The sequence below is a fragment of the Enhydra lutris genome, unplaced genomic scaffold (genome assembly GCF_002288905.1).
Source record: "Enhydra lutris kenyoni isolate GAN:26980312 unplaced genomic scaffold, ASM228890v2 scaffoldscaffold6, whole genome shotgun sequence".
Taxonomy (NCBI): domain Eukaryota; kingdom Metazoa; phylum Chordata; class Mammalia; order Carnivora; family Mustelidae; genus Enhydra; species Enhydra lutris.
Genome location: NW_019154090.1, coordinates 681347 through 806860, shown reverse-complemented (window position 1 = coordinate 806860; position 125514 = coordinate 681347). Strand labels below are relative to the sequence as shown.

Below are 125514 nucleotides of genomic sequence, written 5' to 3'. Positions count from 1 at the left end.
CCTTGCTGCGCTACGGCCCACCCTGCCTGCAATGGCTTTGCTACCGGCCCTAGGGCAGGGTTGCCTTCCTGCCCCCACCGCCCACTGTCAGCCCCCTGCCCCCATCAGCCCTCCTCCCCCCTCACTGTCAGCCCCCCTGTCCCCTCATTGTTAGCCCCTCCTGTCCCCCACTGTCAGCCCCCCTGCCCCCCTCCCAATGTCAGCAATGATCGTACCGAGCCTGGTTCCTCACTTTATTCGTCACAAACTTGTTTTAAAGGGCTGCTGCCTGTGAGCAGATGGGAGACGGGAGCTGCCAGGAAAAGCATGTTAGGGATGAGAAAGGGTTTAGGGCCTGAGGGGGCGGAAGAGTCAGGTTTGCCCCAGGAAGCAGGGAGTAGGTCTGGGCTCCTAGGCAGGGGCAGTGGGGGCGGCGGGAGTGGGGTTGACCAGGGCCGCCACTCCCACACCCCGTCCAGGCTTTCTCTGCATCCTTTCCACATCAGAGCCTGTTCTGCCCACCTGGGAGCTCCAGCTTCCCTGGGTACAGCCCTCCCCTGTGTCCCCTAACTGTTGGGCTTCGGGGCACTGGGACCCCTGGGCTCGAGCTGGTTGGTGGAGACTGTGTGGCCATGACCAGGTCTGAGGGAAGCTTGCCCCACGTGGCCGGTGGCTTTGATCTAGGCCTGGGGTAAGTGCAGGTTACCTGGGACCCCTGGCCAGTGGTGGGAGCAGCCCATGCATACTAGCCACGCAGAGGTGCCCCAGGCAGGCCCAGGGAGGTGGGCTGGTCCTGAGGCAGAGCGGGGGCACCAGGGAGGGCGGTGGGACGGCTGGTCGGGTCACCCAAGCAGCCTGGTGGGTCTGACACAACAGGTGCAGGTGTTCAGAACTGCGACCCTTCCCCCGAGGTCCCTGGTGTCTGGGTCACGTGGCCTCCAGGGCTGCAATTCCAATGGGAAAACTGAGCCTACACTGTGTGGCTTCACCCTCCAGCCTAGTCCCACCGGGACACTGAGGCTGAGGGAGGTGACATAGGTGAGCTCAGGCCAGCCCCTTCTGCAGTGCCTCGGGAAGGACACAAGCCCGGTTGTCCCCAATCCTCATGGCTTAAGGGCTAGAGCTGTCCACTGACCTGCTGAGACCTTCTGCTCTGGCCCGGCCGGTGGATGTCTCGTGCCCCCTCTGCTCCAGGGTTCAGAGCAGAATGTCCAGGGAAACTGCTCCAGGGGCCAGCCCGTCACTAGACACTAGTCAACCCTGTCCCTGGGAGCCTGGTGTCATCCCTGAGAGAGGGGGGTGCCCTCCCCTCTGGGGGAGCACTGACTGCATAGTTCAGAGCCCCTGGAACCTACCACCTTCAGAGGCTGGCACTGGCATCTGGCCCAGGAACTTGGAGCTGACCCACAGCATCGCCTCCCCCTTCTCCCTGCCTCCCTCCTCCCCCAGGTCCTGGAGCCAGCAGTAGCCCTCTATGGCCTTGGGAGAGGTGTCCGTGCTCCAGCCCCTCCCGCTCTGTCCTGAGAGTCACTGCCCACCCCTGTGGAGCGGAGCAAGGCCCCTACCCCTGGGGGCCCCATTACACAGTCCTGCTGCCACACTGGCCCCTTCCAGAAAGCAGCAGCCCCCTGGCCACTCCCCCACCTGGTGCATCCAGTGGGGCAGGACTGGGCCTGCCCATGTCACCCAGCTGTTGTAGGCAAAGGCCACTGCTCTCCCAAGGCGGGGCCTAGGGATCAGGAGCCCTGAGGCAGGCTGGCTGGGCACATTCCAGGACTGGCTTCCGTGAGCCCCACTGCCACCGCAGAACTGGTCAGGGCTGGGATTTGTGCTATGGGGCTGGAGGACAGGGCCAAGTGCTGGTGCTGGGGCCCAGAGCCAAGCTGCTGGGCAGCTGGCAGCGGTCCCACACAGGGGCGCGGTGGACCCCTCTCTCTGTGTGGCCACACTGTGGGCCAGGACACCAGCGGTGCCCTGTCCGGGGGTGGGGGGCAGGACCACATAGATGGGCAGATCCTGGGCCAGCCGCGCCCCCTCTCAGGGCAGGAGGAAGAGGAGGAGGGGGCCAGGGCTACCCCAGCGGCAAGACCGGCCTTCCCCGGGATGGGCTCTGAGGAGCTGCGGCTGGCCTCCTTCTGTGAATGGCCACTGACCGCCATGGTGAGGCCTGAGTGGCTGGCCGCTGCAGGCTTCTTCTACACTGGTGAGTTCTGGGGGCGCCACTGGGGACCCTGGGGCCTGGAGCCCCTCCCCCTATAGCAGGGCGGGGCTGGGCCTGACACAGAGGGGGCAGGGGTCCCGTGGCCTTTCCACACTCGTCCCCTGCCTCAAAGTCTCCCCTTGGGTGGCCGGTGCACAGGGGGAGTTTGGCTGGAAAGCGTGTGGGGCGTCCACGGGGCCCTGGGGTCCAGGGTCAGGCCTGTAGCACCCCCAACCCGTGGACCCTGTGCATCCCCAGGGTGAGGGCTGCGGGGGCAGAGACAGGAGGCACCTGGCACGCTCTCCTCTCCCTCACTGGGACATCCATCCAGGCCGTGCCCCCGCCCCTAACTGTCTGCCTGCAGACCTTCCATTCCCCTGAATGAAAGTCTGCACCACTGCCCAGGCACTACTATCCCCACTTCGCCTCTGAGAAAGTGGGGTGCTTGTGAAATCCAAGAATAAGGGCAAAGAGGGGGCAGAGAACCTGGGTGCCCCCAGGGCTCATAAGTGACCCCAGATAGCCCTTGGCACATAGGGGAAGGCCACCTGGGAGCCCCCACAGCCCTAGGGGGGCACACCTGGCTGAGTGGGTGGGTACCAAGAGATCGGGGGTGGGCAGGGCCAGCATCCGTGCTCCGCCTAGGCCAGCAAGACAAAGTGAGGTGCTTCTTCTGCTGCGGGGGTCTGCAGAGCTGGGAGCAAGGGGATGACCCCTGGACAGAGCACGCCGAGTGGTTCCCCAGGTGAGGACCCTGCAGGCCGCTCCTAGGGCTGGGCACGGGCCAGCTTCCCCTTCCAGGGGCGGGGGCGGGAGTGCCGCATTCTGGGGATGGGGGCATCTGAGGACAGCATGTTTGCTGTTCCTTCCCTGACGCTCCACAGAAGTTGTCTCCAAAACAGCCTTCCCAGCAAGGGCCTCACCCTCCGTGACCCCCAGCTGCCCGCTGCAGGGCCCTGTGGGGGCACAAGGCTGGCTAGAGGGGCTCTCCTGCAGCCCAAGCCATGCCACGGGGCCTCCCAACCCGCTTCCTTCAGGTGTGAGTTCCTGCTCCAGACGAGGGGACGGGACTTTGTCTGCAGCGTGGAGGAGGCCCGTTGCCACCCGCTCGGCTCCTGGGTGAGTCCTGCCTCTCCTTGGGACTTGGGGGAAGGGTCCCTCGCCCTCCCCCCACTCCTCTGTCTACTCTAGCCTCGGATGTTCTCTGACTCCTTTCAGGACCGACTGGAAGAGCCAGAAGACGGGCCCCTGCCATCCCCTCAGGTGAGCCTTGGTGCCTGCCCCGTGCTCTGCTCCCCAGGCGCCTTGGGCCCGCCCCGTGGTGAAGGCGAGCAGTGCAGGGAGAGTGAGGCTACTCGGCCAGCTGTCAGGGGCCTACCTGGGCTCCCTCTGGGTGCAGGGGGCTGCGTGCGGGGGCACTGTGTCTGGGGCTGCAGGGGAGAGGAAGCAGTCCCCTGCTACCACTGAGCAACCCACCGTGAGCATCGCCAACCCCAGGGCCGGCACTGGGAGCGTGGAGAGGAGATGCAGGTGTACCAGGTGCCCCCCTGCCCCCCCGCGGTGGCTGTAGCTGTGAGCCCACAGGGGGCAGCGGCTGCTGTCTACACTGAGCCAAGAACTGCAGGGTGAGGGCCCGAGGGGCTCCGGGGTTCAGACCCCGGCTCTTCTAAGTCTGTTGCAAGTGACTTCTGCCCTGAGCCTCATCGCCCCGAGCCCTGAGACGGGGACAGTGCCAACCGTCGGGAACTGAGCCGGGCTACATGATGCTCTAGGAGCAGCACCCAGCCCCTGGCAGGGTTCTGTCCCCAGTGGCCTCGGCAATGAGTTTTGACTGTCTTTTCCGTGTCATGGTGCGTCTGAATCATGGGGAACGTCCCTCCCTGGAACATAGATAACGCGGCTGCAATCGCCTCAAAGGCCCCTGGGGAGCAGCCACAGTAGCAAGCCACCGCCTCTGCCATGACCCTGAGCACCGCCCCCTGACCCCAGCCCTCCTCTCCTCGGTCCAGCGCCCCTCTCCCTGTCTTGCAGGTGCCGGGGACAGCCAGGAGCGGTCCGCACGGTGCGGGGGCCAGCAGTGCAGGCCGCGCTGGGCACGGGCTTTGGGCCGGGCTGCATGAGGAACCTGCTGCAGTGGAAGTATGGCTGGGCAGGGCCGGCTGACCTCTCCGCATCCTGGCTGGTGGCAGACCTGCTCCAGAAAGACGATGGGGCCAGGGGGCCGGGGACCAAAGGTACATCCCCGCCCCAGCCTCTCCCTGCTCATCCCTTCTGGGCGCAGCCCCCAGGGCCGGGTACATGCTCCCACAGCCACAGTGCAGGGTCTGCAGGGACACGTGGCGTGGGCTCTGGGGTTTACGGCATGGCGGGGGGTGGGCAGGAGGAGGGCTGTGGGGCTGGGCGGGCTCCTGCCAGAGCCTCTGGGTGGGGTTTCACATCCCCTGGGGAGCCTCTGTTCCGTTCCTCACCACCTACAGCTCCTGTCCACACTGGTCCCGAGCTGCCCACGCCCAGAAGAGAAGCCCAGTCAGAGGGTGCCAGGGAGCCAGGTAAGTGTGGGGCCCACCTGGGGGGAGGGCCAGCTGCCCTGCCTCCTGGGGGAGGGGGCCCTCCTCCATTGGCCCAGGACAGATGGCAGAGGTCTGGGGTGGACACGGGGTCCTCCGGGGCACGGGGGAGCGCAGGCCCAGAGGGCACCACTGGGTTCTCGAACCCCAGGAGCCGGGGATGTGGGAGAGGAGCTGCGGCGCCTACAGGAGGAGAGAACCTGCAAAGTCTGCCTGGACCGTGCCGTGGGCACTGTCTTCGTGCCCTGCGGCCAGGGGTCTGTGCCGAATGTGCACCCGCCCTGCAGCTGTGCCCCGTCTGCAGGGCCCCCATCCGCAGCTGCGTGCGCACCTTCCTGTCCTAGACCAGGTGAGTGGCCACGCCGCTGCCTACTGGCAGAGCCCAGCCTGGCCCGCCTTGGGCACGTCCTTCCCCGTGTGGGCCTCACAGATGTCTGGACGGGCCTGGATGGTGACCCCCCCCCCCGCCACCGGGGCACCTTATCTCACATGATCTTAACTCCAGGGAGGGCCAGCCTGGCTGGATGGCGGGAGGGAGCACGTCGGATTTCATCCAGCTCCCCGGCCCTGGCAGGTGTGGCCAATCAGCCCACTACCTTCCCCTGACGCTCAGATCCTTGCCCTGGGTCCTCAATACAGCACCCTGGCTGGCCACCACCGCTCTGCTGGGGCACCTTAACCGTACCAGCCAGGCCCAGCTCTGCCTCGATGTCCCCAGTGATTGGGGGGGATAAGGCCGCCTGTCCAGCTGGGTGTGTGGGCCGCAGCTGGGCCCAGGGGAAGGAGCTCCAGCGGTGCACTGCCGTGAGGAGGGGTGCCCAGGCGGGAGTGCGTGACGGGTGTGGGAGGGGAGCGTGAACCTTTGATTTTTACAGCTGGCAGAAAGCTTGGCCTCCTGGTTGTCAAGGGATTCTGTGCCCCTCCCCCATCTCTCCTAGCACCTGCGGGGAGGCTCCAGTGGCTGGGGAGGGAGGGCCTGCAGGCTGAGGTCCCTGGTCCATGGACAAGCCAACAGGGCATAGCCCATTCGTCCTTCCTCCTCTCCCAGGTGCTTCAGGTGCTGGCTGCCACGCCGGTGCCCTGCCCATCTCCGCCTATCCCTCGGGCCACAGGGCAGGCCTGCTGAGGACAGCTGAGCTGGCAACCAGAACGGGCCATCCCCAGTCCCCAGCCGCCCCAGTCCCCAGCCGCAGACCAGGGTAGAAGGGAGCTGCAGACGTCATGGCGAAGGGGTTGGGTCTAAAGCTGGGTTTTCTGATGCTCGGGTGCTTTTGGAGATTCACAGTAAAGTGGTGGGTTTTCCCTGGACCGCGCTCAGCAGCCTCTCTTCCAGATGTGCCAGCCCCACCCCACCCGCTCACCAGCAGGGCGGCGGCCAGACATCTCCCGGCATGTCCCCCCACATGCCTCCTCGTGCCTGGCGGGGCCCCTTCCGTCCCCTCTCCTCTCCCTCATTCTGTTCTTCTCAGCGTTGTGATGACTTCTAAAGCCACCTAGCCTCAGGTCACTTCTGAGACTGAGCTTGTAAATGTCCACCAAATCCTGCCTCTCGGGGAAGGAGGTCTACGGGGCAGTGTCCTACTTTCTACGTGGGGGCACTTTGGGGATGCCCGGGGCAGTCTGCTCTCATCCTCTGCCCAGGCTGGGTGGCCTGAGCGAGGGCTCTCCTGTTACAGAGATGGGACGCTTGCCACCCCTGACGGCCCTTGGCTGAGATGGGCTTTCACCTGTAGGACGGAAAGGGTGTGGCTGCCGAGAGGGCGGGGGACCCTAGGGGAGGGCCACAGGGGTTGCCTCGAGGGCAGGATCGTGTCTGAGGGCCTCGGTGGGATGGGAGAAGGGGAAGCGAAGCGCAGCTCCACGATGACAAGGACCCCAGTTCTTGGACCCCAAGTTTCAGGATTGTATGTGGGACCTGGCAAGGGCTGCTTGAGAGGAAGTGGGCAGCGCCCAGTTACCCCCATCCTGAGCCTGGGGGCATGCAGGGTCCTGGACACTGCTTTTTAAGAGGAAAGAAGTCTGATTCTCCAAAGAAACCAACACCCCAAACTTCCTGCCGCAGTAAGACCCTTCGAGAAGACGTCGCCCTCCTGCGAGGAGGTCTCTCCAGCAGCCCCAGCACAAAACCATCTTAGACCCAAGTCCGTGGACTCTGCCGGGCTTGCAGCTCCAGCGGGCGGGGGCCACGCCCCAGAGCCTCGGCTCTTCCACACCCAGCAGAGCCGGCACGGAGCTGATCTCGGGGAGCAAGGAATAGGTGGACGGACGGACGATAGACAGACGGACAGATAGGCAGACGGATGCCTGGTGAGGCTTCCACAAGGAGAGAAGCCTCGCAGCTATGCTAAACCAACTGGCCAGGCCCAGCCAGGGGCGGGCTCTGCTGGCCAAGCTTACTAGTGCGCCTGCTCGAACAAGAGGCTGGAAGGCTTCTCCTTGACGTGGTGGAGAGGAAGTGGGTCAGATCCACCAATGAAATCCACTGAAAGAAAATAAGACCCAAACAATGGAAAAGATGGCAGAACAGAGAGCACGCCCAACCACAAACCTCTGTGTGCTGATGGCAGAGGCAGGGCGAGCCTGGGGGGCCCCAAGGGGAGGGCAGGCACCGCCCCAGGCCCACCCCAGGCCCGGCCCAGGCCTGGCCACGTCCCTCTGGAGGATGGACAGTGTGACTCCCCAAGCAGAACGCTCCGGTGGACACTGACGAGCTCAGCAGGGGGAGGCAGCCTGCGGGGCCGGTCTGGGTCCGCAGGGCTGCGTGGCACCTCACTGTGGCCCAACCACTGCCCCCCGTCACGTCTATGAACATCAGCCACCTGCCCCTTGAAGCTGTGTCTGTGCAGCTGGCGCATGGCTGGGCTTGCTGGGCAGAGGTGATGCATTTCTGAACCGCAGGGCTGACTCCCATGCCAGAACGTTTTAATGTAACCAATATGTGAATTCCCCTTAGTTTTCTCCCAGCCGGCAGTGGTCTGAGTGACGGTTTGGGGGTCACGCGGCGTGAGAGCTGGGGGACCTGGTCCAGAGCCAGTCTGGTCTCCCAGTATAGGAAGCCATTCGGGCCCCAGAGAGGGCTCTGCCCACGGGAGCAGTGGCCCCCAGGTGCACCCAGGCCCAACCCACCCCAGCCTTGTCTTCTGCAGAGTCTTTCCAGGGAATCGTGTCCGAGCCAGGGGTAGTCAGGCCTGGTAAGCGTGCCTGAGATGTTGCAAATCAGAGGAAGGTCAAGGGGGTCCCCCTCTGTGAGCAGAAAGCAAAAGTGCTGCTCAGACGGGACCGGCTGGCACTGAGGCCTGACGGGGCCCCCACAGCCAGTAGGGCCCGGTCTCTCAGGCTGCGGGAGACAGAGTGGCCCACCCCTCTGCGGGTCTGAGGGCTGAACCTCTGCCTGCGGCTGCTGTGGAGGCTGTGGTGTGACCTGCCCTGCAGTCTGGGAGCCCTTGGACCTGGGGGCTTGGGTGTGAGCTGAGCCCTGGTGCCCAAAGCCCGGGGACCCTCTCATCTGTTCTTAGGTGGCTGGGCCATCCTCCCCTCTGCTCAGACACAGAGCCCCGAGGGCAGGGGGATCCACCTAAGAGGCAAGATCTCAGGCTTTGCCAGCAGAAGTCCAGGAGAACGCAGAGTCACCACCTCTGTGTCCAACCTTCTGCTCCCTGCCCACAGCCTGGACGGTCCAGGCCAGGTCACCAAGAGGCTGTTGTGGGCACCCGGGGGCCACACACTTACAGCTGTCCTCCTCGGTGAAAACGCCGACCATGTAGCAGGTGTAGACGAAGGCCAGGGGCTGAAAGACACCGAGAGGCCGGGATGAGGACAAGGCAAGCTCGAGGCACGGGGGACAGAAGCCCCAGGGTGTCCCGACCATGAGGCCACAGCCCCTGCCAAGCCTCGGTTTCCTCGTCTGTAAAATGCACAAGGAGAGCGTGTCTGTGGGACTTCCTCAGCTTCAATGTTCCAAGTGGCATCTGACTTCCTTGCGGGGGTATGAGCGGGGTAAGGACTGGCCAGTGGTTGAGTCCGGAAGGTGACCACCTGCTTTAACAGGAGGCTGAGGTGAGAGAGAAGCCTTCAGAGACACGACCACAGCTGATGGACCCCCCAGACCGAACCCCTCGCCCCAGTTCCAGCCCGGCCATCACTGTGGGGTCCTCTTGCCATAACCAACCACCAGCTTTCTCCTCGGGGAGGGGGTGCCCACGCACAGACGCGGCTGCAGAAGTTGGAGCCAGCCAGGCCGGATGGCTCGGCTGCCGGTGCCATGGACCCAGCCTGGCGGGCAGTTCTGGACAGAGTGGACAGGGCTGGCTGCTGTCCTGAAGGAGTCAGGGGCTTGACTGGGCAGAGGCTCCCCAGCCAGGCCCGCGGGAGGACACTCAGACTTCAGGGTAGAGGGCAGGTGGGCATTAGGTGCCCCACGGACAGTGAGACACCAGGACCACTGTGGGAGAAGGGGCTCCAGCCGAGACGGAGGGGCTGGCACTGCCTGTGGTCTGGTCTCTCTGCACTCATGCGGCCCAGGAGATGTAACCAAGGGCTAACACCTCCCGAGGGTGGCATTCACGCCGTCGGGGAGCTGCATCCTCCTTATGGGAATGAGGGGACCGGCCCTGACTCGCAGCCAGAGCCCGTGGTGGGCCCTGAGCAGGACGGCTTGTTTCTAACATGCAACCCAGCGCCACAGGGCCAGAGGTTCCCAGGAAATGCCCACGGCCCTGTGTGCTCACAGGGCCTTGGGAGAGGCTAGCAGCCCCAGCTCACCTGGGAGGCTCTGCCCAGGGAAGCAAAACCAGCCTCCTCCACAGATGCTGGGAAGCCGCGAGGCCGCTGAGGATGGTGAGGTCATGCTGTCGGGCATCCGAGCATCTCCCATACCAAGCCATGGTCTCCACCCCAAGGATGCAGCTTGGAGCAGGAGTCTGATGGCGGTGGCTTGGGGGTGCTGCACCTGACCCTGCTCCACATTCCCCACCCCTTGTGGTGTGGATGGTGTCCATGCTCCAGCGTCCTCCTGCTTGGGTCGGCCAATGGGGAGCCCAGCAGGAGAAGAAAGGAGAGAAACAAAGTGTGGACCCCTCTGTCCCTTCTCTGCAGCTCTGCATCCCAGGGGCAGGGGGATAGCTCCAATGAGCTCTGCCTGGATATAACTCCTCCCCACACCCCTGCGGGCCAGAGGGCAACGGCTCCGTGCCTACACACCCCAGGGGAGTGGGATACGCTGTGTTGTCCCTCACGTGGCACCCAGATTTAGAACAGCCCCTTCGCCAGCCCCTGGGCATTAACCCAACCAAAGGGCACCACCTCGGTCTTGCAAGGATCCTGACTGGTCGGGGGGACAAAGAGAAAAGGTGCTTCACGGGGGGCCTGCTATGGAGAGACGGCACAGCAGATCTTCTGAGAGAGGGTGGTGGGGGTCTGTCTGTGAGACTAGCACAACCCAGGGTAGGGTAAGAAATGGCATGGGGTGGACAGGAAGGTGGCCAGCAGCACGGTCTTGGAAGCAAGGGGAAGGACAGCATTTCCAGCTGCCTCCCCGGGGACGGCCGACCCTCCACCTGCGAGGGTGAGGCCTGAGAGGTTTACGTAAGCTCTGGGTCATGGTATCTTCACGCACAGATCAGGCCCAACAGTCCCCCCTCGATGCCACAAGCCGGTCTCCTCCCCCTCAAGAGGGAAGCTTGAGGAGTCCTCTGGAACTCTTTTTTTTTTTTTTTTAAAGATTTTATTTATTTATTTGTCAGAGAGAGAGAGGGAGAGAGAGCGAGCACAGGCAGACAGAATGTCAGGCAGAGGCAGAGAGAGAAGCAGGCTCCCTGATGAGCAAGGAGCCCGACGCGGGACTCGATCCCAGGACGCCGGGATCACGACCCGAGCCGAAGGCAGCCGCCCAACCAACTGAGCCACCCAGGCGTCCCAGTCCTCTGGAACTCTTATGGGAACCTGGTGGCCCTCCCAGGAAGGGCCGGCTGGAGCTGGCCGTGGTGCTGAAGCCTCCTCCCACCCACCCATCCCCCCTCTCTTCCTCCACAGGGTCCTGGAGAAGGACACCCCATGACCCCACCTCTGCTTTCCCACCTCCTGTCTGTCCCCTGCGCACCACTCCCAGCTGTTCCCCGAAGCTCCCAGAAGCCCATGGTACCTGCAGACCCCGCTCTACCAACACTAGGCTTTCTGCCTCCATGGCAGGTTCTCTCCTCACCAGGCAGACCACAGGCCAGCCAGCTGAGGGCTCGCCCTCCAAGCCCTCCAGAACAATCGTCAGAGGGCTGGCTCCTGGGGGGCAAAGCACGTACCAGCGAACCAGTCTTTAGAATCTCGCATTTCATGAAAGAAAGTCCATCCCTGCAACCCAATGGATCCGTCTCTCCCACCGCCACACGGAACCCTCCTCCCACCAGCAGCAGCATGTTGGAAACTCCCACCAGGAATCTTCATTTGTTCTTCCCCAGTTTCCTTGGCGTTGCCTTTTTAAAAATTCTGCAAATGTATGGAGGAGTGTCCTTGCCAAGCCGGTTCTTTCTCCTTTTGAGGAAGCCACCTGGGTTCCCACGCATTTTCAGGTAACCATGACCCTCACTTTGTGTCAGTGAGTGAGGTCTGCAGCACCAGAGGGAAGGGCAGCTCTGGCTTCTGGCCGTGGGGACAGCACCCCAAACGCCCCAGTCTCATCGTCCGTTGGGCCTATAAAAACCAGAGAGGAGGGAACGCCGGAAGTGTGCAGGCCACCTACGCTGCCAAAACACGGCACGTGGACCACCACGAGCAGCCAAGCATTGCCCAAGATTCAGAATTCAATTTCCAGAGTCAGCTGCCGGATGCCGAACCTCTGTCCTGTGAACCCCCCGGACACATGGATGTCGACGCCACTGCTTACACCAAGCAAAGTCAGGAGCCTCCAGATCTGACCAGTTCCCTCCAGGGACGTGGCGGACACACCCGGGCTGCTCTGTGTGTCCTTTGCGGTGCTCATGGAGCCACTGGCCAACACGGACTGAGCTCCTCCTGCAAGCACATTCACCAGAGCCTTGACCTGACCTCCCCCAACAGGTCCTCCCCCACTGCTTCCCAGGCCACAGAACAGGAAGCTGAGACACGGGGCTCAAGTGGCTCACAAAGGCGGCGCCCACCGGACCCAGGGCCTCAGTACTGCCCAGGGCTGGAGAAGCACTAGCCAGACTGGACTCCATTGTGAGGTTCAAGGCTCACCTGGACACAAACTCCAAGGTCCTGGGGCAAAGCCACCTGGCTCCTTGCTGGTAGGCCTTGGGTCCTATGGTGGAAGCGAGGCAGGACAAGAGCGAGTGGGTTCCGTTGGACAATCAGGTCAGGAGGTTCCTTGCCCGGCCTCCCCAGGGCCAGCAAAGCCTGCGGCTGGGCCTGTCCCAGGCCTAACCCGGCCCTGCACCACCCGCACAGCCTGCATGACACACAGCTTCGGAAAGGGGCCTGGGTTGGTCTCCAAGGGGGCAGCGCTTTGCCACACGTGTCCTCCAGGAGCCAGAAGCCATCTGTGTAACCCCGAGGAATTGTTTAGTTGCTGTCGTGGGTTGAATTGTAGCCTCAGAAATACATGATCAAGTCCTCACCCCAGGACCTATGAATACGGTCCTATTTGGAAGCACTCTTTGAAGAGACGACAAAATTAAGATGAGGCCACCCCAGATGCTGAGATTTAAGGAAAAGTGATGAGATCTGACACACAAAACACAAGAAAGAAGGCTGTGTGAAGACAGAGCCACGTCTGCCGGTGGGGACGTCCGACACCGGAAGCTGGGACAGACCCTCCACCCGAGCCCCTGGCAGGAACCGACCCTACGGAACCTTGATTTTGGAGTCCTGCCTCCAGAACGGAGAAAAACAAATGTTTCCAGCGGCCTGTCACAGTACTTTGTTATGGTGTCCCTGGGAGACTAAAGCGTTGAAAAGCCAGAAACCACCGGCCCAGCTGGCGTGGCCTGGCCACGCATGGAGCAGCTGGTGTCCCTTTCAGGGAGGAGCCCAGCACGGACTCCGGCTCCAGGGGCCTCGCAGACAATGGCCCAGCTCCTCCCAGTGCCTCTCCCTTCCCCACACAGGGAAACGCCTGCACACGGCTGCACGGCCAGCCTGACCTCCCCTTCCTCCAGGGCCCTCCAGGCTGTCTGACCACCTCAGAGTCCACAGTCTGTTTCTTCATGCTCCTTCCATGGTCCCTAACCTCTGCCTCTGCTACTCACAACCAGTCTCGTTGTGTCACACACGCATCCGTGGATAAGACACCCCCTCCCCCGAAAAGGACGAGTTCCCTGAGAGACCCCCTGCTGAGCAGCACCCTCGGCCAGACAGCATCCCTGTAACAGGCTCTGCCTCTGGGTGTGTGAGCTCAGGACAAGCTCCAGACCCACAGGGTACACAGCCCACCGAAGGTGACACCTAGAGGAAGGACACCCATTCCATCTGGGCCCGGGGGCAGCCTCTAGAGGACGCTCCTGGAGGCTTTGAGAGAGAACGGGCTGCAGCCCACAGGGTTTTCCCAGCCCCAGCTCTGAGGGGCCTGGTGATGGGGCCATGCTTTCCAGAATACAGAGGCCACATGCTCATGGTCAAAGCCAGTCTGGGCTCTGCTGACCAGACAGCTGTGTCCACAGCCACCTAAGCCCTGAAAGAGGGCATGGGGCAGGTGCCCTTCCTGGACCCCTCCTGGAATGGGGTCCCCCCACCCCCACCCCTCGATGGCCTCTTCTGGGTATGAGCATCTTGCTGCCAGTTTCCGGGCCTTAAGTAAAACTGTGGGCTTCCACCTTCCTCGTCTTCAGATGGGTCCTTATCTCTCTGGAGGAGATGATGGGGAGAAAGGGCCTCCCTAGGGCTCCAATCCAGAGAGGCTGGGCCTTGTTGGAAGAAAGGGAGGCATCTGGGCCCCGTCTGCCTTGTCACTGCAGGGAACCAACAGCAGGGAGAGCCTGGGCTCCTGCAGAAGCTGCGGGGCCATCCTGGTGGATCTCCCCGGAGCTCATGCCCTGCAGGGCCATCTCCCACCCTGACTAGAGCTGACCTGTGCAAACGCTGAGATCCTCCGGAAATGACCAAGTGTGACATCCAAGACAGGGTCTCAGAGGCAATGCAGCTGCCCGTCCCTCTCCGCCCACTTGCCCTGCAGGACCAGCCGCCCATGGTGAAGACGCCCAAGCAGCCCTGGGGGTGCCCTTGGAACCAGCGCTTGAAGCCCCGGTCCAGCCTTCAGGTGACCAAAGCCTCCACCAACGGAGGCTTCGTGAGTGATCTCAAGCCAGCACCGGCCGATTAAGCCATTCCTAGACTCCCGACCCGCAGGGTCACTGTCTCCAGCCGTGATGTTCCAGGATCCTAGGTCACAGCGCAGCCACCAGCTCCTGCAGACCCCTTCAGCAGCACGCTCCCCGCGCGGCACTCTCACTGGGCTTCCGTTCCCTGTCCACACGCTAGGGACACGAGGCAGGCACAGGAGGATGAGACATGGACCTCAGCCACGCCGTGTGCCCGCACCATGTGCCCCACCCGACGGCAGCCTGCCAGAGGCACGGGCGCCAAGCAGCCCTCTGCCGCTGAGTTCAGACTCTCCCCTCAGAGTGGGGTTCCCGAGCGTGGATAGAAGTAGCTCCCGGCGCCCCCTCACGGGCTTCAGGAGACTGGGCGCTTCGGGCCTGAATGCAGATGGCGGAGGACGCCCTGCAGAGGACCCCCGCTTCTCACGAAGCTGCGGCTTCGCTCCTCCTCCCTCCTGCCCATCTAGTCCCAGAGCCCCTCCATGGGGGTCAGAAGCCAAGTGCCCAGACCTCCATGGTGGGGAAGGTGCGGGGAGCTACCCGTCTGGGTCGCAGAAGAGAAACGGGCTTGGAGAAGCCACCGGTTTATGGCCGGAGTCTGTCCCAGCAGCTTCCCCAGTCCCCCGTTCCCAGTCTGGAGGGGCAGAGGGGGCCGGGCGCTGGCCCAGCTCCTGAGGCCTGAGATGCTCCTGCCCACGCCCGGCCCCTGCATTAAAACACTTCTCTTTTCAGGGCTTGCAGATAAAATACAGGACACCCACTTAAATGCGAATTTCAGATACACGATGAACCACAGATGTCGTGTACGTCACAAATCCCGCGTAGAGCGCGCAACGCCGAAACGTAGTCCTTGCTGATCTGAAACTCACACGGCACTGGGCATCCTGTAGTTGTACTCATGGGGTCACAACCCCTATCAACACAGCAGGTGCAGCCCAGCTGCGCCTCTGCCCCCTCATGTCAGGTGTCTGTGTGACTTGGAGGGGCTGTGATGGAGGCTTCAGGGCCGGCAGGGGACAGACAGACACACCTTCATTCTGGTCCCAACCCACCGACAGCATCAACAGAGCCTCGGGCTCTGTCTTTCTCCCACCCTCGTGCCCACCCTGGGGCTGGAGCCCGTTCTGAACCTATTTTGCAGAGCAGCACACTGAGGCTCCAGTGGCCTGAGGGACAGATGGGGGTGGGGGTGACTCCTTACCTGTAAGCCCCTCTCCCACCCCTTTCCCCGCTTCCTCTCCTGCCCTGACCCCCCCACTGCAGGGCCCCGTGCAGGGCCTCAGCGTAGCCATGCCCCCAGGGCACAGCCGATGCCTGGCACCAAGGCCGTCTAGGAGCCCAAGACCAGCCTGTGGCTCCTCACGCGGGCAGCCCGGGCCATGCTCATGCCACCAGGAGCAGCGCGGGAGAGGTTGAAGGTCAGGAGCTCGCTGCTCCGGGGGTGAGGGTGGGACCAGGTGAGCAGCAGGGACACGGCCCACCCACCCTCACAGCCCAGTGTGGGCCCCTGTGAAGGTGTAGGGGTGCCCTGCCCTCCAGCCAAGGGCGGCAGGGACCCCAAGGCCCGCTCGCCACTCCCCTGCAAGAAGGCCTCCCATCGCTTGCCCGGCCCCTACCCGGCTTACACCCCTCCTCCAGGAAGGCCTCCCTGCCAGGCCAGACCCTGAGGGTGTGTTCGCACAGCGCTCTCGGCCCCTCCTTCCTGTCCTTGGTCACCACTGTCATTTTAGGTTTGGAACTAACGTCTGTCTTCCCCGCTCTGCTGCCCCAGCTGCGGCCCCACAAAGCAACGGCCAGTCTGCCCCGCACCCCTGGCTCTCAGCTTCGGGTGAGATAAAACCGCCACTCTGGCAGACCGCGGCTTGGGGGGCGCCCGCCTGCCCGGGAGAGGGCAGTGGGTTCTACCAGCATCTGAAAGAACCTGCCCCTCCAGGTGCCCCGCCGCACCTCTTTGCTCCCCGGCCCTCCTCCACGTCCACGGCCCGAACTGCCCACAGCCCCCGTCTACCCATCAAATCACAGGTCTTCCCCCAACCTTTATGAGTCCCTTCTGTGGCCCGGGGCTGTCCTGGGAGCCAGGGCCAGGGCCAGGGCCACGAACCGGCCACGGGAGAGACAGTGACCCACAAGCAGCCGTGTATAACGCTCAGGGGCCCAGCCACAAGCCCTCGACGTACCCACCTTCGACAGTCCCCAACCTCCAGGAAGAAGCAGATAATGAAGACGTTCCAGGTAACCCAGACGGCGGCCCACACAGCTGGAAAGTTGAGACGGGGTGGGGTGGGGAAAGTGAACTCAGGTCTTTTGTAGGCGCCAACCTGCCTTTCCAGAGCACCCTGGGAGGGGACTAGCAGGGGCGACTCTGCTCCCCGAGTCTGCAGCCTGCACGCTCTGTTTGGAGGTGACTTCCCCGAGCCTGCCCCAGACAGGGCTCAGGCTGCGGCGGCCGAATCCCAGACTCTCCGGGATGTTCCTGTGGCTTCTAGGGCACGATGCCGCCAGAGCCCTCCCACTGGACATCCTGCCCCCCTGCCCATGGGGGTCTGCAGGAGCACGACAAACTCACCACCACGACATAGCGAGGCCAGTGCTGGATGGTCCCAAAGAGCCCCAGGATGACCACAACGATGTGGACAAAGGTGGCCAGGATGGGCGCCTACTGACAGCCCAGGAAGTCAAACACCTGCCGCTCCAGGGCAGCGACCTCGGGGCAGCGCGGGTGCCTGAGGCGACAGAACCCCCGCCTGCGTCTCCCGTCTGATCACCACCACCCGGCGCCGGCAATGGTCTTGGGTCTTCCAACAGAAATCTCCAAACGCATCCAACTGGCCCTCAAGTCTCACCTTGGGGGTGTCCCTTCTGCTTGGAAAGGCCGTCTTTGGACAAGCACCACCCCCCAACCTGGATTCCCTCATCCCCAGAGTGGGAACGCCGGGCTGCTCTAACTCACGGGGTTGCAGGCCCAGCCACAAACCTGGGGCAGGACGCGTGAGGCCAAGGCTTGCGGCTCTGGGACACTCTCGGCAGGAGTGGGCGCTGAGGCCCCGTGGAGCTCCGGTCAGCACCCTCCCCGTCTGCTGGGCTCTCCCCTCACTCCATGGACTGTGGCCATTCCCGCTCTCCAGCCCTGCGGGCACAGCCAACAGAGGACCAGCAGAGGCACTCACAGACCTCCTTGGAGCTCGATGGTTTTTAAGGCCTTGCTTTCTCTTTTGTTGGTAGTCCTCACGCCCAGCGCGGGGCTCACGACCCTGAGGTCAACAGTGGCATGCCCCCCTCGCTGAGCCTGCTGGACACCCCAGGAACATGATGTTTAATCCGCAGGGGCGACCTACCGGCTCTGAGTGCAGTCCTGGCCCCAGCAGGCGCACACGCGTCCGTACGTTCCTTCAGCCATTCTGCAGCCCTGGCCCATCACTGGGAGAAACCAGACTGTACCCGGGAGCACACACAGCGAGACCCACCGCACCCAGCACCTTCCCACCCATGCAAGACATGGCATGTCCAGCAAGGGTCGGAGGGGACGGGCCACACCCTGGCACGATGGCGGCAGCGAGGGGACAGCATCCTGGCAGGGCTCCTGGCCGCACTCCACCATTCCCCTATGGCCCCACTGTGCGCCAGCATGCCACCGGCCTGGGGACAGCCAGTCCCCGACCCAGAGCCAACTCAGCTGCATGGGTTGTGTGGGGGCCACCTGCCGAGTCCCAGAGGAGAGCCTCTCCGAGCAAGCCCCCCTCCAGGTCCCTCCCACAGGCTGGGTGAGCTGGAACCATGAGCAAGTAGGCCAGATGGGTCTCCAGGCGCCACACTGCTCCTCACTGCAGTGAGGGACAGACAAAGCCCAGTGGGGTGGGCCTTTGTGGACTTCACAAATGCCCTGACCCCCACAGGAGCGCCTGGGCCTGGCCCCACCCCAGCTGCCTGCGGGGCTCCGACCAGCCCCCTAAACAGTGGCCGGGGGTGCATCCGTGGCACGGCCAGCTCCCGTGTATGGCCCCGAAGGGGCAGCGGCAGCTGTTTCCAGGCCTCTGGCCACGGACATTCCAAGTGTGCCCTGCAGAGGCTGGGGTCCATCCTGGGAGACAGCGGGCCGTGGGGACTGGGAGCGGCTCAAGGGCAGGACACGTGTCTGCTCTGCGCTGCTCTCCTGCAGGCCACAGCCTTCCTGCCCCACAGGCGCGTGGGGGATGGGCAGCTCCAGACCAGCCCCCCCGCCACCGAGGCCAGGAGGTGACAGGCATCGTCTCCTGAGACGCAGGCAGTCTCTGAGGAGAACCAGGGCCAGCCAAGCCCCCGCCTTCTGTCCCCACTTTGTTCTTAATGCCCATCGGGTGTTGCCGGGGTCTGGCCAGTCACTAGACTCCCCACTGCTTGCCCTGCACAGGATGAGGGTCTGTAACCGACACGGTCTCGAGTGGTCAGTACACGTCTGGAAGGACGTGCGGCACCGTCACTGCGGCTAAGAAGGCTTCAGTCGGAGTCTGAGACCCCAGTGGGCAGGTGGGACCCATGGGCCGGGCCCATCCCCTCACAGGGACGCCCTCAGAGCAAAGAGGAGGGGGCCAGGCAGCTGCTGGGAAGACCATGGGCCCCCTGTCCCCTCCCGTCTGAGGTGTCTGCTGTCCAACTTCGGCCTCCCTGACCATGCCCTGCGTCCTCTGCGCCCACGGTTTTGGACCACAGGGGGCATCCCTGGGACTATGGGTGTTCCTGCTTGGTGGCCTTCCAGGAAGGGGACGGAGGTCGGAGGGCACTAGCAGGCCAGGAAGGGGGGAGGAGGGCTGACATAGGGCCGTGGACACACCGGGCAGGGTGCACAGAGACCCAGCTGCCCAATGGACAGACCCCAGTGTTGCCGCCATGTGCTCAGGCAAGTCTGTCTGTCCCCTCCCAGGGCATCCATCCCATCACAAGCCTGCGCCTGAGGGGGGGGATACTCAGCAGGGCCTCCAAGCCGTGTGTCCTCCCCACAGAGAGTGGCCCCGGAAGGCCCAGGCCGCTCACCAGCTGGTGCCTGGCCTCCTGCTTGCCCCCCCCACGCCTTATGGTTCTTGAAATTCAGGACAGAGAGGACGCTCACGCTTCAGTAGCAGAGCCTGCACTGATCTTCCAAAATGCAGGTCCCACCCCCACTCCCCCAACCCACCCTGAGGGCCCCGCCACTGTGCTGGGGGCTCTGGGACCCCGTCAGGAAGGAGCATCTGCATCCCCGTGCCCTCTGGCCACCAGAACCTGAAAATCAGCTCAGCCCGAAAGCACTTGAGTGTCACGGACACTGTGTCAGCCCAAGTCCTTACCGCAGCCTCACCAGAGGGGTCCCGGGACGCCCCTCACAGCACCCAAAAAATGGGAACCAAAGGAAGCATCGGGCTTGGGGCTTCCTCCTCCCAGCACCTGAAGCAGGACTGGGTCACGGCTAGCAAAGGCCAGGAAGAATTAAAGAACTACCCACGCAGGGGCGCCTGGCGGCTCAGTTCTCCAGCAGCTCGGGTCATAGTCTCAGGGTCCTGGGATCGAGCCCTCAGTGGGGAGTCCCCTGACAGTCTCTCTCCCTCTCCCTCTGCCCCTCCCACTGCTCAGGTTCTCTCTCTCTCTCAAATAAATACATAAATCTTAGAAATGCAAAAAGAATTCTCAGAGGCTCCACCTGCAGGAAGAGGCAGCAGAACTCCCTCAGAGAAGGAAGCGCGCGGTAGGGCTGCGAGTCACAGTACAGAACGGAGACTGTAGCAGCGAGTTTTCAGGGGACAAGGACGAGCAGAAACGAAGCCCCCTCCCCAGCACCCCCATCTCCTGCCTCACCACACAGCCCTTCAGGTGTTTGCGGAGCTAACCCCGGGCACGGGAGAGGCCGTCTCTGCCCAGAGGTCGCCCTGCGCCAGCCCATGGCCCAGCCCCTCATGCACCCCATCGCCGGGCGGCAGACAGTAGCTCCCATCCGGGCTTGGATCCCGGAGCCCAGAACTTCCTCACTTTTACAGATCTGGAGGAAGAGACAGGCGCCTGAGGGCAGAGATCCTGCCTCTCCCTGCCTCCTGAGACCCCAGCCCTGCCCAGCAGAAGTGGGGGATTGGGACCTGGAGCTCTTGGCCAGCCCCACGGAGGACAGCCCCACAAACCCGGGCCTGAGGGGTCAGGGCCTGGGTGGGCAGAGGAGCCTGGCCAGGCCCAGACGAGTGTGGTGGGGGAGGGGAGTGAAGCAACCGCAGGAGAGGCAAAGCTCTGGAGGGAGGGGGTGCCCAAGCGCGAAGGGCCTGCGCTGTGATGGGGGACCCTGCCACGCAAGGAGAATGAGCCGTGCACACATGCATGCACGCCACAGCCTTCCCGGGCACAGCCCGCCAGCCCCACCTGTTCTCGACACAGAATGACGTGACGTCCTGAGCCCCAGCCTCCTCTCCTGACCACATCGCCCTAATCAAAGGGCTGGGGTTCATGCCCCTCCCCAGCACCCCCTGCCAGTGCCACGCACTCAGGGGAGACTCTGGGCCGCCTGCCAGCTCCTCCCAGTCCCTGCACAGGCCACCGCTGGCCGTGCTCTCCAGGGTCCAGGCCCACACCCGGACTGGAGGTGTGCGGCTGCGCACGGCTGTGCTCCCGACACAGGCCCTACAGCTCAGGCGTGTGCCCAGGGTGGACGCTGGCTCCACAGGGGCCTCCTGGTTGTTTCAAAGGCCCTGCCGTTTCTGCCCCAACCCTCACCCCCACGCAAAGGACAGCCAAAGGACAGGATGCCATGCGTGCGAGGACTTTCTGCTTCAAACGTCATGCTCTCTGGGTCTCCGAGCTTCCGGAGGAGGAAGGCCCCTGCCCTGCCGAGCCAGAAGCCCACAGCCTGGCCTCAACAAAACACCATTTCTTTTCTAAGATGGGAGACCCCAGGGCTCCTGGGCATCTTCTCCCCAGGTCTGCGGCCTGGGACCTCAGTTTAGCACTCCATCACCCCCATGCCATGCCTCGGGCTTCAGAACGACTGGGAGCGGCTGGGGCAAAATGGAAACTTGGCCGGGGCAGGGGTGGGGGGTGGGGGGGTGCCCAAGTTCTCTAGCAAAGCTCTGGATCCAGGGGAGCAGCTAATCCCCAACACAGAAGGTTCCCAGGTGCAACTCTGGGCGCCGCTGGCTGGTCTTTTCTCCTCCCCATCTCTCCAGGACAGAGAAAGGGCGAGGGGGCCCCATCCTCCCGGGCCAAAGGGGACAGGGCCGCGCTCACACACCCTTAACATACACTCGGGAACTCGCAAGCACATCCCCACCCCCAGGCTCCCGGGCCTTAGAAATGGGCCGGCGCCGCTCACCCAGGGCCTGGCGCTGGCTTTGGAAAGGGAGCGCGCGCTCACGCACAGGAGCCCGGTCCGGAGGCTTCTGCTCCGCCTGGGTCCTTTCCAGCCGCTCCCTGGCACCTGCCCCGGCGGCACCTGTCCCCGGCGATCGGGTCCCCGTGGCGGCCCCCACTTCCCTACGGGCGCACACGCCCAGCGGGGCACCGAGGTTGGCCTCAGGGGCCAGCGGGGTCGCGCGCAGGACGCTGGCTCCCTACCCTTCCCGGGCCGCGGCAAACTTCGGCCCCAGAAGCCCGCGACTCTGACCGTCCCCTGCGGAAGACCCCGCCCTCCCCGCACCCCGCGCGCTGGGACCGTGGGACCCGAGCAGGAGCGGCCACTCACCAGCTGGAAAGCGCGGAGGAAGATGGGCGCGCAGCGGCCGGAGCAGCAGCCCACCGTGTCCGCGCCGGCCCCGAGTCTGGACCTGAGCCACCCCCGCGCGCCGTCTGCTGGGCGCCTCTGCCCGCGGCCCCCGCCCCCCCCCATTCCCGGCCCGCCCCGCGGCCCCCGGCTCCACCCCGAGGCGGCCCCCGCCCCACAGACTCGGGCCCGCCGCCAGCCGGGTCCCACCCCGCAGCCTCCCGCCCCTCAGTCCCGGGCTCCCCCGACCCCCTGGCCCAGCTCCGCCTCCGAGGAACAGCCGCGCCGCCTCTCCCTCTTCCCCTCCGGGGGCTTCGCGCGAGCTGGGGAGGGACGCGGGACCCCTTCTTAATCGTCAGGAGGCTTGGAGCGGCGACCGGCCGCGCTGCTGCCCCAGTACAGAACCAGAGCCCCTGGAGCCTGCCCCAGACCAGTGGGCGGAAGCAGCAGCCCTCCCCTCCCCTGCCTGTAGCCTCCCACCGAGCACCTCCTGCATCTGCCCCCATCAACCTCCTCAACACCTCCCCGGGCTCCCAGGGTTCACAGCCCAGAGGTCCCCTCCCAGGTCTGAGGACTCAGGAGGAGAAGGAGGGTGGGATGGTCTACCAAGGGCTCACAGGCCCAGAGAATGTGGGGAGACAGGGGGGCCAAGTCTGTTCCAACTGTGTCTGTGCCAGGGCAGGGTCAGGTCTGGGGGTAGGGACACTAGGGAGACCCAGCATCGCAGCCTTGAGGCATACATAGGTCTTGTGCCCCTGGGGGACAACCCTGCCATGCGAAGGCCTGGAGGTGGGACTGAGCAAGGTCGGGGCAGATGGGAGAAGGGAAGCAGGTGAGGGGGGTACAGAGGCTTTGCTTTTATCCTTGAGTCACAGGGAGCCCCAGAGTTCTCCATCAGTGTGAGCCATGATCAGGCTGGCCCTCGGGAAGTGACTCCTACATGGGGAGCCAGCAGGTGGTCCCTGAGCAGAGCGCGTGGGGCGCGGGGACAGCTGGTGACACTTCAGCCGCAGGCCATTGTTCTTGGCTCCAGTAGTCCAGGGCCAGAGTGCCAGCCCCGCTGGTGATGGCTTCCACGGCTGAGCCGCTCAGCCGGGCAAAGCGGCTCCGGTGCTCACCCCACACGCGCTGAGCACCCCGTGGTCACCGGCCCCTTCACAGGCGGGTGATCTAAAATCAGGTTCCCATGGTGACCTCAATCCCTGACCCCACCTGTGGGATTTACAAAGCACCAAGTTTTCACCAATACAATATTGGCTAAAGGTCCCACTGTCCACTTAACAAAAGAGCAAGGCCAAGGTCTAGAGTCCCTAGCAAAGTAGAGAGAAAGCCACAGCAGAGCTGTAACCCGGGGTCTATGGAGGTGTGCGGCTCTCAGACCCCAGTAAGTAGAAGGGTTGGGAGGACGGGGGAGTGTTCTCAGGGGGTGTTTGCTGATAGGCAGGAGGGAGGGAGCAGGCAGAGTGGGGCACAGGGAGGTCCCTGGAGCTCAATCCGATGGCCTTTGTGGGGGTGGGCCAGGGAGAAGAAGGGGCCTCTAGAAGCACCCCCCATGGGAAGTCTAGTTCCTGATGGGGATGATTCAGCAGGCTTGGGGGGGGGCGCTACAGTGACAGGGTCACACATGGGAACTTGGACTCACCACCCAAAGCTTTTGATCTTCTTTGCAAATCTTGACCTTCAGAACACCCGGAAAGGGACTTCCTAGGAAAATGTTCAATGAAAAAAATAGGTGGGTTGATGTTACAGGCGATGGAGCCTTTCAAAACCAGCATCCCAGGCACAAGGGGACAGTGACTCTGTGTCCGGGGCCTGGGCACTCTGGGAGTCCGGCAGCATCCCTGGGCTCTTCCACTAGACACATGGCATCCCCACTGGTCACGACAATCGAAAATGTTTCCAGACATGGACAAATGTCTCCTGGGACATTCCTCACTGCCGTGAAGTGTGGTTTCGGTTTTATCAAAAGGAAAGTGTCTCGGATGCTCCTGGGGACGGGGTGGCAGACCAGGTCACCAGCTGGCAGCGTGGGAGCCCTTGGCTCCGTGGCTTCCCAGAATATCTCTCCCGGATACATTCTCCCGTCTGCACCAGGATTTGCGGGCGAGGGCTGTCCCAGTCCCATCTGCAGATGGAAGACGGGACAGCCCCAGGCCCACGCAGGAGACCACGGTGTATCTGGAGTTCCCAGAGTCACCTGGAGATGGAAATGCAAGTCAAAACCACAAGGGGACTCTGCTTCACACCCACCAGGGTGGCCAGAGTCCACCTTCCACGCGCTGCTGGGGACGTGAACGGTGCAGCCGCAGGGAAGGCTGTCTGGCAAGCTCCTTGAGACTTCGACTGTAGGGTTACCATGGGAACCGGCAGTGCCGGCACACGCTCAGAAGAAACGAACAGCCGGAGGAAAGTGTGTGCACCCGTTTTTGTAGCAGCGTCATTTGGAAGAGCCCAAAGAGGAAACAACCCACATGTCCTTGAACAGGTCAACAGGTCTCTACAAGTGTGGTGTGGCCGTATGATGGCGCGTAGCTCGGGTGTCCGTGGGAATGGAGCCCTGGTGCATGCGGCACTGTGCACGGACACAGACGGCATCACACCAAGTGAGACCATCACGGCGACTGTCTGCCCTTCCACCTGGAATCAGACACCAGGCGAGGGTGGGACCAGGCCAGCCTCCTCCTGCCAGCACCACAGAGTATCAGAACTGGCAGCCATCACCTGTTCCAGAGTCCAAGTCCTCAGTGGAGGGGCCGGGGGTCGGCCCCAGCCCCTGGGACCCTGAGCTCGGACGTGTGAGGTCTGCATGGGATTGATGGTGTGCCCCTCGCTGCGGCAGGCAGCGGGACCCCCAGGGCGCAGTCACCCATCCCATGAACGAGAACGCTGTGACGCAACCCGGTCACACAGTGGGCAGTGCTGTGCAGTGTTGGGACCCAGCCACCTTGAGGCGGTGAGATTTCGCTCCTCACTCCACGTGCTGCCGGCTGAGCACTACAGTTCCGGAAGCTGAGCGGTGCCAAGCAAGCCTCATTCCGCGCGGACGCCCAAGGTGAACACACCTGTCCCAGCCCCTCGCCCGCCTTGCCCCTGCCAGATCAGGGTAGCCAGAAAGTGCACCACGGTGAGTCGTAACCTGCCGCTTCCAGTCGGCGACGGGAGAAGAATTAGGCACAAACAAGGCAGCTGCAAGAGATGGGGAGCAGGGACAACAGTCGAAACGGACGGCTGCCCCGAGCAACTCCACAGTCTCACTTTTATTGGATAGAAACAATAGCCAACAGGAGGACCGATGAAGATCAAACGTCAGTCAGTCCTGCAGACAAGCGAGGAGGAGGGTAAAGTTTATAGTTAACCAAGCATATTCAAAGGACACACCTAACTAACAACAGGCGTTTCTGGGATGAGAAAGGAGTGATAATGGAAAAGGGAAGCAGGCGGTTTTCGCTCCACCCTGAGCTGACCGGGCGTTCCTGGGTGCTCGGCTTCCCTGAAGCGGGCGGCATTCCGCCCTGAGCGAGCCGGGCATCCCCAGCTGCCCAGCTTCACAATCGTATACCGCCCTTCTCCCCAAAAACCCGTTGCCAGTATATGTATTTCTTAAGGCCATATCTAAATGTGCTTGGTAACTAGTAAAATCCTCCAGGGGTTACAGTTTAAGTAACAAATTGTTCCGAGGGGCAGCGGCAGTAACCAAAGCACAGAGACAGGCTGCCTGCAGACCCCACTGGCCTGTGCAAGGGGCAAGGGGCTGCGGGGTGGCCAGGACCCCAACACCCACCAAAGGACTCCGTCCTCAGAATGAGGCTGGAAAGGTCAACACCGCCCTGTCGCTGGGGCTGTGGGGAGGGGCAGGGCTAGGACAGCGGGGGCAGGGAGACTCCCCTGACTTCCAGGGGGAGAGCCGGACACTCAACGCATGTGGGGCCGTTTCTTCCTGGGGGTGTCCAGCGGGGAGCTGCCGGGCAGCAGGGCTCTTCAGGCAGGCACTGCATGCGTGCTTTCCTTTTCCTCCACGTAACCTGCTGTGTTCACTTGCTACCATCCGGAGGGCTTGAAACAGCAAAAATTTATTCTCACACAGATCTGGAGGCCGGAAGTCCAAGATCAAGGTATGGGTGAGGTTGTGCTCCCTCCAGAACTTGAGGGGGGATCCAGCCAGGACCTCCAGCTCTTGTGGCTGCTGGTGGCCGTGTCCCTCCCCCTCTGTCCTAGGTGGCATTTCCTCTATGTCTCTGTCCCACATGTCCCTTATAGGGATACTTGTGACACCAGTAAGTCCCCCCCCCAGGGGAACCCAAGACAATCTCATATTGGGGGTCCCTAATTCGATCACATCTACAAAGATCTTTTTTCCTAGAAAGGCCACACTCACAGATTCCGGGCATTAGGAACACGTCTCCTGGGGCTACAGCTCGAGGGCTGTGCTCGGAGAGGCCGGACGGAGGTTCTGGGACGCTCTCTTGGACCCTCCCGCCCTGCACCAGAAACAACAGGAAAAGCGCCCAGGCCTGTGTGGGGTTGGCTCACCCTCACTATCAAAACATGCCACGTTCCCACACGCCCGGAGCCACGGAAATTGCCACGTGCGCAAGTGTTTTCAGAAGAAACTGGGAGAAATTTCTAACCATCCACAGACACTCCCAGGAAAACAGAGGGCTGCCTCCTGACCAGGTCAAGGCTGCCCAGCGGGTGGTGGTCATTCTGCTCTTCCTCTGAGAGATAATGGCATTGGCCGCTCTCCGGGTGATCACAGAAGAGTAGAAAGAGGGAGCCCCTTTCTGCTTGTGCCCAGCCCCCGCCCTGAAAGGAGAGTCCCCCCCACCCCACCAACAGCATGCGATGTGTTTCCCGTGTGGGTGGGCTTGTGTCCCTGACCTGCAGGGGAGCCCGGTGCGAGCCCCTGGGAGCCTCCTCAGGGGTGTTCCAGGTACCAAACTCTCCCCCATGGGGGCTTCACCCCCCGACTGATGTCCCCGGCCATGTTCCCGCTCCCTGGTCCCCCCCAGTAGATGTCGCCACGCCCCCTCCAAACCACAGGATCCTTGGAATTCTGGCTCCATCCAGACGCAAACACCCCAGATCAGTGTGGCCTCCTTCCAACCCCAGCCAGGCACACAGTGATGCCCTCACTGCTTCTGGTAGCTTCTCAGCCTGAACCCATGTCCGGCCCCCACCTTCTGCCCTCCGAGGCAGACACGCAGTGCCGGGGCCTGCTTTCCCAACAGCACCCGGGGTCCTGTTGGGGGTCGCCTGTCCTCACAGGGGTCACACGGATGGGGGCATCCATGAAGCCACAGGGCTATGCACACACAACCTCAGGGCACCAGAACACAGGGGGACACGCTGATGGGGCCCCTGGGGTGCACCCTGGACCCTCCCACCTGGGCCGGTTCAGACACAGGGGTGGACGCGGCCGAGCGTGGCCGGTCAGATGTTCACACAGGACTGCAGGTGCTGAGCTGAGCATAGGTCCCTGCGGCCAGCAGCTGCTGGTCTGTGCGCCCAGCCTGTTCCTCAGGCTCCCCTGTCCTTCCTGGAGAAGCTCCTGGGCTTCAGGTGGTCCAGTGGGTTTCTGCTGCTGGGAAGCACAGAGCCCTGCCCTTCAGCGGGTCCCTGCCCAAGGCTCGGAGGCAAGAGCTGCGGGCCCCTCGGGTCAGAGCACATCTCTCCTCCTCCAGCATCTCGGAGCTCCCGGGCCGGACTCAGGGCCCTTGATGAACAAGACCTCGAATGGGGCATCTCTCCCCCAAGGTGGCTGTTAATTTGGGGAAACAGCCTTGCACACACCCACCCCTCTCCAGCACGCCTCCGCTGACTTCCTCCTCCACCTCCCCGTGCACTGACACTCCCCCCCACCTTGCTGGGGAACCCATCTCCTTCCCCTCTGGCCCAATGGTCCAGGCCAATTCCCCGGCCTGGCACCTTGGGCCCCCCCCGCCCCCGGTGTCCCGCACAGCTCTGCCCGCAGCAGATCGCAGAAAGCCAAGAGCCAGAGCCAGCGGGCCTCGGTGACTGGTGCTCTGGGTTCCCTGGGGCCCTGGCGCAGCCTCCCTGCCCAGCCTCCGGGAAGAGGGCATCATGAACTGCACCGAACCTGGAGAGTGTGTCACCATGGAGACACATGGTGGCCCTGGAGTGGCTGGGGCTCTGGAGTCTCCGTCCTTGGCCTGGGGCAGCAGTGGGTTCTGGGCCACACCAGCCCCAGTCTGGAGCTCAGATCCCCGGAGGCTGCCTAGTCTGCCTTGTCCATCCCCCAGGGTGGCCCTAGCATGCATGTCCCCGGGCCTGCGTGCCACCATCACATTGTACCAGGCCCTTGGGTAGGGTGGCTGGGCTCACACGTAAGTTGGGGACCCCACGCACCACTGTCTGCTCCGTCTACAGTGCTCTCTGGGGACCCCGGGCAGGTGATGCTTCCTGTTGTGGGGAGAGGAGCCTAAGGGAGGCCAGCCTCAGCCCAGGGTCACACACAGGATGAGCCGGACACAGAGCTCATGCAGTCCCAGTCTGCAGCTCCCGGATGGTCTCCAGGAGAGCCCCGAGCATACACTTGGGGGTCTCCTTGGGGACCTCGTCATTCCTCTTGGCGACTGGGGGATCACAGAGAGAAAGCATGACAGAGGCAGGCGCTGGGGTTCCTTCCTTAAGCGTTTAGCTCATTAAACAAGCAGGAAAAGCACAAGGAGAAGGGAAGCAGGTCTGCAAGGCCTGTCTGACTGTCCTTCCAGAGCTCAGCAGCCTCCCCCTCCGTTTAGTTCTTGGCATATGCTCTCTCTCCCTTCCTCATCTCTGTCTGTCTCTCGCAGCGGAGGCTCTGGCGTGGGGCACATAAGCGTCGCATGAAGTCAGTGTCTGGGGGCCATCAGGGAGGACTCAGCAGCCCTCTCTTCAGCAGCCCAGGAAGTGCTCCCAGCTGACACCCTCTCACTTCCTTGGTTCTATTTATTCTCCAGAGCCCCTGGAGAAGCCTCTGTTTCTCTCGTCCACTGTCCCCAGGGTGACAAGTGGCAGGAGGCCCTGCACAGAGGAGCTGCCCAAGCAGAGCTGCTGTAGGGCTCCCTTCCATCCCAGGATCTTCGAGGGAGGGCCTGACGATGTCCCCATTTTACAGATGGGGAAACAGAGGCTCAAGGGTGTCCAGGGACTTTGCCACAACCCGGAAATGGCAGAGACGGGATTGGACTCCAAGCCTGTGTAAGTGCAGCAGGAGCCCGGGGGTCAGGGCAGTGTAGGTGCCCCTCACCTCTGCCGCTGGCACCTGGAAGGAGCAGCCCCCGGCACCTGGGAGGAGGTTGGCCCCCGCAGGCTCCGTCGATGATGGCTGGCGCAGGCCTGGGAGGTAAGAACGCAGTCTCTCAGGCCTCCCTGAACGCACGCAGGGAGCGGGCAGCCCGCTCAGCACCCCCATCGGGACTGGGCTACATTTCACGCTTCTGATCCACACCTCACAGGTCCTGTTGGCCTCGGGGTCGGTGCGGGTCAGTTAGCGGCTCTTTGTCCCTCCTGGGGTGTCACCAGCCTGTGCTCCCTCTCCCTTCCAGGTCCTTGGTGCTGTTCCTGTTCTGCAAGTCAGCCGTTTGGGCCTCCCTGAGTGCCCCAAACTGGACATGCCCACATCTGGGCCACATGCTCTCTCCTCCCCCTCCCCAGGCCAAGGTCCCTCCTCTCCTGGCAATCCACCCGTCCCCCTCACCAGTCTCTCTCCCTTCCAGGGACAGCCAGACCTCGAGAAAACAGAGAAACAGGCCGAGCCCTGCCCACCTGCCACCAGCCTGTGGATCACGCTAGCTGTCCCTCCCGCTTCACGCTGCACCCTAGACACATGGAGGGGAACATAACACCCTGCCTCTACCTCTCCTGGGGGAAGCTGGCCTGGTCCCCTGTGGGCCCTGAGGCGGGCTGCAGGGCAGTGCGGGTACATGGACTAGTCGCTCTCCCACGTCTTGCCTCCTCAGGTTTCTGGTCCTGGGGAACCCACCTCCCCCTGAGGCTCCAGGGCTAGAGCTTGGGGCTCAGATGCCACAGGCTGGACAGACCATCCTCTGGGCCTCTGATTAGCTTAGAATTGGACGCATGACCCAAGGTAGTCCAATCCAAGGGAATGCCAGGCTTCTTGCTGGGATGCTGGTACAAAGGTGGATGTGAACCAGGGAGTTTGCAGCCTTGGAAGCTGCATCTTGGGACCCTAGGATAAAGAAGCGACTGCAGGGCAATAAACCCAGTTTATTATAAATTGGTTTATAAACTGGGTTTATAAACTAATAAACCCAGGCAAGAAACCCAGTTCTCAACAGTATTATTGAGCGGCTGGATCGAGCCTTGCCTGAAAGCCAATTCACCACTGGGCATTTCATCACATGAACCAATAATCCTGCTTTGTTGTTAAACCATTTGCGGTTGGATTTCCTGTGTCTAGCAACTAGCATCTAGAAAGATTCTTGACTGAGATAGGCATGGGAGGGGCTGAGGCAGAGCGTGGGGTCCTTACTGTCTGGCTCCAGGAACTGAGCAAGCCGAGGTGCTGGCCCCATCTCAACACACTCTTAGCCATGATTCCTCATCCAGTGTAGACACGCGTGCTTCTGTGCAGCTGCAGGCTCCTTGGGTTGGGAATGGGAGGGTACCTCCGGGCTTTCGGGAACAGGGGCACCTCTGCTGTGATGTGCAGTGTCTCAGATCAGCACAGCCATGTGCTCTGGCGTCCCCTGTTTCCTTGTGCCCCCGGCCCCAGCTCCTCCCGTGTTCCACTCAGAGCCCGGCCCCAGTGCCTCCCACGCATCATTCAGAGGCAATGCCAGGGAGTCTGATGGGGCTGGGTCCGCCAGGCTCTTCTCCCCTTGGGACTGAGTCCTGCCACCGACAGGCCAGAAGCAGGAGCCCAGCAGCCCCAAATCAAGCTCATGGTGTTCTGTCCAGATGCAGGATGAAGCCATTCCAGGTGAAGAGAAAACAGACAGGGGGTCCTCGGGAGGAGATGCACCCTGTCCGACGCACCTGTGCTTGGTCCGGCCACCCGGCACAGCAGGGACAACGCATATGCTTCCGGCAGGACGGAGGTGAGCAGCGTGGTGAGCGCAGCAGGGAGAGGGCATGACAAACAGGCGTGCCCACGGCAGGGCGCTCAGTGCAAAGATTCTGGGAACGACTGGCTAGAATCTGTCAGAATTCCCCAGGGCTTGCAGATCCAGAGACGTGTGCCATAAGAACACATACGTGGCCGCGGAGAGACTTCCAGTAAACCGTGAGAGTGAAGCAGAATAGTGACAAAGCGATCATGGTGATAACAGAACCCCGGTATGCAGTACGGGGCTGATTAGAGAAATTCCACCGTGGGTCTGCGCTTGGGAAGAATGAGGTCCTGCTGCAAAGGCAGATGAGGGAGAAGTGCCACAGAGGGAGGTGCTGCTCGTAGGCTGGTTTGGGAAACCCGCTGGAGGGGCCAGCCCCGGGACCCAAGAGGCCCCGCACGGCATCCTGGGGCAAGGGGTGCATCCTTCCAGCTCCTCATCTCCCTGCCTGGCCACGTGGGTGAATGGACCCCCCCACCCCAGCCTCAGCCCGTTCCTGCCCACTGTGGTTTGAACCTGTTGTGTGAACTTGGTGGCAAAGTGGGACCCAGCAGTTGGGCCTCAGGAGCTTACCTCCAGTCACCTCTGTGTGAGGGACACTGAATGACAGGGAGAGGAGGAGGGTGTGGGCCGCGCAGAGCAGGAAGGAGGACGCAGAGGAGTGGGTGTGATCCCCACGAGCAGAGAGCAGGGAGGAAGGCCTGCGTTCGGGGACAGGTGGCACGGCAGTCACCAGACCAGAGCCCAAGCTCCTGGGAGGCCAGGAGTGCCAAGTCCAGACAACTGGACTTTATCCTGGAGACTCACGGTGCCTGGGGGGTGCCTGGGCAGGAAATGAGTGAGTGAATTCCTGACAGCAGTGGGTGAGCCCAGGGGACAAAGGGCACAGTGGTTCTACGCCAGATAAAACCGGGTCTCGTCCCACAGCCCCGAGCACAAGCTGTGTGACCTCGTGTGACGCTGAGCCTCTTCCTTCTCCCCTGAATGGTTCCCACTCCGGGGGCCAGAAGGGAGCACTGCAAGGCAGCGGCCCAGCCCCCACAGGGAACGGTGCCTTGCTGCCCCTTCTCGAGTCCCGGACTGGCCGGCCATGCGGTGGGACTCTTCCTGGCTGGGGTCAGGGTGACAAGGTGTGACCCACAGGTGGTGACTGAGAGCACGGGAGAGGTAAGAGAGAGAGAGGAGAAACTGCTGGGCCTGTCTTCCTCCCCTTGACCTCCACTGAGAGGCCACAGCGCTGCCTGCGCGCCGCCGCGCCCCCCCCCCCCACCCCCGCAGGCCGCCCTGCTCAACGGGAGACTCCGTGTGTCCAAGCCCAGGGGGTCCGGGCCCCAGGCTTTCCCGGGAACCCCTGCAGCTTCCTCAGCCTCCGGCCATGTTTCCTCAAAAACAGTTCCAGTGAACAAGCAAGGGCCCTGGTGTCCTCAAGACGGGCTTAAGCTGGAGGCCAGGGAGGGCCTGCAGGCCCAGAGGCTCCCTGGCAGGTGTGGGAAACACCCCTGCGCCCCAGCTGGGCCCAACCCGGGAGGTTTCCAAGATAAGCCGAGTGGAGAGTGATACCGTGGGCTCTGGCAACCCCCGAGGCCCGCACTACCTCTCGGGTGGCCCTAGAGCCCCCCCACCCCCCGTTGATGGATCAGAACGTTGTTCCAGGATGCGCATTGGTCCCGCCCCTCCCCGAGGCTCCGGGCCGCCGCGCCTGCGGGCGGAACCTCGGAGGTTAGGCAGTGAGCTTCCCAGGAGGCCGGCGCTCACGCGGAGGGCAGGGCGGGGGTCCGGGCTGGCCCGGGAGCGCGCGCCGCTCCACACCGCTTCCCGGCGGCCGCGAGAGGGAACCGCCGGTCCGCGCGGGGCGTCCGACACACGGACGCGCGGGTCTGCACCCGGGACGCGCTCCGAGGGAGGGTTGAGGCAGCCTTTACTTCCCGCCTTGGTCCGGAGCCCTGGGCGAGTGCCGCGGGGGTGCGCCTGCGGCTGGGGCTGCGCCGGCGGCGTTCCACTGCGGCTGAGCCCGGGGCCCCTGGGGTCCGAGCGGCCTGGGACTGCGTCCGCCAGCTGCTGCCGCGGGCCGGGGTCGGGCACTGCGTCACAGCCTGGGCAGCTGTGCAGCGCGGACACAGCGGGGCCTGCCTCTCAAGGAAGCCCTGGTTGTGGCCCCTGCCCTGGCTGTCTCCCCAAGCCGCACCTGTTGTCGCTTTGCAGCTGGGTGACTCGCTACGGAGAACCTGAGCCCACCCGGCCTTCGGGCGCGGACCCTCGCTCAGCCTGCCTGCACACACCTTTGCCCCACTCACGCGCGCACGTGCACATGCGTACAAGTGCATACGCACCGGCACACACGTCTGTGGGCACTTCCACGTCACAGCTCCGAGGGCACACACGCATGTGCACACACGGCAACACGCACATCCCACGAACACGGGTGCACGACGCACACACATGCAAACGCAAACATGCTCACAGACGCGTACACTTATGCACGCGCACACGCGTGGCCCTCACTGGCCCTGCGGAGCTCCAGCTGTTTCCGTCCTGCCATTCCTGCAGGCCGCTGGCTGGAGACCCCGTTCTGGGGTCCAGACAAGGCCACCAAGACTGGCGCTGGGCGTCCTGATCCAAAGACACACCTGGTTGCCCCCTGGGGATACCCAGCTCCACACCCCTGCCTTCTTGTACTTGGAGGAGGGTGGTACAAAAGCGAGGTGCACACCTTGTCACCATTAAACTGCCTTTTGGGTCATCCTCTCTGTAGGGGCGGCCCTGACCGGTCTGTTTGACGGTCAGTCTGATTCCTGATGCTTGGTGCGAAATAAAGCTTTGCTTGACCTTCAAAAAAAAAAAAAAGAAAACTGCCTTTTGGACCTGGAGCAAATGGCTTCTTTGTTCTGCACCTCAGTTTCTTTTTTCATTTTTTTAAAAGATTTTATTTATTTGAGAGAATGAAAGAGAGAACACATTGTGGGGGGGAGGGCTAAAGAGAGAAGCAGACTCCCTGCTGAGCAGGGAGCCTGATGCCCAACTCCATCCCGGGACTCCCGGATCATGACCTGAGCCAAAGGCAGTCACTTAACCGACTGAGCCGCCCAGGTGCCCCCACACCTCAGTTTTTTCATCTGAACAATGGGTTAACGTCAGAGCATGGAGGCTATGCCACTTTCAAGGTCCTCATCAAGCCCAGGGCCTGGCCTCTGGAAAGTGTTCAGGAAGTGTGGGCTCCTGGCCTGCAGGGGAATCGCAGACTTCTTTCCACCAGCGGGGAGACTGGGCCCAGGGCCCACAGCGGCCTCCCAGGTGACCTGCCCTCCTGCCCGGCTCTCAGTGACTTCCTTTCTGCCCAGCTTGTGTGGCAGCCTGACGCCCTGCAGCTCTGTGGGGCTTTCACTGCACTGCCCCAGAGTTCCCTTCAGTTCTAGTCCCATCCAGAGCTTCCCAGCCTGGGGAGGAAACCACAAGCGACCCCGTATTACTGTGGCTGAAAGTTAACCGATGCCACCAGCTCCAAAGGAACAAGTCATCTGAACAGTGCCGACGGAGTAACAGAACGTGGTCAGTGTGCAGCTCGTCACCACTCCCCTGCCCAGACTCTGCTGCCGTTTGTGTCTTCTCCTGTTGTGTGGACACTGCAAGAGCCTTCAGATCGCGGGAAGAGGCCACAGCTCCAGACGCTGTGAGGGAATGTTAGCCCTGACCTTGGAAGGCCACCCCTCGGGTCTCGGCTCCATGGACCTGCCTTGCGGGATGACCACAGCCCCAGGCCACCCAGAGTGGGGGCGGGGCCGGTGGCTAACTCTTCTGCTTGGTGATCAGGAACCTGAACATTCCGCCTTCACTGCTTGTTTGGTCCATGGGTATCAAATACTGGCTCCAGTTCTACCTCCCAGGAGGGCCTTCCTTTTTCCTCTTCTCCTTTTAAACATCCTCTGCCCCTCCCAGCCCACCTCCTCCAAGAAGCCCACTGGAAATCCAGCACACAGCTCTCTCTGTGTGAACCTGTGGAGCCTACAGTTCTGACCACATGCTCTTGTGCTGAAATCTAGTCTCATTGCCACAGTGTAGACCCTAGTGGTGCCCATTCCTTCCGTGAAGGCCAACGGCTCCTTCCTGAGGGTTCCCTCCTGCTTCAAGACGGTCCTCACGGCCAGCCGGACACCAGGCAGGCTGGGAGTGGTGGAAGTTCAAACGAGCACGCACGACAGCTTTCAGCCACGGATGGAGGGAAACGCAGAGAGACCCCAACTGTGCCCACCGCGACGGCTGCCCTGAAGGGACTGGCAGTCCCCAGTGTCGAAGGCTGTAGGGCAACTGGAGCCCTCCGTGAGGCAGAAGCCGGAAGCCGCACGACCGTTTGGAGGGCCGCTGGGCAGTTCTGCACGGAGTCCAGAGGACACCCACCCACCGCACGGCCGCCTAACTTCCGGGCGCCGGAGCGAGAGGAGCGAACAGTGCGCCCCGAGACTGGCGCCTGGGTTTCAAGGCCGCTTCCTTCCCGGCGTCCACACCTTCAAAGTGGCTCCAGCGTCCGGCCAGGCGGGCCCTGCACGAGCGGGTGCCGTCCGCGGTCACGAGGCTCACCTGCTGACGGCCGCGACACGCACGAATCGGGGAACACGGCGCCGAGGGAAGGGCGTGGCCTGTCGGTACGAGGCGCCTGGGCCAGGCCGGCACCCAGCTTGGGGCCCTCCGGACACTGCAGCGAGACAGACCCCCGCCGCGCTCCCTCGCACGCACCTCCGGGAGGACCAGGCCGGACGGCGCTGGCTCGGGGGCAGGGCTGCGCCCCGGGCTGCGGCGGCTGCACCAGTCAGCGGGACGTTCGACGGACGCCGCGTTGCTCCACAAGCACGTCCCACGAGGCCGCTCCCGCAGCTGCGCCGAACGGACCGCCCGGAGAGCGCCCAGCGGCCCGTCCACCACCGGGACCCCCGTCGCGCCGGGCAGCCCCGCGAACTGCGTCCCGCGGCAGGCGCGGTCAGGCCCGGGACCCGCGCGCCCCACTCTGCGGCCTGCGCGCCCCGCCCGCTCCGCACATCCGCTCCCCCCGCTCCCCGGCGGCCTGCCCCGAGGGCTCGGTCCCCGCTCAGGGCGGCGTGCGGTGGGGGGCGGCGGTCCCTCCCCTGCCGGATCGCCCCCACCGCACGCCGGACTCGGCCAGCTCCCCCGCCCTGGGAGCCCGGTCCCCGCCGCGCCTTCCTGATCCGCCCCCGGTGGCCGAGCCGGCCCGGAGCCGTGCCCTCCGCAGCAGGTGCATTCTCCGCGCCCGCCGGCCCCGCCCCCGGCCCGCCACGTCCCCACCGCGACAGGGGCGGGCAGCGCTCCGGCTGACGCGCGAAGGCGGAAGTCCCGCCCCCGCCGCCCGCCCCACCCCCGGCTTCCCGGGATGCCCCGCGAGGCGCAACGTAGCCGGAAGCTGGTGGCGGCGGGGCGGGCGGCCGGCGCGCGTCCCCGGAGCAGCTTGCGGCGCGCCCGAGCCCGGCAGACCCCCCGCGGACCCCGGCGGACTCCGGCGGATCTCGGCGCGCGGGCTCGAGTCCGGGCCCTGCCGGGTAAGCGCGTGGCCCGGGGCCCCCGGCCCGCTGGGGCGGACATTCCCGCCCGGATCCCCGGCCTCTCCCCTCGGCAGCCGCCCCCACCTCGGTGCCTGGAAGCGCCTGGCGGCCGCGGCCGCGGCCGCGCACGCCGCGCCGCTCCGCTCCGCTCCGCTCCCCTGCCGCTCGCGGTAGGGGCGCAGCGACCAGACCGACGGCCCGGGGCTGCAGGCTGAGGGGCTCCCGCCCTGGGAAGCGAGGGCTCGGTCCGGCGGGGGCGGGGGCGGCCGGCGCGGTGGGCGACCCCGTCGGAGAGGCAGCGGCTCCGCGGCCCTTCTCGGTCCCCGGTCGGGGCCCCCCGCAGACCAGGGCGCGGGGAGGGCGTGGTACTCGCCTGAGCCTCCTGCCGCTCCCGGGCCGCGACCGTGCGCCCGCGGTGCTGGCCCGGAGTGCCGGGCTTCCGGGCCTGCTTTCCCGGACGCTCCCGCCCAGGCTCCCCGCAGCTCCGTGCGTCCGCGCAGGAGGGCGGTGCTCTGGGGGCCCCGCGGTTTCCGACACCCTCCCCACTGGGGCAGCCCTGGCACCCGCGCGGCCCGTCAGCCATCCCCGGTACCGGGCCCAGGCGCGGACAGAGCCCTGGCCTCAGGGCTGAGCGCCGCGCAGTTGACAAGGGGCTTTGGCGGTGAACCAAGAAGATGCGCCCCGAGCGGCTCAGCGGCTGCTGAGTTCTGCGCCCTCGCCGGAGGCGCGTTCTTCCATCTCGGTTTCAAGCGTTGAGGAGTTCTGGGATGGTTTTTCAAGACAAACCGTTATCTGTGGCTTTGGAATTGAAGATGCAACGTGCGCGTCTCAAAGGTAGCATCTCAGAGAGGTGGAGGGTGCTGAGTCCGAAACCGGTCCCCAGGGGGTTTCCTTTCCACACGTTACTTTGCTGGTCCTTCTGCGAACAGCTGGTCTGCCTGATTTCATTTTACGCAATCAGAAATTCAGAGCATGCTCAGCCCCGTTCTTACTTCTGTTTGCCGGCGCCCTTTGACCAGGATGTGAACCTCCAGGGGAAGGCACAGTTCTCTGGAGAGACAGCGGGGCCGCACACCAGCCCACAGGGGGCTCTCCGGTGGCCGCCGGGAGACGAGCGTGTGCGGAGGGCTCTGTGAATTCACATCCAGCCCGATGTCTCTGCACGTGTGTGTGCACCTGTTGATGCCTTTCGCGTGTGGACATGGACCTCAGTGTGATGAAACTATCCTGCTAGACCACGTCTGGCCAGGGTGTTGTGTTCGGGTGTTTGCCCTGGAGATCCGGTGGTTTGGGTGGACGGTCACAAGTAGCCCAGAAAACTGCAGAGCACAGAGGAGGTGCAGGTGAACTCCAGGTTTTATCCCTCAGTTATAGAAAACTGAAGCGACGTTTATGTGTCGTTTCCTCCAGCTAGCTTCAGAGTGGGCACTGATGAATGCAGGAGTCCTGGCCTTCCAGACGGAGAGAGTTTGGTTGTGCGGAGAGTCAGGGCTTCTGCCCGTGACTTCTGTGGCCTGAGGTTGCAGGTGGGGTGCGGCGCAGAGGTCCTCTGGGAACGTTCACGCTGCGCGTCAACAGAAAGCTCCAGCTTCACTCCACGGAGAGGCTGGCTGCATGAGGTGTCCAGCAGCTGGGCGGGCACCCAGTTCTGAGCCACTTACAGGGTCCCTGCGTGTTGTGCAGCAGGCACGTGTTGCCATGAGAGCCAGGGGCCGCGGCTCACGGGCTCTGTTCACCAGTGAGGGAAGGGCAGGGTCCCAAGGGGCATGTGCACGGTTGTGCCTTGGTGGCGGTAGAGTGGCCTGGGGCCCAGGGCCGAGTGGTGGCAGTGTGCACAGGACAGCCCCGTGCTGCCTCCCACCCCCTCCTCCAGCTTCAGTCCGCTGTATCGGTTTTCCTGGTTGTGACTCTAGTGGGCTGTTGGTTGAACTTGAGCTTTGCCAAAACTGGGAGCTCTGTAAGGACAGAAGTGGTGTTTCTCTTAAGCCTGAGTTAGGGGCTATGGTGCCCCAGCAGTGTCCCTGTGAGGCATGGTGGCAGGTGTGCCCTGCTGTGCTCATGCCGTCTGCCACCTCCCCCTCCAGGATGGCCCTGCGGAGGCTGCCCCGCAGACCCTCTCACAGACCAGCCTCTGCACGTAGCGGTCGGGGCTACCGCTTTGGCCCCATACCATAGACTGCAGAGTGGAAGGAAGGAGTGGCACGCAGAGAACTGGGGTTCCGTGTCTTCGAAGTTCATTGGCCCCAGTCTGACGTGTTGGCCTCTCAGGTGGGCAGTCAGGTTGAGCGGCCAGTCTGTGTACATTGTAGAAAGACCACCCCTTGCTGCGGGCTTCGTCACGCACTGGGACGTCTTACAAGGTGTGCGGTGCGGGTGGTGCAGGAGGCCTGCACAAAGGGGACACCAGTAGTTACGATATTCTTAACTTCTGCATTGCCTTTGGCTGGAACCATGCAGATGGCTCTGGGTTTTTCTTAGCACACGGAGGGGAGATTCCTTCTTTTTCTTCTTTTTTTTTTTTTTTTAAGATTTTATTCATTTGACAAAGAGAGCCACAGCGAGAGAGGTAGCACAAGCAGGGGGAGTGGCAGAGGGAGAAGCAGGCCTCCAGCCAAGCAGGGAGCCCGATGCGGGGCTCGATCCCAAGACCGTGGGATCACGCCCTGCGCCGAAGGCAGACGCTCAACAACTGAGACCCCAGGCAGATTCCTCCCGTGAGCGGCTCCCCGGTGCCGCCCGTAGTGAGCTGCGCCGCGGGGTGCCCCTGAGGCTCCGTGTGGTCGTGCGTTCGCACTCCTTCGCTCTCTCGTGAAGTAGCCTGCTGGTGAGTTTTCAACTTTGTGTTTCTCCTTTGCAGCGTCATGGCCAGCCCCAGAACGAGGAAGGTCCTGAAAGAAGTCCGAGCGCAGGATGCAAACAGCGTAAGCGTCGGCTCGGGTGCTTTGAGACTCAGCAGACCGCTGAGAGCCCTCCCTGTTGCCCTTAGTCTGGCTCCAGACTCTCCTTTGCTCCCTCTTGGGGCTACCCGTCAGGTCTTTGGGGTCCCTGGGCCCCGAGTGCCTGGGTGAGTTGCACGTGGCTGTCCCCGCAGGTGTGTTTCGAGTGTGGCGCCTTCAACCCGCAGTGGGTCAGCGTGACCTATGGCATCTGGATCTGCCTGGAGTGCTCAGGGAAGCACCGCGGGCTTGGGGTGCACCTCAGGTCAGTGCCCTGCCCCCCGTGCCTTGAGGTCCTCCTGTCAGGGCACGGTGACGGGGCGACACATGCTGCTTGTCAGCTCAGCGTGCCCACAGGGTGTCGCGGGCAGTGCGTGCGCCAGAGTCATGGCCTGCTTGGGGAGGGGCTCTCGGACGCCTGGTGCTGATCAGTAGGTTGGTGCTCTGGCCTCTAGCTTCGTGCGCTCTGTGACCATGGACAAGTGGAAGGACGTGGAGCTGGAGAAGACGAAAGCCGGAGGGAATGCGAAATTCCGGGAGTTCCTGGAGTCTCAGGAGGACTACGACCCCTGCTGGTCCCTGCAGGACAAGTACAACAGCAGGGCCGCTGCGCTCTTCAGGGACAAGGTAGGGACTGGCTGAGCGGCGGTGCTGAGGCGCTGTGCATTGGCTGTGTTGAGGGCTTTGGGAGCTGGCTTTCTCCTTTGGGCTCGGACACGCTCGCGGGGCTGTGCAGTCTGTCCCCAGATGGGACGCGCGGGCCGTCTTGTCCCACCTAGGGGGGAAGCAGGGGGCGCTTGGTTAGTGGGGTTGAAGATCAGGCGTGCTGCCTGGGGAGTGTCGTGTGCCGGCTCCCTTGTGTGTGGTGCTGAAACACCGAGGACGGCAGCGCGTCGTTAGGGGTTGGAGCCGCTGACGGGGAACTCGCTGGCACGGCTGCTGAGAGCGACGCCCTGTCTCGGGTCGGCCTGTGGCAGAGAGCCCCCGCCCGTGGCCGCTGAGCCTGGGAGCCCTAGGGTGGGTGACAGCACTGACGGCTCCTGACAGTCCTGGGCCGTCTGATGTCTGCGTCCCCTTGGCAGGTGGCCACTCTGGCTGAAGGCAAAGAATGGTCTCTCGAGTCCTCGCCTGCCCAGAACTGGACCCCACCGCAACCCAAGATGCTGCCGTCCACTGCCCACCGGTAGCGACTCCTCCAGCTTCTTGTTTGGTCTCAGACCATTCTGGGCCTGGCCCTGGCCCTGATCTTAGCCATAGCTCAGGACCCTCGCACTGGCGTGAACGCTCTCTAGGTCATTGGAGCGGTACAGGCTCTCCGTAAAAATGCTGCCTGTAAGTTGCGTCTGAGTGGAAGGGGGCGCCGCCTCATTCCTCCAGAGCCATCCCCGTGACACGCATGTGTCTCTGGAGGAAACGCTCTGGCTGAGTGTCACGCACCTCCCCTGTCCTCTCGAGCACTGCCCGCTCCCAGGGCTGCCGCAGGTACGATGGGGACTGGCTGATCCCCGTGCTGGACGTCCCGCATCCTCTCGCGGGCCAGAGGCTGGTGTTCTGGGGTGACTGGTCCAGAGAAGGCTCCCTGTGTGCACCACAGGTGCCCAGGGAACCTCGCCACACCCCTGCACCGTGTGTATTATGTGCCTGCTTCAGCCTCCGTCCCTGCAGCCTCTCCGCTGCCTCCCTGCTGGCGTGGGCAGGCACTTGTTGCCAGCGGAGCCTAAGCCGCCTTTCAGACAGACCTGGAGGCCGGCTGGCCTTAGTACTCTGTTCTTGGAGGAGCCCAGGTGTGACCAGGGGGACGTGACAGCGTACAGGCCCGCACGGCTCCCTCGGGCGCCTGTCCATCCTCTGCTGGCCTCCCTGACCTCTGACTCTCCCTTTCAGAGCCCCTGGCCACCCGCAGAACTCGACCTCCTCCTCAGACAAGGCGTTTGAAGACTGGCTTAACGATGACCTGGGCTCCTATCAGGGGTGAGCCCCCGGGCAGCAGGGGGCTCGGGCCCTCGGGGCGGGGGTCTCCTGCTTTCTGTGAGCAAGACGCGTGGAGCCCACGTGCATCACGCGGGACTGGTTGTGGCATCCCTGAGCCAGCCCCGGTTTGCAGAGTGGTTTTAAGCGGTGAGAAACCTAACATTGAGGGGAAGAAAGAATAGTTTTCCTTCTTGGGAACAGCCTGACCTGCAACCGGAGCTGTCAGACTGGATCACTTCGTCGTTTTTCGCGGTAGCCGGCTGTCGGCCGTGGGCCTTGCCGGGGTTCCCTGGGTAAACGCAGACTCCCGGAGGAGAGCCTGACCTGTGTGCCCCCCTTGCTGTGGATGCACGTCCTCCCCGTGGCCCTCGCACCTCTGCCCGGGATCTGGGCCCCTCCCGCCGTGTGGCTTTCAGGAGCAACTGCTCTTTGTCTCCCTGCCAGGGCCCAGGAGAACCGCTACGTGGGGTTTGGGAACACGGTGCCACCCCCGAAGAGGGAAGAGGACTTCCTCAGCAGCGCCGTGTCATCCCTGTGCTCGGTGAGGACCGCGCCCTGCCCCACAGGCCCATGGCCGGCTGGCCGCCTGCGGGACGCCTCCCCGTCCCTCGGCGAAGTCGTCTCTGCAACCGGCGCACTCGCTTGGCCCCCGCGCGTACTTGTTCAGTGACCTCGTTATAGAGCATGCGTTGCCGATTAACCGGGCCCATCTCCTCCAAGCACGACGTCCTGTGCGGGGCCTGCCCGGCCCTCCTGTCCTGCGAGAGCGCTGGGCACAGCCGATCCGGGCCCTCTGCCCGCCAGCCCCGCGCCGGCGAGCTCTCGAAGCTGCACACTTGGGGTGTCATACCCTCTGGGTTTGGCGCTCGCAGCCCTGCGCTTTGTCCCCCTGTCCACCCCCCGCCCCCAGCGCTTCAGGTCAAACCACTGTTTTCCAAAGCAACTTACTGTGGCCTTAGACGACATTCGCTCACTGCTGTGCTGTCCGTGGGGCCCGCTGCAGCCCTGGGGCTGTGGTCGGCGACGTCTGGCAGCGGTCCCAGCCGTGTGCTGCGCGTATGAGACGGCGAGGAGACGTCGTCCGTGCTCACGGGACGGGGTCTTCGGGGCACTGTGGGGACGCACATGCAGACGGAGCAGACGGGGGCGTGAAAACAGGAAGCACCGGGAGTGCCCGTGTGTCCGCTGTAGCTGCAGGGTTCTGCGTCCCCAGTACGGGTTGGGGGATCTGAGCGCTGCTGTCCACTGTCCCTTCTGATCCGTGCCCACGTGCTATTCCCGAAGCGCTGGGACTTCCATCACAAGTTACGGCCGTGACTCCAGAGCCACGTGGTGGCGGCTGCTGGAAGGCCTCCTGGGGCCCCGGACGGCCAGAGTCCCCTCTCCAGGGAGGAAGGGCTTGCCTCCAGCCCAGAGCCTGCTGCCTGGGAGTTTATGAAGTCAGGTCCCACTAAATGCAGCGAGTTTGTGTTTGTTTTCCCCTCCTGAGGGTCTTTAATTCACTGAAAAAGCTGAACGTGGTTGTCTGCTGAGCATAAAGGTTCCTCTGCTTCGTCGTGGGGGTGGCGGGGGAGACTGTGTTGGGAAGCTGGGCTCTGAGGGAGACGTGTATGGGTCTCAGTAGTTTCAGTTGGCTTTGGGGACTTAGGGGAAGATCTCGAATTCAGAACAGGTCTGCCTGCAGACTAGGTGTCAGGCCCCAACTCCTCCGAGGGGAGGTGGAGGGCCCAGGGCAAAGGCACGAGCGGGTGTGTGCACGTGGGGCCGTCTGGATGTCAGGCGGAGCATGGCATGGACGCACGTGCTGCCCCGCCTGCTGCAGCGTCCAGACGTGCCCACGGCCGGAGGGCCTGTTCTCCTTGGGAGGCGGGGTTGCCGCTGTGGGAAGGGACCCCAGAGGTGGCCTTTCTGCAGCACTTGGGTGCAGAACCCATCTGCCCCTCACTGAGCGGCAGATGGCACGGCAGGCAGAGCCTGCCTGGACGGTCACCTGTGGAACCTTGGCGTGGCCTCTCTGTGGCTTCTTCCCAGGGCTGGAGCAGTTTCACCACTGGAGCCAGCAAGTTTGCCTCCGCTGCTAAGGAGGGGGTGAGTAGCACAGCCCAGCAGCCTGCCCGCGGGACCCATATGGGCTGTGCTGGTCAGGGCTCCGGGGCCCGATGGGGGTCTTGAAGGGGCTCTGATGAGGGGTGGAGGCCATTCCCAGCCTCAGGGATTCTTCCTGGGCCCAGGCCACGCTCTGCTTCCAGTGAGTCCCCGAGACTGCCGCAGATCTCAGGGCTCTGCCGTGCGCTGCTTCCGTGCTGGGCGTCCATGTTCGTGTTGGAGATGAGCGCTGTGCAGAGGGCCCGGCGCCTGAGAGGAGAGCTGGGCTGTGCTTGGTGCGGCCTGTCGGTCCTGCAGGCTGAGTGGTCCCCCAGCCCTCCGGTTCTGCTGCTGGGCACGGGGCAGGGTTCGGGCAGTCGGACTTCTCTCTGCCCCTCGCCTCCTCCGCCCAGGCAAGGGAGGGTCGGGGGTTTAGTCAGGACACACAGGTGGGGTGTGGACCTTGGAAAGGAACAGGTGGAAGCCTGTCTGGGGACGTCAGCTCGGAGGGACACTGTTGGCGACGTCCAGCAGGTTTCTAGACCAGGGTGGCCTTGGTGAGGAAGGTGACCTGGAGCAGGGAGGGCCTGGGGCTGGCTCCAGGCTGGAACGAAGGCACCGTGGATGTCTCTCCGTGCGCTCTGTGGGCCCTGGTCCCCTGCATCCTCCCCTGCCACGCCGGAGGAGCCCGGCCTCGGGCACCAGGCTCTGTGGTACCACCACTCTGGCACATGGCGTCTGCTGGCTCTCTCTGGGCCTCATCCCTGCAGGGCCCCAGCCAGGAGGTCCAGGCGCCTTTCAGCAGGAGCACCTGTGGACGGGCTTTTTTCTTCATTTCTGAAAGTGTCTGGGGGTGCTGCGCTATGGGGAGCTGTGGGGTGGGAACATGCTGGGTGCCAGGCAGGTGGCATGGTCTGGGCCATGGGGTGGCTGCCCCTGACGCTGGACCTGCTCCCCCGGGCCTGTGTGCCACGTGGCTGCTCCTCCAGCAGCGTGGCCTAGTGTGCAGCTCGCTGGGCCCCTCGGAGCTGCTGGGAGGGCGTGGCTGGCAGGGGACAGGCCTAGGGCCGAGCGTTTGTCGGGGTCTGGGGCTGTGCAGCCGGGGGTCCGGCATCAGGACCGGCGATCTCAAAGCCCCGTGTTTCTTTCCAGGCAACCAAGTTTGGATCTCAAGCAAGTCAGAAGGTAACAGGAAGCGTTCGTGTTTCGTTCTGTGCTTTCGTGTCTCGTGCGGTTGGAACTTCCAGTCCTGTCCTGTCGGTGTCTGGACGCTGCCCGGTCTGCCCTGCTGGGGCCTGTGCTGGGGGAGGGGCGCTTCTGTGCGTGTTACTTCCGGTGCCTGTGGGTTAGCAGGGAGGTGAGAAGCTGTGCTTGGAAGGGCCTGCGGGGCTGAGGCACCCGGAAGCAGTAAGGCTCGTGTGCTGTCAGCTGGCGTCACCCGCGGGCGGAAGGACGCCCGGGGCGGCCGGGGCTGCGGGTCGCGTGGGGTGGGCGGGGACAGGCTACCCCTCCTTTCCTGGTTTCTCTCGTGGGCAGTGGTTTTGGTGTGGGCGGTTCTTTTTTTCCCCTAAATCTCGGTGGTTGCTGTGGCAGTCCCCGGGTGGTGGCGGGGCACGGACCGCCTGTGCTGCAGGGGTGAGGACTAAGGCCAGAGGCAGAAGGCCTGGAGGCTGTCCTGGGGTGGGGGTGGCAGCTGGTGTGGGAGCCTGGCCTGTCCCTGTCTCGGGCCCCTGACTTGCTTCCGTGTGTGGTTTTGGAAGTTGTCCGTTGGGAGTGGAACCAGCGAGGCATGGCAGTAGGCGGACACCCGAGGTCCCTTTTGAGGACCCCCGCTGGGGTGACGCCACGGGCGCGTGAGGCCAGCGAAGCTGTCGGGAGGTGCTTCCTGGTTGTCGCCCGACGCGGCTCCTGCTGTCTGTGCTCGCTCCCTCTCTCACTCACTCTCTCCCTCCTCCGCCCCAACCCGCTCCCTTGCTGTCTGGGTAAAGTTTTGGGGCTCCAAGCAGCAGCCCGAGCTGGTAAGGCCCAGGTCTGCTCTCGTGCATGCCTTTCCCCGTCTCCGTGCCGACCACGTGCTTTGCCCTGAGCTTCCCTGGACCGTGGCCTGTGTGTGTCCTTGCTTACGTGCGTTCACCCTCAGAGCGCCTCGCCAGCCCGCTGGGCTCCCATCCGGCCCATCCGTGCTGTTCAGGGACCTGAGACCCTGACGAGGGGCCCGGGGTCCAGAGCCCCGGGGGCACGGCTCCTGCTGGGCAGGAGGTTCATTTCCTGGCTCCGTCACCTCGAGCTGAGTAAGCGGAAGGAGGGTCATCCCTGTGGCGAGGCGCTGGCAGGTGCAGTTACCCCGTCCCCTGAGGCTGCTGCTCAGAACTTTCCTCCTCAGCCACCCTGTTGTCCTGCCGCTGCCCCACCCCTTGGCTCTGTCCTCTTCTCTCTGAGGCAGGTGCCTGCTGGAGGGGTGCACCTGCCTGCGCCCTAGCTAAGGGGGGTGGCGTGTGCCCTGCCGGCACGTGGCTGTGCTCACGCGAGGTGCTTGTGTGGGCGCTGACGAGAAGACTCGCGGGTGGCCACCGGGTTTGCTGCCGCTCTGGGCTCCTTCCTTCCGGAGCAAGTAGGCCTGGAGCAGTGGTCTCTGGCCACCCCACAGCCAGGGGGCCTTGGGTGCCGCGGCTGCCGTGAGCGCCGGGGGTGTCCGGGTGCCAGTGGGCTGCTCACCGTCTCCCGCCTTCCCTTGCTTGGCCAGACTCGCAGCCACCGTGCTGACCGGCATCTTGGGCGACATGCCGCTCGGGCTCGCCTGACTTCCCTCTCCTCACACAGGCTTCAGAGCTGGGCCAGAGTCTGAACGAGAACGTCCTCAAACCTGCGCAGGAGAAGGTGACGCAGCCCCACGCCGAGTGTCCCTCTCTTCCTCCCCAGCCCCTCAGGCGCGCGCTCCAGGGGAGCAGCTGGTGCTGGGAGGGTTTCCGGCAGCTCCGAGTCCCGCCAGGGCTGCGCGTCCCGCGGGGCCCCGGCCCCTGTCTCTGGGAGGCCCAGCCTTGCGCTCTGTCCCTCGGGGTGGGGCTGGTGTGGGCAGCGCAGAGGCGGCTGGCGGAGCCAGGGAGGACCCCCCGCAGGCCGCGGCCTCAGGAGATGGTGCCCTCCCCTACGGAGGATGCCGCGCTACGGTGGCCCGGGCTGGTGTCGGCGGCCCCTCTGCTCTCGTGGGGCGACGGGGTCGCACACAGCTGCCGCGGCGGGTCTGTGCGGCTAGTGCTGGCCTCTGTCGGACGGGCCATGGGGGCTTTCTGCCGCTCAGCTGACGGCGCTGTTCCAACCCACGCAGGTGAAAGAGGGGAGGCTTTTTGACGATGTGTCCAGTGGGGTCTCTCAGCTGGCGTCCAAGGTAGGGCAGGCCCGCCTGGCGCTCGGGCGCGGCCGGAAGCCAGTCTCCACATTCCAGGGCCCGGGCTCTCCATCCCCACGCGCTCGTGTGGCCACAGGGCCTGCGGAGTGGTGAGGAGGTGCCATGAGACGCAGCCGTGGGCGCCTGGGGAATGTGGGGACAGCTGGCCGGGGGGTCTGTCACGTCTGCTAACCGTCGCTTCTTTCTCTTCTGCTCTCGTTCTGCTGCCACTGCTCTTCCCTGGTGAGTGCCACCTTCCTGACGTGCTGGGGGCTGGCCGGCCTTCGGCTGCCGTCTTCCTCCAGGCGGGTTTGGGTGTGCGTGCCCCCTGCAGCCCAGCCCGCCCCTCTCTGCGTGGGCTGCAGGGGCCTTCGCACACAAGCTGTTTCCTCGAGCTACTGAGCCCCAGAGCCTCTTGCCACCACTGCTGCCGCGTGCCTGAGCCCGGCCGTGCTGTTCGCGTCTCTAAGCTCTGCCGGGTCTGGGAGCAGGACCCCGTGTGTGAGAACCCACCCTGAGCTGCCACCTCCTGTCCCCTTCCAGGTCCAGGGGGTAGGCAGCAGGGGATGGCGGGACGTCACCGCTTTTTTTTCTGGGAGAGCAGAGGACCCTTCAGACAGGTACGCCGGTTTTCTAGGTTTCTTCGCACGAGGTCTCTGGGAGGCAGTCGGCATACCCCCTGGGGGACAGGCATGTCCTCCCCTTTGGGGAACAGGGATCACTGCAGCCCCCAGAACCCCAGAGATACCAACTTTGTGGTAACTGCTGCTGGCCGGGAGGGAGGGAGGGGGCTGGGAGGGAGGGAGGGAGGGAGGGGTGCCTGCACTGACCCCTGCTCTGGTCCGGGTAGGTAGGGCCAGCGGGGCCCTCAGCAGCCCTGTCCCTCGCTCGCGCTCACCGTCCGCTCCGGGCTTGCCTCCGGGCTTGTCTGTGGGAGCCTGGTCTGGCCCTTCCCGTCACCCAGCCGCAGGGTGGGTGGGGTGGGGAGGGGACACATTTCTTGTGCTCACGGGGCCACACGGCTTCCTGGCACACCATTTAGTGGTTCACGCCATGTGGCTGCGCTGGTCGGGGTACAGCTCCACTGAGGGGCTCTGCAGGGCCCCTCTGTCTCAGTGCAGGCAGGGCCCACGTGCTCAGGGCTCCCTTTCCCCTTAGTCACTGCAGAAAACCGGCGTTGTACGTTGTTCTTCACGACAAGCTCCTTTTGGGGTGGGACTGACCCAGCCAGACTATGGCGGCAGGAGGCCCGAGTGCTTCCAGCAGGTTCTATGCTCCTTGGCTCTGAGGTGGACCATGGAGCTTGGCATGGAGCCCAAGCAGACAGCATCTCCCAGCCCCATGGGCGACAGGGTCTGGGGGAGAACACCGAGGGACGGCCTGGTGGCTCAGGCTGTTGTTCAGTGTCCTTCTGTCTTCCCAAGACCCCTGGAGGGCCAGAGCTACCAGAACAGCGGGGGAGACCACGCCCTGAACCGCACCGTGGACCAGAGCTTCTGGGAGACCTTCGGGAATGCCGAATCCACCAAGGGCCACAGGTCCCCAAGCAGCGACAGCTGGACATGCGCGGACGCCTCTGCCGAGAAGAGGAGCTCGGACAGCTGGGATGTGTGGGGCTCGGGCTCTGCATCCACCAATAAGAACAGTGACCACAGTGATCTCGGGGAGGCCTGGGGGGGCAGCGGGGAGGGCAGAGCCAAGACCGCCAAGAAGGCCACGCCGCCCGTCATGCCAGTGGACGAGGGCTGGGACAACCAGGACTGGTAGGCCTGCGGCGTCCCAGCCCCTGCGTCTGCACTTTGCCCCACACTTCCTCCCGTCTGACCCCAGAAACCAGCCGTCGCGTGAAGACAGCACCTTGGGTGTGAGCTATGGGGGTGGGGGGGAGGGTGCCAGCTCGCACGGACACCGGCCTTGCAAGGCCACGGTGCAGCAGAGGCCACGTGCCGCCCCGCAGTCCATGTCCCAGCTCTCCTTGAGGCTCTCGGGCAGCGTGCGGAAACCTGGCCGGGGTGACACGGGCGGGCTGGGTCTGCTCCTAAGCCATCGTTCCCGTGATGCCCTCCCTAATAAACCCTCCCGAGTGGCCGTGCTGTGTTGGGGGTGAGGCACGTGTGCTCTGATATATCAGGCCCAGGCTCATCCCGGACCAGCTTTTCTGCGTGAGGGATGTGCCCGGGGCCCCCCCCCTGGCTGTGTCACCGCCAGGTCTGGTGTCACCTGGTGTCACCGCCGGGCCGCTCTCCTGTGTTGCCTCTCCAGATCTCCGCGCATGGCCATACACAGCCCCTGACACCTGGGCCCTCTGTCCGTACAAGCATGGGCCCACTGGAGCCAAGGGGGCTCGCCGAGGACACCACAGACAGCTGAGAAATGGGGACGTGGAAGTGAAACGGGAGGGGGAGGCTGGCCGGCACGCGTCTCCTGAGCCCAGGTCAGGGTGCGGGTCAGCGGGGTGGTCTCGCCAGGGTTTGTCGAGGAGCTGCGTGGTGTCCAGGTCTTCCCACCGGTCTAGAGCAAGGAACGTTTCCGTGGGGCTGGGTTGCCACCCCTGCGTCTCTGCCAGCACTGTGCTCTGCTCCCAGGGCTTGGCTCGTGGTGATGTGGGTCTCCTTGTGTGCCCAGAGACCACCTGGCGCCCCCCGTGCTACCACCCCCTTGTTCACAGTCACAGTCCGGTATAGACGATGTGCCTTTCCCCCACCAGTCTGATGGACTCGCAAGCCGCAGCTGTGCTGGGTCCTCCGTCCCCACACCCCCTTCCTCTGGTCCCTGAGTTCCTGTCAGCTGCTCTTTGACCAGGCACTTCATGTGCCTGGGTTCTACTGGGTGATGGGTGCCAGATGTGCCCACCATGAGCTCTGCTGCCACCAGCCATTCATGTCCCAGGACAGGCCCTCCCAGCAGAAGGGTCAGTCTGCGGTGTGTTTGAGCTGGCAGCCACCAAGGGGCTGTCCAGAACAGCACAGCAGCCCACAGCTCTGGCTTGAGGACACCCCCGGAGGAACAGGGACACCCAGCGTGGAGCAGCTGTGTGTTTGCTGCCTGAGAGTCTCGGTCACTGAGCCGGCAGCCTGCTGGCCCCGAGGGGAGAGGCCCCTAGGGCAGACAGAGAGCTGAACCCAAGGTCAGTCTGCCAGCCCGGGGCCTAGCATCCCAGGGTGACGGTGCTCAGGGAGCACGAGCATCAGGTGTCCGCCCCCAGTCCGGACGGGGCTTGGTTTCCACACTGGGGCCCTCACCCGGTGGGGTGGGAGTTCTGGCTCTGCCTGCAGCTCTGGTGGGTTCCGCGGGGCCCAGGCTGCATTCTCTTCTGTAGTCTTGTCCTGGAGGCCGTGGTACGTTGGGAGTGAGTTGTCTTTGGCCTGGGAGCCCCCTTTAATGCGAAATGCAGTAACCAGGGTGGTGGTGGGCGTTGACGTCTGCGGGCAGGGGCACTGTGCTCCCCGGACCCCTTCTGGGGTGCTGGGACGTGGCGTTCCGAGTCCCCTCGCGGACAAAGACAGGTGCTCCTGTGCAGGTGTGGGCCAGGGTGGGGCCCGGCACGGGGAGCTGGGGCTCGAGCATCTCCCTGGTCCTCTCCCGGGCAGGGCCGCTGGCACAGAGTGACGCAGTGATGCGGGTGAGCGCCCAAAGGCTGCTTCCAGCGTGGTTGCAGGGGTGGGGGGTTCCCGGAGATGCAGGTGGGAGGGCAAGGAGGTCTCCGGTGGGTGTCTGCCTGGGACCCAGGGCCCACAGCAGCTCACCTAGCCCCGGGCAGAAGTGCTTGGCAGCCCCGCGCCCTCCATCTCAGCCTGCGCGCTGCTGAAGGCCCCCACGGGGGAGCGGTCAGATGTGGAGCCAAGGGACGCTGGGTACACTTTCCAGAGCTCTCTTCTGGGTGGTCTCCCATGGTCATCTGGTCTCGGGAGGCAGATCTGGGTGGGGCGTGGTCCCAAGGGGGCTGGGTCATACATGGGACAGTCCCAGGGTCAGTTCTGGCTGGGTCCCAGGGGTCCTCACCCACCCGTGCTGGCTAGCCAGCCCTCTGCCTCTCAGGCCAGCTTGGCGGGGAGACTGGGCCAGTGGCCAGGAGGCTGCCCTCAAGCCCTCTGGTCTTCTGCGTGCAGCTCCACCAGACCCCGGCTCCAGGATACTGGGCCGACCAGGGACTTGCGCGACCGCTGTACGGTGAGGTTCCCTGGTTGCCGCCGGCCCTCGTGGAGGTGCTGGGACTGACCGGCAGGTGCGCCAGAAGGCCGGCCCTGCGCTCTCTGGGCCTCCCCGTGAGCTGCTGCATTTCCTCTGGGCCATGCCCCTAACACGGGTCAACCTCTGCCACCCCGTTTAGTCGTCCAGCAAGCCACCATGCCTCCAAGCCCTGGTGCTGCGACTGTCCTGGCATCTCACACCCGGAGCTGGGGCCTTCCTGGGGCCCTACTGTCTGCACGGTCTGGTGTGCACCAGCCCCATCCCACCGGTCCTGCTGGGTCTGACCTAACTGATACGGTCAAGGGGGCTCACCCCCCTGCATCAGCTGGAGACTGGAGAAAGTGGGATCTGTGCTCGGGGTGCGTTTGGGGTCCCTACCTGCACGCTGGAGTGAAGGCCAGCCAGCACGTGGGGGCATCCTATTCTTTCTCAGTGACCCGGGGCAGCCCTGACGTTGCTAACTAGTCTCTGGGGCTTCAGAGGCTGTGCGGGACTCCAGGGTGGGCACACAGGGGAGGGCGGGCAGCGCCCAGCCAAGGATGCTGAGGAGTTGACTGACTGATGTGTGTGGAGGGTAGCACCCCAGTGGGGTGCGTGTGAGTGTGTGTGTCCCGAGTGCCCATGAGCCACAGGTGGACGCAGTGTGTCCAGTGCCTGTCTGTGGCTGCTGGATCCAGTCCTCTCTGCTGGTGCACACTTGAGCGTGTGGGGCTTGGCCGGGGTGTAGGTCCCAGGGCCGGGCAGGTGCCCAGCACCCTGAGCTCTGCGTCCATCAGCACTGGTGTCCTGGTGTCCAGTCATGGGTCCTCAGGCTCTGGCAAGTCACGGAGCCCCAGCTGGCCCAGGCCTGAGGCTCTTCCCTTCCTGGCATAGGAGCTCTGTCTGCCCAGGAGAGAGCAGGGCTCACGCAGCGGTCAGGACAGGGCTAGTGGCGCAGGCTAGCAGGGTGCACAGAGGGACACTGTGGCACCTACAGCAGGGCCACCTTGGTCTCCTGGCCCAGGTCCGGGACCGTGTACCCTCACCGCCCAGCAGTGTTACCAGGTCTGGGGCTGGTAGACTGGCAGTGGCGAGGCAGTGTCCTCCCTGTGGACAAGTGTGGGGAGGGCGCTGAGCCCCCGTGGGAGTTGGGTAAGGGTCCTCCTCCCCCAGCAGCATCCGGACCCAGACCTCTGCCCACCGAAGGCTGCCGGCCTCCAGCACGCGCCGTGTCTCCAACTGTGGCCTCCCAGCCCGAGAGCCCCTGCCGCGCCAGCCCCTCCAAAGCACCCCTGTCTCCAGAAGTTGGCGTCAGCACAGGCTACCAGCCCTGTGGGGTTCCTGGTAGCTCCCCTCACCCCTCAGTGACCTTGGGTGGGTGATCCTGGGTCAGGTGGGTCCAGGGCTGGGGCTGGAATGGGGTCTGCTCTGGCCAGTGTCCCCGCCCAAGCAGCAGGCTTAGGGCTGTCCCGGTGGCTGGGAGGGGCTGCACACTTGTGTGGCTCTATAGACCCAGAGGGCGGTGGAGACGCCGTTACTACAAGGAAGGGTTCCTGGCGGGGCCAGTGTGGGCCTGGGCACTGGGCCAAAGGTAGGGCAGCCCGGAGGAAGTGTTGTGCTTCCCCACCACCGGCCACCAGAGGCACCAGCCCGTCATCTGTCCACACATAGTGGCCTTGGTCCCTGAGGTGCCTGCCCCGTGATCCCTGCTTTGGGGCCGACGGTGTGGAGTGAGGGATGAAGGTGTTTGGTGCTGTGGGATCCCCGCCCTGAGGCAACTGTCCTTCGTGCAGGAACTCTGTACCCCTACTCTTGGGCTGTAGCGGGGAAGGGGGAGAGAGCCCCGGGAGGGGAGGAGGCCAGGGGCGGGCAGTGACGTGAAGGGGTGGAGTGACGGGGACCTTAATAAACCCTGGCTCTCGTGGCTGCAGCATGACCAGAGTAGGGGAATGCATGGGGACCCAGGAATGCCACCCTCGTCCAGGAGAAGGTTAGTGACTCGCCTGTGGTCCTGGGGGGCTGGGTGGACAAGGAGAGCCACTAGGGGTCTGCCCAGGTCCGCGATCAGAGAATGATCTTGCCTTTTCAAAGAGGCCTGGGGCAGGGAGGGCAGACTGAAGAGGGCTCCCCACAAGGGTCCCACCAAGTCCAGTTTCTGGGGAGCAGAGGGGTCTGGCTTCAGGATGTGGATTGGGAGGGGACTCCAGGGCCCGGGAGAGTCCAGAGCCCATGCACCGGCCCCCAGCCCTTCACAGCCCTGAAGATGCCCACAAGCTCAGCGGCTCTGCTCTGTGGGGCTGGTGCCCCCTCCCTGGGTGTGGCTGGGGTCCTGAGCTGCTCTGCTGTGTGTCCCTTCCGCACTGTCCACGGAGGCAGCCCCCCAGGCTATGTGGGGCTTGAACCTGTGTGCAAGCACTTCCCAGCCGAGAGGCCGACTGGGGCCAGTCCTCAGGCCGGACACACCCTCCTGGGGCTGGCAGAGGGCTTGCTGCGCGGCCCCCAAGGGGTTGTGCTCAGACTGAGGTCCCAGCTCTGATGCCCCTCGGGCTGCAAACAGGGTTTGCCCCTACATGGCTCTGTTCCCTCCCCAGGCCCCGTGGCCCTGGCAGAAGCTGTCCCAGTCTGTCCTCATGACCAGTGAGTGGCCGGGCCAGCAGTCAGGGCCTGGTGCCGGCCTGTGAGAATGTCCTGAGGGCGGGATGCAGGACCAGAGGCTGCGACAGCCGATGCCTCCAGGGTGGGCAGGGGAAGGGCAGCTGACCGCTCACCCCGGGAAACACCTGCACGGGCCATGCGGGACACAGGTCCACTGTAGGGGGCAGCTCCAGATCACAGCATGTGGGATGCCTGGTACGGGTGGATAGCTGGCTGGATTGATGGGCGGACGATAGACGGACAGACAGAAGATGGCCGAGCGCACTCTTCCCACAGGCCGTGCACCACGAATGCCCTCACATGCCCCCATCTTGGGCCTTGCCTCTGGCTGTGGCTGGGTGCCGCCTTGGGACTTGGCCAGGGACAAGGTAAGGACATGGGGGGGCACTTCATGGGAATGTGGCACCGGTCAGCGCCCAACCCCACCCCAGGGCAGGGCACAGGCCCCACTCAGGAGGGGTCTCCGCCGCCTACTCCTGACTCCCCTGGAGTTCTGAGTTGAATGTGTGCTCGAGGAGGAAAGACGACACCAGAGGTCACCTATGTCCTCTGCCCCAAGTGCTACCCGCAGCTTTCGTTGGACCTTCAGACTTGCTATCTGTCGGGCCCGCGTGGGGACGCTGTTGTGCGCCTTCTGATGCTTACTGACCCGCGGCACTGAACTCTCTCTCCCATCCACGCTTTATCTTGCACTATTTCAGGACACCACTTCTTTATTTTTTTTTTTAAGATTTTATTTATTTGACGGAGAGAGCGAGTGAGAGAGGGAACACAAGCAGGGGGAGTGGGAGAGGGAGAAGCCGGCTTCCCGCTGAGCAGGGAGCCCGATGTGGGCTCGATCCCGGGACCCTGGGATCATGACCTGAGCCGAAGGCAGACGTGTGACGACTGAGCCCCCCAGGCACCCCATCAGGACACCTCTTCAGTGTAAAATTTCCAAGCAGCAGAAAGCCAGAGTAAGGAGGAAAACCCCCTTTTCCTCCTGTCCTCCAAGCAAAGCACCGTTCTCTGCCATCTGCTCTCACTTCTCGCCCTTTCCCTGCTCACTCTGAGGCACAGGGAGAATGCAGGGCTGCCCAGCCCTCCCTGCAGCGCCCTGTGGCCCAAACTGATGGCTTTCTACTGGGTACTGACGGTGCTTGCCTTTGTGACACTCATCACCGTGTCTTTGGAATAGCCCAAAAGGGACGCATCTGCGGAACGTGGCTGGCGTCCTCGCTGAGCTCCCACGAGGGGCACTGGCCTGCACTGTTCTGGGAAGGTGGCTGCCAGCGCCCTGGCTTGGCCCCCAGCCTGGGCGACTCCCAGCGAGTCCTGTGAGGGCAGGAGACTGCGACTCCGCCGTTGGAAGACGCCACTCCTGGGCGATTGCCCGAGTCTTGCTGTGTCTGACTCCCAGTCTCTGTTGAGAACGCGTGCCCGGCAGATGGGCGCGCCGTGTGGCCGCACCTCGAGTGGTGGGAGTCACGGGTCTGCTGACCGCTCTTCCTCGGTGCTGGCTTGGCATGCAGACTGGCCGTGGTCATCGGGGCATGTCCCTGGGTCCCCGTGGCTCTGACAGGTTCACGCGATGGTGGGGCCAAGTCACTCGTGGGCCCACGGACACCTTATTCTCCGGGTTCAGCAGGGCCCCTGCAGACTCTGGGCAGACCTGGGTCTCCCAGACCCTAGGAGGGCAGAGGGTGGGGTCCTACAGGTCCGGGCTGCCTTCCCCGGGGATGGCCCTGCTGAGGGGCTCCTGGGAGGCTTCCCACCAGCAGGCCCCGGATGTCTGCCCTGTGCCCCACCGAGGCCCCTTAACATGCAGAGCCCCAAGGCAGCTGGATGTCTCCCCCAACGTGTCAGAGGCACCGCGAGACAGAGCGCTCTTCATCAGCAGGACTTGGGAGGGGGTCCTGCTTACAAATGGCTTTTCATGGCTCCACCATGAGACATTCCTGCCTTTCAGCCTGGTGCTCCCGGGAGCCACTGGGCACATCCGGGGACCCAGTCCAGCTGCTTCTCCCTCTGAACCGTTGGTCATTGTGTCTGCCCGGGCGCCCCCCAACCCTGCCATCCTCCCATGACCCAGCTCTCACTGGAGCAGCCAGAAGAAGCCCATCTCTGTCCCCCTTTTCCAAAAGTACCCACCCTGCCATGGACCTCCCGGAAGCTTCCCTGATGGCCAGGCCGTGCCCCGGGCCTCAGGCCCCCATGCCCCCTCTTCCTCCCAGGACAGCCGCGGCACCCCAGCAGGGCTCTTCCTACTGATCCTGGATGCTGGTCTGGGCCCCGGTCAGCAGGGCAGGGGCGTCCCTCACAGAGCCGGGCGGGCTTCCCTGGGTGGGGGCAGTCTCTTCACTGGCCCTACCAGGCAGCCTTGGCACCCGGGACCCTCAGAGGACCCAGTCCCCCTCCAGCCCCAGATAAGGCCTCAGGTTCTCCAGTGTCCCCCGGTGGGTGGGGCTGGGCCCCCATGGCTGCCGGGTGCTGTCCAGGGGTCAGTGCTGACCCCCCGGTCTTGTCTCCCCAGCGAGCAGCCGCCTGAGGCTGGCCGTGCTGCCCGAGGACCGGCTGCAGATGAAGTGGAGGGAGGTGGAGGGGAGCGGCCTCGGCTACCTGGTGCAGGTGAAGCCCGTGGCGGGTACGGGGCTCCAGCAGGGCCGGCAGGGCCAGTGGCTGGCACACTGCTCTGGGCCCAGCTCCTCCAGCCCAGCACCCGTGTGTCAACGGGAGGGAAGGACAGCGGGGACAGGAGCGGGAGGGTGAGGCCTGTGAGGCGCCCACCGCCAACCCCCCTCGTCCAGCTCACATGGAAGGCTCTCCCTGCTCTGTTGCCTCTGATTCTTTCTTCTATACTTTTAATTCCTTTATTTCTCCACTTTTTAAAAGATTTTATTTATTTATTTATTAGAGAGAGTGCGCACAAGTAGGGGGAGCTGCAGATGGAGAGGGAGGGGCAGGCTCCCCGCTGATCAGAGAGCCCTTTGCAGGACTCAATCCCAGGACCCTGAGGTCATGACCTGAGCCGAAGGCAGAAGCTTCACTGCTGAGCCCCCCAGACACCGTATTTCTCCATTCTTAATTTTGTGTTTTCTATCCTGACCTGTATTCCACTGTTTATGTCTTCATCGACATGTAAGAGATGGTTAAGTCGTTCTTTGAATTCCCAACTTCAGTTTTTGTTTTCCCATTCTAGAATTTCCATTTGGAAAATGTCCATTTGGTTTTTACATTCTAGGATTTCTTTTTAGTTGTTTCTAGTTTGATGCCTGAATCCATAGGCTTATCTCTAAGTCTCCTAACTAGGTAGCACAGCTGCCTTAAAGCCTCGAGCTCCACTGTCTGGACGACCAGTGGGTCTCTTCCTATCGTCTGTTGTTTCTCTTCACTTTCTGTCCCTTCCTCTTGTTCCTTGCACACGCCTGGTTGTCCGTCACTGGGCGTCAGCCGTTGTGAAAACTTACGGAAGTACCTTAGGACTTACGTGACATTGTCTTACTTCAGAAAAAGCTTGTGTTGGTTTCTGACGGAGGCGACGTGAACTAGCAGTCTTGGGGAATCTTTTTAAATTTTAGAGGTTGAAGGCACTCCCCACTCCGCAGTGTGCATGGACACAAACACGCGTGCGCCTGGACGCATGCCCAGTCTCAGTCTCTCTCCCCACCCCCGCCCCAGGCGATGCAGAGCAGGAAGTGATTCTGACCACCAAGACCCCCAAGGCCACAGTGGGGGGCTTGAGCCCCTGCAAGGGCTACACCGTGCAGATCTTCAAGCTGACCGGCTCTGGGAACGCCCTGCTGGCGCAGAGGGAGTTTGTGAGTAAGTCTGTGACCTGCACAGGGAATCCGGCCTCAGAGCGGGGCTGTGTGTGAGGAGCAGCCCCCCCGGGGTCGGGGACGCTCACAGCCCCGCGTGTCCCCCTGCAGTCCAGGACCTGAAGAGTCACGCGGCGAGCAGGAGCAGCCGGAAGCCCCTGGAGGCGGCCGTGGAGCCCACACCCTCCCACGCGGGGAGCCCAGGCCCTGAGCTCCGAGTTGCCTCGTCCCCAAGTCAAGACTCACCCAGTCTTGGTGGCGCAGAATGGGGTGAGGGAGGGTCACCCTCCGCGGCTCACGCTCTCCCTTCAGGCGGCTGGGACACTCTCCCTCGGGTCGGCCCTCCTGTTCCAGCTTCTCCTTGAGCAAGCCGGCCGCCCTCCGGCATTCACCCGAGCTCACAGGGACAGGCCACCCTCTGGGGGTGCACTCGGGCCCCCATGCCCCTTGCTGCCCCACCTGAGTGTGGCAGGTGGGAAGTGACCCAGCTGTGACCTCTGCAGGGCTGCCTGGCAAGGAGCAGCACCTAACCAGGGGCTCAGGGGGCAAGGCCCCTTCCCAGCCCTCCACAGACCTGGAGCGGAAGAGCCAGACCCAGGGCTCTGCAGGAACGACGGGGACACCAGGTCAATGCTGGGACAACTGCCGGGACACCAGGTTCTGTGGACCTGGGGGGGCCGGGGGTGGAGCCGCTGTGTGACCCAGGGCAGACAGCTGTGGCGTTTCTGCCAACCAAGCCTCCTCCACCAGACCAGGATGTCCCTGACTTTGTCTCCCTGTCAGTCACAGTAGGGATAGAAAGCGGTATCTCTCTCCTCAGGGGGACACGTCCCCTCTCTCGCCCTCGCTGTCTCCCGACGGACTTGGCATCTGCTGGGACGGCCTCCCCAGCCACATAGTGCTTTGAGCAGGGCTGTGCCCCACATCAGATGGCATCTCCTTGCACTCACCCGACCCAGGAGTCCTCACGAGGAGTCTGGCCTGGGTCTGGGGCTCGGCCTAGAGGCACCGAGTTTATAGACTTTGTGTCCAAAGAGCTCAGAACAAGCCACTGTCCCAGCCAGTGAGGCCTGAGGCCAGAGCTGCCAGCCATGTTGACCGTCCCCCCAGTTGACACCCCTTGGCTAGGCTCTGTCCGCTGGTCCCTACTTCGACAGCTGCACCTGGGGACCAGCCCTGCCGAGGCCACTGGAAGGCAGAGATGCTGGGGCACCTAGGGGTCTCATTAGCCCTTCCTGAGGGCACTCAGAGGGCTGACACCATGGACCAGGGTTCACACAGGGTGTTCTGAGTCCGATGAGGGTCCCCAAGACCTGGCCACCTGCCACACTTGAGGCCAGAGCCCCATGGCCCCTCTCTGTCCACCAACACAGAGAAGGAGACCCTGGGGGCTGGAGCACAGCCTGGAGCCATTTGGGAGAGGCTTTCAGAGTGGTGTGGCCCTGGCCCAGCTCTTCCCTCCCTCCCTTCCCTCCCAGCCAACCCCCCATTCCGCTGCACACCCCCCACACCCGTGGACATGATCTTCCTGGTGGACGGGTCCTGGAGTATTAGCCATAGTCATTTCCAGCAGGTCAAAGGTTTCCTGGCCAGCGTCATTGAGCCCCTTGAGATCGGGCCAAATAAAATCCAAGTCGGTGGGTAGCAACCCCCTGCCCCACCGCCCTGCCCGAGGTGTCCCCACAAGTCCTACTCCCACCCAGGGGAGGCCCAATTCTGAGAAACGGCAAGTTGGGGAGGAGGCACAGAGACTCCTGGGGAAACCGGAGGACAGTCCTGCCGATCGGGGTCGCCAGCCTCCCACAGGCTGACCCCCCCACCCAGGCAGGGCGGGTGGGAGCTCCTGCAGGGGCTGGGGGACGATCTGGTGACCTGTCCGGGTGCAAACGTGTACCCTGCCTGGTGTCCCGGTGAGGCCGTGTGTGCGCTGGGCAGTTCAGAACCCAGAACTGCCCCCGCCCAGGCCTGACTCAGTACAGTGGAGACCCCCAGACCGAGTGGGACCTCAGTGCCTTCCGCAGCAAGGACAAGGTGCTGGCAGCCATCCGCAGCCTCCGCTACAAAGGGGGAAACACGTTCACAGGTGCGCCTGGGCCCCCAGCAGCCCCGGCCTTGGGGGTCTGTCCAGGTCACTGTCCCAAAGTCCCCCCGACTCCATCCCACAGGCAGCCTCCCAGACTTGAAGCCGAAGGCGATGTGGGTGCTGAGCCTGACTCACACCTTCATAAAGAGCAAATCACCCCTTAATGACCTCGGATGAAGACGGGGCTTCCCGTCAGCCAGCCTTGCTGGAAGCGAGTGGCTCCTCTGATGGGTGCAAGCTCCTGGGGGGGCGCCCGCGGAAGCAGCCCCCAAGCAGCGTCTCCCACAGGCAGCCCCCTGGGTCTTGTGGTGGGTCCTGCCTCTGGAGCCCCCACTGGCGCGGCCGGGACTGACTCGGTGGGCCCTGCGCTGGGGTCAGGGGCCGGCGGAGCGGTGTCGGGCAAGAGGGTCCTGTGGGCCACACGCCTTTATTCTTGATTGCCCAAGGCCTGGCCCTGACTCACGTGCGGGAGCAGAACCTGAAGCCTGGAGCGGGGCCCCGTCCAGAGGCGGCCAAGGTGGTGGTCCTAGTGACGGACGGCAAATCCCAGGATGATGCCCGTGCCGCTGGCCGCGTCCTCAAGGACCTGGGTGTCGCCGTCTTTGCTGTGGGTGAGCAGCCCCCACCCTCGGCTGGGTTTCTCATGGCCAGGCGGGCAGCTTCCATTTCCACCCCTCTGCCCTGGGCTAGAGGTCCCTCAGACCGCTGGGTGACTCAAGCCAGGGGCCCCTGGTCGTGCTAGCAGGATGGGACAATAGCGTGGGGCGGGTGGGGCCAGGTGTGTCCTCACCTCTGTACCCTGTGAGCAGGTGTGAAGAACGCAGATGAAGCCGAGCTGCGGCTCCTGGCGTCCCCGCCACTGGACATCACCGTCCACAGTGTACAGGACTTCCCCCAGCTTGGTACCCTGGCCGGCTTGCTCAGCCGCCTCATCTGCCAGAAGGTCCAAGGCGGGAGCCGGGGCCCCGGTGAGCAGAGTCCCCCTCACTGGCCACAGTCCTGCCTGGCCCCTCTGGGCAGAGGGAGAGGGCGGTTGTGGCGCCCAGATGGGACGCCCTGAGCCCACCTCCCCTTGGCTCCCAGGGCTCTGAGGGTGTCTGCAGCCTGGGGGACACCTGTCCCTCCGGGAAGTGGCCGCTGGGGAGAGCAGGGTAGCTGCTAATGCAGGCCACTGCTGGGCCATTGACCGTCCTCCTTCCCTCCCACAGTCACACCAGCTGTGGCCACCCCGGCCCCGGACACCGTCTTCACTCCCACCAGACTCATCTTGACCCAGGCGACCCCCTCCAGCGTCCACTTGTCCTGGACCCCAGACCCCCAGCTGCCGCTCAAGTATCTGGTCACGTGGCGGCCTTCCAGGGGTGGCCCCCTGCAGGAGGTGAGGGGGGCTCTCTGCCTGCCGTGGACAGAGTCAGGGCCACTCATGACACAGCTGTCCCGCAGGACAGAGGGCACGGTGAGGGTGGCCCACAAGCGCGAGTGGAAAGGAGGAGTGGGCGTGCATCCTCACGCCACCCGTGGCTGTGTGGTGGCCGAGGTCACCGTGGGAAGCAAGGACTGACCTCAGCCCCACCAGAGTTGATCGTGTGCCTGCCCCACACCCCTGCTCCTGCCCCGCAACCCTGCACCCTACACACCTACGCCCCACAGCCCTGCGCTGCCCACCCCACAGGCTCAACTGTGGCTCCTGTTCCAGGTGGTGCTGGACGGGCCTACCTCGTCCATGACGCTTCACAGCCTGACCATCGGCACCGAGTACTTGGTGTCTGTGTTCCCTGTCAGTGAGGCCGGGGTCGGCGAGGGCCTGCAGGCCTTGTGACCACAGGTGGGTGGGGTGGCATCACGCTGGGGCCCAGGGGTCGCCCGCCAGCAGGTGGTGCAGACCCTGGCCTGGTCTCAGCCTGCCTGCGGTGTCGCTGGGCCTTCCTGACCCTCGGTGTCCTCTTCTGAGCTGCTAGCGCCTGCTGTGGATCTCCTGCCCTCTCGGGCCGCCATGAGCCCCCTTAAAAGCTTTCTTGAGACGTAATTCCCACGTTGCAACAACTCAGCCGTGTGGTGTGAGGCTCAGCGGCCGTGGGTCCTGCCGTTGTCCACAGCTGGCTGTGGAATAGCTCCTCACCAGAGAGAAGCCCGGGCCCCCACGCTGCCGCCCCGGCCCCCCAGCCCCTCAGCCCCTGGCACTCCCCGGTCTGCGGCTGTCAGCGTAGATTTGCCATCTCTGGACCCTACGCCGTGTGGCTTCTCCGTGGGGTTTCTCACCTGGGAGCCTGGCGCCTCCACCCTCAGGGCAGGCCGTCTTAAACAGAAACCCGCAGGGCGGCCATGTTTCCCCGGAGCCGTCCACTGCAAACATGGCCTAAAGCGAAGTCTGGGGGCAGAGTCGGATGGGTCTGTGGCTGCCCCAACCTTCCCCTCTCCGTCTCCACCGAGACCCACCGCAAGTTCTGCATGGCCCGGGGCCCTCTGTCACTAGAGTGAGGCCCCCACGTGTGTGTGCGTGTGCTTTCTGCAAGGCGCTGTGTCCCTGAAGTGTCCCCCTTCCCCCAGCGCCTCTGCCTCCGCCCCAGGCACTGACCCTGGCTGCAGTGACGCCCACCACCGTCCGCCTCACCTGGCGGCCGTCGGCTGAGGCCGCGCAGTACCTGGTGCGATGCTCGCCAGCCCCCCCCGCGCCACCAGGAGGAGGGCAGAGAGGTTCAAGGCCTCTGGGAGGGAGGCAGAGGAGGGCGCTCTGGGGGCTGAGGGACAGCCTGGAGCCTGGCACGGACTACGACGTCCGGGCGCACAGCTTGCAAGGGCCGGAGGCCAGCGAGGCCCGGGGCATCCGTGCCAGGACCGGTAAGCGTCCACCCCCCGGCGGCCGCCCCCTGGACAAGTGCCCCTTCCCCAGGTGTTGGTTCCCAGAGCCCTGTGGTGGCCTTGCTGGTTGGGGAATGGGTGCCGGCTGGTCCCCGAGGCTGTGACATGTCCCCCAGCCGCCCTGGCGCCGCGCAGACACCTCGGCTTCTTGGGCGCGAGTCACGACTCGGCCCATGTGTTCTGGGAGGTCGTCCCGAGGCCCGTGCTCCTGTTCAGGGTCGGCTTTGTCTCCAGTGAGGGCAGCCACTCGGGGCAGGTTAGAGCAGCCCCTGCCTGGGGGCTCTGGGGTCCAGTGGGACAAGGTGAACACAGGGGCCAGCCCCCCAGCCCCCCACCTGCGCTCACAGTTGCTGGCTATTGGAGGAGCCCCCGGGCCCCAGCCTGGGTTGCTGTGGGGGGACCGTGAGCAGCAGCCTCCATCCCGGCCTCTGGGAGCCCCAGGCTGTAGGCGCAGGGAAGGGGACAGGTGTGGAGCCAGGACTCAGACGCAGGCCTGTAAGCCACCTCTGGGCAGTGGGTTGCAGGTCCCAGGGCCTCACGAGAGGCTTGTCGGGCTCTTTGAGAGAGGGGGTGGGAGCAGGCGGGGGCCCAGGAGGCCCTGCCTGCGTGGCAGCTTCCCCCATCTAGGACACGTCCTGGGCCGGGGTCCCCTCCTGCCAGAGTCTGACCCCTCCCCAGTGTGGGGAGTTGGCCCCAGGCCTGCGCCTGTGTGTCTGTTTGCCTCACAGGTGGAGGCCCCTGGGAATGCCACCTCAGCCACTCTGGGTCCCCTCTTCTCCTCCACCACCTACTCCGTCTGCGTCACCTGCCTCTACCCCGCGGGCGGCTCCTCCACGCTGACCGGCCGGCTGACCACGCGTGAGTGCACCGAGGTCGGGCCGGGGTCCCCAGGCCGGCTTCGTCTCTCCCCCGATGGCTGGTTCAAGCTAACGCATCAGCTGAGGGGCAGCTGTGGGCAGTGCTGAGCTAGGTGGGGGCACGTAGACACGGTGATGTGGAGCACAGGGCCCTGGAGGGCAGGACCTGGGGCCCCTCGAGAAGCAGACCAGCCCAGCCTGCTGCCGGGCCCTGGGGAAAGGGGAGAAATGTGGGTACGGCTGTTGGAGGGGTCCGGGGCTCCCCTCTGTGTGGTCCCCCAGGTGTCATCCTGCAGCCGCGAAACCTCCAAGAGCACGGGGGCAGGCATCTGGCGAGCTGCCCAGGGTGGGAGCATGTGGGACCCCGAGCCTCAGTGGGGTGCACTGGCCCCTCCTCGCGCTGTTGCTCGTCCAGGCCCCGCCGCCCCAGCCTCGGCGTCCCCGCTCTGTCTCCCAGGGAAGGTCCCCAGCCCGAGCAAGCTCTCGGCAACAGAGCTCCCCAGAGACGAGGTCCAGCTGGAGTGGGCGGCCGCCTCGGCTTCTGGAGTGCTCGTCCACCAGATCAAGTGGACGCCCGTGGAAGATGGGAAGGCCCGAGAGGTGTGGGGCAGGGAGAGGAAGACCACCCCCACTCAGGAGCGCTCAGACCCTGGCCCTTCATCCCGGGGCACCCAACTTCCCGCAGCCTGTGGGCAGGGGCCCGCATGAGGACCCCTGTCCTCAAGACGCAAGCCTGTCCCTTCTCTCCACAGATCTCTGTCCCAGGGAGCCTGGGTGTGGCGGTCCTGCCTGGCCTCCGAAGCCACTTGGAGTACGAGATCACCATCCTGGCCTACTACAGGGACGGAGCCCACAGTGACCCGGTGTCCCTCCGCTACACCTCCCGTAGGTGACCCCTGTGCCCCTCAGCTGCGTGAGGACCAGGAACAGCCCAGAGGGACCCCAGACTCGCCCAGCTCCCGGCCCAGGACCTCAGACTCCCAGAACCGTTGACAGCTTCCTGAATCCCTGACCCTGTGGCCTGGCCACTGGGTCCACAGGCTCTCCCTGAGCGCCCCCAGCAGGTGTTTCCAGGGTGGGGGGGTGGCGAGGTTTCACATCCCCGGCTGTCCTCAGGACTGTGCCAGTGGCCCCACCCATGCCGAGCCTGGGGGGCAGAGGGATGTGGCGGCGGGGCGTCCTGGCCGTCCTCCAGGCCGCCCTCTCTGAGCCCCCAGGTGCTGCCCACCCCACAGCACGCCGGAGCCTGCCCTCCAAACTGGCCTTGGCTTCCGAGTCACCCAGCCTCCTGCGAGTCACCTGGACGCCCCCGAGCGGCCACGTCCTCCACTACCGGCTCACCTATGTGCTGGCCTCAGGCTCAGGACCAGAGAAGTCGGTGGGTCTTGGCGGAGCAGGGAGGCTCCTCGTGGGGCCCCAGGTCCTGGGTGCCGTGGCGGGGAGAGAGCCCACCCTGTCTGTGAAGGGGGGCAACACTTCCGTGGCAGAACACAGACAAATGAGAGCAGAGATGGTCTGGGGTGGGGGGCTTAGGTGACTGTGTCCCCCTTCCCAGATCTCTGTCCCAGGACCCAGCAACCATGCGACGCTCCCCAGCCTGCTGGCAGCCACCAAATATAGGGTCCAGGTCTCAGCGGTCTACGGAGCAGGGGAGAGCGCGCCCATGTCTGCCACAGGCCGGATGAGTGAGTGGGCGCCGAGACCACCAGACCCAGCCGGACCCGGACCCAGACCCAGCCCGACCCAACCAGACCCCAGACCCAGCCAGGCACCTGGACGCCTGGACCCTGGGGACCTGCTGGCAGGGTGTGCTGCCTGTTACGCTCCGCACACCACCCAGCAGCACAGAGGTCGCAGAAGGGAGCTCAGGGTTTTCACGGAAACCTTCCCTGTTGTGCAGCGCAGACAGTGAGCCCACGGTTAAGACCGTATCAGTCCAACATAACGGGTGCGGGTTGGTGCGGCCGGGGCCCGGGTGGAGTCCTTGCCCGCAGCTACTCGGAACTGCGGAGTGGGCTCGTGGTTCTGTGCGTGTGTCCAGGAGGTCAGGGCAGACATCCAGCCCGGCAGGAGTCCTGGGCCAGCCGAATGCAGATCACAGAGGGGGCAGGCGAGGGTCACAGGGGCACTACTTGCGGAGGCCCAGGCTGACCTCCCTTGAAGCATCAAGTTCATGGACAAGGCATCAGTGGGCCCTGGGGGACTGCCACCCACAGGCCAGGACCCAGCAGAGAGGACCCTGCTGGTTCTGGTTTGTTGCTGGTTTCCTTGGAAAATCACAGACTCAGAGCAGAGGACCCTCAGAGGCCATTCAGCTCGGCCGCTGCAGCTTCCTTCTGTGGCCTCCACAGGGCCATCCCGTTTTGGCTTGAATGCCTCTGGGGACTGGGGCCTCCCTCTGTGGTGCCTTTACCGGCCCGCGGGCCCCTTCAGAGCACCTCCTGTGCCCCTGGCCGTGGAGGAAGGCTGCATGGCCAGGTTAGCACATCCCCACAGCCACGCATCTTCCTGGCCCCTTGGCACCTTTGGTGGCCAGTGTCAGGGTGCAGCTCCCAATCAGAGCTCCCCTGGCTGGGCACTGTCTTCCGGGGCTGGAATTGTGGCTCCAGGGGTTCAGGGTGCCATCCCTTCCCTTCTCTGTCCCTCCCCGTGGTGTGGGGTCCCCAGGTCTGGAGAGCAGCGAGCTGGTGCGGATGAGGCTGTGGCCCCCATGCACCGTGGACTTGAGAGAGGGGCGAGCACCAGGGGCCCCGCATGGAGTCGAACCTGCCCCTGACCCTGACTCCCTTTGCCTCCCAGCAGCCTGCCCCGCCCTTAGCCCCGATGGCCCCTCCCAGGTAGGAACCCTCCCATCTCCCACCTGTCCCTCCTCCTCCTCCTGTTGGGACCTCCTGGGGAAGGCAGCCGGGGACCCCCACCTGCCACGAAGGGGCAGTGACAGTGCACCAGGTCATGGGGTCACTAGAAGCAGTCAGGCAGGGGATCCCCATGAGCTGGTGCTTTCTTCTCACATCACTATGGAGGTTACAGATGGGACATGGCCATGCAGAGACCAGGCCGGGGCCTTGGGTCCTGCACGGCCTCCCGCAGGCTCTCTGCTAACTGGGAGCTGGGAGAGGGGCCAAGGCCGGGGTCACCCAGGGACGGCCCCCGACACGGGGCTGACATGTGAGTAGCAGATCTGCCCAGAGCAGGGTGTGGCTTCTCCCACCTCCCCCTGCTCCCGCCCCAGGCCCAGGGCCACACTGGGCACCCAGGGAGGCAAGGTCACATTCACTCGTGCCCCTGACGTCAGAGCAGGTGCAGACGCCGTGAGCCTGCTGAGTCAGCCCAGGTGCTGTGGCGGGGCACCCTTGCCGCTAACAGGGGTGGCGTCACCCAGCCCAACTCCCACCCACCGCGGGCCCCAAGGGCGCGTCTGTCCAAGTCACCGCCTTCCCGTCTGTGTGCCCTGGGCTGCTCCTCTCCGCCCTCCCTGGATCCCTGGTGTTTTCTCTCCGCCCCGAGTCTCTGATCACCCCTTTATTGTTGCCACGCCCACCCAGGCCTCCACCTCATGGCGGCCTTCGGGCTGGTGGAGCAGGAGCACGCGCCCCTCCGAGGCGTTGCCGTGGAGCGTGCGGCGTTCAGCTGCACCTGGACTTCACGCTCTTCAAGGACGCTCAGCTGACCCGCCGGGCCAGGTGGGGGCCCGGGAGTGGACAGGGACCCAGAGGGGCAGCTGCAGAGCGGGGATGGGTGGCCTCATCCTCCCCGTGATGCCCCCTGTCTCCCTGGGGAGGCTGTGGCAGGTGCAAGCCCCCCAGAGCCGACGAGGTGACCCCCCCTGGGCAGGCGGGGTTTGGCAGATGAACAAATCTCACTGGGTGGAATGCGGCCACTTGCGGGTCCTTTTCCCGCGCAGCCCCAGCGTTGCTCAGACTTGGAGATACAGAAGCTTGTGTCCCTCAGGAGCTCCTGCGTCCTGGGTGTGTGTGGGTCCGGCAAAGCTGCGAGCCCCTGGGTGCCCGCGGGCGCTGCTCCGGGACCGGCCGTGGGCAAGGCAGCGTAGCTCCTCATGGCCACTCTGTTGATGGAGCCAGTGGAATCCGGCTCACTGGGCCACGCCCCGCATGGCCCTTCCTTAGGCTCGCGGGTTGTACGCGCTCAGTGCGGTCGTTGGCTTTGTGCCAGAGCTTTGGAAACCACACAGCAGCTCGCCGCACCACACTCACCACAGGCCGCCCCGATTCAGGACTTGGCGTGGCGGGCGCGGCTGCGGAAGGTGCTGCTCTGCCGGCCGCCGTCCTCCCGTCTGAGCTCATGGCTCCCTCACCGTCCTCTTCCTCCCACCCACCCCAACCTGCTCCCATGCTAACGTTTCTTTCAGGGGGTGACAGGTCTTCCCTCTGCGTGTGGGTGGCTGAAGCCGGTCTCTTTCTCAGTGGCCCCTTCCTCCCGTCCGAGCTTGAATCTGGGGTCTCTATCGGGGCGGGCTGCTCTGAGTGTCTGGAACCCTGAGTCTGTCCTCCCTGGATGAGGCTGGCACGACGCCTGGTCTCCATCTTTGTCCCTTTTCTGCAAGTGACAGACTTTCTCAGGCGCTCACTATCTACCCTCTGGAGCTCACGGTTCTGCTGGTGGGGACCCCACCCCAGATGCGATCAGCCACCCCAGGGGAGGGCACCCAGCGCAAGTGCCCCCTGCCGTGATAGCTGCCAGAGTGGGGCTCCAGGCTGGGAAGAGTTGAAGGGTCAGGATGGCCTGCTGAGGAAGTGGCAGACAAGTAAGGGCCACCAGGGAGACGATAGGGAAGGGGAAAAGCACCGAGGAAGAAGGAGCAGCCTGTGCCAAGGCCCTGGGGTCAGTTTGCTTAGAGAACCTCAAGAATGTGCAGGGCTGGCTCTTTGGGCTCTTGGTTATCCTAAGAGCAAACGAAGGGCACAGAGTGAGGCTATAGGCCTTCAGGAACAATGTTATTGGGTGACCTGACGCCCTGTTCCCTGCCCTTCCCACCCCTCAGCATGCGCCAGCGGGCACTGGCACAGACACACCCCCTGCCTGTCTGTCCTGAGCACACCAACAAGCTCGGGTCAGCGGGGTCGACACCCGAGGGCAGAGCCACCTGCGGGCTTGTGGGCTCCTGACCCCAGGACACAGGCCCAGAGACACTCCTGCCAGGCCCCCGTGACCTGCCCCCTTCTGCCCCTGTAGAGCCCCCAGGGAATGGGGTCTTGGAGACCCTGCCCAGGAGTGTCGTGAACACTGACTCTGGTAGGGTGGCCTTTGGTCCCAGCCACAGAGCACGTGTGGCTGAAGCCCCACCACCCTGGGGCGCTTCTGTCCCCCACATATTGCACGTTTCTGTTGGGGATGGAGGCAGGAGAGGCCCAGCATGGTCGCAGATCCCCGCACTGCGGCGCTGTGGGTCTGGGGGATGGTGGGACCCCCCCACCGCTCCTGGGCCTGCAGTCACCCCCACCTGTGCCCCCACAGCGGCTGCGCCCTCGCCGGAGCACACGGTGGTCTTCGTGCTGCGCGTGCTGCCCGAGACTCCCCGTGAGGACTTCGCTTTATGGCAGGTGACGGCTGAGGACCTGCAGCCCATCCTGGGGGTCCTGCTGGACGGTCAGTCCATGGGGAGGGTGCCGGGCCCGGGTCTGTGCCTCCAGAGGAGCTCTGTGCCGCGCCAGCCCAGGATGCCCCAGGCAGAGCCACGTCCGTGTTCGGGGCCCCGAGGCTTGGGGTGTGTTGGCGTGCTGCCCTGCCTGGGGCCACCCCACTCTGCTCTGTGGGTCCCATGCGCTCCTCACCCCTCCCCTGCGGCTGGCAGGAAGTCTCTGACCTACTTCAACCATGACCCCAGGGCCACCCTGCAAGAGGTGACCTTTGACCTGCCCGAAGTGAGGAAGATTTTCTTTGGAAGCTTCCACAAGGTCCTGGAAGGTTCCTGAACAATTGGAGTGTGCCTCCCCCAAGACCCTCCTCCAGTCTCTGAGTTTGGGGACAGACCCCCCACAGGACACACAGGATGTGCCTGCCTCCCACCCGCAGACCCCGTCACACACCGTGGCCCGCCCCTGCACCCCCCACTTTCCTGGAAAGTCATGTTTGGCCTGTCTGAGCCTCTGCTCCGCACTCCCCTCTAGACAGATGTCTTCATGTGGGTCTGAGAGCCTTCCAGCCCTTCCTGGGCCCCTGCCCTGGGAGGGTGCGGTTCAGTCTCCTTTATAAAGGGGAAACTGAGGCCCCGTGAGGGGGTGTCCCATGAGACCTGAGGTGGAGTCAGGGTCCTGCCACCCTGGCGACAGGCCCTTGCTCCCCCTGGCTGGCTGGGGCAGTGGGGGAGCCCGTGCTGGTGTCCGGCAGGTGCACGTGGCCCTGGGCCGCTCCAAGGTCAGGCTCTACGTGGACTGCCAGAAGGTGGCTGAGAGGCCGATTGGGGAGGCGGGCAGCCCACCTGCCACGGGCTTCGTGATGCTGGGGAGGTTGGCCAAGGCCCGGGGCCCCCGGAGCAGCTCGGCCACAGTGACCACGGGACTTGTCCTGCTGGGCTGGGCCGGAGGGGGCCATGGAAACCCGGCCTGGTCTGGCCGACCCTCTCTGTCGTAGTTCCAGCTCCAGCTGCTGCACATCGTGTGCGGTGACTCCTGGGCAGAGGAGGACGTGTGCTGCGAGCTCCCTGCGGCGGTAGGTGGGCCAGCGCCTGCCAAGGCTCCTAGAGTCTGGGGGTAGACAGCATGTCCATCATCATGGGGCTGGGGGAGAGCAGGACAGTCTTCCTGGAGGAGGTGGCCTCTGGGCCAGAGCCGGCACCCTGGGCAGCCTGAGGCCCTGGGAGCCAGGCAGGCTGGAATGTGTCAGGAAGTCCCCAGCTGCAGGGGTGCCCACTGCCCTTTCCTGCTGGGGTGTACGCTGCAGGCCAGGAAGGGGCTCAGCCGGCAAAGCCAGAGGACCGCCAGAGACTCGGGCGGCCTCTACACCTTGCAGGCGTGGCCGGGTTCCTCGCACTGGACCCACCCTGGGCTTGGCCATGCTCGGGACTTGGGAGGGACTGTGAGACGGCCCAGGCAGGGCAGCCTTGGGGGGTGGCGCCCAGGATGGGGTCCCTGCCCTTCATTCCCAGCCTGCCAGGTGTCCTAGAACCCCAGAGTCTGTGGCTACTCTGAGCTCTAGCTCAGACGAGAACAGCTGGGGACGCACTTAATGAGTGGGGTCTCCTTTCTCCCAGAAGGATGGAGAGACCTGCCTTGCCTTCTCTTCTGCCTGCACCTGTTCCTCGCAGACCCCTGGGCCCCCAGGGCCCCAAGGACCTCCAGTGAGTCCATCCTCTCCTCCCCTGGGGTGACCAGGGGCTCCTGGCAACATTCCATGGCCACGGCACCGAGCAGGGGTCCCAGCCGGCCGCACAGATGGGAGGGGCTCTCATGTCCCCCAGTTGCCTCGTGCGCCCAGCCTCATGTGACCCTCCCAGCAAGCCTGTCCTCCCCCCGCTGCCCTCCCCTGAGCTGAGCCCTCTCTGTGTGGGGTCCAGTATATCCCCAGTTTCCCCGTGGGGCTGCAGCACTGTGGACCAGTGAGTGTGACACGGCCTGGCCACGCATCACAGCCGCGTGGGCGGCCTCTGTCCTGGGTACTCTGGCTGGGGGACCCTGGGAGGCGGCTCTCTAGGCCCTGGACCATCCCCCATGGGGCAGGGCCTGCAGTGAGACTGTTGGTCGACAGGCACTGGCTCTGGGCTCCGTGGCCCATACCAGACGGGGTCAGGATTTGAAACAGGACCTGCCAGAGCAAGAGCCTGCTCTTCGCAGAGGCTGTGGGAGGCAAGGATAGGCTGGGGTGCTCTTGTCCTGGAAGACCCTTCCCCTTCTCCACCTAAACTTGGGGACTGCAGTCCAGGCCAATACTGTGGGGCCCTTGGGGGGACTGCGCTGAGCCCTTACCGTGCCCCTGCAGGGCCTCCCTGGAAGGAACGGAGCCCCAGGAGAGCAGGGCTTCCCAGGGCCCAGGGTGAGTAGTGGGGAGTCCCATGGGGCCGGACCCTACCTTTCCTGAGAATGCAGAGGGAGCCCCACAGCTAGAAGCTAGGTGCCCTCCCCAGGGAGGGCCCAGCTCCCCAGCCCCAGAAATGACCCTGACCTTGAGCGCTCTAACCAGGGGACCCTGTTGCTGCCAGTTTAACAAGCTTTTCTCCTAAAGCAGCTCCAGCTCCCTGTGGAAGTTGCTGGAATTTTCTTGTCAGACAAATGTCCTTTGAACCCTTTCCACCGGGTCACTTTTCTTACTAATTCTTGGGGGCGTTCACGCTCTGTGGAAACCACCATGTGCCTGAGTCTTGACCACGTTTAACCGCGCGTGGCGGTGCAGACCCCGCGCGGGGTGGGTACAGAGGCTTTGGGGTGTGGCCGTCCCGTCTGTGCGTTCTTGTCTTACTAGACTGGAACTCGAGTGGGGGTACTAAATCAGGTTTGCTGCTGTGGACACAGCCCGACAACCTCTCATCCTGGAGCTGCTAGTTTGGTGACTGATCTTAGTGTCTTGCCGGATCCTGGGCTGCCTTGCTTGAACTGGGTCCTTCCCGCCATGCGGCGTGGGGCTGTCTGCGGCGTCTTACTGGCGACATTCTCACTGATGCTCGTGTGTGAGAGCGACTGCCGTTTTTTTTGTGGAGGTCGGTACACTTACACACTTGGCTCACGAGCGTTACCTGAGAGCATCTTCTCACCGCCCCCACGATGTCAAGCAGTGGAAACAGTGGGTGTCCCCTGTCCCTCAGAGACTGGGGAGGATGCTCCAGCCAGGCCTGAGTCTGGGGCCTGGGCTTTGGAGGGCTGTGACTGCCCGTCTGGGTTGGCACTGCCACGGCAGTTTCTGCATCCCTCCAGGTCAGGAAGGGAGGACAGGTTCCCAGGCTCTGGGACCTGGAGCCGTGGCATCGGTCCATTCCTGGCTGTAGAGAGGGTCGCCGCAGGACCCCTCCTGGGGTGGGCAGTGTGGTGCAGACATCTCTGCACAAGCCTGGGTCTGGGTACCAAAGTCAGTTGGAGGGCCAGGGGTACCAGTAGGGACAGGATCGTAGGAGGGGCTGCTAGAGTTTCCCCAGGCCTTCTCAGCCCCTCCCCTGCCTGCATCTGCACAGAGAGCCTGGGCCACCCAAACACATGGGACCTGAGGGTCTTGCAGGTCAGCAGGGGTCGCCAGGGACTGAGGCCCGAACTGCGCAGGGACCTGGGGTAGGTGCTGCCTCCCCCTTCCTCCAGAACAGACTTCCTGCCGAGTCTCTTTCCTCTCCAGGGTCCGCCAGGGGTCAAAGGAGAGAAAGGGGACCATGGGCTCCCAGGCTTGAAGGTAGTGGGGTCAGACCACTCGGGGCACGTGGGCGGGGAGGGTATGGGCTGGGGACGTGGGTCTCGGGAACCGGGCCTCCTCCCCAGCTTCAGACCTTGGCCTCAGCCTGGCCAGCCATCTATGTTCCCTTCTAGGGCCATCCTGGTCACCAGGGCGCCCCAGGAAAGGTCGGCCTCCAGGGACCAAAGGTGGGAGAGAAGCCTGCCACAGGAGGGTCTTGGCCAGAGGCCTTGGGGGTGGCGGCCTGGCCTGCAGGAAGGGGGCTGTGGTCACTGCCCCGGGGCGGGGAGGCAGGCCCTGAGCTGGGCTGGCCGCCCCGGCTCTCAGAGTGAACGCATAGGGGTACGCACCACCTTCCCGGGGACCGGTCGTGTCTGCGACCATGTGGGCATCCGGGGGACGGCGTGTAGGGCTGCCAGTCCCCCTCCCGCCCCAGCTTGCCTCTTCCTTTGCCCTCAGGGAATGCGAGGCCTTGAGGGGAGCACCGGCCTGCCTGGACCTCCAGGCCCCAGGGTAGGCACCACATGCCCTGCGACGCTCTACCCCAACCCCTCACCCCACCCCCCTGCCCAGGCTTGGGGCTGAACACAGAGCAGGCCCCAGCTGAAGGGGATGACAGGAGACCTCTCCTCCTGGGCTGGAACCCTGCAGAGGTCCACGGGGCCTGTCGAGCACCGTGCAAGGGCCTTTCCCACCTCCCCAGGCGGGTTGGACAGCCCCAGGCACCCCTGCATGAGACCCACATGGTGGGAACCGACTCAGGTGGGCCGGGGTGGGGTGGGTGGGTGAGTGAGGCTGCAGGACACGACCGGGGCCCCTTCTCCTTCTCGGGTGCCCTCCCCAGCCGGTGGGGTCCCTGCTGCTCTGAGCGGGGCGGGGGAGGGGTGGAGAGGCAGGGCAGGCTCAGCCTGGTGCCTCCCCGAACGTGCCCTTCAGGGATGGTCAGAGTCAGGACAGCTGGAATAGAGTCAAGGGATATTGTAGGAAAGTCAGGGCTGAGAGGTGGGGCAGGTGGGACTCTGCCCTGGGCTTGGGGCGTGGACCAGCCCCGCGGTGGGGATGAGAGGCTAGGACGCGTGAAGGGATCCACTCTGGGTCCGAGGCTGCAGGGACCCAGACCACAGGGAGCCAGGGCGGGAGGGAGGAGGAGCCACGTTCTTGGGGGGCCTACAGCTAACCCCGCACCTCTGCAGGGCTTCCAGGGCACGGTCGAGGCCAGGGGCACCAGTGGGGAGAGAGGACCCCCGGGGGCCGTGGGGCCCACGGTAAGTCCCACCTACCACCTCCCCAGGAGTTGGGGGGCAGGGAGCAAATGTGAGCAAAAGCCTCAGGCCGCCTTGTAGAGCCAGGCCTGCAAAGCGCTTGGGTCTGGGGCTCACCCGGAGCAGAGAGGGCCTGGAGCCACCTCACAGAGCGGTCCCGACACAGGGGCTCTGGGCTCCGGGTGCAGGGGCACACGGGGCCTATAAGCCAGGGGGCTCCAGCTGGGGAGGGGGGGAAGCAGGCCCATGGGTGGGGACATGCTCTATACAGGCCCGTGGGTTTCTGGGCCTTCGTCCTGTGTTTGCCTGCTAAGGGCAGGCCCTTTGTCCCTGGGGCACTCCCTGCGGCTCCCTGGGATCAGGCTACGCCCTGCCTGGTCTTCCTCCGCCCACATAGGTGGGACCCCTGCCCCACTGGGAGCAGAGTCAGGGGGCACCCCGCCCAGAGGGGAGCTGACCTGGGCCCGGCATGCAGCCCTCACCCCGCCCAGAGGGGAGCCAGGATGGAATCCAGACGTGGCTCCTCTGCTGTCAGTTTACTTCTCTGTCACTTTCTCCTTTTCCTCTGCTTAAGGGCCTACCAGGACCCAAAGGGGAGCGAGGAGAGAAGGTGAGTAGGCCCCTATCTGGGGTCTGGGCACTTCCTGGGAAGTATGGGGAGCCACTGATCCCCGTGCCATTGGTCATGGCTCGTGGCCACGTGGTCCACTCTCCCTTGCAGGGCGAGCCACAGTCCCTGGCCACCATCTACCAGCTCCTGGGCCAGGCCTGCAAGTCTGCCATCCAAGGTGAGTGGTGCAGCTTCCTTGTGAGGACCCCAGAGCCTCCCAGGCCTCCCATGCAGGCTCTGTGCTCACAGCAGCCTGGGCCCCTCGTCACCAGCAAGCCCAGCCTGGCGTGGCCATTCTCCTTGGCCATGCACCATGGAGTGAGGGAGAAAGCATGTGGGGCGCCCTACACTCCACGCCCACCCTGCTGATACCCCCTCTACCCCAACCCCCAGCTCATGTACTGAAGTTCCACTCCTTCCTCCGTGAGAGCGCCAGGCCCCCCAGACCCATCTTGGAGGCCCCCGGGCCCCCCAGCACACTCGGTGAGGCCCAGCTCCCTGGAGAAGCGGGAGACGACGGCCTGCGCCCTGAGAACAGAGGTACTGGCTCCGTGGGGAGGGTCAGGTGCACTGCAGCCCCTCCCCCTATACTGGGCTGGGGATCCTGTGGACCCTGTTCCCCATCCTCCTGGGGCCCCCAAGCACACACCAAGTTTGCTTAGGGCACGAATGGAATTCCTGGGGTCCTCAAAGGGGCCCCTGCCATCCCCTCCCTTCTGTCCTCCTCACGTGCTTGGGCGCAGCAGGTGGCTTGGTCTAATGATCTTGTGCTATGTTCCTCCGCCTGACGGGGCTGCACCGCTGGCCACAGCTCAAGTGCTAGGACGGACGGGAGGCTGACAGGGGAGACAGAGCTCGTGGGCCTGGACGGGGAGAAAGGAGCGGCAGGGAGGGGTCCTGCCTCCCACCTCTGGCTACACATCGGGTTAGGGGAAAGGGCCTCGCTCGTGGGAAGCCCCTTCCCACCACAGCCCATCCCGGTTCTCCAGACACAGCCTTTGGGATGACCACCCCCTCTCCGACAAGCTGGCCCAGGCTGTCACGAGGACCCCCCACCGAGCCTCCCCCGCCTGGCCCCCACCACACCGTTGACCTGGTGGAGCCAAGAGCTGGTGTCTGTCTGGGGCTCAGGCACCCGTCTTCCTGTCTGTCAGGACAGGGTCCCCAAGAAGGGAGAGTATTACCTCCTGCACCTCTCAGCTTAACACAGCCCTCTCCTGCTCAGGGGAACCCAGAGCCCTCAGTCACATGGGCACCCCGGGGCTGGGAGGGAACAAGCCTCCAGGACCCCCAGGAGGAGCAGGTGAGCCCCCACCTGCGGGAGGAGGGGTCCCGGGGAGCAGGTGCCAGCCGGGGGCAGCACGGGCAGAGTGCGGGTGCCAAGGGGCAGGGCCTACCGGCTGGCTGAGGTGCAGGTACAAGTGGGGCTTCCTGGGTCTCACCAGCCCAAGGGCAGATGTGGCGGCAACAGGGGAGCCCAGGGAGGCCCCAGCCAGGGGTGAGCATGTCAGGAGTGGAGACCACCTGTGCCCGGCAGTGGGCACCTGACCCAAGTGGATAAAGGGCCCTGGGTGGGGGACACGTACGAGTGGTGCCATGAGAAGCAGACCCTCTGGCCACGCTGGCCACGCTGAGACCCGGGGGTCTCGAGTCTGCGGCGCCTGGTGGGCTGGGTGTCCGCTGCCTGCCACCTCCTTCAGACCTGTCCCCCCTTCTCTCCTGCCAGGATGGCCCCCATGCTGCCCACAGTGACCCTGCACCCCTCCCCAGACTCGGCACCAAGAACGGCGGTGCGGGCGGGAGGAAGAGGCAGGAGCAGCGAGTCCAGGAGGGACCTGAGAGCCAAAGGAGGGGGGTGGGGCGCCTTTCCTTTGTACCATTTTCCACACTCAGATAAACGGCATCGTGCTGGCCAAGGGGGGCTGCTCACTCCAGGGAGGGAGTCCCTGGGGCCCGGAGCCCATCCCTGTCTGGGCAAGGCCAGGGCTCCCCACCCTGGGCCCTCAGAGAGAAGTGCCACCCTTCCATGGCCTTGAGGACCCCTGTCCCACCGTCTCCCTGTTACGTCGTGACTCCGTGCCCCAGGACACAACTTCTCAGCTGCATTCTGAGCTACGGTGGGTGGGGGGGCTTCAAACGCAGTGCCCAGCCATCCCCCCCCCCCCGGCTGATTTGCCTCCTGGGCCCAGCCAGGTGTGGGGTTTGGACAGTCTCGGAGGCTCCTCACCTCCCTAAGCAGGCCATCTCTGACACCGGAGCGGCTGGCTCACCTCCCCATGGGGACCCTGACCGGCTGGCCCCATGCCTTGTCAGTTCCAGTGCCCCCCGCTCCCACCCAGCGGCCTGGATAGGGCAGCTGGTGCCATGCCCCACCCCAGCCATGTCCCACTTTTGCTCATGGAGAGACCTTCCCAGCAGAGGGTCTGGGGCCACACCTGCCACAGCATGTCAACACCACCCCCTGTTCCTGGTGCTAGGGAGAGCTCAGGGCAGGCCTCCTTTAGATGCGGAGGCCAACAAAGGCTTCTGAGGGGACATTTGAGCAGAGACAGAAACAAGAGGGAAGTGGACGCTGGTAGAAGGCTCTAGCAGGGATGCAGCGTGGGAGGCCTGGACCACGGCACCCCCCAGGAATGGCGGGAGGACAGAGAAAGCGGAGCCTAGGGCCAGGGGCACGGTGGGGTGAGGTCTGGACCTCGACTTAGGAGGCTTCTGGGGCTTCTGAGCTTCTTACACGGTCTGTGGGTGAGACCTCAGGGTCCTCCTCCGTGGTCCTGAGACAGAGATGATGAGGGCAGGCAGAGATCGGGGCTGGCTGCTGGCAGGAGGTTGAGCCCCAGGGTGAGAGGACGGGGTGGGGGAGAGCAGGTTCTGAGGACAGAAGGGGGGACGGAAGTGTGGGGGCCGCCATCTCACAGTGAATAGAAGCCATGGGGCCTGCTCCCCGGGTGTGAAGGCTCGGCCAGGCTCGGCCAGGCTTGGCCAGGGGGACCCTGTCAGGGTGGGGGGCAGACGCAGACTCCTACCCTGGGCTGCTCGGTCCGGGAGGCAGGGGAGGGGGCGGCCGTCCAGCTTGAGAGCCCAGGCAGGAGAGGGCACCAGCTTCCCGCCCTGCCCGCCCTGATCTGCCGCGGCCCAGCCTGCTGCTGCGGGCTGGGGACAGCGATCCTGCGCCCTCCGCTATGGCTGACTGCACGTATCCACATGAGGCCACGGTAGCACCCAGAGCCTCCACACACGCGTGGGCACACGCTCACCTTCCCACACAGGCGCTCAGGGACACAGACGCACGCGTGCCGCACGGCCGCGGGGTCAGGGAGACGAAGCATTGGGGGCCGAGAGGCCAACTGGGCCGACAGCGCGGCCTCCAGACCGCCACGCACACGTGCGCTCTCCCCCGTTCACCTGGAGTCACGGCGCCTTCAGAGAGGGGAGCGTGGACAGGAGCGCCACGGGGCCGGGACTCGCAGCAGTAAAGCAGGGGCGGTGCGCAGCCCGGTGCGAGGGCGCAAGACAAGAGGCTGGTGGCCGGCCGGTCTTGGACGCCCCGGGAACCCGGGCGGCACCATCCGTGGAGAGGCGTCTCCCGGGGCTCAGATGGGACGAAAAAGAGAGAATGTGAGTGTCGGTGTCGCACGGCGGGTCCCACGATGGCAAGAGGAGCGCGGAAATCACGTCGTTTTAGAAATCAGAGAATTAGAGGAGATCTGAGACCTCGCCCTGCAGGCTCGAAAACCAAATGGGATTGACTTTTAACATATACGCTTAGAGGGCGTCTGGGGGCTCAGCTGGTTACGCGTCTGTCGGTTTCAGCTCAGGTCATGCTCTCCGGGTCTCGAGATGGAGCCCCACGTCGGGCTCTGTGCTCAGCAAGGAGTCTGCTGCAGATTCCAGCCCCCCCTCCCGCCCTCTCCCTCTGACCCCCCCCCCCCCCCTAAAAAAAAAAAAACCAAAAAACCCTATATCCTTAGATTCTTTAATGCAAAACATGACAAAGACAATGGAAATACTCCTTAGAAGTCAGGTCAGCGTCAGAAGACAGGAGCGTAATGACCCGAAGTGTTGAAGAAAAAATACTCAAATTTTACATCCAGTGGAACCATCACTGACATCAATGGGGTAAAAACATGCTCTGAGTCCACAGAGTCTCGGAAAGGGACACGAGATCCTCTTTGGCATCCCAGCTGGGCGGGGCAGAAAAGGGAGAGTGACCTGAAATTAGATCCTATGCGCAGGAAACCCCACAGTCACCGGAAGGCCTAATGAGACTTGCTACCGACTGAATAATGAAGCCCTCCACATGGACAAGTCACTACAATTCTAGATCCTTCCACGGTGGCTGGTGTGGAGCAGGGCAGGTTCCTGAAGACGCCCAAAGCGCTTGCTTTATTTGGTGGGGGGTGGCAGGACAGTAATTTATTAAACTCTTCAAACATATAAACCTTGGTCTTAAGTTGGGAGCAGCCACCAGGAGGGAAAAAGTAGAACATATAACCCTCAAGATTAGTCAGCGAGGTCAGGTTTTCTTTTCTGGGACGGGATAGAACAAGTAAACAGAGAAACCAGAGAAACAGCTCAAACAGATCCTAGTGTAGCAGAAATTACAATAAATAGAAGTGAGTTTAACTCATCAGAAGATGAGCTCTCCAAGTTGTGTTGAAAGGCAAAGCCCAGGGGCGCCTGGGTGGCTCAGTGGGTTAAGCCTCTGCCTTCGGCTCGGGTCATGATCTCAGGGTCCTGGGATCGAGTCCCACGTGGGGCTCCCTGCTCAGCGGGGAGCCTGCTTCTCCCTCTGCCTCTGCCGCTCCTGCTGGTGAGCTCACTCTCTCGTGCTCGTTCTCTTTCTCTCTTGCAAATAAAATCTTTAAAACAATAAACTGAAACACAGAAACGAGAACACAGCTTTCCGGAAGGAAATACAGATGCGCATACAGCCTCGGGATACGCAAATTTCTCAGAAAGGCTCCGTAAGCAAGAACCGTCACTGGGAACAGTAATAAACCACCCTCTGTCAAACTTAAAAGCTTTTCTTCAAGACACCACTAAGAAAATGAAAAATACAGTCACAGATGGGAAGAAATAGTAGCTCACTGAAAGAAAGCGGTACGTAATGAGAGACTCTATCCACGGTCGACTGAGCGAGACGCAGCGCGGAGCCCAGCGCCGCGGGGCCTGAGAAGTGGACAGGAAGCGCGAGCTCCCCAGAGCGGCTCGCAGCGGTGTGACGGCAGCCAAGTGTCGCAGGGGGTGCCGCGGGGGTGCGGGGCGCCCGGCCAGCAAGTTTCCCAGCTCCTTATGAAGACAGGAGCACGCCTCCTGCGGCCCCGAAATTCTAGCTCTTTGCCCCAAAGACATGAAACCGCGTCCACACAGGCCCATGACTGAGTGTGCAAAGGGGCCCCACCCAGCACAGCAGAACGACCCAAACGTCCAGCAGTGAGCAAACACACAGCGGCGTGTCCGCGGACACGAGCCAAGGGCACACAGACTGTGGACAGGCGGCCACCACACGCCGAGCCCAGGAGGCCATCCATCCGCAAAGGAGTAGCTTCCGTGTCCGCGAGGTTCTAGAACACGCGGAGCCACTGTAGCAGTGGCGGTCACGGCGGTGTGTCCTGGGGCACGGCGGGGGTGGCAAACTGGGGTGACAACAACGCTGCATTGACTGTCCACGCGGCGCCCGCATCAGCAGGGACATGAGTCAGGTTAGCGGTTAAAGGTGGAAACACCCCTGAAGGAAGCTGACGGGCTATGCTGTTGTCGGGGAAGGGGTGTGCAACACACAGAACTCTGCCCGAGGTGGACGGGAGCGTGAGGTGAGGGGGCACCGGGCCGGTCCTCAGGAGGACGACAGCCCCAATGCGACAGCAGGGTGGAAGCCAACAAGCCCACAGCGGTTCTCAGCGATACCTGCTCAGGATCGGGAGGGAAAACAGACGGAAGGCCAGTGGTCTGCTGCGCCCAGGCAGACCTCGCCCCTGACCGACCTGGCCGGCACTTCTGGAACATTCCCCACAGCCAGCCACACCTCCCTGTAAAGGATACATGGACCATGGGCCACGATCAACCACACGCTGGGCCCCAAAGAAGCGCACGTCACGGAAAAATCAAACTGCCCGCAATGGGGTTAAATCAGAGACCCACGGTGAGCACTGGGGGCGGCCGGTTCACACAGCCGGTGAGGCGCGTCGGGGAGAGCCCTGCAGGCGGCACCGGCGGGAAGCCTGGGCATGGAGGGGCAGGAGGCAAAGGACGGGAGCGCGCACACACACTTCCCGCCTCGGGGCAGTCGCTCCCACAGAAACGCACAAACACCCCAAAACACACCCGGAGATGTCCGCAGCAGAATTGTGTGTCACAGCCCCACACTGGAAACAGCCCAGAGGCCCAGCTGCAAAGGACGGATAAGCAAAGGCTGGGGGAACTGCACACGGGACGCTGCAGAACCACCGGGGCCTGCGGTGCCGGCTGTGTGCGGCACGCGGACGGAGCACGACATGGGTGAGACTGGCGGACAGCCGCGGGCCGGGGGCCCGGGGTGCGGCACAGCCAGTCTGCGAGGGAAGGCTGGCCAAGCTGTGCGCTTGATGGGTGAGCCAGGGAGACAGACGGATGTCCGGATGCGCCGGTAGGAGGCAGGGGATGGGCCCCTGCCGTCATCGGCTGAACCCCGGCTGAGCCCCACAGTCAAGGGCATGCAGGGCCGTCTGCGGCAGCGTTTTTACTCAGACTGAAAGGGGAGACTGTGGACTAGGAAGGACCGGGTCCCGGGACCATGTCAGGGTAAACGGTTACCGCCAGGGGAACGCACACCGGCATCATGAGCTTGTCCTGTGGGGGCTCAGGTGGGAAGCCGGTTCCACTTTGGGGGTTGCAAGGTCTCTGTGGAAGCAGCAGGCCTGCCGCCGTGGGCCATGGCCGGCATGGCCCGCTGGGCTGGGTGTCATCGAGGGTGGGGAACGCCGGAAATGAGTCCACTGGTGGCGGGGGAGCCGAGCTGCGTGGTGACTTTGGGAACCTGGGCACCAGCTGACTCCCATGTCGGAGGAGCCTGACCACAGTGCCCCGTGCCCGTCTCCACTCACACAGGTGGCCCAGCGAGGCCACGGAGAGGCCAGTGCCACTGAAAGGAGGACCTGTGACTTCACTCCCACACCGTGCCCCCCAGGGCCACAGGACAGGGTGAGAGGAAGGCCCAGACCATGGCCTTGCTGGGGCCTCTGGGGCAGGGCAGGGTGGATGGCTGGGGCCTGGCTCTGGGTGTGCGGGGCAGGGACTGGTGGCTCGGGGACGAGGAGAGCAGGGCATGCAGGGGTGGGGCCTGGCTTCGAGCGGGAGGGGAGGCACACACCTGGCATGCTCCAGGCAAACACCCACCCCCCCACCCCAGGACCTCCCTAGCTCTGGGGGCCGCCCCTCGCCAGGCCTGTAAGGCCCCCAAGATGTTCTAACATCCCAAGATACTGACCACAGAAACCAGGTTAACACGACAGGAAACGAGAGCATGTCCCACACAAAGACCAGGCGGCCCTCATGGCCACTGGGCCAGACCCCCGGGGGCTGGGAGCAAAGGTCATGGGCAAGGGACCCAGAAGCCCCCACGCTTCCGTTCGCGCAGACGGGGACGCCCCTTGGGGGCCTCCGTTGCCAGTTCACGGGCAGACAAAAGACCACGATGGGTCTTGGTGATGCCACCCCAGCGTTTTTACTCAGCACCTCCACCCCAGCAGGGAGGGTGGCAAGAGGGACCCGCCCCATAGGGCTCCCCCCACGCCCCCGACCACCAGAACAGGCCGGGTGGGCTCCCTGGGAACCGTGGCATCCGTGTGCGCACCGGGGTCCTGGGTCCTCGGTGTCTTGTCGTCAGCCTCACTGACATGGTCACATGGAAGTGTTGCCTCGGTGGGAACAGAGTCCTGGAAGCAAATCTGAGACCGTGACTGTGGCTCGCCTGGCGTGAGGGGAGCACGGCACTGAGGGATCCTGCGTGGAACTTCTGACGTGGTGTTCTCAGTCTTAGAGCACAGTAACCAAAACCAAGAATGGGACCGGAGAGAGTCTTGGCGCCAGCCGCTTGGTGTTCTCTCCCGACCCAGAAAACAGCATCCACGCTGGGCCAGCACTGGGGGCCTCCCCGTGGCCACGGCACGGCTGGACCCGCTTACGTAAAGACTGGGCGCTCACATCTGAATCTGTCTCCTGCCCGCCACGCAGGGACGGCTGCCCCAGGACGCAGCTGCAGGTCACAGCAGGCCCAATGGGGCCCCAAAAGCCTGGACTTAGACCCTGGGTCTCTGCATCCCACTCCTGAGCACAGGGACCGGCCAGGCCCTGGTCAGGGTCCTGTGTCACAGACGGGGGCCCCAGGGGAGGGGGAGGGCACCCTACTGCCCTGACTCTCGTCCACCCCAGCGTCGCTGCCGACGGGCACCAGCGATCGGGCCAGGCAGCGGCAAAGCCCACCAGGTGCTCGGTCACTCTGCGCTCCCCTCTCCTGACCCGGGCAGCTCCTACCTGCCCCGCGGCACCCCTGAAGTAAAGGGCTCTGGGGAGGCGGGATTTTGACTGTCAGTAGGGGCACAGGCTCCTTAGCCTCCTGGGCCTTATCCTCTGTGAACGTCGTCCTTACCCCCTTCCCTGGCACTTGTGGCCCAGGGGCTCTGAAGATTCAGGAAGAACCCGGGGGGGCAGCACATGCCCGCCCCCACACCACCCCCAGGAGCATGGGGACACTGTGAGGGCTGCCTCGCAGAGGATGACACCAGGTCCCCCAGGCCGGGGCCCCAGGCCTCCTGGGCTGTGCTGGTCCCCCACCCCGATGCCAGCCCCAGGGACCACACTCCAGGGAGCCCCGGAGTCAGCCTGGCTGAGCCGCCCGCAGACACCCCTCACATGTCGACCACGTCTGTGCTTTAGACAGGGTGTCCCAAGGGGCTGTGACCAGAGGGGTCCCACGGGAGGTCAGGGAGAACCTGGACAAGGGCCAGAGCCCCTGGTCTAGATGCTGCTCCGGGGCCCAGACGAACTCCCAGTGCCTGCTGGGACTCAGGACACCCCAGGACTTCAGCAAGACAGACGTCCGGACTCCCTGGGGCCAAGGGTGCCCTCACCGTGGGGCACCTGTCTGTGGACTCCGCTGCCAGCAGGCCCGGCCCAACACCGTCCTCAAGCCCTCAGGCACAAGCCTTGCACTAACATGAATTTACCCAGAAGAAAACGAAACAAGAAAATTCCCGCTTGGGCCCACCCTGGCAAGTGAGCGTTGAGTCTGCAGCCCGCCGGAGGGTGCCTCCATGATCCCACAGGGACGAGGGGCATGCGGGGCTGAGCGGGGCCGGAGGTCATGGCCCTGGGATGGGTGGGACCACCAGGCCTCCTCCTGAGTGGTCAGACGCGTGTCCTGGCAGGAAGCCGATGTGTCACCACGCTCCAGATAAACTTTAATAAGACGCGGACGGTGACCCTGCCCTCCGGACGAGAACAGGCATTTACCCGCTGTCCTTTCTGGCCTGGCCGGCCCCCTGGACGTCTCAGCACGACCCTGTCAGCACCAGCTCCCCCAGAGGCGGCGGCCCTTCCCAAGGCCATCTCGCAGTCGACAGAAAACACGGGGACGATTTGGCAAATGGCAGGAGAATGTAGGAGTCCCTCGGATGGCCAGGCACAGGCCCCGGCGAGAGGCCCAGGGGTGCCGTGGGCATCCCGCAGGTGCCAGGGCCCTCCCTGCTAGATCATGCCGGCCAGCCAGGGTGGCAGGAAGAGGCCCGCGGTGCCCAGCAAGCAGACGATGATGAACACCCAGAGGAAGATGCGGTCGATGACCATGGCCACGTACTTCCAGTCCTCCTTCACCTGCAAACACAGACACGCGTGCTCACGCCTGGCCCACTGCCCTTGGGCCTCCAGGCCACGAACACCTTCCAGAACATGAAGCTTCCTGGGGCAGGTTCTTCGTGACCCCCTCAATGCCAAGGCCGCCATGCGAGGTGACCACCTGCCCCAAGGTGCCCGGCAGGAGGGGCTCAGACATGTGACCTCTGAGCGCTGCCCCAGGGTCAACACCCTCTAAGGGTGGGGCAGCAGCAAAGCTACCGCAAGAGGCTTGCAAGGACCCCCAGTGCCAGGGAGGGGAAACGGAGAGGGACTGTGGGGACAGGGGGTCTGGGCTGCTTCCCAGGGACGTCCGCTCTCGCTTCACTAAGCTGGGTGACACGGGCCGTCAAGCACACCCTCATGCACGTGAGGACTGAGGGCCCGGACAGGGCGGCCGCCCCTCGGCTATTCAGGGCCAGGACCATCCTGGAGGGGACGTCACAGCGGATGGCACCCAGGCAGCGACGGCTCAGGCCCCACTGCCCTCTGCTCCTGCCCACCCTGCCCCAGGGCCAGATCTCACAGGCCAGCTGCCGTCCTGGGTCAGCGGGGTCTCTCAGCTCTGTCCCTGAAGCCCCTCAAGGCAGCCACAGACCCGGGCGCAGAGGGCTGACTCCAAGTGGCAGAGCTGCCAGGAGCACAGGGCCCCTCAGCAGGGGTGCGGAAGAGGTCCCGGCTGGAGGTGGGGGCCTGCACCCCAAGGCCAGAGGGCAGGCAGGGCCCATGTCCCCTGTGGTCACCTGCCTGAAGAAAGGCATTGGGTCCGTCCACATGTAGATGGGGACCCCACGGGACAGGGCAGCAGGGGACAGCCTCAGTAACACATCCCAGCTCCCAGCCCATGCCGGCCACACTGCCGTCCCATCTCCCCACCCCACTCCTCTGCCTCCCTCAGGGCACAGGCTCGGCGTGGAGGCTGTGGCCACCAGCTCGTTCTGGGTGGGCAGCCCGTCCATGTCTGAGGGACAGGAAAGGGTGTGGCCCCCAGGCTCCGGCCAGCCGGGCACTGAGGCAGGATGGCCGAGGCGGAGGCAAGCCCAGCGCGCCCGGGTGGGGGTGTCAAGGGTACAGAGGGCTTTCCACTGCCACTCTCCGCTCTGATTTCCCAAGTACTCAGAGGCACCCTGATGGTTTTAAACGGTTTTAAACCAAATCGAAACTGGGGAGCGAACAAGGTCACTTATAAATAAAAAGTCCCTCCAGGACCCTTCGTTCCAGGAAGGCTGAGCAGTGGCCCGCGGCCTCTTTCCCCGCTTCGTCTTTGATCCCCTTGGCACGTCCCCCATCCTGAGGATGAAAGGCCTCGTGGACAAAGCCGCCCAGAGCATCCAAGGTCCACCCGCGTCAAGGCAGCTGGGCCCCCCAGAGCCTGGCGTCACTCCGAAGCCAGAACCAGGTCGCGGTGGTCCGTCACGCCACGCAGACAAGCGGGCTGGGACCCCACCGGACAGGTGCGCACGGCCGCCGGAGCCCGTCAGGACTCTGCACACCCCTAAGGGCATTTGTCCCTCCTCAGAGGGGCTCAGACCTACACGTCGAATCAGGGACCCGTCTGCTGTAGCTAAATGGTGTCCCAGGAGCAGGGTCTCCCAGGCAGAAGCTTCCGGAAACCTCCCGAATGGCTTCCCAGCCTGAGATTCCACAGGGGGTCCTATTCTCAGGGGTGTGTTGCACGGGCCCAGGGCCCCCTTCCCGTCCAGGGCTCGCTCAGCCACAGGCCCGGTGGTCCTGGGGCCACACGTGTCCCCCCACGTAATCAGGGGCCATGACCCAAGGTGCAGGCAGGGACGAGGAGGAGCCATGTCCACAGCAGCAGCAGCAGCGGGCATCACCAGGCAGGACACAGCTGGCAAGGGCAAGGTCAATGCCACAGGACAGCTGCCAGGCCCAGGCTACCAGCAAGAGACGGCCCCGCAGACTGAGGAGGGCAGACAGCCCCACCCCCACTTCTGCCCGTGCTCTGACCCGAGGGTCCCCCGTCAGCCTGGACCCTGGTAGACGCCCCTCCCTCCCTCCTGGCTCCATGGGGACCTGAGTGTCCGCCAAGTCTGCACTGGGCATCCTGGCCCTCGGGGCCCCCATCCCCACCGCAGCCCCGTGATCGGCAAGCAAACATCAGCAGAAGGAAGGAAGACATTCCCTTAGGGGCAGGCAGTCCCCGGGCCCACTGCCCACTGTCTGGTGACCTTTCCTCCAGGAACCGGGAAGAACAGGAGCTCCTGTCTCAGCCTTTGGGACTGACACTCAGCAGGGAGATTGGGGACACTGTCTGGGCTCCTTTGATCCCTGCTGGTGACCGAGAAGCCCCCACAGGAGGACCGGCTCCCGGGTCCCCAGGTCCCTGAGGCTAGGCAAGCATTACTGCCCAGACACCCACCACTCCCTGTTCCTTCTCCCCGCTTGACGGATGCAGGGCTGTGCCCCAAACCCCAACCCTCCCCTCCCCATCAGGCCTCCTTTCAGTCCCTCTTACTACCCTTCCACTCCTGCACCGGGGCCCAGCGCCCCCCAGGCCCCCCGCCGGAGGCCCACTCCTGGCCCCACTCCTGGGCCTTCCCAGGGGCCAGCAGTAGGGCCCAGACTTCCCGGGCAAGGCCTCCCTGCCGCCTGTGGACTCCTGCCTCCCAGACAACACAGAGGACACCCCTGTGGTACGCTCTCACTCGCCAGGCGCTCGGGCAGAGAGCGCGGGGTGGGACGGGGCTGCGTGCCCCGCAGAGCTCAGCGGCCCAGGTCTGGGGCCTGGATTCTGGATTTTTCACCAGCCACCCCGTCCTCCAGGGAGGGAAGGGGAGCGGCCAGAGTGTGCCCAGCCGCGGGCAGAAACTCACCGAGAAGTCCGTGTCCTCGGCTTTCAGATGGTCAGCAATGTATTGGACGCCCTCCACCGCCCGCGTCAGGGCCGGAGACAGGGGCAGGTGCGGGACCGGCACTCGGGTGCCACAGGCTTTGCGCACGGCATTTGGGGACGGCTCCTTCCTGCACCTGCACCTGCACGGAGACGGCTGGTCTGGGGGCGGGAGCTCGGCGGTGCTGGCCTTCGGGAAGGCGGGGGAGCTGGTCATGGGGCCCCCGGCCGGGGAGGCAGCCTCGTCTTGGGGAGCACAGCCCTGGATGCTCCAAGACCGGCACCGAACGCCGCCCTCTACCCTTTCAGCCACTCTGGACACGTGCTGGACGCTCAGGGACCGGGCTTCGGTGAGCCCCGGGGCCCGGGTGCTGGCGGGTGGGTGGCAGGAGTTGGGCGAGGGACACGGGCTCCCGGGGTCAGCCTCCGAGGGCTGCAGCACAGGGACCCGGTCTGAGGGCGACGCGCAGGTCGGCTGGGGCTCGGCCGGCTCGTCCCGGGGGCTGCGGAAGGACGCGGAGCGCGAGGGGCCCCGGCTCCGCTCTCCGCCCACGACGCCGGGCTCCCCCTCGGGCTCGGGCCAGAAGCCGGGGGGGCTGGCCACCTTGTGCATGGACTCGATGAGCCGCCTGCAGTTGTCCTTGACCACGGACGGCCGCTTCATGAGCAGCAGGCGGGGCACCACGTCCAGGAAGACCCGGCGCACCCAGGCGGGCATGGTGTGCGTGCGCGGGGAGCGGTGGTGCACGTTGAGCACGAAGACGGTGATGACGATGGACAGCGTGACGAAGACCATCGTGAACAGTAGGTACTCGCCGATGAGCGGGATGACCAGCGAGGTGGACGGGATGATCTCGGTGATGAGCAGGAGAAACACGGTGAGCGAGAGCAGCACGGAGATGCAGAGCGTGATCTTCTCACCACACTCGGATGGCAGGTAGAAGACCAGCACGGTGAGGCAGGAGATGAGCAGGCAGGGCACGATGAGGTTGATGGTGTAGAAGAGTGGCAGGCGGCGGATGACAAAGGCGTAGGTGATGTCGGGGTACACCTCCGCGCAGCACTCGTACTTGCGCGTGTTGTAGGTGCCCACCGCATCCACGATGACCCACTCGCCGCTCTCCCACAGGTCCAGCTGGTCCACACGGCTGTGCATGCTCACCAGGTCGATCTTGGCCTTGTCGTACGTCCAGGAGCCGAACTTCATGGTGCAGTTCTGCTGGTCGAACGGGAAGAAGGTGACGTCGATGCTGCACGAGCTCTTGTAGATGGCGGGGGGCGTCCACTGGACCCGCCCGTCGTGGAAGAGGTGGGCCTTGGTCAGGTGGGTGATCGCGAAGTCCCCATCCGCACTGTGCGGGGAGAAAGGGGCATGAGATCCACCAGAACCGCGGCCCGGCGCTCCGGCGCATCTGGCCTCACGGGTGAGCAGGGAGGGGCAGGCGGCCCGGCCGGGCACCAGGCACATCACTCATCTGCCTTAGCTTAGGGCGCCTACCCTGCGGGACGTGTGGCTGGGAGGACCTCCAAGCTGCCCACACCGGGCCTGACACGCACGCTTCTTGGTGACGACGGCCATCACCCGGCGGGTACGACAGGGACTAGGGTCCTGCACCTGCCAGCACCAGGGAGAGGGGCACCAGGTCCGTCTCGGTCCTGCAGCTGTGTGCCGTCCGTGCTGGGAGTGAGCGGGCCGCCTGGAGGGGATCATGTCCCTGCAGGGGTCCCAGGTCAGAGAGCTCCTGTCTGGTGTGAAGGCAAGTGGGGCCTGATCCTGAAGAACAGAGGCCCACGCTCTCCTGCCCCTGGGCCCACAGCAGAGGGTGGAGGGGACGGACGGTCCCAGCTCCCACTCATACCCTGCACAGATCCGCACACAGGCGAACTGAGGGCCAAGCAGCCCCCACTGGGCCCATCACTGCGCACCTGGCCGTCCTCACCCTAAGGACAAGGGCACGGGCGTGGCACTGGCTACCAGGCACCACACCACGAAACTCTGCAAGGCCTCCTGGGACCAAGCCGAGTCCCCTGCAGGTGACCCTGGGGGACAGGCCAAACTTGGGGTGAGGGCCTGCCCAGCCACTGTCTCCTGCCAAGAACGGGGTGTGCCGATACCACTGAGCACGTTAGTGCTTTCTCTCCATTACCCCGACTCATAGGCACGAATGCCCCTTCCTGCCCAGGTGAGGACCCCAGGCCGCCTGAGCAGGAGGGGACAGGGCCCACCCCTGGCCATCTGTCCTCCAGCCTTGCCCTCAGCCTTAAGAGTATTGGCACCTGTCCATGGCCGGCAGGTGAAAGAACGAGGAGCCACTGGCCTCAAAGTCCAGGCTCTGGCCCTGGACTCCCAGACAGCGATGTCCGCCCTGGTGTCTCCACAAGGATGCACGCGCGTGGGGTGCGCCACTTTGGTGCCCTGTGGAGTGAGGCAGCGTGCCCGTGGGAGCCCGGGGACACTGGCTAGCAGCCCCCACCCTGAGCCCTCAGCGGCTCCTGGCGTTGGCCCTGCTCTGGATGCTGATGGAAGGCCCTGGATGCCGGTCCGTGTCCCCAGCAGGTGCAGCCTGAACTGTGTGCATACTGCTCTCTGGGCCTTAGTTTCCCCCCGGGCTGGGCTGTCCACTCTATGGACAGATGGTGGCAGTGGCCGGCCCCATCCTCCCCACGGCCGCACGGAGCCCCAGGGACAGCACCCATGGGCCCCATGCTACCGTGACCCTGTGGACAGGGTCACCGCACAACGCGCTGACACAGCAGTTGAGTCAGAGAAGCCACCCGCCATGGGCTGAGTCAGGTGCCCCGCCACAGGCTCAGAGCATGGCCTTTGTGCCTGCCCACACCCACCAGGGCCTAAAGCCCCCAGACATCCAGCTCTGAGGCCCCCGACGGTCTCAGGTGGTGCCAGTCCGGTCCTACGATCTCTAGGCGCCCTTCCGGGCCGACGTCTAGGTCAGCAGCAGGTGGAGACCCACAAACGCACCCACCGGGAGAATGCTGGGGGTCTGCACGTGGGACCCAAGGCCTAGACTCCAGCGGGGGACCGCGGCTTTCTCCGGGGCAGGGTGGCCCGGGCTGTCCTCCCTCAGCAACCTCGATCTACAGCCCAGAGCCCCATCCTCGGAGGCACCAAGCACACATGCAAACACGGCTCAGAAACACTCTGCAGGCAGGTTTGAGGATCTGGTCAGCCGCAGGAGCCCGGGTGGTCCTGACCCCCCAGGAAGTGCAGGGAGTGTTCCAGAAGTTCACGGAAAGCAGCCCCAGGGCTGGGAATGTGTGTCAGACCTCCGGGTTTTGATGCTCACAAACAGGGTCCAAGTCTCCTCCCGGTGCACAGCCCGCGACCCCGCATGGCTGGGCACAACCCCACCCTGTGCCCCCAGCCTGGGGGCTGCTGTGTCCTTGCCCGGCGCAGATCTGGCTCAGATCCCGGAGCCCCCCCAGGAGGACGTCCCCCTTGGGACATAGGGTCTGGATCTGCGGGCAGACGCAGTCCTCGTGGGCAGACTCTCACTTCCACGGCCCAGGTCTCGAGGAGGCAGAGACTCTCAGAAGGCAGCTGAGCGGGGTCCCAACTCCTCCCCTAACCCGGCCTCGGGTCCCCCAGCTGTGAAGGGCACAGCCCCGTGCAGGGGAGAGGAAGCACTGCCCCACATCCCACCCCATGTCCCACCTCCAGGAAGCCACGGGGCTCCGGACGGATGTTGGGACCCAACAGATGGTGAGCACGCTCTGGCCTCGCCCCGTGGCACTGTGGCCCCAGCAGAGCAGAGTAGCGGGCCCCATGAATCCCCATCCGTGTGGGGGAGAGGCCTCCGCTCCAAACGCCACCATGGAGAAGCCCCCAAGTGGACAACACAGCCTCCCAGGCAGGGCTCCCCAAAGCTATCAGAAAAGCTGCCCCCCATCTCCGCCCTCGCCCAGTAGCCCAGGCGGACCACCTACCCACTCCAGGGCACACCGCCCTGGCCAGCATCAGCCACCCTGCGGCCCCATCTTGAAAGAGCCTCTATGCCAACCACAGCCCCACAGAGAGGCCGGGGTCCTCCTCCCCTCCCCTGGGACCTGGAAGAGGAGAGAGGAGAGACTTTGAGGCAGTGGCCCTGATCTCCCGGGCCGCAGTCCTGGGGGGTCTGCACAGCAATCCCCAGAGCTGCTTTTCAGCTGGCACCATCCTGCCCAGGGAGGACAGAGCTGTCCCCACAACACGAACGCTCCCCTGGGTCCCAGGAAGCGGACAACACGTTCTCTGAATCAAACAGCCCCGGACACGAGCTCGGTGGGGTCATGGGGAGCCGGGTGCGGACCCCAGGAAGGCCAGGGCGGCCAGGGAGTCCCAGGCTGGTGGCTCAGTTGGGGCTGGCTGTGGAGAGCAGGGATCCTGCCCCGCGGGCAGAGCAGCAGCACCGGTTCCCGCTCGCGGAGCCGACCCCCTCCTAATGCATCCCTGAACACCGTCAAGCTCTTCCCGCTGCCATTACTGGAATCAATTAAGCTGGAAGAGGAGCCCAATCGTCCTTAATCAAAGAGCAACGTTTTATAGGTCAGGCCCAGTGCCTGGGGCCCTGGAAGGGGCTTTGTACCAGAGCCCATCGGGGTCTGGCAGTGGGGAGGGCAGGGGTCCGCAGGGAGCTAAGTGCTTCCCTTCGCTTCATCTGTAAACACTGTGGGAGCTGCAGCACGGCTGAGCCTAAGACTGGGAATCCGCTGCCCAGCTGGGAGTCGGCAGTGATGTGGGGACACAGGAGGATGTCAGGCTGCCCCGGGCTCAGGAGCCCCCAGCAAGGGTCCCGGCTAAGGACGCTGGGACCCTGATCTCTGCCACCGCCAAGCCTTGCAAGCACTGGCTTCCAGCACAGTGATGGCATCCATGAGCAGATCTAGGGCGGTGTCCGGCCCCAGAGGCTGCTGGCTCGGGACTGTGATGGCATCGGGGCTGGGGAGGGGCCGAGCGCCCAGGAGCAGAGGCACGAAAGGGCCAAGGGCAGCGGGCAGGAATGGGGCAGGAATGGGGTGAAGAGTCTGGGGGCTTCCTGCCCAGTCAGGGGCTGATCCCGAAAACACGAGAGCTGCTCTAGGCCCAGGTCCCCTTGCCCCTGGGGGGAGAGGGACTGATGCCTGCACAGGGCTGGCTGGTCCAAGTGGGGACAGACCCACGCTGCACCCGGGGCCCCTGTCCCCCGCTTTGCTCACACCCTGGACCCTCCGCCCCCGCCTCTGTTCCCTCCTCTGCCTCCCAGAGGCTTCAGCACTAGCTCCCAAGGACAGGCACACACAGGCCCCTACCTCCTGCTCATGTCCGGACCCCCTGGGTCACTCACACCTGGACACAGGTGCCCGCCGCCCCTGCCCGCTGACCACCCGGGGCTCACTTGTTGTAGAGGACAATGTCCGGCCGCCAGATGAGCTCAGAGGGAATGCGGATGGAGGTGACGTTCTCGTAGTCCGCGGGGTCCCAACGCAGCTTATAGTCATGCCATTCCTGGGCCAGGGAGGGAGGAGGAAGCCACAGCCGGTGAGTGAGGGCGAGGAGGGCACGAAGCAGGGAGGACCCGGGGGTGGCGGACTCCCCTCTCACTCACCTGCTTCACCCACACATTGGTTGTCATCATCTGGTTCTTCTCATCCTAGGACACGAAGGAGAAGGACAGCTATGACCTCCTGGGGGACAGACTTGTGTTTGAACATGCGTGCGCGCGCGCGTATGTGTCTCTCCCTCGCTCTCTCTTGGCCCTGAGTTTCCTTGCCCACGAAGACAGGCCTGAGATGGACATGGGGAGCAGGTAACCTCAGGGAGGAGAGAGGACCTCATCCCCAGAGGCAACCAAGGCCAGGGTGGTCAGCCTGAGGGTATTAGACGGGGACATGGCCCCTGAACCTCTCCTGAGGGAGCATGGGGACAAAGCTGGTCTGACTTGGCAGGTGGCCAGCGCCAGGTGTGTGGGATGTCCCGGGGCTCCCAGGCTGCTGGAGGAGAACCTCCTCCCGGGTCCCCCGCCAACCTGCGTCGACCCTCCCGGCTGGTCACAGCAGCCTGTCCACAGGCTTGCGCAGGTATGCACAAGGTCCCACTCACTCCCTAGGCTGGGGACTGACTGCCCCTTTAGGACCAGGGTCTCAGCACCTTGAGATGGGCAGGTAAGGGGCTGGAACAGGGGAGGTGGGAGCAGGAGACCTAGCTGGTTCCATCCCAAGGTCATTGTATGTTCACCTGTCCGGTGAGGAGGCTGGACCATGCACCCCGTGAAGCCCTTTCCAGCCACCATCCCCAGCCCCACCCCACCTCCTTTCTCCCCTACTGATTCACGAGGACAGGCCAGCTGACATTTCCCCTGGGAACCCAAACAGACAGGTCCCCTGGGCAGTCAGCCGGCAGGACGTGCTGGAGCCTTTTGGAGAAGGGCACCACATTCCAGGCGGGGACACAGGGGTCTGTGGGGACAGGAAGACCCAGCGTCCTCACATCCCACCAGCCTCTGGGAGCCACAGCCACAGCCCTGCCCCGCGGCACCGTCTTGAGAGGTGGCACGCCTCGGTGCACGCTTTGCCTAAGGTTTGGGGAGGAGCCCTGAGCCACAGACGGGAAGGCTTCCTCAGAGTGCAGGCTGCCCGTGGGGTCCAGCAGGCGGGGCCCTGCCCCTGAGGAGAGGGGAGCTAGACAGGGCTGGGGGTAGTGTCTGACCCCGACGTGGCCTAGCCTTTCCCCTCAGCCACCCCGGACCAAGAACACACGGGCCATTGGCAAAACCCACTGAAGCCAAAGACATCCACGGGGTCCTCGAGCAGGGGGGACCCTGTGCCAACACTGGGTCAGGGAGGCGTCTCATGCCCCAAAGGCACAGGCCTGGGTACCTCCCCTCCTGCCTCCCCCAGGAGACGAGCTGCCCATCGGCTAGTTCAGGGAGAGGGAACCAGGCTTCTCGCCGCCGCCAGGCACTGCCCTTGGTCCTGCTCTCCCCCGGGCCACTGAGGACGGGCCAACCCCCAAATGATGCCAAGGAGTAAACATGACCTGAGCTGGCCCTGCAGCTGGTGCTGGACACACAGTGACCTCCGCGACCCAGTCCTGCCCTGTGCTGCTTGCCCACCACACCCCTGCCGGCCACAGCCTTTCCCTGCCCCCTCCAACCCCACCCCTGCCTCCCCAGGCTCAGAATGAGCTTTGAGGGGCAGGGCCCAGGAAGCCCCAGGACGCCTCGGGCTCCCCTGCCTGTGTGAGCTCGCACATGGGAACACACCCCCCGACAGTGAGCCCCGGAGAGGGAAGGGCAGAGCGCAGACCGGGCACGCGGCTCCTTCTGCCCAGACACATGGCTGCCAACCTCAGACCACTGCCCAAGACATCAGCAGGGGCCCTCGTCCGCACATACGCGTGTGCAGGCGTGTCCGGGGCCAAATGCCGAGCCTGGGAGCCTCTCTCCCCCACCCGCTGTGGCCCCAGGGCCTTGGGCATGGCCCTCGTCATGGCACCAGAGCCTATGTGCTCCCAGCCTCAGCCTCCTGGGCCAATGGGTCGTGCGGGCATGTCCGGCAGTGAGCAATCCTGAGAAGCCCAGGAAGGCCAGACAGTGTGCTGATGCGGACCCCCGCAGGCCCCCAGGGCTGCCGCCGCGCACCTCTGCTCACAAGCCTCCAGGAGCACTGGGAGCGCTTGGGGGGACAACCCAAGGCCCAGTTCCAGGACACCTGAAGGTGACCGAGGACAGAGGAGACTGACCAGTGCCCCCATGCACATATGTCCCTCCCACCTCCCAAAGCTCCCCCGAAGCTTTCCCTCGGACCTGACAGCACATTTCACAGGGGGAAACTCCGGGGGTCACAGGCAGTGGCTGTGTGCAGCAGCGTCTGGCATCTGGGCCCCAACGCCCCATCCCGGGCAGCTCCCCCACTCCTAAAGCAGACTCAAGCCTGGGATCCTGGCAGGGGAGCAAGGTGGGCATTTGGAGAGATCTACAGCCCCCCACAGTCAGATGAATTCCACCTCCCTCCCAGCAACCAGGGCTGACTGGACCCTAGTGTGGACGACTTGGGCCCTCCCCCACCCAGCAGGCCTGGGACCTCCTCACAGGCATGAACCACGCTCCCGAGGCCCCTCCTGGCCTGGCCAAAGCTGGGACTCCAAGGGTCTTGGGACCCCACAGAGGCATTTTCGGCTCTTTGCTCCTGAAGGAGACAGCCCTGACCTGGTGAAAATCCGGCATCTGGGTTTTCCCACGGGGGCGGCCTCCCTGTCCTCTGGGCTCCAGGAGGGCCAATGGCAGCCTCCCCACCCCTCCAGGCTCCCCCAGCTCTGCAGCCTGCCTTCAGATGGGGCCCGCTCCCTCCAGCAGGAGCCTCTGAGGCTGTGTGTGTCATGGGCCAAGGCTCAGAGCTCCCCGCCCCCCACCCTGGGCACCTACCACATCAATGAGCTGGGCGATGGACAGCCCGAAGTGGACCAAAACCACATCTGAGATGTTGGCCACGGGCCGGGACCACTTGTTGTAGCCGGAGAAGAGTGTCTTCAGCAGCCGCTCCTCAGCGTGGGCCCGCGCCTCCACCGGGCTGCTTGCTGTGGGGACAGGAAGCTGTGCGGCTCAGGAGCGGAGGGCGCAGTCCTCCAGGCTGCCCCCTCAGGCCTCCCACCAGGTCCTGGTCTCCTCCAGTTCCGGCCACCTCAGGACATTTGCACATCCGGCCCCACCTCTGGCCTCGGTTTCTCTCCTACCCTCTGGGTCGAAGTGTAGCTTTCTCAGGGAAGCCTTCCCAGACCCCTCAGGCACTGAACCCCAAACAAAAACAAAGGGTAAGAGCTGGCTGCGGAGGCTTTGTCTCCAGCACCCACTGAGTTCCAGAAAGCTCGCCTCAACGCACAAGGTGAGGGTAACCCGCAGAACTCCGGGACAGCAGGACAGCTCCGGGACAGCAGGACAGCCGCGTAGGCTGTCCTGGGGATGGAGAGCTGGCTCCCCACGGCTGCCAGCGCCCTGAGTTCTCACCAGACCCCGCTGACTCCAGCACCCTGGGGCCGTGGACAGATGGCCTTCCATGAGTCAAGGGTGACCCCCTGCCAAACGCACACTCTGCTTACTGAGGAGGGGCCGCTCGGATCCTGCCCCGCCCCATCGAGCAGTCTGTGGGTCGAGGGCCTCTGTCTCCCCTCCGCCCCTGCACTGGGCTCGCTGTATCATAAGGGGACTTGGGGAGGGAACAAGGGGCCCGCCGTCTGCATGCAACTCGGTCCTGCTCGCCTGTATGTCCTAGACCGAATGTTGCGAGAGGACTCACAGCACCCTGGGGTCAGTCTTAGACCTCTCCTCTCAGGGACCCTTCACTCTGAGTCCACAGACCCCCCCTCAACCTTATTCTTCCTGGCCGGTTTCACCGGGAAGGGTTAGCCCACTCCCCACCCGGGAGGCCAGGGGCTGCAATTCCCTCCCCAACCTATGAACAGCGGGGTGGCCGCCCAGGGGATGGGGGAGGGGGAGGTCGAGGGGGTTAAGACTTCTCCTGTCCCAGTGAGTCTGGGGGAGCAGAAAAGGTGTAGATGGGGCACGGCCAAGGGCGGAAGTCACCCCTCTGCTCCCCCAAACCAGGAGCAGGCGCGGGGGTGTCTGCAGGGAAATTTGGCCGATGGATAAAGACAGAGATGGGTGGGCCCCGCCTCTCTCTACCCAAGTTGGAGCTTCTGGGTCCAGCTCCCAAAACAGCAGCCCCCCACCCCCACCCTTTCCCAAACCCCTGTCCCGCATTCGCAGGCGAGTTAACTCCTTCCCTGCCCCGCTCAGTCCGCACCGCAGGACAGCCTTTGCGTCTGGGGTGGGGGAGCCTCCGTGGCTGCCCCGTTGCGCGCACCCGCGGCTCGGGACCGCAGCCAGGAGCCTCCCCTCCTCTGGCTCCGGAGGTCCAAATCCTCCCTGAACTGGACGGAAGGGGGCCCGTCTAGCGCCCCGAAACTTACCGGGTAGGAAGCCGGCCCCCAGCAGCAGCAGCAGCGGCGGCAGCAGCGGCGGCGGCGGCGCCCCGGGGCCCCCGAGCTCCATGGCGCACCGAGCGGGCTCTAGACGCGGGCGGCTCCCGTCTCCGCCGCGCCCCCGCTCCCAGGCCCGCGCGCGCCCAACTTCATGCTCCCGCGGCGCGCGGGCCGCTCCGTCCACTGGGCCTGGTTCCGCCGTTCCTCCCGCGGGGCGCGGCGGCGGCGACCCAGCCGGGAGCTCGGGGCTGTGGGCTCCACGGCGCGGCCCCGCCCGGACCTGCCCGCCTCCAGCCGGCGGGGAGGAGACGGAGGAAGGAGAGGGGGAGGGGGGGAAGAGGGGAGGAGGGGAAAGCGGGCGAGGACGTGAAGGGAGGAGGGCGGGTCGGGCGGGGGGCAGACCACCAGCCGGGAGGGGGCGCGGAGGTTGCGCTCGGCCGGCGCCGGGGTAAAGTTTCCCTCGTCCTCCCCGGGGCTGGGGACGAGCCCGAGCCAGGGGTGGGGGCCCGTAGTCACTGCGTACGACTGGGGGATCCTGGTGCCGGGCTGGTTTTCGGAGCACGACACACTGACCTCCACCCCCGTCCCCAGTCCTGGCGCCCCACCGCCTGCCTGGATGGGGACCGCGCACCCGGGGGCCCCCGGCGGCCCGCACGCGCCTGGTTAACTCCATCAGCCCCGCCCCGCTCCGCAGTTGGGAAATCACTAGCCCCTCGTCTTCTTCCCCCGCGAGGCGTTCCGGAAAGACCACCCTCTACCAGCCTGTCCCCCGCGGACCGGAAAGCGTCCAGCGGCGAGCCCAAGCGTCGCGGCCGGCCCTCCCCGGGAGAGAACCCTAAAGCCCCCGCCCCGGGCGCAGCGGCTCTGCTGCGTCCGCTCCGGCCTGGAACGCGCGCGGGAGACTGAGGGGGGCGGGGGCGGAGGTTCTCCGCCCGGCCGGCTGGAGAACCAAGCGCCCAGTGGCGCCGGCGGACGCCTCATGTCCGCCGCAACTGGGATGCCTGGCGCGACCGTGCTCGGTGCCCTGGCAGGGGCTCTGCCCCGGGTGGGTCAAGGTGGCCGCTGACCCCGCAGCAGGGGCTCCGAGGAGGGCTGGGAGCGGCCGCTTTGTGCTCGCAACCCCTGTCTGCAGTGAGAGGAGGGCTGCGCAGAAACGCACCCGCGGCCATCCCGGCGCCGGGTTTCCAGAGCCCCCACGCGGGGACTTCGGGCCGGGGTGGGAGCGGAGAAGACGCTGCAGACTTCACTGAGCTCCCCGGCCTAGTGCGCGCCCTTGAAGGGGCAGAACGTGGGTCTGGAGCCCCCTGCCTCTCTCGCCACCCGGACAGACCCCGGGGATGCTCCCCGCTGACAGGCATCAGACAGGGCCATCAGGCGCCTGACTCCTCCCCATTTCTCTCAACCCATACCCCCTCCCAATCTCCCCAGAGCCCCTCCCAACTGACCTCCACTCCCCCATCTCTCCTGCCCCCGCCCCTCCCCTTCTCTCCTGTCCCCGCCTCCATCGCCCTCTGCCCCCCCATCTCTCCTGCACCCACCCCCCACCCCCGCCCACCTGCCCTCTGGCTCCAGGTTGAGCTCTGCACACCTCCTACACCTGCTTTGAGACCTCCAGGGGCTTCTCTCACTACTGTCCTACCACCAGAGCTTTCAGAATGCTAGGCCCTGGCCCTGAGCCAGTCAGGGCAGGAATGAGTGCTCTCTGGCAGCACCCCTTTAACTGGGCTCTTGTTTTCCCTGCATGCCGGTGAGGAGGTACTTGCACAGAGAGGTTAGGTCATGTGCCCAAGGTCACGCAGCAGGGAGGGGGGTTCCAGTCCAGCCCACCTGGCTTCAGGCCTTGAGCGGAGCGTGTCCCAGGACTGGCCTGTGTCCCTACAGAGGTGGCCTCCTGATGGCATCCCTGTGGTCTGCCATTTCCTGGAGCCCCGAGAAGCCTGCCCTCCGGGAAACCTGGCCTGCCCAGCCCAGCACATGGCTCTCCTTCCAATGACCCCCACAGACCCAGTCCTGTTTCCACAGGCAGGACCCTCACACCTCCATCCTCCCTCCCACGCCCCCAGCAGTGCCAGACTCCGGATTCCTCTGGTGTTTACTGGGCCCTTCCCCAAGCAGCTCTGGGTGAAGCACTAGAAGGCCCCCAAGGGACCGGAGAGCTGGATGACCCGGAAGCGGGCGAACAGGCCTGGCCTATCACTAGCTCCTTGCAAAGGAGGGAGGAAGGCGCCTCGGCAGACCCCCTGTCTCACTAGGACCAAGAAAAGCCATCTCCTCCCCCAGGACACAGGCCACAGGAGGCTGAGACCCTGCAGGGGCCTCCGCTCTCAGAGAAGGGCCCAGGGAGGGTGACGAGCTCTGGTGGATGGGAGAAACAGCCTGAAGCCCCTGTTTTTACCTCTGGTGTTAAGAAACCCGTTCTGTGCTGTCCCCAAACAAGTCAAGCCGCGCCTTACTTGACAACCTCCACGTGATTCTGTACCCCTTGTTCGCAACAGAGGCCAGCCATGCTCTGGGTCCTTCCGGAAGCCTCTTCCAACTATCTCAGCAACCCTATGAAGCAGAGGTCATCATTACACTCATTTGGCCACCTAGGAAGGTATCACTAGCTGGTGAAGTGTCCTTTCCTCCTGCCATTATCCTGCGGCAAACATGACAGCTCTGGGGATGAGGAGGCTCCCTCAAGGCTCAGCATTTAGTTCACTCCTCTGGCCTCGGTAGGTAGAGTCGGGCGCTCCCACGACTGTCAGGCTGGGGTCAGATGAGAAGGAGGTGCACAGGGGCCTGGACCAATCCACGAAGGCTTCCTGGAAGAAGGAACATGCAGGAATGTAGGCCCAAGGACTCATGAGGAGGGTCCAGCCAGGCCCCCAGCCCCCAGCAAGTGCTTGGAGCTGACCTGGCATCCTGGCCTGCAGTGGGGGCTGGAATGGCCGTGGGGGTGGGGGCTGGGGGGGTGACACACTTGTTCAGGGAGAGAAGCCCTTGGCTCTCAGCAGAGCCTACAGAGCTCCCAGGTAAGTCAGCTCTACCTTCTGTTGCCCTTCACTTTGGCGGGCTCGAGTGGCCGAGATAGTGGCTCCTATGGCCATTCCCATGGGCAAATTCCTCCAGAGAGCCTAGCAGAGGCCGGCAGGCCTGTCTCTCCCCGTGCCTAGGGCCAGGCTCTGGCGGACGTGGCCCTGTGGCTGGCGTGCTCATGCTCACACACATCTGTCCAACCTCATTTGGCTTTCCCTGCAGATTTGCTAATGCAGCAAGATTAATCGGGTCTAACTCATTAATTTGCAAGGCCCTCCCTCCCCCCCACACCCCGCTGGAAAGCACTCTTGCGGGAGCCTAGAAATCGTCATCGTAGCTGCCGCTGAATTAGACTCTAACTCCAGCCTCCAGACCCCTCCCTCCAGCTGCTCCCCAGACTGCTGTCTCGGTGGAAAGGAAAAGCCCCAATTCACAAACAAATGAGACCAGCTTCAGAAGAGTCCAGTTCCCTCCCCCACCCCCGCCAAGTCCCACAGCCTTTGTGACAGGAGCCCTGTGTCCTCTGAGGGTGATCCCTGGTGGGGGCCAAGGGGAGGAAGGAACAGGCTCCTCGGAGACTCCTCCCCAGATGCACCCCCAGCCAGTGTCACGCCAACAATAGGGATTGCTGCTGGCAAAAGTGGAAGGTCATCTCCCACAGAAGAGGCCTGTGCCCCTCCCTCCCGTGGCCTCTCTGCTCTCCACCCTGTCCCAAGGACATTTCCATGGCAACCAGTTGGTGCCATAAACAGGGATTTGAATTAAAGGTGGGAGATTCAGCTGGATCCCAGGTCCCAGCAGCACTGAGAAAGAGGCTGCAAGGACTCACCGTGGGGGCAGGGGGCCCATCAGCACCAGGACCCAGCAGGGTTCCAAAAGCCCCTGTGAGGAGGGGGCAGCGCTGGCTCAGCCCAGATGCAGGGGTCCTGCATGTACTCCCACGACCCTAGGGGACCTCCAAACTGTCACTAGGCACACGCTGACCTGCCCACGCCCTGGCTCACCCAGCAACACCTCACACTATGTCCCTCCAGTCTCTTCTGCAGTCGACAACCACAGGCCCTTCAAGACCCAGATACTCTTGAGGAAGGGGGCACATGAAAAGTGGGGTCAGTGCTCCACTGGAAAAGAACATTTCAGGGGTGTTTTCCCTCACTCCCCCGCACTCTACCCCAAAGCCAGGCCTTGTTTCTCTCCCTAGGTCTCCTCACCACCAGAAAGCTTATCGTACCTTGTACGTGGGTCTCACTCCACCCTGCACCTCTGCCACCAAAGTGAGTTCAGAGGGAGGCTGTAGGCTTTGTGCACAGTGTCTGGCTTTTAGTAGGAGCTGGTAAACATGTCGAAGGCATGGATGAGTGAATGAATGAATGAATGGGTGGATGGATGTATGGGTGAGTTGATGGATGGATGGGTGGATGGATGGATGGATGGATGGACAGGTGGACAGTGGTGGATGGATGGATGGACGGATGGATGAATGATAGAAGGATGGTGGATGGACGGATGGATGGATGGATGGACAGACGGACAGATGGTGGATGATGGATGGGGGGTGGATGGATGGGCATTTAGATACTTGTCAAAGGGCATAAGGGAAGCCAGGCCCAGGGTGGGGCCCTATTGTGCCACCCTTCAACCCCACCCTACCCTGGACCCTGCACACTCAGACTGAGAGGATCCGGGTGTGCGGGGTTGGTCCTGGGCTTCCGAGCACGTGATATCTGGGAGGGAGGGATGATCAGGCAGGAGCAAGGACCGAGACCTGCAGACGGTTCAGAGCCAGCCCTGTCACCTCATTGATTTTCCTATCGTCCGTCAGGAGCGGATCAGGATTTAGTGGCTCTCACTCCACAGGGCCTGGCACCTTGCCCTGCCCTTCCTCAAGTTGGAGGTCATGCCGGCCCCTGGCTGCCCTTGAAGTACTCCTCTCAGTCAGTCCTGCCTATGGGACCCTCCCTCAGATACACAGTGGACCCTGCCCCGCCAGAGCCCCAGGTTGGCCCTGGCTGACTTTTCCCTGGGGCTACTAGAAGGACCCTGGTCTGGCCTTGGTATTGAATCTCCCATCAGGAGCCCTGGTCCAGCACACACCACCAGTGAGGCCCTGAGGGAATGCTGTGTCCAGTCCCCAGGCCATGCTGAGCACTGCAGGAAGACAAGAATCCTCCTGGGCCAGAGGGCTCCAGGTGCCTGCCCCTCTGCTGGCTTCCTGCTCTCAGCACCACAGACAGCTCTGTGGCTGCCGCCTCACACAGGAAGGCTTCCAGATGGGCCAAAGCCCTTCTCTGTCCCCAACCGCAGATGCTTGCAACCAGACATAAGAGACACCGTTGCTGGCCCCCTGAAGGCCACACACATGCTAGCTGGTGGGCAGCGCTGAGGGAGAGCATGGCCAGGAGGCCCCAATTTCTTCTGAGCATCACAGTTTAAAGACCCCAAAATGTTTTCCTCGGAGGAGAGGAGTGGGCAGTAGCAGAGGAAGACCGGCCCCTCCTCAAAACATGTGCGCACACCCTGAGCTCTGGATCTGAATCATGGACAAGCCAAGCTGCTCCGGGACCGGGACCTGCTGCTCTAGCACGTTCCCCTGACCCCTCACCTCGGGTGTCCCGGAGCTGGGTCACTTTGCAGATCCAGCCTGAGTGGGGCTCAGGCCTGCTCCCCGACCTTCAAGAGTACCCTGCGAGCCGGTGTCCCGTGAGCTGGCCCTTGCCCTCAACACTGCAGGATCTTCTTAGACAGAATACCGATCCACCACCGCCAACTCCGGTTCCACAGCTGAGGGTCTCTGCCCCCCGCCCCTGCCCCACCTGCTCCTCTGCGAAGTAGTTAAATGTCTACGAACGCGCCGCGGAGAGCCCAGCTCCAAGTGGGAGCATGCAGCGCGAGGGGTCTCTGGTCCTGACTGAGGGGACTGGGTGCTCGTGCAGCAGGGCAGTGACACGGGGGCTTGGACACGGGCTCCGCCCTGCTGGCCAATGCCTCGCCGACCCTGTTTCCTCCGCGGCTAAGTGGGGATAGCAACAGTCCCCAACTCAGGTCGCTGTGAGGATGGAGGGGGGCTGCCAGCCATGCATGTGGGACCTGGTTCAGGGTCTGGCAGCCCCCGAACTGGGCCGCTGCTGAACGACCACTAACCTTCTTCTTCCTCAAGGGAAGGGTCCCTGTGCTGACCGCCAGAGGGCTAGACCTGGGGCTGCAAGTCAAGTGTCTCCAGAGTCCAGGCATGGAGCTCACGGGCTGGGCCTAGGGTGGCACAGACGCAGAGCCTGCACCTCTGCCCTGGGGGCCCTGCCGCCTGCCCCAGGGGCTGCAGAGCAACCCAGCGGCTTAGTGCTCAACTCAGGGGCCGAGGGTCACTACATGGGGCTCTGTCCGGGTGGCCTAACCCACGACAGACAACAGGCCTCTGGATACATGCCTGCCCTTGAGCTGGTGGACACTTCGGGCCCTCAGCAGCGGCTCCGAGCTTTAGGAAAAGGACTGAGTCCAGCTCTGTGTGACGAGTTGCATCCTCATGGCTGTCGGCACCGAAAGCCGTTTGTCCCAGCCAGTCGGCCGCCGGTGGGTCCCTACCCTGAGCCTTCAGGGTGGACCCAGGCAGTGCTCCTGGGAGGAAGGGCTCCGGGGAAAGGCAGGCGGGTGAGCCACAGGCCAGTTGGCTCCTCGTGCTGAGGGAAAGCAGGCCCAGTGGGAGACTCCATGACCCTCCGGGAGAGCGCTCACCCTCTCCCCAAAGCCTCTTCTCTCCTCTCTGAGTCCACGTGCCCTCTTTCGGCCCCCAAACTTGGCACAGGGCAGAGAAGAGACTTCTGTGGCTCTAGATGGAGCTCTGCCAGGCTGTGAGACCCCCAAGGCCTGACCCCTCTGGGCCAATGGAAATACCACATCAGGACACAGAGAGGCTCTGATCCCGAGCCAAAACTGGAGTCCCCAGGCCACACGTGGGACTTGCCTGCTGAGAGCAGAGCAATGTGTGTGCTCTGGGACTAGACCAATTCTGCTGACCCACAAGGGGTCCCCACGTTGCTGGTTGTGGGTATCCATCTTCCCCCACCGGACCCTGACACCCTCGAGGAGACATCCTCGAGGAGCCATTGGGCAGGCCACAGGTGCCTCCTGCCCAGGCGGGACTTGGTCCAAGCCCACAAGGCCCCACCGAGCAGGCCCAGGGGCCTCCAAGGAGAGGACAGCACCTCCTAAAGTTGGAAACTCGGACTTGATCCAGGAAAACTGGCCCCATCCGCCAGGAGAGGGGAGAGGAGGCCCAGTTCATGCTCCTATTGGCCCTTCAAGGTGGGAAGAGGGCTCTGCTCCCTGCAGATCTAAGGCAGAGCTAAGGTCCCTCCCAACTTGTCACTTCTATCCCTGGGCACGTGCCCTGGGCCCCCACTTTTGGAGAGGCATACGTGAGCCGTGGGATCATGAGTCAGGGTACCTAGGCCCAGGCCTGATCCTGCACCTCCAGGCAGAGGAACCTAGGCCAGCCCTTTCTCCAACTCGGCCTCCGGCCTGTAAAAGGGTGCTGCCCCTCACTTCCCAGGCTCTGAGAGCAGGGATGTCCTAACCAAACAGAGCTGGCCTTGGTCGCTCCTAGACCAGGCAATTGGATTTTCAGATCAGCGCATTCCCTCCAGAAGGGCAGCCAGGGCAGGGGCAGGCCCCGTCCTCTTCCTTGTCTCAGGAAAAGGCCCTGGCCTTGTCCTCCAAGCGCCGCTGGGTGCCTGGGATGTCTGAGACAGCTCAGGAACTGGCAGCAAACCAGGACACTTACCCCCGTGGAGGCTGCTGACCCCACCCTCTGGGGGACCCTTGGACGGACCACCGCTTACAGGGGCTCTGGGCCTGGAGCTCTTCAAAGGGGCGGAAGGGGTATCTGGCACCTCTGGGTCCTCGGGCGCTTTGGTGAGGAACCCCAGGCTCAGGTCAAGGTGAGCGAGCCGCAGAGAGCAGGAGGAGAGCTCCAAGGGGCACCTGGCTGGTTGAGGGTGGCGAGTTCAACCCACGTCAGGCATAGAGCTTCCCTTAAAAAAAAAAGTATGTTTCAAATCTTAGACTGACGTAATGTTTGTTGTACACCTGAGACAGACACAACATTACGTGAGAATTCTAGCTCAGTAAGGCTAGAAACATAAAGAAAGTATAAAATGTAAAAAAAAAAAAAAAACCCAAGGAACAAATAATCCAATCAAGAAAGGGGCAGAGGACGTGAACAGACATTTCTGCAAAGACACCCAGATGGCCAACAGACCCATGAGAAAGTGCTCCACATCACTCAGCATCAGGGAAATACAAATCAAAACCACAGTGAGATACCACCTCACACCGGTCAGAATGGCTAAAATTAACAAGTCAGGAAATGACAGATGCTGGCGAGGGTGCGGAGAAAGGGGAACCCTCCTACACTATTGGTGGGAATGCGAGCTGGTGCGGCCACTCTGGAAACCAGCATGGAGGTTCCTCAGAAAGTTGAAAATAGAGCTACCCTATGACCCAGCAATCGCACTGCTGGGTATTTACCCTAAAGATACAAATGTAGTGATCCGAAGGGGCACGTGTACCCAAATGGTTATAGCAGCAATGTCCACAATAGCCAAACTATGGAAAGAGCCTAGATGTCCATCAATAGACGAATGGATAAAGAAGATGTGGTATATATATACAATGGAATACTATGCAGCCATCAAAAGAAAAGAAATCTTGCCATTTGCACCGTGGCTGGAACTAGAGGGTATTATGTTGAGCGAAGTAAGTCAATCAGAGAAAGACAATTATCATATGATCTCTCTGGTATGAGGAATCTGAGAGGCAGGGCGGGGGGCCGTGGGGGGTAGGGAGGGAAAAAATGAAACAAGATGGGATCGGGAGGGAGACAAACCATCAGAGACTCTCAATCTCACAAAACAAACCGAGGTCTGTGGGGTGGCGGGGAGGGAGAGGGTGGCTGGTGACGGACATTGGGGAGGGCATGTGCTGTGGTGAGTGCTGGGAAGTGTGTAGGCCTGACGAGTCACAGACCAGTACCTCTGGGGCTACTAATACATTATATATTAATAAAAAATTAAAAATTAAAAACAAAAAGAATAAGGACTGCAAGCAAAAAAAAAAAAAAAAGAGTGCTCTGGTCGTTGGGGTGTCCCCAGACAAGGTCCTGGGGTCCCGTGGGACCCCAAGGCCCAGCCCTCCCTGCCAAGCCCTCAGGCTCTTTCTGGAAGAGATGCCAAAAGTTCTCCCTTCCCCCAGGGAGTCAGGAGCCAGGACTGCTGAAGACACCCATGGAGGGAGACCGAGCTGTGGGTCAGGTCCTGACTGACCAGTGTACCGATTAGGGCCCAGCTGGACACATCCTTGAGCCAGGCATGGGCGCCTGTCACTCCGCCCAGAGACCAGGAGCACCACTCCACTTGCCTGTGTGTCTCGGAGCTCACCGGTGTAATCTGGGGAGCAGGGGAGGGCAAGAAATGGGTGTTCCTCTGCGGCGTGGGGTGCTCTTGATTCCTGGCATGTTCTAACATTTGTCATAGCATCTGGGGCCACACGATTTCTCTGCTGCTCCCATGATGACAAAGCTGAGGTCATCTGGCCACCTCCAGCATCACGGTGACCCGATGCCCGAAGTCTCCCAGACCCGGGCCCCTGCCCCACCATCCTCGGTAAGCGATGCCCAGAGCTGCCCGCTCAGGCGAGCTCAGAAATGCAGCTCTGCTCCCTGTTGACAAAAACGTGTCTGCAAATAGCGCCTCATGGCTCCCAATCCCAATCCCAAGAGACCAGAGCCAGCACCGCCCCTGCTACCTGGGCAAGGCTGCAGCTCATGAATATTCATGGCCTCTTCCTAAGTAGCGTGAATTAAGCCAACTGAGATACCCAGTTTCCCAGCTTCCGAGCTTCAGTGCAGGATCCAATCCCTCTGACCCTCAGCCCCTCCCCAGTCTTCTCACCTCCTTCCTGCGCAGGGGTGGTAGCAGTTGGGGACCTCCCTCTCTGTGCACCGGTGGGGTCACCCACATTTGGGCTGTCCCAGTGCCAGCACCCTGCTCCGGTCCACCGTCTGTTGCCAAAGCACTTGACACGTCCCTGGCCTGTTCTCAGGGAGACCCTGGCCCTTGTCCCAGTCCTGGGCGGAGAAAATTACCCTGCCGTCCGTTTGCAGAGTTTTCTAGGCACTGGAGACAGATTCGGCCACGGCAGCTGTGGAGGGCGGCGCGTGTGCCTTCCTTGGCTCCCCTCCTTTGGGATAGCGTTTCCAGCACTGTGAGGCTGGGTGCCTCTCCAGCAGGCAACCAGCACGGAGCTCAGTGCCGACCCACAGATGGCGGTTCCTTATTCTCAGCACCTGCTGGTTGGGGGCCTCACACCCTGCCCAGGGCCCAGACACCCCTGCGTGGCCTGTGCTGGCCCAAGAAGGGGGCTGTTCCTGCCCTTTCACACAGAGCCCAGCTGCCCACTCTGCCATGGCACAGGGGACTGGGATCTAGGCAGACAGGAGGGAGGGAGCTGAGAAGCCTGGCTCCTGGCAGCCCAGGTGCTCCCCATCTTGGTGCGGGTATCCCAAGAGTGTCTGCAGCTTGGATCTCGCTCGGAGGGGCTCTGGGCTAGACAAGTGGCCACGGGGAGGGCGGGGCAGTGAGCTGAGCAGCAGCAGCTCCTGGAGCCGAGGCCCTTGTAGCAAAGCCCTCGGGGGAGACCTGCAGGGTGTCAGGACGGCTGCGCTGTGCGGGGAGGGAATCTCGGTCAATCACGTTCGCCCCCACCCCCGGCCCCTCTGGCTCTCACTCACCCGACGCCTCAGGCCCTCTCTGAGCCCCCACAGGGCAGGCAGAGCCCCCCGTGGCCCAGGGCCCATGGGAGCCTAATGTCCATTTGGAGGCTCAGGCAGTGCCCATGGATTGAGGGGTCAGAGCCCCAGTGGGCAGGGGACGGCCTGTGTTGTTGGGCTGCAGGGAAACGGGACCTCTCAGAGCCCTGGGCACAGCATGTCACCCTGGGGCTGGACTCTTCCATCCAGGAGAGGGTGGTCGGACAGCTGCCCTCAGTCAGGGACTGGGGCTGCCTCCAGCCCCTCCGCATCGCTTTTGGGACCTTACCCGGCAACTCCTCACGGTCCCTGTGTGACGAGTTTGTCCTCCTCCTGGATGGTCACCTTCACAAAGTGACCAGGAGGGCAAGACCCATGGTGATGTGAACCTGGGGGGCTCTGACCCCATGGGCCAGGTGGGGTCTCCGCCAGTCCCTCTACCCCCCCACCCCATCCCCACCCCCGTTGCCTGGCTATCTCAGCAAGTAGGCTAGGGCTGAGAGGGTCATGCCTGCCTTGGAAGACACCAGCAAGCCGGCCACGGCCACCTGCCCAGAATCGGCCCAGGGTCCTGGACCCCCAGAGCACAGACACCCCTGCAGCCCCTTTCTGCCCCACACCTGGCCACTCTCCCTGTGTGGGCAGCTCCAGCGGTCTGGGGGGGCATCCCCCTGAGTCCTTCCCCCAAAGCCTGTCCCACAGGCTGTGGGGGAGCTGCTGCTGGCCGCGCTGCCTCCTGCCTCATCTGTTCTGCCCGCTGACCTGCCCAGGCCCGCAGCATCCACCGACGGTGCCGGTGAGCCTCCGCCCGGGGACACGTGTGTGCTCCAGCTCTCGCCCACATCCGTGGCCTCAGGCCCCTACAAAGACCCCTTCTGCTACTCCCCCGTGTGGTGAGCCGGACTGTGCTCAGTCACGCCCTTCCTGGCAGGTGCACTGTTGCAAAGATCCCCTCTTCAGGACGACAGCCTGAGAGGGACCCAGGCCCCGTGCCGGGAGACACCAGCCAAGGGGGGGGGGGGGACACCACGCGAGGACCAGCCAGGAAGAACCTGGCGTCTAAAGACCGAGGCCACCCCAAGGCACTGGGCTCAGGTAGAGCGGCCCCAAGCCTGCCCTCCCCGCCTCCCCCCGAATCCTGTGAACTCCCAGTCAGGGTGTCGCCTCAGGCTGCCAGCAGGGGCTTGTGCTCCAGATTCTAGAAAAACCTACCACCCCCAGTAGAGGACCTTTTAAAATGTAGGTCCTTGGGGCGCCTGGGTGGCCAAGTCAGTGAAGCATCTGTCTTTGGCTCAGGATTGATCCCCTGCTCAGGGAGCGTGCTGTTCCCTCTGGCTCTGCCTCTGCCCTGCTTGTGCTCTCTCTCTCTCTAAAGTAAATAAATTCTTTTTAAAAAAATAAAATAAAATAAAATCTAGGTCCGGGGAGGGGCCCTCCTAGTGTCTGTTCTCTGCTTTCCCTGGATTTTGGGGTGCTAAATTCTCAGCCTGGAGCCCCGAAGGGAAACGACTGCCCCCAACTCCCAGGAGCAGACCTCATGGAGGAAGGGGCCCGACCCGGCTCCCCAGGAGGGGGTTTGAGGTCAGGCTGCTCTCCTGCTTCCTACACATGTCCTTGTCCAAATCACACTTGTGCCAACCAAGCGCCTCCCAGAAACGCCGGCGAGGTGCTCGCAGGGGAGGGGAGGCTGCTGCTGATGGAGGCTCCAGCTTCCCACCTTCCCGTCGATGAGGTGCAACTCCCCTCTGGCCATGAGGGCTCTCTCCTGCCCCCTCCAGAGACGCTGGAGGCTGAGCTCACCAGGCCAGGGCGTGTGGATCCTTATTGCCCAACTTGGGATCTGGGGGACACTCCACTTGCCACTAGGCAAGATTACTGACCACAGAGCAAAGAATTTAATGGGATTTCTATGCCCTAGGCTGTCCTTGTTGGATGATGCCCCCAGGGAGGAGGGACCTGTCCCCAGGCAAGGCCATGCCCCTCGGCCTTGCCATCCCCAGAGCTAGTGCCCAGGCAAGGACATAGGGTCACAGTGGACCCTGGGCTCGGAACACACCTGGAGGCCTGGCAGAGCACACCCCTCAGCAGGGCCTAGACACTCCCAATGTCCATTCTAGGTCACCCCCGTCCATAGCCTCATCCTTCCTGGCTTCTCAGGAACGGACTGACCAGGCACAGCCCCTACCAGCCTTTCCTCTAGAGCCCCAAGCGCCCAGCCCAGCTCAGACAGAGGGAGGGAAAGGCCCGCGCCTGATTCTCACCCCCAAGACCACTCATGGGCCGGGGAGGGGGCTGGAGAGATGGACCGGGGGGTGGGAGCGATGAGCCGGGGATGGGGGGGTGATGGGCCGGGGGGGGGAGCAATGGGCCAGGGAGGGGAGGAGAGTGATGATCTAGATGTAAAGACAATGCCCAGGGTGGTCCTGGGGGGGGAATGGTGGTACCACGGCCAGACTGTCCCAGTGTGGACGGTGACCCTGTTCCCATTGGCTTATCTCTAGTCACCATGAGACTGGAGGTGATGAGGCCCCTCCCTGTGCTGCCCGCTGTGGGGTGTCGGCAGCCGTCCTGTGTCTGAGCCGGTCCTGGCGCTCTTCCCATCACATGAGCCACGGAGGCATGGCACTTAGAGGGACCACTCAGAACAAGTGACCTCTGATCAAATACGTTCGTGGAACCCAGTTAGAGAAAACTGATTACTCAGCCCCCTTTTCCTGCCTGACTTCTCAAAGGCCTCATTCTTGTGGTTCCTTGGCTGGGGGCGGGGGGCCAGGGGGCATCACAGACCTTACGGACAGGAATGCAGAGCTGTCTGGAGGTCTCTTGGGGCGCCTTCTGTGAAAGGCTGGATCCTAAGGTTGTGATGGACAGTGGGCTATGACTCTTCTCTGGGGTCCAGGAAATGCGCTGTAGGCTCCAGGGGGACCTGGAGGCCAGAGGCTCGAGACGCCATGAGGGTCCATGGCACCGGCTCGCCTACCCTCGGCCCCCGCCCCACGCTCTCACCCACCCCCAGCCTTCCTTTCTTCCCCACAGAGGCTGCTTTCACACTGTGACATCTGGGGCAGTGGGACCCCGTGTTCTGGAAGCCAACCAGCTTCCCTGTGTGTTCTGGAGGGCAGGGGACAGGGAGAAGCAGAAGAGGCGCTGGGGGCCTGGGATCCAAGCCAAGCCCATCTCAGCCCGGCGTCCACTGCCGGCCCATCCAGCCCCGCCTTGAAGGTCACCCCAGCCCTCCTGACACTCAGGACCTCGGGAGACCACACCTCCAGGCAAGGGAGGGCCCCCAGCCAGCCACAGACGGCAAGGCCCCCACAGCCCGGGCCCTGCCAGGAGGAGGTGCCCTTGGGCGACCTTGCCCACTCAGGCCTCTTGAGAAATCGGAGGGTCTAAAAGATGACGCGTTAGGGCAGGGGAGACAGGATGACGCATCAGGGCGGAGGAGACGGGAAATACGGGGAAGGTCAGGGCCGGTGCTTTTGGTGGGGATGAGAGAACACTTCTCAGTCATGGTTTCAGCCTTTGAGCAAACCCCCTCCAGGGAGCAGAGACAGAGGGCAGCACATGGGACGTGCCCTGGACCTTGGAGGGACCCTGATGTCAGGCTTTCCCAGGCAGAGGAAAGGCAGATAGAGCTGGGTCCCAGCTGGGAGGGCCGGTGGCCCCGGGCTGTGTGCCTTTGACTTGGAGGTGTCTCCGCAGTGTTGTAGCCCACAGAGCTGACGAGCTCCCCCCCGCCCGTAGCACACAGGACCCCTCCTTGCCTCTCCCCTCAGACCACCACATCCTTGAAGTCAGACCTCCCCAGACCAAGTGCTTGCTTAAGGGACACTGCCTTGAACGCAGAGGATAGCGGCAAGGGACACTGACTTGCCACTTGAAACAGAGTGTCAGGTGGGCCGTGGGCAGGTGGAGGTGGGCCCAAGCGATGCACCCACAGGCAATCCCACAGGAGATGCCAGGATGCTCCAGAGGTAGTGTCCCTGCTTGTGGTCCCCTGTAGGCCGAGGCCACCACGGGTGGCAAGACCCCCTCCCCTGGCAGAATCTCCCTAGTGCCACAGCCCCAGCAGGACGGCCATCTACTCCCCATGCAGCTGCCAAGGGCCACGCTCAGACCAGGGCACTCCAGGACACACCACAGAGCTGTGCCTGGGAAGGACGTCTCCCCCTTGCAATCTGGGATCAGCTGGCCAGAGACGCGTAGGAGGAAGTCAGCCCCATGAGAGCAGACACACAGCGGGGACCTCGTGTGCCCAGCAGAGAGGCTCGCCCGGCGGGCCTGGGCGCGGGGACCTCAGAGGCCCAGGGAGGCTGAGTGCCAAGCAGTCCCTGGTGGAGAGGGGCGAGGAGTGCTCAGGATTTGGGGCCTGGCCTGGCTGGCCGCGGGGGCCCCACCTCTCCAGGCCAGAGCTACCCGTGACCCAGGTGACCAGGCCTGGCGAGGAGAGGCTGCATGCGTGCAAGGACTCTGGCTGGAGCCCCTCGGCTGGTTTAACTGAGCAGTTGCCGGGAGCCTTCCGTGGACCCGGGTTAACGAACAGCATGTGTGAGACTGTCTCTGGTGTCCCAGAAGGTCACACGTCCCCGCCCCCCTCCTCCCCGACCTGCTCTCCTCAGAAACTCATTCATCTTCCCTGACCTCACCAGAGACCCTTCGGGACCCATCCTCCAGCCCACAGGTTCTGCGTGTTTCCGTGGCAACCTGCACGTGCTTCCTGCTGTGAGCTCGTTGAAGGCGGGGCCCCACCGGGATCACGCAGGCAGGTGGGGGCAGAGCAGTGCACCGTGAAGGGGACCAGGCTGGGCAGCTTGGGCACTGAGCCGTGTGCCTGCTGAAAGCCACTGGGTCTCCTGCCTCATGCCCATGACCTCCCTTGTTCCAGAGGACAGCCTGAGAACAGGGAAACTGAGGCACGGGAGGGGGAAGGAATCTTCCCACATAGCAGCCATAGGAGGGGATTGCACGGCCCGGCAACAGCCACACCCCCTCCTAGGGAAACGGAAGCATCCCTGGGACAGCCCGGCCGGCGACAGCCCCTCTGAGCGGGGGCCCGGGGCAGGCCCTGCTTCTCCCGTGCCTCAGCTCCCGGTGCCTCAGCTCCCGGTGCCTCAGTGGGGCCGGCTTCCCTGCTCAGGCCAGGCGGCGCCATCTGCCTCCTGGTGAAGTGGCTTTTCTGCAGCCGCCGATCTCCCATCTGCCGGGCGTCCCTGCCAAGGCGAGGCGCTCTGGCGTCCCCACGCAGAGCACACCCAACACCACAAGCAGAAAGGCTCCCGTCGGCGCCCGACGTCCTTTCCCCCGGGCGATGCCTCGCTGGGATTACTTCAGACATACACGGGCCCTGCGTTTCGGTTTCTGATCGTAAAATCATTATTTCTGATGCGAGTTTGTCAGCCCACAGACACTGCTGGAATTTGGCTGAATAAAAATGGGGACAACTGTCCTTCCACCATCCCAGGCCCAGGCCAGCCTCTGCATTCCTCCCTCCCTCGCTCTCACTTCTGTTCCATCCTCCTTCCAGCCAGCACTGGGCAAAGTGTGTGGGGACACGTGGGGCATCTTGGTGCTCCGAAAGCATCTCGGGCTGTGGAGCACCGGGCTCTGACTCGCAACTCCTGGCCTGGAGAAGACCTTCAGGAGGGGAGGAAGGGTGGGGTAGGGAAAGCCAGGAGCTGGCGCGGGGAGGGGGTGCTGTCCTTGGTGCTGACCCCGGGCCGACCTCATCTGCTCACCCAGAGAGGGAGACGGAACAAGAGGCTGACCTGTAACCAGGACAGGGTGCCTGAGAGCGACGGCCAGGTGGCAGGGAGCAGAAAGGAACCAGGAGTCAGCCCCACAGGGGAAGCCTCCTCGGGGGGCCAGGCCCTCCCGCGCTCCCTGCGGCGATCTGAAAGGCTTGTCACCACACACAATGTCTGCCTTTCCGCAGCCCACTCCCGCCCAGTCCACTCACCCCAGACCAGTTTACTCAACCCCACAGTCTTCAGGCAGCTGAGACATGCACAGCTGTGCCCTGCAGCGCGGTGGTGAGGTTAGAGTAGGGTTCTGTCGTGAGGGCCCCGACGTCCACCTGAAGGGAGGCTAAGGCAAGAGCACGGGGGGACAGGGGGACCAGCAGCCTTCCAGATGTGAAATGTCATGTTCTTGGGTCACCTGAGCTAAAGTTCAAACTCATTTGGGTCTCAGGGTCAGCCTCCTTTCCCCGGGGTCTTCGACGTTTATCAGAGAAAGGAGAAACTAGACACATACGCATCTGTGCACCCAGGGGCCGAGCATCTGGCCCTCCCTGGTCTCCATGACCTTCAACTCAGAAAGGGAGCCGCTGGCTCCACGTTTCACCTCCGGCCCCTCCCGGAAGGAAGGGACCCTGGTGTCCCGGGGGAACGGGGCTCCTCCTAGGTGGATCAGAGCGTGGACGGGGCTTCAGGAGGGACAGGCTGACCTGGAAATCTCCTTCCATGGGGAGGCCCTGTGTCGTCTGCTTTCTCAGCTGCAGATTCGGCTCCAACTGGGCATTTCTAAGTCAAAGCCAGTTTCAAGTACAGGAGGAAGTCGGGCTTCCCCGCTAGGCCCCTAACACCTGGCCTCCCGGCTGGACAGGCAGATGCAGATGCTTAACTCCAGAGAAGCCCTGAGGTCCACCCCAGGCTGCTGGTGGGAGATTCCGACTCAGCAGGTACCAGGCCCTGCCCCCACTGGCTCCAGGCCCCCATGTGGCTCAGAGGGCCTGTGGCCTCGCAGTAGCCCTGGGAGGGAGAGCTTGGGGCCAGGTGGCAGTTCAGGGCTCCGGTCACCACAGGACCCTGGGCACGCGGCTGGCTGGGGTGTGGGTCCTGACTGCTCACCACTGTCGATGGCCGGCTCCTGGGGCTGAAGGGCGTGTGTTGGGCAGACGACTGCCAGAAGGAAGGACGGATACACTGCAGCGGGGGGCCCTCTTGGCCTTATCCAGACAGAAGCGCTCCCATCCTGGGACTAGAGCTCTCACCTACCTCAACCCTGCCCACAGCGGGAGGGCAGCATGGCCCTACTGGCCCGGGGGATGAGCAGAGCCAAGAACCAAGAATCCCATCTGCTGTGCCGTCTGTAGCTGGACCCCTGCCCACGGTCACTGTATGGACCTGTCACCTAGGCCTGGCTTCTCCCAGAGGGGCAGTCCCATCTGGCCTTGACCCAGTCCCCTCCTGCAGCCCACGGTGCCCACTCCCTGGCCCAAGGCACCCAGGATGTCCAAGCACCCTCCCCCGGAGGCTTCTGTGTCGCTGGCGCTGCTGGCAGAGGCTGTTGGACTATCGGAGGTCTCTCTCGGCCCAATTTTCTTAAAAGGCACATAAAACATTTACCAGATCATTTCTTGCTGCCGCAGAAGATAACGGAGTCACGTCCACAGCGGCCCAGGCCCCTGCTCCGGGAGGTGACAGCCAGCCCACTGACGGGGACTGAGGCTTGCGGGGGCACTGGCCTGCCCGGGGGCCCCAGCCTCGTCTGCCCCGTTCTTCCATTTGGTTTCCTCAGTGCTGAAATGACTGAAAATTACAAAATCGGTGTTTCTTGCCTGTGAGCATTTCCACAGAGAAGTGGGGTTGGGAATTCTCTCCAGCTGCTCCCACCGCCCATGTCCCACTGCCTGCTCCTGGCGGGCGAACGCACCAGCACCCCCAGTCTCCCACGGCTGGGAGTGAGGAGCTAGGGTGCCCGGTGCAGACAGCGTGGGAGGGAGGTCTGGGGCCACCCGACCCCCGCTGCTCACCTGGGCCAGCAGCGTCTCCACTCGACCTGCCTCACTTCTGCTGGGGTGGCCAGCAGTGAGACGGGCTCCAACAGCCAGCGGGGCAGGCTTGGGCAAGCCGTGGGCATGGTCTGGCCCTCGCCTGCCCTCCATGCCAGCTCTGATCAGCCTCCTTGCCGCGTGGGGCTGGGGAAGCCCGTCTCCCTAGGACAGCCCAGCTCCCCATGCACATGTGAGAGCCCCAGGCAGGAACTGCCGCTGAGGGGCGCAGAAGGGGTGAGCCCGCCTGGCCAGGTGCAGCCTGGCCTTCACACCCGGACACTGCCCCTCCCCTGGGAGGTGGGGAACATGCCCCCTGAGCCTCACGCCTTGACCGACGTGGCCATGGTGACTTTGAATATTTCGTGTGTCTCTGAGCCCATGCGTGGGACCAGGCTCTGAGGCATGTGCTCTTGTCCGACTCTGGGGTCAAGGAGATTCAAGTCTGGGGGCCCCTCTCCCAGCACCTGGACCACCCCTAACTGTCTAGAAGCCCATCTCCACCCTGGCCCCGGGAACACCAAGTACACCCCACACCTCACAGGGGCCAAGCTGTGGGGGGAGCCGTGGGGGAGGGCCTGTCCCCAGAGGTGCGGGCCCAGGTGGCGCAGGGCCCAGGCTGGCCTGCGTGTGCTTCTTGCTGCCACCGTGTGTGCCAGATGCCAGGCCCAGGATTTGAGACAAGTGCTTGAGCGCCTGCCATGTGCTTGGTGCTCTTGTGGACAGTGAGGGGTTGCCCGGCACGCGGTGGCTGGTTGGGCAGTTCCTGTCCACCACCATGGCTGCCCGGGGCGACCGCGAGATTGCCTGGATGACCAGTGTGGCACCACCAGCCATCCGGTCCAATGCTCCTGGAAGAGTGGCCGCACACAGACGAGAGCACGGCGTCCGCGGAGACACACCGGGTCCCCGGTCGTCACACAAACCCAGAAGCCAGGAAGCGGGGCGGTCGTCCCCGTCACCCACAGTGCTGTCTCAGAACACGAGGACATGGAAGGGGAAGTTAGTGACAGAATCAGATCTTGAAACCTTCCCCCAAAATGACCCAGGAAAGAGGAAGTCTCGAGGGAAATTTGGAAATATTTTGCACTAAAATGAAAATGAAAAAAAAAAAAAACCCATCAAACTCTGTGGGAGGCAAGGAGAGCCCTGCTTGGGGGAGGTTAGGGTCTGACGCCTGAGTTAGAGAAGAGAGGTTTCCGCACAGGGACCTGAGCTCCCACCGCAGAACCTGCAAAAGGCAGGCAAGGCCTCAAGGAAGCAGGAGGAGGAGCAGGGACAGACCAGGTCAGAGCTGGGGTCAGTGAGGCTGAGGGCAGAACCACAAGCGCTGGGGCTCTGAACACCTAACAGAAACCATGCGAGAGACTGACCCCAGGAGGGAAGGAGGGCCCCCACCGCGGGAGAAACGAGGGAGGCCGTGGGCATTCGGGGGCTTAGACCCGACAGACGGTATCTCCGTGCACATGAACCGCCACACCCCCGGCCAGAAGCAGACGTGGTCCCGGACCATAACGAAAACCACATTTGCAGTTATGAGCCCCTGACGAAGAGCTCAGGCCCCTGCGGCGTCCCTGGGAAACCCTGACACCAGACGAGGCTGGCGTAGTGCGACTTACACACTCCCTTTCAGAGAGGACACACTTCCCGACTCGCTACCTGACAAGCACAGACCAGAGCGTGAGCGAGTGCGCGGGACACCGCAAACACACAGCACGGCCCTTCCAGGCTGGCGCCCGGGCACGAGGCCGGGCTGGCATTCAGGACGTGCCCGCAGTTATCCCGCATGCGAACAGAGTAGAGATGGAAAGCCGCGTGACCGGCCAGCGCCGTGGAAGCCCACGAGTCGTTTGGCAAACGTCCACAGATGATAAGAGCTTTCAGCAAGCCTGGAACAGCCTGGCTCTCCGGCGTCTTCCCACCGCCAGGCTCCCGAGAAGACGCTGGCACTCTCCCTTCCGTCTGCGCCCGCGGGGGCTGCCGCGCCCTCACAGCGCGCCTGGGACTCCTTTCCTGCAAACCCCGTGATTTCGCATTTGTGTATCTGTTGTTACCCAGCAAACAACCCCGGAACTTCGTGGCTGAAAACAGTGGCCGCCACAGGGATCTCTGACTGTAGATCAGGACCCCAGACAGGACACAGCAGAGACACAGCCTCTGCTCCCAAGGGAGGGACAGGATGGGCGGCCACGTGTGAGCTCTCTGTGCAGGCGCCCCACAGCTTTGGGTAGGCACCTGGGCTGTTGGGGTCCCAGAACCTCCCCTGCGTGAGGCAGGCGTGGGTGGGACGGTCCCCCAGATTCTCAGTGCCAGATCGGCCAGCGCCAGCGGATCTAGGCTCTGGGGAAGCAGAAGGAAGTTAATACAAACCAATTCCAATGCAAATGTCAAGCCGCCCCTGCACTGAACGCCAGCAGCTCTGAATGTCAAGGAGAGCCCCGCCCCGGCCGTGTGGCTCTGGCTGGTGGAGGGGACAGGGCTGGGCTGCGCCTCCCGCTCCTGGGCTGAGGGCCACCGGCAAGCACAGACCAGAAGGGAGACAATCCCCGGACGGTGGGGAGACAATGCCTCTGGTGAGAAGGAAGGGCGCGAGCTGGGGGGAATCTGGCCGCCAGGAGCAGTGTTTGCTGGAGCCCTCCCTCCAAACCCAGGACTGCGGATGATGATGTCAGGGTCTGCTGGGTTCCTGCAGAAGACGGGAGCTGACAGGTGCAAGGTGACCTCTGATCCAGAGTGGCCAGATCAAAACCTGAATTCCCTGCCCTAGGCTGAAACTGGTCATGAGAAAAAGCCTGAAGGTATTCATGGACACAAACCCCCAGGACACAGCTGGCCTCTGCAGCACAAGAGATCTCCGGTCTGGAGTGCAGGAGGGGACAGGCCATTGTCTTTGCCAGGGAGGGAGCTGTGGGGGCCTGGCCTGTACGGCCTGTACGGCCGTGGACCCCATGCTGAGGAGCGCCCGGTGACTAAACGGGCTCAGTGCAGCCATGGTGAGCGTGAAAACCCGCCTGACGGTGGCGGGCGGCCCCAGCAACGGAGGGCAAGTGACCCGTGGTCAGGGGGCTGCAGGGCTGACCGTGCACCGAGTCAGAGAAGGTCAGGTGACATCTGGGGGCAGGGGACAAAGGCTGCCCTGAACTCCCACCGCCCCCCCCCAACAAGCTCAGCAAGTTTCCGAGCATTCCATGGTGCTGGGCACCAGGTGCGCGCGGCTGCTGTTCCCGCACTCTCGGCCTCGTCCCGGCCGGTCGCCCTCCTCATCCACTGGCCGTCTGCCGAGCTGCGCGACTCCCTGAGCTAGTCCTCACCTCCCGAGCCACCCCCTGGGCTGACTCAGGCCGTTTGCACGTGACGCGTTCAGAACGAGCCATGCGCCAGCGTCAGACCTCACACCTCCCTTGGCAGATGCGGAAGTAAGGGCTTGAGTTAAACCTTTTCATTTTTAAACTGAAAAAGAAATTACTTTTTGCATCTTATAAAACCAGATGATGGCTGCAAACAGGCGGGGATTCCTGAGGACCGAGCACGTGCCTGAGGACGGGGTGCCCCAGCCAGGGACAAGCAAAGGGAGGAGACTCAGGAGGGAGGAGCCCTTCTGCACAGAACGGAGGGGCTGCCTGTCACCCACAGGACACAGATCCAGCCAAGGGAGGGAGCCTTGTGCAGGGCCGTGTGGAGGCCCTGAGCAGGAGGTAGGAGTGGAGGGGACCTGGCAGACCATCAGGATTTGCAAAGACGGCAGAGGGCAGGGAAGGTGGGGCGGGGCGACACAGAGAGAGGGGCAACTCTGGTGTGCGGGACAAAGAGGCAGCTGACACTCCGCACCGTGACCCCTGGAAGCCCCGGATGTGACAAGGAAGAGTTAGGACTTTTCCCTACAGACACTAGGGAGCCATGGAAGGCTTCAGAGCAGGGAGTGCCATGGTCAAAGCGGCAGAAGCCTTGAAGGAGGAGACTGGGGATGAGAGGAGAGGAGGAGAGGGCCATCCAGGTGGAGGGGGTCACAGAAAACTTCCCCGGGCTCGGTGAGACAGGTGCGCACGCGCACCAGAAAGGCCTTCCCCGTGCCGGTGAGGTGTGAGGGCCTTTCCTGGGCCTCGCCCTGGGGTCCTCTGTGGTGAGCCCTCTTTCCTGCCTGTGAAAGCTGCACACCACGTGGAGGGGCCCCGACTTGCCTGGTTTAACAGCTGGGATCAGGAGTCCCTGCTGGCTCTGGGTCCTGCCCCTGTCTGGTCACTTCCCGGCCTGTCCCTCCAGGCTCCGGCCTCAGTTTCCAGGCTGCAGTGCAGCTGGGTGCTCCGTGCCCTTCCTGAGGCCCAGGCCCAGCCTCATCCCTGCACAGGTGCTGGAGGGAGGACGCGTAGGCGCAGGTGGGCGGGTGAATTTCCCGGCGGGTCACACGGGGGAGAGGGAGGAACCTGGCAGCAGACGGGGTGATGGAGGGCCCCGAGTGGGTGCGGTGTGCAGGGGCTGTGTGGAGAGGATGGGCTCCGGATGGTAACCAAGGCCAGGGCCCCAGATGAGCTCACCTAGGAGGGGCCAGCAGACGATTCCTAGGCTGTGTGGCCCTGTGCCCTGAGGGAGCCTCCACGCCCCAGGCCCTCTGTTCCCAATGCTTACACCCACCCTGAGGGCTACGGGGACTCAGGGCAGGGTAGGCGTCTTGTTTCTGTAACACAGGACACATCGCAGGACATTCTGTCCTGGAGACGGGCTAGACGATGTTGTGAGCAGGAGCAGGGCAAGTCCAGGCAGAGCAGGAGGGCGGGAGGAGAGCGCAGCCCCCTCCATCCTGCCGGAGGACCCCCACCACAGGCCAGCTGCACTCCCCGTAACTAGGCTTTCAGAGGAGAGGGGCGGGAGCTTGGAGCACTGTCCTCTGTCCTCCTTGGGGCCCGGCCAGAGCAGAGCCAAGCCCGAAGGGCAGGTGAGCCTGGCGAGCGGAGTAAAGGTCAGCAAACACGCTCGGCGCTCCTGCTGGCCTCGCCGGCCTGGCTCGGGGTCCAAGCTGCGGTGTGTTAGGAGAAGGTCAGGGAGATTTGAGCCGTGAGCTCTCAGGAAGCCTGTAACCACAGGCTTGCTCTGGCAGGTTGGCCTCAGAGGTCGGGGGACGGGGTTGGTGGGTGCCCCCTCTTGTGCCCCAGGTTCTGGGTCCGGATGAAGCCAGACATGGTGGCATCCGAACGGGGCCAGCTTCCTGCCTGTGGCTCCCTCCCTGGGTCTCAAGTCCTCGAGGGCTCCCGGCACTGGACAGGCAGGGTCCGGGCTCACCAGAGGCCCAGCAGGACGGCTGACCCAGGGTCGGGCCGGCCGCACAGGCCCGACCGGCCAGCCTGTGACCACCCCGCCCCCCACTCCCGCCCTGGCCTCCCCAAGGCCCCTCCTCCTGCCGGCTGCCTCATGGATGTCCCTGGCCCTGCTTCCTGTCGCACGATGAGCTCTTGCACACGCACCCACACGCGAGCACTTGCACACGGGAGCACACACACGTGCACGCACGGACGCAGGAGAGGCGGCTACTACCCCACGGCCCCGGGGCGGGGCCTGAGACCCTCTGGTGGGGCCGCTGGCTGGCAGGCGCTCAGAGCAGACCATACGTGGGGGTTGCGTCTGACCACTCACCTCGCTCGCGCAGGGAGGGAGGGGCCGGATTGGTCTTCCCCGGGGGAAGGTTCAAGAATCCCAGGCGGGAAGCTGGAGGGTCCCTTGGGCCGCCTCAGCCTGCGCCTGGCTCCGAGGCAGTGAGTGCTGCCACCTAGTGGCGTCCTGGATGCCGCGGCTCCAGGCTGGGGAAGGGCGAGAGGGCGTCCCGGCGACTGCGGGCAGGGGGCAGGGGCAGCAGCCCGGCACACGTGGGGGTCGGCATTCGCCCACCGGCTCCCCTGAACCCATGCCCGTCCCCTGTGTCCCTGTGCACCATGTCCTGTCCCTCTGTTGACCACGGCCCCGCTGACCTTGTTTCAGAGATCGCACAGCCTCGGGTGCCCCCACGACACCGTCGGGTGCCCCCACGACACCGCCGGGCGCTTGCAGACAACTGCCACCACATGGGAGGGCCCCCGGGGGGTCACCACAGGCAGGGATGGCATGTGGGGAGGGGGGCATCAACGGTCCTCAAAATCTCGCCAGCCACTTGGGAACGTTGCTGTCACCCCAAAGTCATCTTCCATCCCCATGAGGTTCTCCAGGGCAGGAGGCGGGGAGAGCAAGGGGGCAGGATGAGGAAGGGATCGTGTGAGCAGATGACCACTGACCTCCCTCAGTCAACACCCCTGGGAGGGAGAGCTCCGCTGCCCAGGGGTCTGCTGTGGCCCCCGCCCTCTGTTCCATAGGCATCCCCTTCCCTGTGTCCAGCCCACAGCCCCAGACCCTGCTTCACCCCTTCCCCCCGTCTCCCAGGCTGCCCAGATCCGACCCAAACACCTGCAGCCTCCCCCACCTTCCCCACAGAGAGGCCCCAGTCCCCAGGCCGGGACACGGTAGCCCATGGGCCCAGGAGACAGCCGGAGGCAGCTCCGTGCCTGGCCTACCTGGAGGGTGAAGAGATGCGCGCAGACCTTCTCAGAAACCAAGACAGCCACGGCAGGGACCCCAGAGGTCAACTCAGCCGGGGCAGTTCTCCTGCAACTCTGGCTACTTCCCCAGGCGGGCTCTAGGGCCACCTACTGACCCCTACTTACCTCCAGCCAGGGCGTCCCCAGCTCTCCCACTACGGTTTTCTCCCCTCAGGAAATGCCACCTCACAGGGGTGTGTGCATGGCCTGATACGCAGGGGTGCGTAGCTGTGTGGGAAGGAGAGGACCACTGGGTCACCCTCTGCCCCGCCCTTCCCCACTTTGCTCATCCTGTGGTCCGGCAGCAGGGCCGGGAGCCCAGCTGGGAGCAGAACATGGGCTGGACGGGTTGCTGGGCACAGGCTGCTGGACGGCCCCTGTACAGATCCCTGGTGTGGCCAGGCACGTGGCATGAAGACTGCATTTTCCCATCTTCCATACAGACTGTGACTGGGTCTTATCCTATAGAAGGAGGCAGAAGCCTCACGCGCACGTGGGTGTGTGACTTCAGAGACTGGTCCCTAAAAGGACAGGGTGCCCTGGAATGAAGATGTAACAGTTGGACTCTAGCAGTCACTTTGGTCCATGAGGTGACCCTGAGGAGGAAGTCATATAGGACAGAGAAACAAATCGGGAGGGTCCTGGGTTCCTGGCCCCATAGGTCTGCCTCCCAAACTCGTCCACACAGCCTCCCTCTGGACGTGGAGGCCGTCAGAAACAAAGGTGAGTCTACTCTGGGGAACCCGTGCTTATGTAGGGCCTCTCTGTTAATCACAGCCAAGACTAACCCTAATCGTAGGTAACAATTCCAGAGAAACGGAGACCAATTTCTCAGCACAGAGAAATAAGGCAGCTGCTCCAAGATCATGGAATGCAAGCAATGACCTTCTCCTGCGGCCATGGAGGGGGGACAGAGGTGGCCTGCTGCCTCGCTCTATGGCCTCTTCTACACAGAGCAGAGGGACAGTGCCAGGCCCCCTTGAGCACTCCGGGGCCTAGGGTCCTCACCAGCACCCCACCAGCTACACAAAAATCTGGGCAGGGTGGACTGTGCTGGCCCAGGCACCCCAGGTTCATGAAGCACAGGTTCCAGGTTTCCCAGGACAGCTCTGGTGCCCACGGCCACTTGGTACCAGCAGAGCCTGGCAGGGGACACAGCAGAACAATCAGTGCTGAGGGGAGCAGAGATGAACCCGGCAGCTGACCCTAGGTCTGCAGAGAGGAAGTCAGCTATACCTGGAGCCTGGGCCAGCTCTCCCCAAAACCTGGACACCCCAGCCCAGAACTTTCTGGAAGTCTCGCAGCACAAAGGCCTCTGATGGGTGGCCAGGCCCTGACAGAGGGCCAAGGGGACCGCGAGCCTTGAGCCCCACTGAGGTCAGCAAATCTGGGCGCCCACCTGGGACAGGGCGCTGCGTCTCAGCCCCTATTCACCAATCTGCCTGCTCCACTGACCCCCGGGGAGGGCCCGGGAGCTAGAAAATCCCAGAGGGCAGGGGGCAGCCATAGCAACCGGGACCTCACTGCGGCCGGCCCTCACCCAGCACACTGCAGGGCGGGAGACAGGACAGCTGTGCCCACCCTAACCTCCAGCCCCTCTTCCCACGGGGCCTGGGCAGTGGCTGGCAAGGAGAGGACAGTAAGAGCCAAGGGCAGCGGAGCCCCAAGCCGAGGGCCGGCAGCACAGTCTGCCTCTGCACCGGACCCACGTGCTTGAAGCTTGCATCCAGGAACTGGGTCTGCGTCCGGGACCAGAGGGCTCACCAGCCCCAGCCAGCGGCTCCCTTCCCTGGACACCCGCTGCTCCTAGAGGCAGAGAGAAGGGCAGCTGGCGGGAGCCTCGGCAGACTCGGGCCCGGGCCCGGGGCGAGTGAACGTGAGTCCCCACGGTCTGAAGCCGCCAGCATGAGGCAGTGACGGACACGGACAGAGCCACGCACCTTGACCCTGGACACTGTGTGTCCCACTTGTCCCTGTCCTGGGAGCACCCCCACCCTGAGACCCCAGCAAGGCCCTGGAGACGGCGTGCAAGGCGGAAAAGGCCACACACCGTGCAGGTTGAATCACTGTGTTTTACTAAGTGCACAGGTCCCCTGGGCTTCCGAACAGGTCCCCGTGGCAGTAGAACTTCCCGGAACTTTTCACATGCGTCCCTGCTGCTGGATCCCACCCCTGAAGCCGCCAGGCAAACCCAGGCCGGGCCCCATTCTCGGGGACAAGTGTGAAGCGGACAGTGAGTTGAGAAGTTAGTGTCTCGGCTGGTCCGTACAAAACTAGAGTTCATTCCCTGGGCGTCTATCCCTAGAAGACGGACAATGCGCGAGTCGAGGGTCGAGTGTGCGGCGGTGACACATTCACGAAACAGAAAGGCCCAGCGGCTGTGGTGCAGGGGTGCATACACGTGGTCGGAAGGGCACATCAGTACTGAAGGCAAATGAAGAATTCTTTGGAGCATGAACAAAGTGCAGATGGCCAAGGCAGCAGCACGGGCGGGGGCCGCGGGGCAGCGAGCGGCAGGGGCGGGCGCGGGACGGGCTGAGGAGGGTCCTGGCGGGCACAGGGCCAGTTCCTGGTCCGTTGCCCGCTCTGCGTCCGACCATAGCGCCGGTCCCGTGGACGAGGGGGCAGGGTGTGGTGCCGGGCAGACTCCGGGGGCCTGGGGCGACCTCGGTGAATTTCCGTCCACGTGCATTAAGGCAACGACATTATGAAACCCAGCCAGAGTTGGGCATACGGCATTGGGGGGCTGGGACACAGCGCCACCCCCCTGAGGGCCCCCCCCAATTCCTCCAACCCTAAGGGTGCCTTTGAGGGTGGACGGAGGGTCTCACCTTCCAGGGAGCGTGTCTTCCTCGCTCTCTCTACCCTGTTTGCTGAAGCCTCTCTCCCCCCAACGTCTCCTTCTGAGGTCTGCCATCAGCCCCCTCCCCTCACAAGATGGCCTGTCCAGCGAACTGTGACCATCGCCTGTGCATGCTCCAGAGGCCACCAGTGTCCTAGCCTAGGCAGCTGGCTTTCCTGGGTTCCTTGGAGAGAAGAGAGTCACAAGCCCCCAATCCCACCATACTGCCTCTTTTAGGAAGCCCTCCCTGGCTGTCTCTCCTACTTAGGGCTTGGCAGGGGCCCAGCGGAAGACAGCTGGCCTGGGACAACACACAGCCTCTCCTGGTGCTGGAAGCAGGCAGCCCATTCCTTCCGGGCCCCACCCAGGCCTCCCGCCCCAGGCCTCCTGCCCCTCGCCCAGCTTCGGTCCATCCAAGCAGGTGGCCTGAAGATCCGCTCCGGGGTCACGGAAGGCAGCCGAGGACGACTCAGGACAGCGTTGGTCAGGGAAGGGAGCGTCTGATTCTGAGCCATGAGCAC

At 63.9% G+C, this 125514-nt stretch overlaps 5 protein-coding genes across 10 annotated transcripts; 3 read left to right on the top strand and 2 right to left on the bottom strand.

The window, feature by feature from the left end:
* The first annotated feature begins 1812 nt into the window (after positions 1–1812).
* Positions 1813–5090, top strand: LOC111141482 (baculoviral IAP repeat containing 7). Its single transcript, XM_022494068.1, is given in 9 exon segments — positions 1813–2182; positions 2825–2924; positions 3217–3298; positions 3371–3442; positions 3579–3718; positions 4211–4413; positions 4657–4728; positions 4898–4999; positions 5002–5090. Coding segments are annotated over 9 exon segments (1230 nt in total).
* A 2052-nt stretch (positions 5091–7142) lies between these two features.
* Positions 7143–21843, bottom strand: LOC111141481 (sodium/potassium transporting ATPase interacting 4). Its single transcript, XM_022494066.1, is given in 8 exon segments — positions 7143–7228; positions 8476–8533; positions 10886–11019; positions 15394–15429; positions 15432–15463; positions 16212–16287; positions 16593–16734; positions 21700–21843. Coding segments are annotated over 8 exon segments (708 nt in total).
* Positions 21844–36208: 14365 nt separating this feature from the next.
* Positions 36209–48799, top strand: LOC111141680 (ADP ribosylation factor GTPase activating protein 1). Of its 5 annotated transcripts, XM_022494430.1 has the most exons (14): positions 36209–36331; positions 39192–39255; positions 39426–39535; positions 39726–39897; positions 40353–40453; positions 41155–41241; positions 41686–41782; positions 43273–43329; positions 44479–44511; positions 45315–45344; positions 46147–46203; positions 46652–46711; positions 47261–47331; positions 48136–48799. In XM_022494430.1, the coding sequence occupies exons 2-14, from the start codon at positions 39196–39198 to the stop codon at positions 48476–48478; spliced, it is 1278 nt and encodes a 425-aa protein (XP_022350138.1). In that variant the 5' UTR covers positions 36209–36331; positions 39192–39195; the 3' UTR covers positions 48479–48799. The 5 variants fall into 5 exon arrangements, with proteins under 5 accessions (XP_022350138.1, XP_022350135.1, XP_022350140.1 ...); XM_022494427.1 differs by lacking the exon at positions 45315–45344 and having other exon boundaries at positions 47255–47331; XM_022494432.1 differs by lacking the exons at positions 36209–36331; positions 45315–45344 and adding an exon at positions 37120–37168 and having other exon boundaries at positions 47255–47331.
* A 4918-nt stretch (positions 48800–53717) lies between these two features.
* Positions 53718–76083, top strand: LOC111141480 (collagen type XX alpha 1 chain). Its single transcript, XM_022494065.1, is given in 36 exon segments — positions 53718–53904; positions 56049–56159; positions 57194–57337; positions 57445–57582; positions 58785–58970; positions 59297–59416; positions 59863–60027; positions 60226–60384; positions 60634–60794; positions 61113–61221; positions 61224–61241; positions 61964–62254; positions 62392–62531; positions 63004–63133; positions 63590–63732; positions 63885–64021; positions 64378–64510; positions 64688–64817; positions 65935–65959; positions 66667–66767; positions 66770–66815; positions 67789–67819; positions 68628–68743; positions 68945–69047; positions 69481–69639; positions 69724–69801; positions 70343–70429; positions 71068–71121; positions 72406–72459; positions 72594–72647; positions 72919–72972; positions 73653–73724; positions 74296–74331; positions 74443–74491; positions 74725–74871; positions 76058–76083. Coding segments are annotated over 36 exon segments (3894 nt in total).
* A 7671-nt stretch (positions 76084–83754) lies between these two features.
* LOC111141686 (cholinergic receptor nicotinic alpha 4 subunit) lies at positions 83755–97339 on the bottom strand. Of its 2 annotated transcripts, XM_022494440.1 has the most exons (6): positions 96993–97339; positions 95452–95603; positions 92635–92679; positions 92425–92534; positions 87036–88404; positions 83755–84183 (listed from the first exon to the last, which is right to left on the bottom strand). In XM_022494440.1, exons 1-6 carry the CDS (start codon positions 97072–97074, stop codon positions 84058–84060), a joined length of 1884 nt encoding a protein of 627 aa, XP_022350148.1. In that variant the 5' UTR covers positions 97075–97339; the 3' UTR covers positions 83755–84057. The 2 variants fall into 2 exon arrangements, with proteins under 2 accessions (XP_022350148.1, XP_022350149.1); XM_022494441.1 differs by lacking the exon at positions 96993–97339 and having other exon boundaries at positions 84058–84183; positions 95497–95565.
* Between the last annotated feature and the right edge of the window lie 28175 nt (positions 97340–125514).

Bases quoted from the DNA above. Each gene is read 5' to 3' on its own strand.
- LOC111141680 (XM_022494430.1), top strand. From the start codon at position 39,196: ATGGCCAGCCCCAGAACGAGGAAGGTCCTGAAAGAAGTCCGAGCGCAG. The intron at 39,256-39,425 runs GTAAGCGTCGGC...CTGTCCCCGCAG, and splicing joins GAGCGCAGGATGCAAACAGC to GTGTGTTTCGAGTGTGGCGC. The intron at 41,242-41,685 runs GTGAGCCCCCGG...TCTCCCTGCCAG, and splicing joins GACCTGGGCTCCTATCAGGG to GGCCCAGGAGAACCGCTACG.
- LOC111141686 (XM_022494440.1), bottom strand. From the start codon at position 97,074: ATGGAGCTCGGGGGCCCCGGGGCGCCGCCGCCGCCGCTGCTGCCGCCG. The intron at 92,680-95,451 runs GTAGGTGCCCAG...TTCGTGTCCTAG, and splicing joins TCGCCCAGCTCATTGATGTG to GATGAGAAGAACCAGATGAT. The intron at 92,535-92,634 runs GTGAGTGAGAGG...TCCCTGGCCCAG, and splicing joins CCAATGTGTGGGTGAAGCAG to GAATGGCATGACTATAAGCT.